The sequence below is a fragment of the Cornus florida genome, unplaced genomic scaffold (assembly GCF_030987335.1).
Source record: "Cornus florida cultivar Cherokee Brave unplaced genomic scaffold, ASM3098733v1 CherokeeBrave_3.0.0_Hap2_Chr09, whole genome shotgun sequence".
NCBI classification, from domain to species: domain Eukaryota; kingdom Viridiplantae; phylum Streptophyta; class Magnoliopsida; order Cornales; family Cornaceae; genus Cornus; species Cornus florida.
This window is the reverse complement of record NW_026775579.1, coordinates 79886020-80030198: the sequence shown is the minus strand read 5'-3', so window position 1 is coordinate 80030198 and position 144179 is coordinate 79886020. Positions and strand designations below refer to the sequence as shown.

Genomic DNA, 144179 nt, shown 5'->3' with positions numbered 1-144179 from the left:
ACTATGTATTCAATAACCATTCTCCAAAATATGCATCAATATAATTTAATACATATATATGAATATTAGGCATTTATTATAGGGCCTAAAAATAACATTCCAATAATGTAAATTGCCAAAATAATCTAAGCATTTACATTCTCCAACTTGTCCATAAATTAATGCAGTTAAATAGCAAACATATATCAATTTTTAATCCAAACCAAGCATATATAATTTCAGGTAAATCTTTATACTTATAATTCCATCTAAATATGATTTACAGTATTAAATCATAAATAAAAACAATCTCCAAGTTACAATAAATAGGTTTCTTAACCACAACAGTGCACCACCTACAGGTTTTCCTTCAAGTTCTCCCAACTCTATTCCTTAGTCTAATTATGAATTGATATTTCCCTATTGTTTTATAGGTCTACAGCATTCATAAACATGATTTAACACAATTTAAACCAAGTAGAAACACCCTGCACTAACCAAACAGACCCTAAAACCCCAAAACAGTGCGTTACGGAGGAAGAGAAGGCTCAGAAAAGTTCAGAGCCTTCTCCAAAACATGGGAGCCGGCTCCCCACCCTTGGGAGCCAGCTCTAAGGTCTTGGGAGCTGGCTCTTGCTTTGTGGGAGGCGGCTCCCTCCTTTTGGGAGCCGGCTCTCTCACCCTTAAAAGTCGTCGTCCGTCTTTGCTTCGTCTTCCTCGCCTCTGGTGTTTTCTATGGCCTCTGTATTTGTTTTAATACTTGTTCTAATGTTCATTTAACATCCCAGACTAATTTTAAGGCATCAATAATCTTAATTAAATAAAGCTTAAACAAACACAGTAAAGATCAATTAACAGAATGTTACGGATTTGCATACCAGCATAAATTCAATGAAACTAAATATTTTCAAGCATGCATAAAAGACTTGTTTTAGCATCAAATAAACCCCTGGAGTCTACCTAGGCATGCACAGAACACGGGTTAAAGGGAAAGAGTAAGAACAAGACTTGCCTTGAGTTTCAGCTTTGAAACCCTAAACCTCCGTCTCTGAATCTTCAATCAACATTGTAGACTACCGTTCTACTCCTCCAGTGCTCTTGGTTCAACCCAGAATCACTCCGTTCCTTCTTCCTTGAGCCCCTCTGGGTATCCTAAGGTTCATGCCCTGTTTCTCTCTGTCTCTCAATAGGGTTTGTTCGTAACCCTATACCGACGTATATTATTGTATATATATAGGCTTTTAAAACCTAAACCCTAATCCTTATAACATTACAAGTATGAATTAATGAAGCCTATAAATAGAGTCGGCTACAACTTGAATCCTAAAACAATATAAAACCCTAATTTACAATAAACACATTTAAAAAATATTAAACCAATAAAAATAATTCAATTAAAGCAATTAATTCAAGTAATTCAACAAAATTCAAATTAAATCAAACAATTCAATAATTAATGAAAATACACACTTAAACAATTTAAAAATGCAATAAAAACAATGAATAAAATACCAGAATTATCCTTTTGAATTTAGGGGTATTACATGGACCCCTAATAAACTTCAACACCGAAAAACAACAACTGAAGAACTCCAATACTAATCCATGAAGAAACCTCTTACGTCGTCGGAAGAATGAGTAGTCGTCTCTGCTCAGCACGAAGAAGTTCTAAGACCTAGAACTGTCCATTACTTGAAAAATAATAGTGGGTCGGGCCCACAAATAAGTTCTATCATAACTACAATCTAAATAGAGACCCGATATGCAGATACATCCTAGATGTCTCAACCATATCTATATAGTCCGTAAATAGATAAATATATATCCACACTACATGACTCTCACTAGACTATGCTGAAGGTCTCAACCTGAATAGAAGGTAACATGCAAAACGCACCCGAGTGGGCATGACTACCTAAGCCTAACAGGATATATGTAACACCCCCACATTTCCCACGCATAAGTTGATCAGGCTTATACACGAAAAACGAGGGATATCAAAAACAATTGGCAATATACAAGCATGGAATACAAAATGATGGAAATAAAAGAATTTAGACAGGAAAGAAACATTAAATAATACAACCTCCATCCATCCTTTATTTAATACAGTACTTCATTACAACTTGGAAATCCTACGTCTGGGATCCCTAAATATAACCCTGAGAGTTCAACGTCAAAAGTAAATAAAAACTGAAACTGAAATACTACATAAAACTTCTACCCTGCACTGGATCGTAGGAGTAGATGTGTTCGGATGATGGTCCCACACTGCTAACCTCAGCCTTGAAACGGATACTGACCGTATCCTGAAATAACAACAATGGTGGGTCAACCCCACGAGCAAGTCCTCTCTACTATGACCCAAATCAGAGAATCCAATAAATTAATCATTATGAATCGGATGAGTACTATATCTGTATACATCCTATGGGAACTATCCGATGTATAACATGACCTCAACCAGAATAGATGGTGATCACTTAGACTCACACTAGGTGGTTAAGTGTCGCCTTTCCCTACCCGGGAAATCAGCTATTATACATGGTGCACGGTACTGACAACACAGACTATAACGAACTACACAGTGATAACACCTCGCAAAGTACTGATGAATATACTGAGCATATAAATTAGGCAACACATGCCAACAATATTAAGAAATATACCGAGTATGTCAATTAGGCAACACATGCCAATAATATTAAACCACATACCCCGACAGCCACACATCTGTCTATCGCAACGAATGCATAAGGTATAAAGAGTCTAAACTTATTAGTCAGCTCACATGGTTCTATATGGCAACACATCCATATAATATAAATGCGACATAATAAACAGTCCATTTATTCCCTGAAATGCACACAGCATAATAATCATGGTTTATATACGATTAACAGTATAAATATTCCATAATATATAATGGGTTATTTATATGAAGAAAACCAAGCACTAATTAATTTAACATTAATGGTTATTGCAGTTTAATAAAATAATACCATTAATAGTCGTTAAATCAATTACATATGTTTACTAGCGATTCGCACTTTAACTGATACAATTAATATTTAGAAATATTAATCGGACAATTATAATAATTAACGAGAAATAAAATAATAATATAATGTCCCGTTAATTCCAAAAATGCCAACCCGAGGCCCCAAAATGTATAGTGAAGGTCCTGGTAATGACAAAACAGTCCCTAGGGGTATTCTGGACTTTTCCAGCAGCCGCAGAGGCCCCTCACGCGCCCCCACGCGCCTCCCAGAGCTCCCCACACGCGCCGCCAAGCTTTCCCACTCTCCCACGCGCCTCCACACGCGTCTGGCGTCAGCCACGCGCCCGCACGCGCTCCCACGCGCGTTTGGAGAGTCCCACGCGCGCGCACGCGCTGCCACGCGCGCACTAAGGGTGCCTTGCTGACGCGGCGTCCTCCGGTTGGTTGGCTGCATCAGCTTTCCTGCATGCGCGCCACACCGGATCAATCCACCTGCATCTCCTCCATCCAACGTTCAATGATCCGGGTGTACCGCGGTATCATGGACCGCGATGCACCGGATCAATCAGACTCCACTAATGGCCAGGATGCGCGCGTACACCCTCCTATGGTGCGCCGCGTTGCACCGGATCACTCCGGTCGTCTCCCCCACTGCCGGCGACCGGAAAACTCGCCGGAAGGTCGCCGGAAATTGCAGAAAATGCCCGGAAAAATCTAGAAAATTCTAGAAAAATCCCTAAAGTCTTATTTAATTATTTTTAGCCGTTATTAATTTCATAGGACATTAAATAAATATATACCATCCTATATAATTAAAATTCCATTAATTTAATAAAATAAAATTAATAATTTATTAACCTCTAAACCTTGGCTCTATGCATAAAAATAAGCTAAACAATTAATTTATTAATTCAAAGGGGAAAAGTAGATAATGACTTGCCTTTTTGGATTTAAAATAAATCCGCCGGTCTGCGCGTAGTCGGGTAAAATCGCCTACACCGGTCCAAGCTTCTTTCTCTTTCTCTTTTCCTTTCACTCTTATAAAATAGCTCACTAAAATGTTTAAGCTTTCTAACTTAAGTAAGTTGCCTTTAGAGTAAGTTGGCTACTAATATATATATGCAAACTTATATAATATATATAATACAAATATCTAATTTATAATAACTTCTCACCCATTTCTCATACTCCTACCTATATGGCTTTAAGACAATGCTATCTTTAATCAAGATATTTGATCCACCATTCTACCATAGTAAATGAAATTCTATCCTAGTATTTAATTTTTCATCATTACCTTGATTTAATACTAATATTATTATTACTAATATTATTATTAATAAAACTTTTATAATTATTATTATTATATTATTATTATTAATATTATTATTATTATTATTATTAAACTAATATAATTATTATTATTACAAAATAATACATTATATCATCATAATACTATATAACACAAATATAATACTTTACTTAACTAATAATGATTAATATAAGCATAACCAACAAATGAAATTATTAATAATAATACATGCATATTTATATGAACAAATTTACTATGTTAACATACACAATTAATTTACATGCACAATTAAATGAACCTAATATAATAATGTAGTATGCACAAATAAATAAAATTAATTAACCTAACACAAAATTAATTTAAATACATTCTTTAAAATTTCGGAGTATTACATTCTCCCCCCCTAATAAAGGAATTTCGTCCCCGAAATTCACTACATACCTGTATTAAAAAGTTCTGGATACTTGGCACGGATAATATCTTCCCGTTCCCAAGTAGACTCTGTAGCACTATGATGACTCCACTGTACACGTACTAATGGAATAGTCTTCGTGCGCAGTATCTGATTCCTACGATCGAGAATACAGTAAGGTTGTTCCAAATAGGTTGCATCGGGTTGCAACTCAATCTCACCCACATCAATGTGTTGGTATCGATCTTCATCCCGTAGAAATTTTCGCAGCATAGATACATGAAAAACATTATGTACCCTATGAAGATTATCTGGTAGAGCCAGACGATAAGCTACTGCCCCAATCCGATCTGTAATCATAAAAGGACCCACAAAACGAGGCGATAACTTACCCTTTGACCCAAACCGCATTACCCCCTTCATGGGAGAAACCTTAAGCAAAACTTGATCACCAACCTTAAACTCCAAAGCACGAGTTCGACGGTCAGCATAACTTTTCTGTCTGCTTTGAGCTGTACGCATCCGATCCCTAATGATAGCGATCTTTTCTGACGTGTCCTTAATAAATTCAGGACCCAGAAAGCTGTTCTCACCAACTCCAAGCCAACAGACAGGAGACCTACACGGTCTGCCGTACAAAGCCTCAAATGGTGCCATACCAATAGTTTTCTGATAACTATTGTTATAAGCAAACTCTGAAAGCGGCAAATATTCCTCCCAATTGCCCTTAAAATCAAGAACACATGCCCGCAACATGTCTTCTAAAATCTGATTAACTCGCTCAGTCTGTCCATCTGTTTGAGGATGATAAGCAGTGCTAAGATATAGTTCTGTACCCAAAGCCTGCTGAAAGCTCCTCCAAAATCCTGATACAAACTTCGGATCTCTATCTGATACGATGGACAATGGTACACCATGAAGTTTCACCATTTCTGCAATATACAGCTTAGCATACTGTTCTGACGTAAAGTTTGACCGAACAGGCAGAAAGTGAGCGGACTTGGTCAATCTATCAACAATGACCCAAATAGAGTTGTGATTATGCTGTGAAGTAGGTAATCCCTCTATAAAGTCCATGGAAATACTCTCCCATTTCCACTCTGGTATGGGAAGTGGTTGTAACGATCCTGGCGGTCTCTGATGATCAATCTTAATCATCTGACAGGTGCTACATTTAGAGACAAAGATAGCTATATCTCTTTTCATGCCGGCCCACCAAAACTGGCGTTTCATGTCCTGATACATCTTGTCTCCCCCTGGATGTACAGAGAACTGAGAAGTGTGTGTCTCTCTCATCACAACATTTCTCAAATTATCAGCTGAAGGCACAATTAAACGTCCCTTGTACCTCAATCCTCCATCAGTCCCTATAGAATAAAAAGGAACATCTCCGGAGGCTAACTCCGAAACCCGATCAATACACTGTTGATCTGAGAGTTGCGCTTGAATGACCTGATGAATGATAGAAGGAGTTACTACCACACATGCCATAAAAGCGTCTGCTAACTCATCAACCGTCTTCAAAGCATCCCACTCTGTTGTAAACAAAGCTGAAAGGCTGACATAGGGTCGGCGGCTGAGTGCGTCTGCTACAACATTCGCTTTCCCTGGATGATACTGAATAGAGAAGTGATAGTCTTTCACGAACTCCAACCATCTGCGCTGTCTCATATTCAGTTCCCTCTGTGTGAACAAATACTGTAGACTCTTATGATCGCTAAACAATCGAAAAGTCTCCCCCAAAAGATAATGTCTCCAAATACGCAAGGCAAAAACCACTGCGGCGAGCTCTAGATCGTGAGTCGGGTAATTAAGCTCATGAGGCTTAAGCTTCCTAGACCCATAAGAAACTAGTCGCTCTTCTTGCATCAACACACAACCCAAACCCTTCAGAGAAGCGTCGGTAAATACTAAATACTCGATTCCACTCTGAGGTGTGGCTAAGACAGGTGCAGAAGTTAACTTACTCTTCAATTCAGCAAAAGCAGTCTGACAAGAATCATCCCATACAAATGGTACGTTCTTCTTAGTCAGATGAGTAAGTGGACCCGCAATTTTGGAAAATCCCTGGATGAACCGGCGATAATACCCCGCCAATCCCAGAAAACTGCGAATCTCTGTCGGTGAGGTAGGCTGTCCCCACTCCATAACGGCCGCAACCTTGGCTGGATTTACTGCTAACCCTTCTTCTGACACTACATGACCCAGAAATTTGACCTCTTTCTGCCAAAATTCACACTTCTCAAACTTCGCAAACAACTGATGTTCTCGAAGTGTCTGCAATACTGTGCGTAAATGTCTGGCATGGTCCTTCTCCGACTTAGAGTAAACCAGAATATCATCAATGAAAACAATGACAAACTGATCTAAGTATTCTCTGAATACTCTATTCATCAAGTCCATAAAGACAGCTGGAGCGTTCGTTAAACCGAAAGGCATAACACGAAACTCATAAGATCCGTACCTCGTGAGAAATGCTGTCTTTGGAACATCTTGTTCTCTGACTCGTAGCTGATGATAACCAGACCTCAAATCGATCTTTGAGAAGTAAGTAGCTCCCTTCAACTGATCAAATAGGTCATCAATTCTGGGCAACGGGTACTTGTTGCGAACAGTGACCTTGTTCAGTTCTCTGTAATCAATACAAAGACGAAGAGATCCATCATTCTTCTTGACAAACAGTACTGGTGCTCCCCATGGTGAAGTACTCCTGCGAATAAATCCCTGGCTGAGCAACTGTTGAATTTGATCTTTCAACTCTCGCATCTCCACTGGTGCCATTCTGTACGGCGCCTTAGCAATAGGCGTAGTGCCTGGAGCTAAATCAATAACGAAGTCTATCTCTCGACTCGGTGGCAAGCCTGGAATTTCCTGGAATACATCCTGGAATTCCTGTACTACCGGAATGCTGTCGAGAGATACCGCAGTCGCTTCCTGTGAGTCCTCCTCAAGAACGAATAAATAAGTGCTAGGCCCTCTATCAGGTTGTGGTACAACAAGAAGATACATCTCCTGTCCTGGTATAGAAAATACAATAGACTTTTCGTAATAGTTAACCTGAGCATGGTACTGAGATAACCAGTCCATCCCAAGTATAACATCATACGAATGCATATCTAATACTAACAAATTTGCAAGAAATCGAAGCCGGCCCATATCTATTAGGATATCACCGCTATACTCTCGTAAAATTGTGCCAACTCCCAATGGTGTATAAATATTAAGAGGTTGGTCACATAACTGAGTCGTCATACCAGATAAGATAACAAAAGATCTAGACACAAAAGAATGTGATGCACCAGTGTCAAATAGTATACGAGCAGTTCTACCATGTATAGAAAACATACCCTCAATAACCTGAGGAGCCTGCGCATTATGTGGCATGAAGTTATAAACTCTGCCATGATGCAACTGCTGTGGAGGTTGTCTCGGAGGAAATGGTGGTGCTGGAAGTGCCGGAAAATTCTGAACTTGCCCACGTGGCATCGGTGGGGCCGGTAGAGGTAACGGCTGATTAGGTCTCGGCTGCCCATACTGTCCCTGCTTAGCTTTGGGACACATCTTGGCCGGATGCCCAATCTCTCTACAGTGATAACAACGTCCCGTAAAAGGACCTGCCTGCCTTCTCTGTTGATTTCCCGACCACTGTTCCTGTCCGGTCTGAGGTATCCCACCTTGTCTTCCCTGATTAGGGACTCCATCCCTCTGCACATCTGGGTTTCCTTTGTTTTTCTTCCAAGGTGGATGTCCTTGAAATCTGCCCCGATCATTGGACTTGGCACCACTGCTGCTTCCTTTTTCCACTGTCTGGTAGTCTCGGTTAGTCCGCTTATCTCCCTTGGACTTCCGGTAATCACTCCTCATCTGGCAGTGCTGTAAGGCGGCATTAACCACCTGGATATAAGTAGTATATGCCGGACTACCTAAGATCACCACTTTAATCGGCCATATCAACCCCTTCACAAAGCGGTCTCGCTTCTTTTCTTCCGTATTGACCTCCTCTGGTGCAAATAATGACAAATTAATGAACTTCTGTTCATACTCAGCCACCGTCATATCTTCCTGTTGCAGATCCAGAAATTCAGTCTTCATCGCTGATCTTACTGACATAGGAAAATACTTGTCGTCAAAGCGAGTCTGAAATTCAGCATACGTCAATCGGGTCCTCTCATCGACAGTAGTAATAGACTCCCACCACTGCAATGCATTGCCTATCAGCATAAACGTAGCCAGCATCTGTTTCTGCACTTCGGTACAGATTACCATCCGAAGATGACGCTCGCTCTCCTGTTTCCACTGATATGCTAACAAGACATCTGTGGACCCTGCAAATGTCGGTGGATTTCCCCGGATGAACGAGTGACGAACTTTGTCCCATGACATTGGCTGTGCCACTGGTTCAGGAACAGGTACTATCGGAGGAGGTTGCTGGTTTCGTAGAGCAGATGCTACTCCTGCTGCCACAGCTCGTGCAATGATATCAGCAACTTGAGGAGAAAATTCCTGATTCTCATTTTGAGTTGGGGAAATATTGCGATGACGGTTCGCATTCCTTGTCCCACGCCGAGACATCCTTCTATTAAATTCAGAAAAATCTAACGTCAGTACATTATAATGGACCGACTGAAAGAATACAAAGAACCCTAATACTTAGGCTCTAATTATCAGAATACACAACGCGGAAGTATAGTTATCACAGATCCCTAAGACACTCGAACCTGGAATGCTCTGATACCAACTGTAACACCCCCACATTTCCCACGCATAAGTTGATCAGGCTTATACACGAAAAACGAGGGATATCAAAAACAATTGGCAATATACAAGCATGGAATACAAAATGATGGAAATAAAAGAATTTAGACAGGAAAGAAACATTAAATAATACAACCTCCATCCATCCTTTATTTAATACAGTACTTCATTACAACTTGGAAATCCTACGTCAGGGATCCCTAAATATAACCCTGAGAGTTCAACGTCAAAAGTAAATAAAAACTGAAACTGAAATACTACATAAAACTTCTACCCTGCACTGGATCGTAGGAGTAGATGTGTTCGGATGATGGTCCCACACTGCTAACCTCAGCCTTGAAACGGATACTGACCGTATCCTGAAATAACAACAATGGTGGGTCAACCCCACGAGCAAGTCCTCTCTACTATGACCCAAATCAGAGAATCCAATAAATTAATCATTATGAATCGGATGAGTACTATATCTGTATACATCCTATGGGAACTATCCGATGTATAACATGACCTCAACCAGAATAGACGGTGATCACTTAGACTCACACTAGGTGGTTAAGTGTCGCCTTTCCCTACCCGGGAAATCAGCTATTATACATGGTGCACGGTACTGACAACACAGACTATAACGAACTACACAGTGATAACACCTCGCAAAGTACTGATGAATATACTGAGCATATAAATTAGGCAACACATGCCAACAATATTAAGAAATATACCGAGTATGTCAATTAGGCAACACATGCCAATAATATTAAACCACATACCCCGACAGCCACACATCTGTCTATCGCAACGAATGCATAAGGTATAAAGAGTCTAAACTTATTAGTCAGCTCACATGGTTCTATATGGCAACACATCCATATAATATAAATGCGACATAATAAACAGTCCATTTATTCCCTGAAATGCACACAGCATAATAATCATGGTTTATATACGATTAACAGTATAAATATTCCATAATATATAATGGGTTATTTATATGAAGAAAACCAAGCACTAATTAATTTAACATTAATGGTTATTGCAGTTTAATAAAATAATACCATTAATAGTCGTTAAATCAATTACATATGTTTACTAGCGATTCGCACTTTAACTGATACAATTAATATTTAGAAATATTAATCGGACAATTATAATAATTAACGAGAAATAAAATAATAATATAATGTCCCGTTAATTCCAAAAATGCCAACCCGAGGCCCCAAAATGTATAGTGAAGGTCCTGGTAATGACAAAACAGTCCCTAGGGGTATTCTGGACTTTTCCAGCAGCCGCAGAGGCCCCTCACGCGCCTCCCAGAGCTCCCCACACGCGCCGCCAAGCTTTCCCACTCTCCCACGCGCCTCCACGCGCGTCTGGCGTCAGCCACGCGCCCGCACGCGCTCCCACGCGCGTTTGGAGAGTCCCACGCGCGCGCACGCGCTGCCACGCGCGCACTAAGGGTGCCTTGCTGACGCGGCGTCCTCTGGTTGGTTGGCTGCATCAGCTTTCCTGCATGCGCGCCACACCGGATCAATCCACCTGCATTTCCTCCATCCAACGTTCAATGATCCGGGTGTACCGCGGTATCATGGACCGCGATGCACCGGATCAATCAGACTCCACTAATGGCCAGGATGCGCGCGTACACCCTCCTATGGTGCGCCGCGTTGCACCGGATCACTCCGGTCGTCTCCCCCACTGCCGGCGACCGGAAAACTCGCCGGAAGGTCGCCGGAAATTGCAGAAAATGCCCGGAAAAATCTAGAAAATTCTAGAAAAATCCCTAAAGTCTTATTTAATTATTTTTAGCCGTTATTAATTTCATAGGACATTAAATAAATATATACCATCCTATATAATTAAAATTCCATTAATTTAATAAAATAAAATTAATAATTTATTAACCTCTAAACCTTGGCTCTATGCATAAAAATAAGCTAAACAATTAATTTATTAATTCAAAGGGGAAAAGTAGATAATGACTTGCCTTTTTGGATTTAAAATAAATCCGCCGGTCTGCGCGTAGTCGGGTAAAATCGCCTACACCGGTCCAAGCTTCTTTCTCTTTCTCTTTTCCTTTCACTCTTATAAAATAGCTCACTAAAATGTTTAAGCTTTCTAACTTAAGTAAGTTGCCTTTAGAGTAAGTTGGCTACTAATATATATATGCAAACTTATATAATATATATAATACAAATATCTAATTTATAATAACTTCTCACCCATTTCTCATACTCCTACCTATATGGCTTTAAGACAATGCTATCTTTAATCAAGATATTTGATCCACCATTCTACCATAGTAAATGAAATTCTATCCTAGTATTTAATTTTTCATCATTACCTTGATTTAATACTAATATTATTATTACTAATATTATTATTAATAAAACTTTTATAATTATTATTATTATATTATTATTAATATTATTATTATTATTATTATTATTAAACTAATATAATTATTATTATTACAAAATAATACATTATATCATCATAATACTATATAACACAAATATAATACTTTACTTAACTAATAATGATTAATATAAGCATAACCAACAAATGAAATTATTAATAATAATACATGCATATTTATATGAACAAATTTACTATGTTAACATACACAATTAATTTACATGCACAATTAAATGAACCTAATATAATAATGTAGTATGCACAAATAAATAAAATTAATTAACCTAACACAAAATTAATTTAAATACATTCTTTAAAATTTCGGGGTATTACAATATACCTCAACTAACATAGCTAGCTATGTATCTTACTACATATACGCTCCCTAACCGACAATCCTGAGACTCAAGCTCATACCGCGGTACCATAACAATATATTTAAAATCATATCCTATCCATCCATAAGAAATCCAGTTGGTCATTCAGCTTGTGCAGCTTCTTTGACTAACGTAAATTATTATGTATATAAATTCCATCCAAATAAGATGTTGTAACGGTCAACTGTTCGTCGTCTAGACACGATATATAATTAGGGTTTACCTGTTTTAATTAAATCCCTATCCATCCTAGTACAGAAATATAACAACCATCCAATATGTCGTTCAACTATTTTAGTTGACAGGACATAAAAACATGTAGGATTTAACTATTTTAGTTAATCCATTCCGTATGTATGAATGGGTATGGATTAACATTTTGATCTAATCCGTCCCGCCATATGCCATGGTCTCATACCGGTGCATATCATGCAAATGATCCGTAAATGATGCAACATTATAAGCAGTACATCAAATAAATCTACATAATCCATATAGTTGATAGACATAGAATTTTAACAATTCGTCAACTAAACACCCCGAATTCATCCATGTAATTAACGAGACAAATTTTAATGTTTCATCAAGTTAGAATCTAGAACCCATTCATGTAGTTGATAATTTAATTCATTTAACTTAAATTTCAACTAACCCATAATACAGCCCAGCAGTTGATAACCTTAGCAACCAGTAAAGTGTCAATTATAACTTAAAGAATGATATAACCTAAGTAAGGAAAACCACTACGCATACTACCATTAATTATATTTGATTTCAGTCATACCAATCCTTTTAACTTGCTCGAGTAATATCAAGCAATTAACTATTCCCTATCCGATTACAGTATGCGATTAAATAAATAGAAATCCAGGGACTGATATATTACAAATCCAATACCTAACAGAGCATATCAAAGTAAATTACACTAGAGTATAAACATACTAACCGTTAATACTTGCTAGAACAGTAATGTACAGTTAAATCCTTCACTTGTATGGACAACATACAATTAAACAATTAAATTTCATGTACTCAATTAAGTTTAATTACGTAGACTAACCATCCTGAGACTTTAACAGGCTATTTAAAATTATTTAAAAGCCCATTTACACCTTCAAATTTACCCCGCAGCCCCTGAACTTCAACAAAATCTCATAACTGCACCTATTGGTACAAAAATCTCCAATGATATCCGATTGTCAATTTTTCACCTTTCTAACAGGTGATACTCTTAGAGACAATGGTGTACATGTCCCTACCCATTCCTGTTCCCCTAAAACTGACATTTGATGTTTGGATGTACCTTATCACCATCTGAGTGCACTGTAAAAAATTTACAATTTTACATCTCAGTCACTCCGATGTCATTCGCATAACCTACAATCCTCTTCCAGTACCTTAAGCTCTATCTGAGTAAGGTAACACCGCCTCTAAGGTCAACTCCGATATTTTAAGTTGACCTCATTAATTTCATTGTAATAGCAAGTGTTATTATTACACAAGCTAAACACTTTAACTGATAACTCAACAACTAACCGAAAGATTTAAATATCATATCAGTTATTGAGAGTGTCCACTTCCATATTCCCTTCCACCAATCAGAACTTAATGCAAAGTGTGAATCACCACTTTAATGCATCTAAGTCGCCTCGTAATCCATTCTATTCATATAAACTGATGTCTTACAAGTTCAAAATAAACAAGTATATATGGAGCTGATTTAATTTATCAATCAACCAAATCCTAACCAAAATCCTGACCCTTTTTCTAAAGTCAACAATCCCCCATCTAAATCCATAGAAAATGCTCTTTCATTTCCACTTCAGTATAGGGAATGGTTGTAAGGACTTAGTGATCTCTGATAGTCAATTCTGACTATCTAATAAATATTAGACTTTGAGACAAAATCACTATATCTCTCCTCTTACCTGTCTTCCAACCATCTGTTTCATACTGTGAAGCTTCATGTTTCCACCTAGATAAATAAAGAACTAAGAGTTGTGAATCTCAATCCTTGCATCCTCCTTCCATTTGTCTATAGAAAGTACCATTAGTCTGGTACCGCCAACTTTCGTCTGCATCCATTGTTTAAATTAGAGAATCTTCAAAAACAAACTCTAAAACTGAATCTATGTACCACTAATCCGTGATAAACTTACCGATATGAAAATCAACCAGTAATTCTATTAATTAAAAGTCAACTAGTTATAACTTTTCCACACACACCGTGCACCTCTTCTTATTATATAGGTGATCGGTCTCACCATCTTGTCTTTAACACACTCTACTTCTTTAACACAAGTAAGTGTCAATTAGACTTTTTGTCTAATCTTGAGAAAAAAAAAAATATGGAACCCTTCCATCCTCCAAATAAGTCATAAATGTCCTAGCAATAGCTAATTGTTACGAATTATGACCTAAAAAAAAAAAATTCATATTATTTATGTAATGAAGAAACTTTGTTTCCTCCTTCATGTGCAACACCGACAATTCCTCCTAATGACAAACCCTCGTGAATAAATTCTTGATTAAGAATTAACTGATGAAGATTTATTTAGTCAACCATCCTCACTCGATGTCATTCCAATCAATACCTAAACCAGTACTAAATCCTCCTTCCGACTTTGTAACAACTTTCGGAATTTTCAAGAAGATGTTCAGTAAATTCGGCACCTCTGATAAATCATCGTGGCGTTACGGTGATCTTTATTTACCACCACCTCACGCATACTGAAACATTAAACCACCAATATCATGACATTGTAATATGATACGAATCCATACCTAACGTCAAATATCAAACTAATCATACTAGATTATTTGACTCGTAGTGATGGTTTAACTATCCCATCCCAAATAACATACCATAATGACACGTGCCCAGGTCCGATAGATTGGCTAAATTTATATGTATCTACCAAATCCTCTAACTGCATGCTCACAAATCTAGCGTTAAATAGCACTATTACTCCATGTTATTAAAAACAATAATTGGCTGATCACAAACTTGTGTCCCCAACTAAACCACATATCATTACCCAGAATAATCAACGAAAAAAAATAAAATAAAATAAAAAATAAATAATATGTATGAGAAACACAATAGCACAAAATATACTCCTATTTAGAACATCTTTCTTTCTAAAAAAGAAAATCTCCTTTGAAATCAACCTTACTAAATTGTTTCAAAATTTCCTTTTATAGTTTCATAGGTAATCATTCAACCTCGAAACATATCCTTTAAACATAGCTTAAAAGCAACATATGTTTGCCTAAGCAAATACTAAGGGCTTAACCTTTATCCTCCGTATACGCGGAATGTAAACAGTCTAACTTGGCTTTATAAAGCAACTTAGAATATCCCAACGGAATACCAATCCTCTCCTGTATGTGATATAAAATCATTACTTCGTTCTAATAAGAACTCCATCCGATCCTCAAACTCCTGAAGAGTACCTCTTATATATCTCCTTTAGAGATGACAAGAAAGTTTAACTATTTGTAAATTGACCAACTCCAATTTTACTAATATCATTTGCTATACTACCAGCAAATCAGATCACCCTCGCGCGATCAACCATCTTCAAAATTTAGTACACTCTCTCTTGGATACGCTAAAATCTCCTCCATTAGGATCCTCTTCAGACTTCTACTCCTCGTTTGTTTCCTTTTTGAGATCAACTAAACCCGATATGCGGTGACCTAACACGTACACCTAAACCTTTCTTGGCTTATACTTTTACAGTAACGCCAACCCGAAACTAAACCTTCGATCTCAAATTCTGCCTTATGGCAAAGAAATCGATAACGTACTCTCTTACTTCTTTGGGTTTTTATCACTTTCGCCTTGGACCCATCCTCTTCCCAGTGCCAACCATTATGTAACTATAGAATATAATTGACATCAGCTCCTCCTAACAAACCGTAAATAGAGTACAACAAATCCTAATATGGGCGTTAAGTTTTAAGAGATGCAACGCGGAAGTCACATAACGAAAGACACTCCTAAGGATACCTGAACCTGGAGTGCTCTAATACCAACTATGATACTTCCGAACTTCTGAATCCGGGTTGGCCAGGCCCACACTCGAATACCCGGAGATATCAAAAACAAATCGGTAATAAATGAATACATAATACAAAAGAATAAATAGAAATAAATAATTTGCTGAAAGAAAACTAAAATAACAATCCAATAACTCCTCAGAATAAATTCTTATTAATAATAAAAACATTCTAATACAATTAATCCTCCATTAAAACAACTCGAGAATCCATACTATGTGGACACCTAGAAAATATTCAAAATAGAACAAGTGACAGCAATAACTGTCTACATCAAGAAACTGAAACGTAAAAGAAACTCCTATGTAAAAAATCCGTAAGAGTGAAGTAGACTGATCCCTGCTCAGCATGAATAACCTCCACTCCTAACGAACACCTAAAAAATAATGGTAGGTCAGGCCCACAAACAAGTTCTACTCTACTATAGTCCAAGCAGAGATTCAATACACATATACATCCTAATCAATCCAACAATAACTAGTAGTCCATATATATATATATATACACACACACACTATAGGAACCTCACTAGACTATAGGGTTGTCTCAACCTGAATAGTAGGCAATATGCAAAACGCACATATAGTGGGCATGAGTACCTGGACCTACCAGGGTACACAATTACACTATATTTAGCTATACATCCCTGGCGATATACGTGCCCTAACCACTAATCCTAAGACTCAATGTCATATCATGTCACCATACTTATATATATATAAGCTAATAACCATTCTATTCAGTATAAATTAATCCTCCATAAGTCATTCAACTTGTTCAGCTGACCTGACTTGAATATAAGTAAGACTTAACATTTTAGTTAATCCATTCTCTTATGTAATAAATTAATCCTCCATAAGTCATTCAACTTGTTCAACTGACTTGACTTAACATTTTAGTTAATCCATTCCCTTATATGAAATAGGTAGGACTTAACTGATAAGTTAATCCGTTCCTAGAATGCCACCATTCCATACTGGTGCATTAGACTACACAATCCAACAATTGATGTAACAATTAAGGAAATATATAAAACATTCCAAAAATAACCATGATAATATGATATCAAGTTATCACAAAATATGAATGACTTATTATTTATTTAAGCTTCCTATATCATATGTCTTACACAAACTGAATTTTATACATGATGATATTTTATTATACCGTCGAATAAGCATTCTCCATATCCAATTCATCCTACACATTTAATCTCAATTGTTAAAACATTTTAAAAGATTAAATCCATCCATTTGTTTAAAACATTCAAATAGTAAGCATCATTATGATTGAGTCTATTTAAATTTATTTAAACCTAAACCTAATCCCTATTTAATGTTCAAGACCCTTCAAAATCAACAAGAAGTAAAACTATGCTGTTTACGAAACTTCTCCAGGTAAGCCTCGAGTTTTTGTTCTAAATGCTTGAGCACCCTGTCCAAGGCTCGAGCATCTTACTTTAGGCTCGAGCTTTACATCTCAGTTGTTCGAGCTTTCCCTTCCAAGCTTGAGCTTTACATCCAACTACTGGAGCTTTTCCTTACAGGCTCGAGCTTTTCCTTACATGGCTCGAGCTTGGTCCCCAAGGCTCGAGTACTGTATCAACGACTCAAACCCTGTTTACGTAATTCAACCCAAAATTTTTTGTGAAATCATTCCTTATTTGGTTCAGGAATCATAGGCATGTTTCTATGTTCCATCATTCCATAGATATGAAAAATACATAATTTAAACATGTAAAAATTCACACCAGAAATCAAATCAAAATCATGCATTTATCAATTCATAACACAAGAACAGATATGAACCAATTTCATAAAACCTATGTTCTAATCCAATTAAACATGCATAATTATTTAATTTTATGTGTTTAATAAATCCTAAAATTTCCTAGGCATGTACAGAAACATGAATCAATGGGAGAGAGATAGAAGAAGAACTTGCCTTAAACTTTCGGATCAAAATTTAAACTTTTTCTTCCTAGATCCTCTTTTCTAAAGGGTTTTCTCCTCCTTCCTTCCTCTTCCTCATTCTCTTTCTAACTCTCTCTCTATAATATAAAATCACGTACTATATTTTTGAGACCTCCTACAGACTTATACTTATGTATATATAGGCTAAAGAAAATTAACCCTAGTCCTAATTTCATTTCAAGTCAACTTAATAAAGAAAAATTAAAATTAAAATATAAAAAAGTAACGTAAAATATGTTACGTATATAATTTATATATATCCTTATTAAATAAATAAATTATATACATCACATTATTTATTAACAGATTATCTAATAATACTTAAGTTACCATAATATTATAAGGTAACCTAAAACATGATACGTATATAATTTATGCATATTCTTATTAAATAAATAAATTATATACATCTCATTATTTATTAGTAGATTATCTAATAATACTTAAGTTACCATAAAATTATACGGTAACCTAAAATATTGATACGTAAATAATTTATGTATATCCTTATTAAATAAATAAATTATATACATCCCATTATTTATTAGTAGATTATCTAATAATACTTAAGTTCCCATAACATTATAAGGTAACCTAAAACATGAGACGTATAAAATCTATGTATATCTTTATTATATAAATATATAAAAAAATATACATCAAATTAAATACTAATAATAAAGTTATCATAAAAGTAATTTATAAATTACTTTCCCTTTTATAGATGTATATACATATATATCTATATATATACAACTATTCATGAGTAGCTATCCATACTCATCAAACTTTCTATCCAAGTAGTCCATGGAACCTAGTTAGTTGGCCCATTACTACTAACCATAACCATAAAATCAAATCAAATCAAATAAAACAAAACAAAACATTTCATTTACAATTAATTACAAATAAAATAAAATAAAACAAAACATTTAATCAAAACACAATTTAAGCACATAATCTAATTAAACAAATAACACATAGATAAATACAAATAATCCAAATAATCAAGTAACACTTAATTTAATTACACACATAAGCAATTAGTCAAATAATAAATTAAAAATGTAATTAAAACAAAAACATAAATACTGAGACTATCCTTTTTAAAATTAGGGATATTACAATCTTTCCTTTTTGTGTTGTCCCAAAATACTTGTCCATTTAACAAGTTTAAACACCATATTTCACATCTTTCCATAAAATACCCTTAAAATTTTAAAAAATTTCAAACTTGATTATATATATATATTTAAACTTGAAAGGACAGCTTTATAATTTTTAAAGGAGACAATGCAATAATTACATGTCCCTTAAAAAGTTCTACTCCCCAAAGGGACATCTAATATGGGACGGAGGGAGTATTAATGTTGCGTTTGGTGTGCAGGAATGGAATGCCCATTTTAATCATTCCTGCGTTTGGTATGCAATTTAAAGTGGGAATGGCCATTTTATTGGAATGAAAATTCATTTTTTGGAATGAAAATCCATTCCACAACTAAACCTATAGAATGGCCATTCCTTTTTAAAGTTAATTTTTTTAAAAAAAATCAACTTCTCAGAAAACCCTCGTGTTCTAAATCTAAAAACTATCATTACCTTCCACCACAACCACCACCACCACTACCATTGCCTTCCACCACCACCACTGCCATCGACTTTCACCATCGCTCATCGCTTTCCAGTACTTAAAAAAATTAACTTCTCAGAAAACCCTCGTGTTCTAAATCTAAAAACTATCATTACCTTCCACCACAACCACCACCACCACTACCATTGCTTTCCACCACCACCACCGCCATCGACTTTCACCAACGCTCATCGCTTTCCAGTACCACTTTTCACCACTGACACCGTCTTCCTTTGCAGCAACCACCACCACGACCACCACCGCTTTTTTTTTGCATCAACCACCACCACAGCCACCACCGCCTTTCACTACCGCTACTGCCACCACCTTCCACCCTACCGCTACAGCCTTCCACTTCCACCACCACCTTCCACCACCACTGCCACCACCTTCCACCACCACCACCACCACCACTTTTCACCACCACTACCACCTTAATTCCACCACCGCGACAGCCTTCCACCACCACTGCAATCGCCTTCCACTACCTTCCATCATTATCAGGGGCATAGCCAGGATCTTAAGTTTGGGGGGGGGGGGGGGGGGGGGCAACATTACCTAGCTAGAACTTTTGGAAATATATTAAGTAGGCAAAAATATTTTACTATTTATTATATTCAAACAAAAATATATCCATCTAAACTTTTCCCAATTTATTTAAATAAAAAAACTAGTTATTTAAAGAAATTTTTTATCAAACTTTCTGAACAAACACAAATAAGATTTATGCCAAAATTATAAAAAAAATTCAATTAAACAACTTTCTTTATTTACCGAAAAGAAAAGAAACAAAAATAACTTTTTTTTTTAAAAAGTAACAATTGAAAATTTAACAAAACAATAACAATGATAAAAAAAAAATAATAAACAAAAACAAATTAATAAAATAAGAATTTAGATTCTTAAATAATCGATTTTTGTTGATATTCAAAACTTCAAATGAAATTTTTATTCTAGATTTTGTAAAAATTAATTTCTTATAGAATTCTTATAAAAGCATTCCAATAAAAATAAAAAAATAGAAAAAAAAGTGATGAAAAGAATCATGTATGAGATGGAATTTTACGATAATAAGGTTATGAAAAGAATCGTGCTTGAGTTAGAAAGATTTTAAGATTATCACATTATGAAAAGAATGGTGTTTCACTACAACAAATTTGGTCTTTAGCAATAAAAACTATAGCGACAAGATGAATTTGTCGCAATAAAATGACCTTTTGTGACAAAAAGTAACTTTGTCGTCTTAAGCTAATTTTACTCGACAAAAACCAAATTTGTCACAAAAAGTTGTCACAATATCTACCGTTGGAATTTCCTTACGGCCCGCCATATGGCGGGAAAGGGTATGGCAACAAAATTGATTTTAGTGACAACTATATTGTCACAACTAATTCCAATATAGTGACAAATATAACTTTGTCGCGGTTAACTAGCTTTTAGTGACAAATATAGCTTTCTCACAATTGATTGCATTTTAACGACAAAAATTATTGTCGCTACAAACAAACTTTTAGTGACAAATGATACATTGTCGCAAAAGGTTGAGTTATTGTGACAAATATAGCTTTGTCACAATTGGTGGCATTTTAACTACAAAAATTGTTATCGCTACAAACATCTTTCTAGTAACAAATGATGCATTGTCGCAAAAGGTTGAGTTATTGTGACAAATATAGCTTTGTCACAATTAGTGGCATTTTAACAACAAAAATTGGTGTCGCTACAAACAACCTTCTAGTGACAAATGATGTATTGTCGTAAAAGGTTGAGTTATTGTGACAAATATAGCTTTGTCACAATTGATGGCATTTTAACGACAAAAATTGGTGTCGCTACAAATAACCTTCTAGTGACAAATGATGCATTATTGCAAAAGGTTAAGTTATTGTGACAAATATAGTTTTGTCACAATTGATGGCATTTTAACAACAAAAATTATTGTCGCTACAAATAACCTTCTAGTGACAAATGATGCATTGTCGCAAAAGGTTAAGTTATTGTGACAAATATAGCTTTGTCACAATTGATAGCATTTTAACGACAAAAATTGTTGTCGCTACAAACAACCTTATAGTGACAAATGATGCATTGTCGCAAAAGGTTAAGTTATTGTGACAAATATAGCTTTGTCACAATTGATGGCATTTTAAGGACAAAAATTATTGTCGCTAAAAACAACCTTCTAGTAACAAATGATTCGTTGTCGCAAAAGATTGAGTTATTGTGACAAATTTAGCTTTGTCACAATTGATGGTATTTTAACGACAAAAATTGTTGTTGCCAACCTTCTAGTGACAAATGATACATTGTCGCAAAAGATTGAGTTATTGTGACAAAACTCACTTTGTCACAATTAATAGACTTTTTGTGACAAATTATTTGTCGCCAATTTCTATCTTTTAGCAACAAAAGATATTTCGTCACAAAAGAGTAAATTCTTGTCACAAATTAGCCTTGTGTCACCATATACTTATTTCGGAAATAATAAGAAAAATTAAAACTTATCATAAGGTATGTTTTTAACATATAAAAGTGTGTGTATATATATAAATATATGGTAAAGTGCAAAGAAACTCTCTGAACTATGCTTGAATTTGCAAATAACCCCCTTGAATTATATTTTGTGCCTAATACCACCTATTGCCAAAAATACCCTAATGTTCTAATAATAAGTTAATCATTTTATAAAATGGTAGTTATAAATTTTTTTTTAATGATAAATTAATTCTAACAATAAAGTTAATGGGTAATTTGTATAATTCATATTTAAATTTAAATAAGAGAATATATAAATACAAAGGATTTATTAATTGGGATTAATTATTTTTATTTTATTTTTAAAATAATTTATTTTATTTAATTGAGTGCTTAGATTAATTATCTTATTTTAATTAGATTATATTTCGTTACTATATTTGTTGAATTTATATGATGTTTTGCTTTGGGAATGTTATGATTAAATTGTCTATTTGATTTGTGTGTATTTATGTTTGCGTGAATTATTTGTTAATTATTTGTAATTATCAGATTTAATTTAATTATTTTATTTTAATTGGATTGGGCTTAAGAGGAGTGTGACCAATGGATGTGGGCTTGGGCTTGAAGGAAGCCTTATTGGGTTAATTAATAAGAACCCATGGTTATAAAGATCTTTAAATAATTATCTTTGCATAATTATATATATATATATATATATAATTATATGTATATAAATATAATTAATTAATTATTATTATGGAAGGAAATATGTGTGTGTGTGTGTGTGTGTGTGTGTGTGTGTGTGTATAATTTAATTAGTTAAGGATTATCAAGAAAGGAAATATACATATATATTATATAATATATGTGTATATATATTATTTAAAATAATTATTATTTCTTTTATTTGGTAGTCTTAGTAGGAATAGGATTTGGATTTTAATGTGTATAAAAATACACATAAGGCTTTAGGGTTAAAAGTTTACACGAATAAGAGAGGTAATGAGAGAAGAAGAGAAGGCTGACAAGGAGGAGGCCGGATCTGAGAAAGAGGACGTCAAAATTGGAAGAGACAATCAAAGCTTGAAGCGTCGGTTTCGTTTCGAAACCTTCAAGCAAGTTATTTTCCAACTCTGCTCTTAGAACTCAAAAAAATTTCACCTTGGGAATCATTGTTTAAATTAATTTTATTTGATTAAATTAGAATTAAATCGGAGTATTAAAAACATATTTTATTATTATTTTTATTTTTGGAATTGTTGAATTTTATTATATATATATAGGTTGTATATATTTAAAATCAACTATATGCTTGATCTGTAACCCAAGAGGATTATTTAGGATTTAAACATTTATGGGAATTGATCTAGTGCGGCGCGGCATAGGTAATAGTGTGAACACGCAGATCTTGACCCTTGGATGGTGATGATGAGGGATGGATGATTCAGTGTGGTGCAGTGCGTGGGATTTTGGTGTTCATGGTCATTTGGACCATAAAAGTGGTCTGGTCAATAAGGAATTGATCTGGTGTAGCACAGAACATAGAGAGTGGTACAGACTCAGATCTAAACCAACACTTGTTCTGGTCAGCAAATAAATTATTCGGTGTGGTCGCGCTCATAGTAGCGATTGAGCTCAACATATTATTTTTGACTGTTTTGTTACTCAAAATTTAAACGGTCATAACTCATTCATCTTAAATCAAAATTGGATCTTTCTTGAGCTCAAATTTAAGGATTTTTCGTCCTCTTTTCAATGGTATCAATTTTATTCTCAGATTTCCATCATACTAAGAGATATTTACATTTTAGTGAGATGATGTTGAAAAATTATTTCAACTGATATGGAGTATTTTTGGGAAACTATTTATGACGATATTTAGTAACATTTAATTTGCGTAAATATCATTAATTAATAGTTTGGTGATGAAATAAGTTATATACATACTTAATTATATATGTGTATATATGATTTAATTAATTTATGTTTAGGATGGAAGGAAATATATGTATATATATATTCATTAATATATATGTATATATGATTTTAAGTAGTCAGGGATTATTATTGAAGGTATTATACATATATATATATTGTATAATATATGGGTATATGTATACTTGACCCACTTTATTTTTATCTTTCGGGTTATTAGACGTCCAAGTCTCAAGGTTGAGGATCAACAGTTGGAGGACTTATCTATTCTTTCGATTTATTTCAAAGTAGGATATTATTTCTTTATTTAACATTAGTATTTATTTATGAAATTCTGAATAGTGACTTTTGGTTAAGGGGTCATTGAGTTACGGGATTCCCGAGTTGTAACCATTGGAGGGTTATTAATGGATTTATTATTTATTAGTTTTCTTCAGGTATTATTTATTATTTATTTCATTTTATAATCTGTACTTGTTTAAATACTTTAATTGTTTTGATATTCCTTAATTTTGTGCACGGATTTGATCAACCCGTGTTCTTAAATTAGGGGGTATCACAATAAATGACCCTTGTTACATTCTCCCCTACCCAAACTCGCAACTGGTCCTCTCTTTGCCTTTATAAAAGTGCATATACTCCATCAATTATATACAATTAATGATACAACACGTAAAAGTTTTATGTGTGCAAAAGGCCAAGGGACAGAAACTAGTTTCCACACTTTGCCTATTGATCAGAGTTGCAGTTTAGTTCGTGGCAGAAAGGATCTCGATGTTGGACTTGATCTCTACGATATTTGCAATCATAGATCGATGTATTTGTATCTAACTATATTTATTTATGCATTATAGATATATGAAGATCATGAAGTTCTAAGATATGTGATTCATGTAAATTTGTGATTAATAGCTTAACACAAATTATTAAAGTTTACATGTGGTATCAGAGCTTATGGTTTAGGAACTCGTTTTTTTCCACTAAAGTTTGATAAATAATATATATATGAATTAAAATTAAATAATTAAATTTGTGTTGAAATCGTAGGTGCATAATGGATTAGTAAAATGGATCAGTTAATCAATTTATTTTGGTTTGCATGATCGATTTTTTAGCCTGTAAATTGATTTCCAAAAATTGATTTCTTCTCCTTATTGAATTGTCTGATAGTTGAAGTATATGTATGAGTTTGTTTTTTTTTTTTTTTAGTCCGTGCATGACTAGAATAGCAATTGGAATTGAAATAGTTGGTTTTGCTTTTTGTGTAAATTGAGGTGATGAATTTTAATGCTAACTACTGGTTTTTGTACAAACTTATATATATACTTATTATCATATATCATTAATTACATATATGACAAATTAATGGAGATTGATTTATTTTATTGTAGAAAATTAAATTTCTGGAATAATGTGTGAGTTTAGAAATTTAATTTCATTTTGTTAAACATACAAATAAATTATTGTTTTGTATCCAAACATACATACATATTGGAAAATCAATTTTAAATTGATTCAATTATGATGTTCAAGTCTGAAAATATATATATATATATATATATATATATATATATATATATTTTATTATGTATATAAAATAAAAAAATATTTCTTTGAAATTTCAGACTATTAAGTTTTTGAGATCGAAGTTGCTTAAACTTCAATCGACAATTATGATTATGTGTGTAACATTAAATGGGTAAATTAATGATTAATTAGTTACTAGCTAATTTAATATTCGTATTATGTGAGGGTTAGTAGCTACCAAAGTGGCCTAACTATAATGGTCGATGAATATTAATTTTAGTAATAAATATAACTTAATGATGAATTAATTTCTGTCTAATTTAATATTCATATTATGTGAAGATTGATAGCTACCAAAGTAGCCCAATCATAATGATTGATGAATATTAATTTTTGTAGTAGACATAATTAATCATAAATTAGTTACTGTCTAATTTAATATTCATATTATGTAAAGATTAGTAGCTACCAAAGTGGCCAATCCATAATGGTTGATGAATATTAATTTTAGTGGTAAACATAATTGCAATATTTCATGAATTATGATACTTATAATTTTTCTGATATTAATGAATATTGGGTTTATTTGACCATGAGAAATAATTCTCCAAAGGGAATTGATTTTCAAATGATTAAATAAAAATTAATGGGTTATATATATTTTTTAATTAAGTAGATATAGGATATTCTAAGGTAACTTATCTGTTTAATTAAATAATGCATCACCAATGAAAGTATACATATAAATACATGTAAGCATCATTATTAATATTTTATAGTTGCCACCCAAAGGGGTACTATAGTTTTATATTATATTTATATTTTAAAGTTATATAAACGTGTTGTTAACTCCAAGCATTATTGTTGTGAACATTTTATCTTATTATGTTTGTTTTATTATATCTCTTAATGCGCATGCTACATCTGTTCTGATTCTCAATAGGACTAACTTCTCATAATGGAATGAGTAAGTTGAGTTCAAAATTTAGATGTGTTAAATCTTGATTTAACATTTTAAATTGAGAAATCTACTGTTATTACTGATAAAAACAGTGAGGGAGAAAACATTCTCCATAAAACTTGGAAGAGATCGAACAGATTAAGCATTATAGTTATACGAATAATTATTTCCCATAGTGATAGTGCTAAGGAATATTTTGACTAAAAGAATGTTTTCATATTGTAGATAAATATCTAAAACGAAAATTATTAATTTATATCACTACTATTCAATTTTGTTGGTACTCTTACCATGTATGAGTATGTTCTTAAGATGAATAATGTTGCTACAAAATTTAGAACCTTATGGATGATTATGAATGAGAAATTTCTCATTAAATTTATTCTCAATTTCTTGTCCACTTAGTATGGGTTATTTCGAATTAAGACAAGTGAAAGTGAATGAATTGACCATATGTTAATTTAGGAAGAGACAATGCTTAAGCAGCTTGTAATCATTATGCTCATCTAATTACTCAAGAAGCTATAAATAAATTTTGGGAATAAGCTTGAAAAGGAATTAAGTGAGCAACACCCAAAATTAAAAATTTAGGTCAATCCACTAAAAGAAAGGAATGTAATAATGAAAAAGTGTCATTAATGTATTGAACACTTTTAATAAGATTACATGAAATATAAAGAATAATTCGAAAAAGAATGGTAAGTTTTTGGTTTTTGTATATTTCAAATTACTTATTGAAATTCTTACTAATACATGATAGGTTGACTTAAGTACTAATGTTTATGTTTCTAATAGATGCAATAATTTCTTATGGTATAAACCACAAATTCAAATAAGAATTTCTTATTTATGATAATAGAGAAAAATTTTTGTTGAAACCATTGTGACATTATGTTTAATGTTAGACAGTGGATTTTATTTAAATTACTTTAAACTTTTTATGTTTATTCAATTTTTCATAATTTGATTTTATTTCAAAACTTTATGTTAATGGTTTTTCATTTAAATTTGATAATGATGTTTATTCAAGAAATTTTAATTTGTGAGTTATGGTATTATTATTGATGATTTCTGTAAATTTAAACTTTAAAATTTATTTATTAAAAACCTTTTGATCTTACATCATAATGTTAGAATTAAGCGTAATTCAATTAATAGAAAATTTATCTTTCTTGTGGCATAAAAGACTAGGTCAATATCTAGTAAAATGTTAGGAAAATTAGTAAATGATGTGATTATTTTGAATCTAAACTTTACTGATTTTGGTGTGTGTGTAGATTGTATTAAGGGTAAACAAACCAAACACACAAAGAAATGAGCCACAATAAGTATAGGGCTTTTTGAAATTATTCATACAGACATTTGTAAACCTCTGATGTTCTATCTTTTGGAGGAGAAAATTATTTCATTGCCTTTTTAGTTGATTTTTCACGTTATAGATATCTCTATTTGTTGTATGAAAAATCTTAAGTAATGGGTACTTTTGAAGTATACATAAATGAGGTTGAAAAATAACTAGATAAAAAAGTGAAAATCATAAGGTCATATAGAGGTGATGAATATTATGGAAAGTATTATGAAACGGGATTCCTTGAAATGCATGATATTTGTGCTCAATATACTATGTCAGGCATGCCACAGCAGAAACATGTAGCTGAAAGGTGTAATCGTACTCTTATGTATATGGTTAGGAGTATATTAAGTAATTCCTTGTTACTCATAATGTTGTGGATGTTAAGTAATCTAAATGATACAAGTTTTACTATCATAAACTTAGTACCGTAATTATTAAAACCGAAAATGTTAGATTTATTGAGAATGGTGAAATCAGTGGGAGTGATAAAAATAAGAATTTGATCATTCTAAAAGTTAGGGTACAAATCTCTTTACTCATAACTTATAAGGAAATAATTGTTCCTTCAGTTGTTGAACCATATAATAACGAAAAATAATTGAATGATTAACAACTCCATAATAAAATTGTCACCAATAAATAGATTATAGAAGAATCATAAGGAATAACATTAAAACGATCTCAAAGAGAAAGGAAATCTGCTATTCCGGATGACTATGTGATACATCTGCAAGAATCTGATTTTGATATATAGTGAGATACATACAAATCCGGTTACATATTCACAAGCCATTAACAGTAATGATTTGACTAAATGGATTAGTGTCATGAATGAAGAGATTATAAAGAAACCTTCTCTCCAGTATCTAAGAATGAATCTTTTAAAATATCATAGCATTAATAACTTATTATGATTTAGAGTTACATCAAATGGATGTGAATACAACTTTTATAAATGAGAGTTTATAAAAGGAAGTCCATATGGAACAACCTGAAGGTTTTGCATTAAAGGATAAATAATTCATGGTCTGTAAACTTGATATGTCAATATATAGATTTAAGCAAGCTTCCTAACAATGGTATATTAAGTTCAATGATACCATTATTTCTTTTGGTTTTATAAAAAACACTGTTGATCAATGTATATACTAGAAAGTTAGTGGGAGCAAGTTTATATTTCTGATTCTATATATTGATGATATTTTATTTGTTAGTAGTAATCTTAATTTATTATACGAAACTAAAAGTAATCTCTAAGAACTTTAAAATGAAAGATATGGATGAGGCATTCTATGTGATAGGAATAGAAATATTTCATGATAAATTATGTGCATTTTTTATGATTGTCTCAGAAAGCATATATTAAAAGAGTTCTAGAAAGATTTGGTATGTAACATTATTTAACCAGTATTGTTCCATACATAAATAAGGATAAATTCAGCTTAATACAATCCCAGAGAATGAGTTAGCTAGAAGGTAAAGAAATGAAAAATATTCCTTATGCATATATTGTGAAGTTTGATATATATACAAGTTAGTATGTGATAAAAGATTATATACTCATACTTAGGAAGAAATTTTTTAATTGGTTATTTGTTTCTTTTGGCTGGAAGAACAATGTTATGAAAAGGTACAAAGTAATTTTTTATTACATGCTTTGAGGCTACAATTTATGATTGGAGAATTTATTTCAGGATTTGGAGTTATAGGTACCATTTTCAGATTGTTGAAAATTTATGCTGCAATTATTGATCTTCTTGTATAAAAAATGATAGGTATTCTAAAGTTGAAATACTTTATCATTAAAAAATATGTTTAGAAACAACGAATATCTATTGAATATATAAGCACACAACTTATAATTGCAATCTATTAACGAATGGATTAGACCCAAGACATTTATGAAACATGTTAAAAGAATGGGTCTTGAATGTAGTCAATGATGATTATTTTTTAATTGTGAATTGTTTAACAGTGCTTATATATATTTGACATTTTACGCTGATTAAATGTGTTTTTGATATTTCCTATTAATTAATGTACATGTACGTATTACCACTACAACAAAATGGAGCTTTTGTGATGAAGTTCTATTGACCAAATATATTTGGTCAGCAAAAGTAGTCTTTTAGTAACCAAATATTTTTTTACCACCATTAGTTTATGTTTTTAACAACTAACAACAAAATTTGTCGATAATCGTTTGGCGAGAAGTTGGCACTCTTTCATGTTCTTTGGAGGGATCTAAATTTGGTAACTATTTTGTTCTACCCACGAATGTTTTCGTCATTTTGAGAGTTTTGCAATACGACAATATTTTTTCCTAAAAATATTATTTTACACGGTGCTATTTTATTAGTAAAATAACCCAAAAAGGAAAACAGGTCCTGTGCGCGCATATTATTTCTTCCCCCAATCTCTCCTCAGTTTTCTCAGTTTCCCTGATCTCTTAATCAAATCCAGTATCCGATCCCTAATCAAAAACAAAAAAAATTCACGACCAAATATATTCGCGCGCCTCTTTTTTTCTCAAAAACCCTAGATTTATCTTTGTTTTATGTGCTATCCTTTAACAAATATATCCGTAGAATCCAACGATCAGGATTATCTCAAAGCGTTGTGCGAGTGTCTGCAAGAGATATCCCAACAGTATCTTATGCTTCAACGTTTCCAATTTCCAAAGCCGCAGCCTGCTATTTTCTCCATTAACAATAGATTAAAGCCCTTAAATCTCTGTAAGTTTCAATTCTTGAATTATATTTCTTAATCACTTCACAATTTGTTCTTTGTTCTTCTCAATTCTGATACTTTTTAAATAATTTAGTTTTACAATTTAGGCTTTTGATTTGGTTTTGAAAAATCTCTTGTCATTCAGTCCTGTAGATGAAAATACATATATACATGTTATGATTATATGAGTTTAATGATCTGTTATGCATATGGGTATTGAGAAGATATTCCTAACTTTTGCCTTGCAGTGATTCTTTTTTAACATCGATATACAAACAAGGTATGTCGCCTGTTATAGATTCCAGAGATTCTTCAACTCGCATCCACTTGCATGTTATGATTATATGAGTTTAATGAATTAACTGGATTTATTCTTTAAACCACCTTATTAAATAATTTAAAGTGAGACTCACATGAATTCCACTATATTGAATCAATGGTTTTGAAATTATCAGCTGTATCTATCATGAAAGTGTTGATAGAGAGTCCAATAATCAAATTATACTGTGCGTTTCACGCTCTCATCTATAATAATCTTTTCGGACTTCAAAATCATTCCGATCACCGCACTAAATGGTGGAACATAAAAGGCCTGTGAAGCTCTCCGCATAAGAAGCTATATCATTTAAGCATATACGGATTCCTAGATCTTTACTTGTTTGGGTCTCAATATTACAAGACATCAGATGGCCCTCATGGTTTTGTAGCAACAGTTCACCCCTCTTTCTTAAGCCTAGCAGCTTGGCAGGTGTGTCATGAAAATTACCAGTAAATCGTTTTGTCCAACAACTCGTTTTGCCACACTCCATTGTCCATATGTCACAACACTTATTCAGATGATAAAATATGAAAAGATAAAGTGATTTCCCCAAAACTGCTATTTCCGGACAACCATTTCTAACACCATTCGGCAGCATTACCTCTTCAAAAATTTCATCACCCATTTTTGAATGGTTGCATCCACTTGAAATTTAATTTTTAATTCCTTAAAAGAAAAACTTTTAGCTATTCCCACCTACAGTTTGTCCGATCAATAGGGAAACTGTAGCTTTGAATCTATTAAATTGCCCCTTAGATATAAGTTTCAATTTATCATACCTTTTTCAATACTAAATAACCCATACTATGGTTTTTAGTTATCTGCTATTGTAGTAATTATTATCCATCTACAATCGAAAACCACAATCCCATTAAAATTTAAGGATACTTCTTTTATGGATTCTTAAAAATAAAAAAAAATTAAAAAAAGTGGAGAATATTTCTGCTAGAATATATGGTGCCTAAGATCAACCAACAAAAATCTCAAGGAGAATCCTGGACTTGTAAAGGTGGGTTCAGCCCCATAAATCACCAATAGGTGATTTCCTAGAGTCCACCAACAAAATACTATCAAAACTTAACGTCATTGCTGTTATAGAAGAACAATATATACAAACAAGGTACGTCACATGCTATAGATTCCAATCTTCTGGGTTTGGCCTTGGGCCATGTTTGTATATATTGTTCTCCCTTCCCTCTCTCCGTTAAAATAATTAATTACATTTTCTCTTCTCCTACCTACCTCTTGTCATTTGTTTTTAAGTTCTCTCTGCTCTCTCTCATTTTTTAAAAAATAATTATATATTTTTTCTACTCCCATTTTGTCATCTCGCTCTCTCTCTTCTTATTAACTTATTGTTATCAAGTGTATTTGTCTCTGAATTGAGGTCTTCTCCTTTCCGTTCCTTTGACTGCTACCGGGCTGCTTTGGTTTCATTGGCTCTAAATTAATATTAACATTTTTTTTTACCATTACTTGAACTACTTTTAATTGAATAGTTTGTATTCAGCAGCAGGGCTAAAAACAAACCACTGTGCTCTTAAAACCCCTTCATGAAAGGAAGAGCCTGCACATGTAGCAGCTTCAACCATTGAACTTCTGATGAGGAGAGACAAACATCTTTGAACATATTCTGTAACTGCAGAACTTGCAGAATAAGTAAGAATTAACTTTAGAGACGGCTTTTTAGATGCTTTCACAGTCATCTAAAATAATTTTAAAACACATAGAAGGGCCAAAATAATTTTTGCAATGATAGATAAGCTCTAATTAGGGCTATAATAACCTTGTTGGTGGCCTTTCCCTGTCCTAAAATGAGATTAAAAAAAGTTTTATGTAAATTAAACTTGTTTACTTATATTAATTTTGGGTCATTTGTATTAACATTTACCTAAAAGAATCTTGATAAAAAAATGCTTTTCAACCATCATTGTAATTTGAAAAGGGAATGTGTGGTTTTTCTATGTCATCATGTACTTGTATGCTTGAATCAGTTTCCTCTTGAAAGGAGCTTCTGTGATGGCTTTCTTCAGTCACTCTATTGAAATCTAGTTCTGATAAGTTGTTTTGCGAGACAAAACTGATTGTCTCTTTGCTGTGGACTTCTTTTTCCTCATCAGTTGGGCTTTTCTGATTATAATCGACATTGTGCTCCTTTAGGAATAAACATGAATTCTTTAAAATTCTCTTATGTTGGAAGATAATGCCCACTGTGAGGCCAGACCGGCTATTGAATTAAACAGTCGGATTAATATACAAAATAAAAGTGCTTAAAAAAGGATCAAAATAAGCTATAAAAATGAAAATAAATAAACGGATGTGGCACAGTTTTGTACCCTTAGAATTCCATCTTCGACTACTAATCTACCAGCAGATAACGTACCCCAACTGAATAGAAGCAGCAGGGATAAAAACACAAAATCCAAAGTACACATACAGCCTACTCCAAAATACACCCCCGTGTTCTCAAGACCCTTCAAGAGAAGAAGAGCCTGCACATCAGCAGCTTCATACATTGAACTAATACAGACAACCCACTCCAAAATACACCCCCCTAAATATGCATCTATTAATCTTTTTATTAATAAGTTTTATTATTTTTATTTACTAGAAGTTTCATAAAATTGCAAAAATAATCGAAACACTTATTAAACTCTCCATTAGTACCTAGCTAATCAATTAATAATTAAGGACAATAGAAAAACAAATTATTTGAATAAAAATAAATTAATTGACTTAATTCACACACCTGTTATTTTATTGTCGCTAGTTGCTAAAAAAACCTCATCTCTTTCATCTTGGTCTCACAAATGGAAATAGGAATCTCCTCTTTCTTTCATTATATTTTCTTCTCTCTCAACAAAAAGTGAAATGCTTAATGATTTTAATTTATTTTTACGTATTGTGGGGTCCAGCATGAGTGCATGAGTCTTTTTAAACCGTGACTTAGTAAAATGGGTGAGAATTATAAGAAAATTCAGTAAAAACATTTATATAATTAATTAAAAGTGTACATATATAATAAAAATAACATTCCTAATTTGTTTAGTTTAATTCACGATGTTGTTGATGATGTTCACAAATGTAGATGGACAAGAGTTAGATCCAACTTCCTAGGATTGATCTACGCTACGCAAAAGGGATTAAAGATTTTATTGAGGTGGCTAAGGCCTATGTGGATGACAAGAATAGGACTAGGTGCCCATGTTCTAAATGCAAAAACATACCATATAGAACATTACCTAAGGTTAAAGGACACTTGTGTCAAAATGGGATGGACAAAAAGTATACTCGCTGAGAATGGCATGGAGAGGGGTATGATATGGGAAATAATAATAGTTCAGAGGAAGAGGTTGGAGAAGAGGAAGATGGTGATGAGGTAAATGAGTTGTTGGAGGACATTTGCACGGGACCTTTTGTGCAAACAAAAATGACAGATGTTCAGCAAGGGTTGGATGATGCTTTGCCAAATTCTAACATGGGACATGACAGGTTTCAAGATTTACTATAGGATGCACAACGTGAGTTGTATCTGGGATGTGAATTTTTTTCAAAATTATCGTTTGTTCTAAAGTTATACAATATGAAAGTAACTAATAAATTGAGCAACAAATATTCCACTATGATGCTAAAATTGCTTAATAAAGCAATGCCCAAAGGTGTTGAGCTTCCAAAGTCACATTATGAGGCAAAGAACATATTACAGGAATTAGATTTTGGGTATGAAGTGATACATGCTTGCATAAATGATTGTATTTTGTTTTTGAAAGAAAACGAAAATAATGAGTTCTGCCCTCGGTGTGGCAAGTCTAGATACAAATCTCATGAAGGCAAGGGTAAAAAAATACCCCAAAAGATTCTTAGGTACTTTCTTTTGAAGAGTAGGCTTCAGAGGTTGTTTATGTCAAGAAAAATATCTTCAGATATGAGGTGGCATAAAGAGAAACGTGTTAAGGAGACTAATATATTCAGACATCCAGCAGATTCTACGACTTGGGAGGAATTTGATATAAGACATCCTTGGTTTTCAGCGGAACCTCGTAATGTTAGATTTGGTCTAGCAAGTGACGGATTCAATCCATTTCGCAACATGAGTAATTCATATAGCATGTGGCCAGTAATGGTTTTTCCATACAACTTGCCACCTTGGAAATGCATGAAAGAACCATATTTGTTTATGTCATTACTTATTCCCGGAACGAGATCACCAGCGAAGGAAATTGATGTGTACTTGAGACCGTTGATTGATGAGTTAAAAGAGTTATGGGTGGATGATGTAATGACTTATGATGCATCTACTATGTGTACTTTTAGATTGCATGTGGCGTTATTATGGACGATAAATGATTTTCCAGCACATGGAGATTTGTCTGGTTGAGTCACAAAGGGGTATATGGCATGTCCCGTTTGTAACTTTGATGCATCTTCAATACGTTTAAAGCATGGGAAAAAGATATGTTGGTTTTGCCATTGTCATTGGCTGCCAACGGACCATAAATGGCGAAATTTATACAAACAGTTTGATGGTAACAAAGAAAGGAGGTCACCACCTAAAGAATTAACTGGTGATGAGTTAATTCAACAGTTGCTTCAAATCAGGTTCGTTGACTTGGGAAAAGGACCGACCAACAAAAAGAGGAAGCGTACCAAATCCGAGTTAAATTGGACTAAGAAAAGCATATTTTTTTAATTGCCATATTGGCAAGGGCTCAAGCTGAGACATAATCTGGATGTTATGCATATAGAAAAAAATATATGTGATAATATATTAGGGACATTAATGAACATGGAAGGAAAGACAAAAGACACCATGAAATCTCATTTGGATTTGCAATTAATGAGCATTAGAAAAGAGTTGCATCTTACTCCTAGTGGCAATAAGTTTCTTATGCCACCAGCATGTTATACATTATTTACTGATAAGAAAAAGAGCATATGTGAATGGTTGAAGGCAGTAAAGTTGCCAGATGGGTATGGTTCCAATATATCTTAGTGTGTTAATAAAAATAATTGTACTATATTAGGTTTGAAAAGTTATGATTGTCACGTACTTCTCCAGCGTCTTCTTCCAGTTGCTATTCGTGGATACATGTCTGATAATGTATGTAATGCATTGGTTGAACTTGGATTATTTTACAAAGAGTTGTGTTGTAAGACGTTGAAACTAGAAGTTTTAGAGGCACTTGAAAGGGATATTGTATCCATACTTTGCAAGCTTGAGATGATCTTCCCACCTTTATTTTTTGATGTGATGGTTCATCTAGCTGTTCATTTACCCCGTAAGGCGATTATTGCTGGACCAACATAATATCGATAGATGTACCCCATTGAAAGGTGTGTCTTATTTGTTCGTTAATTCATATCTCCATAATTTTTATTCTTATGTTAATTCCTTTTATAATTTTGTCAATATGAAAACATATTCAGATTTCTACGAAATTCGAAACAATATGTTCGCAACAAAGCATGACCTGAAGGTTCAATTGCCGAAGCTTATGTTGATAATGAGTGTGTTGCATTTTATTCATTGTACCTTCGAGGCATAGAGACACCTTTCAATCGAGAGGAAAGGAATTTTGACAGAGGGCAAACCCAGAAGTCAAAAAGTTTTTCTATATTCACGCAGAATGTTCGCCCCTTAGGGTACGAAAATTATGAAATAATGGATTCTGCAAATCTCGAAAAGGCACATTTTTATATGCTTAACAATTGTCCAGAAGTGGAGCCATTCTTAGGGTAAGTGAATTGGATAAATTATGTTATTTAAATTTAATTATTATTATTATTTAAAACATTGACATTCTTATGTAGAAAACACATGGAGGAACTAAAGAGACAAGATCATAACAACGTAGATGTGAGGCATTCAAAACAATTTACTAAATGGTTTGAAGAGTATATAAGTTTTTTTATAAAATTTATTGCATATTAATTGTATAATAATATTTTTTTATATCAATTCTCATATATGTTATGTAAACTATTTCATTTGTGTATAGGTTAAAAGATTGCGACAAAGTATGTCGCCTGATGCTACTGATGATCTTTATTCTCTAGCTTGTGGGCTTGACTCGAGAGTGAAATGATATACAGGTTGTGTTGTGAATGGGACAAGGTTCCATACTAAGGAGAGGTAGAAGAATAGGAAAACACAAAATAATGGCGTGATGGTCAAAAGTGAAAATATTGATTTTTATGGTTGTTTGACAGACATCATTGAGGTGTCTTATGATATAGAAAGACGTGCAGTTTTATTCAGGTGTGATTGGTGCAATACAAGAAGTGGAATTCAAAAAGATAAATATTTCACTAGTGTCAATCTCTCCCGTCAAGCCTATAAGGATGAGCCGTTCGTGTTAGCTCATCAAGTAAAACAGGTTTTATACCTCAAGGATAACAAATTAAGGGGTGAATGGGAAGTTGTGTAGCAGATTGATCCTAGGAACTTATACGATATCCCAGAAAAAGATGATAAAATAAATGGGTCAAATGAAGGGGAAAGTAGTGAAGGAGGTTGCATACCAAGATTTTGAGTCACTAGAAGTTAATGGTGTTGTTCGAGATGTAGATTTTGACTCGTTGACATTAACTAATGATGATATGGTTTCAAATGAAATTGATTCCGATGCAGTTCAAAATATCATAAATAATGCATATGGCAATGATGATGTAGAGAACGTTGTCCTTGATTATGAAACTTTTGATGAAGAAGATGCATCCAATGATGATTCCTTAGATGAAGAAAATATTGTGTCTAGTGATGATGATACCGATATAGAATAGTTTGTTGTTTAAAAGTTAAATATCTTACTTTGTTAATATATTAAGAATTTTTATGTTAAGATGTGCTCATTTGTAGTTATGTGTTATTTTGAAATGCTTACATTCCAAATATGACTTGTTTTTTTTGCTTATAATCTGTTTGATTTCATTTACAAATGGCATTAATAATATGTTTAGCTATATAGAATTGGCATTTTCATAAATTTCCTTTACCAAAGTGTATTACTATTGCATTTAAAAGGAAGTGATGTTCTTTAAGAGAGGTAGTTTAGTTCTACCATTTCTATATTGTTAAATTTTGTTCCAGTGTATACATGGCTCCTACTAGTCGTAAGAGGGTAATGGCTAATACTAATGATTTCAACAATGATGAGTTGCAATCTATTCCGGATGATGGTCAGTGTAAGTTTGTTAATAGAATAGTTTATTATTGCAACTATAATATATTATTGTTTAGAGTATCACTAATATTAAAGTGGATTTATTTGCAGGTTCTGCCACTTCCGTTAAAAAGTGTGGACCCTCAACAAACATTGCATTGGAGGATGTGTTGGATAAAAATAAGAGGCAGCCATTAGAAGTTACGTTTAAAGAAGGACATTTGTAGCCTGTAGGCAAGAACGCAAAACTTTGGAAGGCTGAAATTGGAGTAGAAGCAAGATGTTTTCCAGCTATTTACCCCAGATATGATAAGATACCACTTGAAAATAAGGATGCTGTGTATTATAGATTTAAGGTAATACTTTCATTCCAATCTCTTTTGCTAATTTCAAGAATTAGTAATTAATTGACAATGTTTAATTTGATATGTTTTCTCCTTTACAAATTAGCAAAGTCCAACTAATAGATAATACTTTTTCTTATCTGTTTGGATAACTAAATTTATTGTTTTCATTCCTTTAGAAAAAATTTAGATCTAATGTTGGTGAACACCATCATAAACGGGCATTCGATCATCAGTTCAGCAAGTGCTTGAAGGCCCGCAGATACAAAATAAAGAATTACTATGATGGCTTTAAAAATGCTAAGCTTGCCTGGTGTAACCCATTTGTAGGTGTTCCCAACGAGCATTGGAATCTATTGTGCGATAGATACAGTTCTGAGAAGTGTGTGGTAATGAAATAATATACTTGCAACATTGTCATTATGGATTGAGTTTGAATTACACACACAAATATGTTGATATACTTGTTTTTTGATTAATTATCATGCAGAATCGCAGTGAGACAAACAAAAAGAATAGGGACAAGGTGAAGACTAAGAATTACGGTGGCTCAAAAGCGTATGTTTAGTACCTAGATGAGATGGTAATGACAAATGGGACTATTCAAATCACATTTTAGTACTTTTTTACTTCTTTATGCATTAATTTTTCAAATTAGTTATACTTGTATAGTTGAAATATTCAACGCCCTTATATTTTGGTGTCTCTGTTTAAAATAATATGTTTTATACATCAACTAAACTGAAATGTGTGAAGTTATTCAAAACTGTTTTAGTTTCAACTTTAATGAGTTTTTTAGATGATTAATTTGATCAATATAATAAGTTATATATGTATATGTTCTAAAATCCAACATATATATATATATATATATATATATATATATTGTGTATATGTATATAATGTTTAGTAATGAAAATTATATGTATGTAGATATGAATATGTTTGTAATTTTGTTTGAGTTATCGCTGGTTTTTGTTCCTTATTGAGCTGTTTGTTAAGGTTTTATAGCCCAGTTTGTTCATTTTACTTGCTTATATATCACAGCTTAATAATGAAAGTGGGGAAGATGGAAGTGTGATTGAATTCTATGCAAAATCATATATAAAGGAAAATGGGGAATCTATTGATGAAGAGGCTGAGAAGAATTATGTAAGAATGTCTTCATTGTTAATGTTTTAATTTTTATTTAAATTAAAGGATGGTGCACATTTAGGATGATAACTCTACTTCTGAACATGTAGGCTAGAATGCTAGAAATGAAAAAAGTTACAATTGAAATTGAAGAAGTAATAACCCATGAGAAAGAAGAAGAAATAATGCTTGAAGTGCTAGGGCCTAATAGGGATATGCCAACTTTGTCAATCCAAGCTACTAAAAAAGATGTCGATGCAGCTAATGCCAGGGCCGACAAAGCAGAAAATAATATGGAAGAGATGAGACAAGAGGTGCAAGAGATGAAGGAAGAAATGCAACAACAAATTCAAGAAAAAGTGAATGAGGCAATGCTTGCTTTTATTGCAAATATTGGGCAGCCTTCCACTGGACCCCAAAATTAATATAGTTAGAGTTTTAGGACATATTTTTAAAATTAATTAAGACAAATATTTTAGAACTTTGAATACTTTCTTGCAGTTTCTTGTATTTTAATATCGAACTTAATATTTTTGGGATGATGCATCAATATTCCTTGTGCCCCTCTTTCTCTCAAAATTTTTGAAAACTCTCTTGTTTCACATTGGATACAGTTTTTGGAAGGATAATTTATGGTAAGTTAGCTATCTTATAATCAATTCAATTTTTATAATTATTTTTTTATCAATATTTTTTTACCAGGGATACAATTTATTTTGCAGGTAGTTTGTCTTGTTAAGAGAGTTTCTTCTTAATTTGTTAGAGTGTTCTATGGGGGTAAGAATTGCCAACCTTGTTTTTGTTGGTACTAGGGGTTCACTTATAATATAACCTATAGCATTTTCTTATACACAACATTATGGTAATTGAGTTGATATAATATTGTAAAAATGCATAAGGCATAATTGCTTCATTAATCAAGGGTTTTTATTTTTTATTTTTAAAATTATAGTTTATGTTTAAAGTTCTCTTTAAGGGTGTACTGATATTTACACTTTCAATTGTTTCTTAGGAAAAAATTGTTTCATTCTTTGGACCAGGAATTAATGTTGAAGTTGGTAAGTTTTAAATTTGTTGATTTTCATTAGATGTGATAATTTTTTATAAATGCATGTGGCAGTCTTGGAGAGTATGATATTACGTATTGTATTATTATTTTTGTATAAAAGTTGAGTAATATACCAACAAACCTATTGACGTATTACTTTAATTATCGTATATAAAGATAAATGAAATTTGAGCACGTTTCTCTTATAGTCAGTTTATGGAATGCTACATTTTCGATCTCTTCATCCATTCAATTGCATATAAGTAGAAGAAAAAAAAAAAAAAAAAGGTTTATGTAATCTTACAAATTGTACACAATATTCTAATGACCTTTATCTTTTTCGATTGTAGAGTGATTAACTGGGACGACATGAAGAAAACGAAGTACTCATGACAACGACGAACTAAAGTGATGAGATTCCATACGAACTTTGAGGTGCTGCCATAGAGGGAGAGTTGGGAGTTTGCTTTTATGTTTTAGTTTGGTCTTTAATTTGTATTAGACAATTGAAAATTTAGTTTATATTTTGACTTAGAATTGAACAAATGTAGAAATTTATTCAAATTTATGTTAATTTTGTATTTGAACTCAGAATTATTATGTATTTCATAATAAAATTTAATATTATGTTTAAATTTGTGTTGCAATGTAGAGTTTGAAATGTGTGAACCTGTATTGCTATTTGAATTTTTTTTTTTTATTTTAGCAAAAATGATAAGAAGTTTAGAAAGCATGCAAAAATTGGTTTTTAGTAACAAAAGAAACTTGTCATTGGGTAAGTTGGTGACGAAAACTTTCGTTGCTAATGCCCACTAAAATGTAACAAACATTTTAGTCACTAAATGGCAAACAGATGTGACGAAAAGTATCGTCCCTAAAAGTCATGCAATAGTGACGAAAATGTGACAAATGTTTTAGTCAATAAAAGGCAAACAGATGTGACGAAAAAAATGGTTGCTAAAAGTCGTGCAATAGTGATGAAAAAGTTTGTCACATTTTCGTCACCAAAAGGCAAGTAGATGTGATGAAAAGTATGGTCACTAAAAGTTATGTAATAGCGACACAAATTTTTTTGTCACTAAAAGCAAATGCAATAGTGACGAAATTCGCATTCGTCACTATCGATCAACCAAGACGATTATATAGCAACAAAATATTGACGAATGATTTTTCGTCACTAAAAACTTTTAGCAACGAAAAGTTAGCTTTTTGTGACAAAAAAAAAAAAAAAAACCGTTGCTAAAAGCGACTTTTGTTGTAATGTGCTTTAATAAATGGTAATATGAATAGTTTTGGAAAAGACATTATTATTAGATCATTAATGATATTTCTTATTTATATACTATGTTGAATAGGTTACTAGTGTTGTAGTACATGGAAGGGATTGTGTCATTTAGGGACTTATAACCGCCATTACTCACATTGATAGTTTATTTACCATGGTATTTATGATGATCAACTTAATGAGTTAATCTGATTTATGGTACACACTAATGACTATTTTACTAAATTACTACAGAAGTTATCATATGTGCCAAGTGGGAGAATGTAAGATTATTTATTTAATTGTGACCCACATAATTCGAACATGTGACATATTGTTTGGTGGTTAAATAAAATAAATATCAGATTAATATTATATTATTTGGTCAACTTATAAATTACCTTTTTGGTAATTACTTATTGGAGAAGTATTTTCCTTTCTTGTACCTTACTTTAATGGAAAGTGGAATTAGGTTACTAAAAGGAAAACATTAATTATGTTTCTTGTTCCTCTCTCTGCCTTTATAAAAGTGCATATACTCCATCAATTATGTACAATTAATGATACAATACGTAAAAAATTTATGTGTGCATAAGGCCAAGAGAGAGAAACCAGTTTCCACGCTTTGCCTATTGATCAGAGTGACAGTTTAGTTTGTGGCAGAAAGGATCTCGACGTTGGACTTGATCTCTACAATATTTGCAATCATAGATTTAGGTATTTATATCTAATTATATTTATTTATGCATTATAGATATGTGAAAATCATGAAATTCTAAAATATGGAATTCATGTAAATTTGTAATTAATGGCTTAACACGAATTATTAAAGTTTACAACAAAAAATGGCAATTTAATTTTGAACATATTCAGTTTTTTATCATATAAGTAAGACGTTGACAGTAAATACTATATGAAAAACAAAAGATTAAAACATGTTTCAATTATCCCAAGTTAATATATTAGTTTTCTGGTTACCCCAGTACAACAAAATGGGACTTTAGTGGCATTTTATTTGCGGCAAGTGCAACAATTTTAGCCGCTATATCACAATTTAGGGGCTTTTAATAGTGTATTTAGGAGCAATATTTTGTGGTTTAGCAGCCTTTTCCCAAAAAAAACATTTAACTTTTTCTCTCGCGCCCTCCAGTCTCTGAAATATATGGGCGATTATTACTCTTGCTGTATCTCTAGCTCTGCAATTTTCGTTTGAAAACCTAACCCTTACTTCATCATCTCGTGTCTTCTCAATTGCTTCAAGAAACTTCTTCAGGTAAGCCCTCTTTGATCTATGAGTTCCACTTCCATATTTTCATCTAGTTTCGAACTACAACTGCGCGCGCTTGTCTTTGTCTTTAGATTAATTTTTCTCATAACAACACTTTCTGACTAGGGGGAAAGAATCCCCTTACAAGCTTAAATTTTGTATGAAAAGCATAATTTCGTAAGACAAAAATAACTTTGAAGCAAATTTTTTTTATATATTTACTACACATATGTATTTCCTCTTAAATAAGTTACTTTTTGGTACAAAAATAAATTCCTACCTAATATTTTTTAACAAAACACAAATATTATTGTAGTGAATCTTCATCAAAATTAATTCCCTCTCTCACTCACACTCATGACACAATCCAACAACAAAATTTAAAAGCAGCCTTGTGGAAAAAGTTCCATAATTTCATATAGTACCATCATCAATACCTCTTAACAGTTTAAGATATATAATAATTCGTATAGTACCATAATTTCACAGACAATTAACCACAATCAAATTGTTTTACACACATACCTAGAGCATTGGGTAAAATCGAATGAATTAGATTAGTGTTCAGTTTAGTTTTCATATCCCTTTTCAGTTGTCGCATCCCTAACAGTTGCAGAAAATCGTTTCTGCTGCATGGCACAACGCACTCTTCACTATTTCCATCAAACAGTCGCAACAGCAACTGCAACATCCGCAACTGCAACATCCGCAGCAACATCCGCAGCAACATCCGCAGACAGGCGTGATTTCCTCAAACGTGCATGATAAATGTAGCATTCCCGTGTCGGAACTATTCTTTCTCAAGGTTAATTCATACCTGTCCCTGCCGTGGCTCTTCTCCTCCTCCCTATTGAATAGTTGATGCAAGGATGTCTCGGCCTTACCGATGTACTTGTCCCTTCCGCAGCAACGCTTGGAGTATAACTTGATGAAAACCGGCGTCACTCCTGGATCCACCTCCCGTTTTTTAATGGTGAAACTCATGTGTCTGTCCCAGGCCGGGCCTGTTCCATCCTCCTTGTCAGTTGTTGTTTTCTTCTTTTGTTTCCCTACTGAAACTGCATGTTATGTTTGGAGAGAGAATATAAATAATTATACATGGTATTGGAATAGTACCACATATACAGATTTTGATGGTAAATACTAAAAAAACCTTTTGCGTAAGCGTGCATATTCGGTTCCGACTCTGAAACGCCCTTGACTCGAAGATTAGAAGCGGAGATGCAGGTGATTATGAATTTTTGATGTGAACTCATGCTGAATTCGACGTATGTCAAGCCTGCTTAATTATATATGTCAGAATTTGTATTGGTTAAAAAAAAAAGAATAATACTAGTTATAAAGTCGGAATTTGTATATATGCAATTGAGGAATTTTCTTTGAACCTAATTTTTAGGTATTAATTTCTTGTTTGGCTATAAAGAATAATTCTAAATTTATATTCTATTTTATGGTATCGGAATCCAATAGGTGAAAAGAGTACATATACATATATAGAGAGAGAGAGGAGTATAAAATAAAAACAAGAGGAGAAAAAGCAGAGGAGAGAATCTACAGAGGAGAGAAGTCTTCGCTGCCAAGATCAGATTGCTCTGCAACTCAATCTATCCTAAAGGAGTGGAATCTCTCTCCTTCTCGCTGTCGTCCTCCTCCTCGCCCTCCGGATTAGCTAGCCATCGTCTACTGTATTGGAAGTGGTTCAATGATTCAATCATGCAACAAGGCAAAATTGGAGTATGAGAAGCCTGAGTCAACCATGTTGTGTATTTTATTAGATGACTTGCGCATTGACTTGTACCAGTAGCTTTTTTCTATTCAATTACTTTAGGCCTACCAACCACGGTGGGGCCACAAACATCATGTGAGTAGCCCCGGTGAAGTTTCTTCATGCAGATTATTTTCTTTTGCATTTTAAAGCTACTGAAATATATTAAAATGGAAAATGGTAGTAATTACAAGTAGGGCCATTAGGCCAAATCAGTCCATTGGACTGAACAAACAAGCCCAAAAGGGGCCTACAAGAGAGAAGCCCGACCAAAACAAACAACCGACATTAACGGATTTGAAGAACCGTTAATGAAGGGTGTAAGAGCACAATTTCGGTGAACACCTAGCAGGCAGTATTGCTGCCGGCGAGACTTAGTCCGAGGGCCTTGGAGGGGGACGACAACAAGAGGGGGACAAATTCCAGTCTTGAAGGATTCTCCTAGAAGCAGAGCAATCTTGGAGGAAACCCAATTTCAGAATTGAAGTTACTGTGGAGCAAATCTTCCTAAACACGATCCTCTCAGAAGCGATCTTGTTTTTGAAAATCCTTTCATTACGTTCTTCCTAAGTATGGTAGACTATAGCTGAGAAACAAACCTTGCGAAGAAGATTAATAAGAGTCTTCAACTTCCATTTTTTGCTGATCCAAGAAATTAGGGCTTTCCAATCTGTGATAGAGGTGTTAACCTTGCATTTCAACTTGATGAACCTCCACATAGGAGAAATGAAAGAGCAATTGATGAACAGGTGGTCGCGTGACTCAGGATTGTTGAGGCACAGAGTACACAAGTTAAGATGCTTTGCCATTGATTTACTGTCAAGAGTGGGAAGTCTGCATTGAGCTGCTAACCACATGTTGAATTTCATACGGGGAATTGTGGGGGATAGCCATACTAGGTTAAACCAAGGCACTTGTTCACCATGGCCTGCCAAGAACAGTGATGTATGTTTCAAGCTGAATTGACCTGAGGAGGATGCAATCCATATTTTTGTATCAAACCTTGAAGGACATGGTTGATGTAGGGAGTGAAGCTCTAGGATGGCAGCTAGCAGTGATGATGGAAATGTCCAAGTTGAGTTAGTGATGAACCTGTCAATTGTAATATCCTCATTGAGTCCAGCAGCAGATAGTAGAGAGATTGGGAATCTAGTGCACAAAGGGCCTCTAGGTGCCCAATTATCCTACTACAAGTAAGTGTCACTGCCATTGCCAATCCCGTGTTTGATTAGCATTCTTGCATGATGTCTAAGTTGCAAAATTTTCCTCTAGCTCCATGAACATGGAGATGGAATTTTGACGGTCCAAAAGTTCCTGGATCTAATTAGATGAGTTTTGCACCATCTAATCCACAATCTGTCAGTGTCATCAGAGTGTAGCTCCCACAAATGTCTCAACATGCCTGCTTGGTTGGCTAGCTCTAGGTTTGGGATGCTTAGCCCACCCAATTACTTAGGTCTGTTAACCTTGTTCCATCCCACCTTGGCTCCACTAGCTTTCATTTCTGGCCCAGACCATAGGAACACTCTAAAAATTCTGTTGAGCTCATCAATGACAGCTTTTGGTAGGATAAAAATTCCAGTCCAGTATATTTGTGTGGAAACAAGGATAGCTCTGACAAGTTGGAGTCTCCCTGCATATGATAGGGATCTGGAAGTCCAGTGAGAGATTCTATGAGTAATCTTCTCAATGAGCATGCTGCAGTGGGATGCTTTGAGATTTGTAGAGATCAAAGGAACTCCCAAGTACTTAACTGGAAATGAGCCAACCCCAATGTTAAGGAGGTTTGATATGGAGGATTCAGTGTGATGATTAATGCCAGAGAAAAAGATTGTGCGCTTTGAGAGATTTATTTCTAGTCCAGACATGGTACTAAAGTGGTCCAAAGCACACTTGAGGACAGAGACAGAAGTGATATCCCTATAACATAAGAGAAGAAGGTCATCAGCATAGGATAAGTGGGTGATTTTGTGAGCTCCACATCTCCAATGATAGTTGAAAGCACTGGCTCTCTCCACATAGTTGTTAATAATAGATGACAATGCATTCATAACAATTACAAATAGAAAAGGAGAGATATGATCTCCTTATCTCAGCCCTCTCTTGCCTTTGAAGTAACCATGAAATTCACCATTGATAGCAATGGTGAATGAAGGTGAGGATATGCATGCCTATATGAAAGAGATGTACTTGTGTGGGAAGTTGAGAAGTGTAAGACATAAGATGATAAAATCCCATTTTACTAAGTCAAAGGCTTTCCTCAAATCAATCTTGATTGCACATCTAGCAGGTAAAGAATCTCCGTGATAAATCCTGAGAAGCTCATGTGCCAAAAGGATTGGATCCTTAATTTTCCTACCTTTGATGAACGCTGCTTGTGAGTGATCAATTATGAGTGGAAGGGTAGACTGCAATTTGGTTGCCAACAGCTTTGCTATGCATTTATAGACTGTATTACAGTAAGAGATTGGTCTATAATCATGGATGGATGAAGGGTTTTGACATTTTGGGACAAGAGAGATATATGTGTTATTGGCTTCAGCAAGCAACTTCCCATTCCTGAAAAATTCTTAAATTACAGAGAGGACAAACCTTCCCACTATGTGCCAAGCTTTGTGAAAGAAGGCTGCATTGAAGCCATCAGGTCCAGGGGCCTTATCCTTGTTGAGTTTGAACATGCAGCTTTGAATTTCCAAGTTGGATGGGATTTCATCCAATAAGGAGTGAAGTTGATCAGGAACTTGTTTGGTGAAGAAGTGTTGCAGCTCTGAGGTATGGTGAGTTGATTGGGGTGAGCTTCTAAGAAGGTTATGGAAATGAGAGACCACTGTTTGTATAATAGAGCCCCTATCCTTAATGACTTGACCATCCTCCAATGTGAGTGAGACAATTTTATTTATGTTGTTCCTGGATGAGAAGAACTTATGGAAGAAGGAGGAGTTACAATTACCAAGCTTTAGCCATGACATCCTAAACTTCTGCCTTAACATATCTTCTTGTGAATTGGTCAGTAGCATAACTTCATTGATTAATGTTTTTTCCATTATTCTAAGAGTTAAATCATTGGGGGTGATGTCAAGGTCAAGTTAGCATGATTTTAGCTCCAATTTGACAGCAAACAACTTAGAATCAATGTCAGAGAACTTTTTTTTGCAGTTAATCTTAAGGGAATGTTTAAGAAGTTTGAGTTTCTGCACCACTTGATACATGGCTGTGCCTCTGATGTATAAACTCCAGACTCCATGGACAGTTGGGATGAATTTGGGGTGAGAGCTCCATGTATTGAAGAATCTGAAAGGGGTACATCTTTTAGGTAGATTAAGCTCCATTGTAACTTGGATGAGGCTGTGATCAGAAATTCTAGGAGTTAAGAAACTGCATTCTGAGAGTTGGAAAGCTGAAGTCCAATTTCAGTTGACCAATGCTCTATCCAATTTTTTAGCAACACATGCTGAGCCAATACTTCTGTTACACCAGGAGTACAGAATGCCATTGTACTTTAAGTCATCAAGTTCAGCCTCTTTTAGACACTCTTTGAAGTCAATCATAGCTGGACACCATCTCTGTGAGCCACCATGAGTTTCCCCTACATTTGGAATGACATTGAAGTCTCCCATAAGAAGTCAAGGAAAGGGGGAGAAGATGCCAGCAAAATGGATGATATTGTCCCACAAGTACTTCATTTCATTAACACAGTTAGGAGCATAAATGAAAGAAATAAAAAAGCTAATATTGTGTCCTATGATATTAATGCTACAATGAATAGCTTGACTATTCACATCAATAACTGAAAGATTGAAAATGTCAGGGTTCCACATAACCCAAATTCTCCCCAAGTAAGAATAGTTTTAATTGTGGTCTATGGACCATTTTGGGTTAATAAATTTGTGGATGGAATCAATTTTAGCTGAGGAGACCTTGGTCTCCACTATTGAGACTAAGTCAAGCTTCTTGTCAGAGATAAGCATCTTGATCTCTGACTGCTTAGAGGGTTGATTTAACCCTCTTATGTTCCATGTGAGGAGGGCTAACATAAAGAAGGAGGGGTGACAGAATCTCCAGGATGCCTGTGGCCCTGTGAAAGGCTCTTAGACATCAACTCATTATTGTTGAAAGACTTCTTTTTAACAGCTTTCTTCATGCTTCTGATAGTTGGATTTTCCTTCCTTCCCAATGCAGGTTGCATCTTGTTAATTGGTATAGTGGCTGAGGAAGAAATGGTGAGGCCATTTCCAGCATGTCTATTCTATAGTTTCAGCTTCCTTTGCTTAGAGATTAGAGGAAATGTAGAGGGAGTGATGTTCCTGGGCAGGCAGCAGTGGGTAAAGGTGAAGGGCTAGTATGAGAGAAGTTAAGTCTCTTACTGCAGAGGGGAGAGTGATTGGGTATGTGAGGAGACATGGAATTGGATGAGGGTGATATAGTATTGTGCACCACTGTGCCTGAGGAGGGTGTGGTGGATTCATGAGAAGGTGTGGAGAATGCATTGCTAGTGATTTGTTTTGGAGAAGTGAGAAGTGGAAGGTTTGATAAGGCTGAATACTGGTTGTTATTGGTGATCAACAAGGGTTCTGGGGGTGAGAGATGCAGTATAGGTATATGTGGTTTCCTTTTCTTTCTCACAGTTACCCAATCAGTGGATTGAGGGTTAATAGCTGGGCTGTTGTCTTTAGGTGATGAGGGGCAAGATTCTGGAGCAATAACTTTGTTCTTACCTTTGAGGGTGGTGGGATAAAGGATGTTTAAAGGACAATGCTCTTCAGTGTGGTTCATTTGGTTGCATTTGTTGCAAAACTTTGGAAGGTGTTGGTATTCAATTGAAATTTACTCCCAACTGTTGTCTTCAAGCTGGATTTGAATCTCTTTGAGTAGTGGCTTGGATAGGTCAATTTTAACACAAATTCTTACAAACTTGATCTTGGTTATGGACTTTGTAGCTTGGTCAGCACAGAGGGGCTCTACAACTGAGCTGGCAATGAGAGTTAGCCCTTTAGCAGTCTAATATTGCATAGCGACATTGTGGAATTTGATCCATGTGGGGATGAAACTTTGTTGTGCTGAGTTGAGTTGGGATTGTTGATTCCATTTCATCAGAGAGAATGGGTGTCCAGTAATGGACTAAGGGCCAAATGAAAGGACATTATCTGCTTCCGTGCTGGAGTTGAATCTGAAAATGTAGGAGTTTTTCTCTCCTAAGATGGTGTGGATCAGGCCATGAGATATCCAAATTTTTGTTGCCGTAGCTTATATGACTTTAAATGGGATTTTCTTATGGATGAAAATTCCAATGAGGTGGTTTGCATTCCAAAAACTGTGACCTTCTTCTGCAACTTCTTTAGGAGGCTCAATACAATTTGGATTTTCAGGGGAAGGAAGTATGAATTCGAAGTTTAGCTTGGGCTTGCTTTGTGATACCCCTCGGATCCGAGACGCGGGTTGATCAGGTCCGAGCCTAAACCCGAGGGATATCAAACAATTAAAGTATTTTAAATCGAACACGGAATACAAAGTGAAATAAGAAATAAAATTAAATAGCTGGAAGAAACTAAATTAATAAACCTTGAAATAAAATTATTCAAATCTGTTAATCCAAAACTCCATAAGTTTACAACTCGAGAATCCATCCAGTGGACCCCTTATTAATATTCTCAATTCAAAAATGAAATGACTGAAATAAAGTCTAAAGCTAATATAGAGAAGATTCCTATATAGTCGGAGGAATAAATATCTGTATCTGCTCTGCACGTCCAAGCTCTAACCCTGGAACTGACGAACACCTGAAAAATAAAGGAGTGGGTCAGGCCCATATGCAAGTCCTGATCTACTACAATCCAAACAGTAATCCGATACGCAGATACATCCTAGGAAGATTCAACAATATCTAGAGTAGTCCATATATGTACATAGTACACACTATAGGATGCTCGCTAGTCCAGTAGGTCTGTCTCAGCCTGAATAAAAGGCAACATGCAAATACGCACCCTAAGGTGGGCATGAGTACCTAGACCTACCAGGGAACAACACATATGTCCAGTTATCCATCCTAGGCGATATACGCACCCTAACCATGGTCCTGAGACTCAGGCTCATACCATGGCACATAAAATAAATACATAAAGTCCGTACTCCCTATACAAAATATCAGTCATCTATGTAGTGGTCTGATATATGTAAACACTCCATCCTAGAACCGTAGTAAGTCTTTCAATTCACAATTGATATGACACATGTAAGTGATGGACTTAACCTTTATGGTTAATCCATACCTTAATCCAGTTTGGGTAGGACTTAGTATTTTGAACTAATCCATTCCCAAAATAAGTAAGTCTTAGTATTTTGAACTAAGCCATCCCTAATATGACACCGTCCCATACCGGTTCATATATATATATATCCATATAAGTAGGACTTAACTTTTTTATGGTTAATCCAACTCATTCCAAATTAGTTAGGATTAGTGTTTTAACTAATCCATACCTAGTATGTCACCGTCCCATACCGGTACATACAATCCTCCAGTTAACACAGTTGACCATACCATTATTAAATAGTCATCAACCACATTCCACAATATGCACAAGATAAATTTAATGCATAGACATAAATAATAGGCATTCAATACGGGCCTAAAATCCAATTCCAATTATGTAAAGTGCTACAATAAATTTAAGCATTCACATTCTCCATCATAGTCCAAAAATTGATACAGTTAATAGAAATTTAAGTTTCCTCTACCCCCAAGGTAAGCATAGGAAAATTCAGTTAATTCCCTATACTTCAAATACTATAGAATTATGATTTATATATATATTTAAATCATACACAACAACCTGGCCAAGCTCAGGTATATAAACCTAGCAAATCTTCCAATATAGTTCACGAATTGATATCGTTAATAGAAATTTGAGTATCAATTAAACCCAAGGTAAGCATAGGGAATTTTTAGTTAATTCACTATACTTATAATACTATGGAAATATGATATATTTTTATAATTAAATCATATAAACAATCCTTGTTAAGTTTCAGTGCCAATAAAACTTGTCCAACCGTGTGCAACCCCTAAGTCTTATTTACTTATATAGTCCATCCTTTAATCCATTTTTGAGTTATTATTTTCCCATGTTATTATAGGTTTATAACAGCCCATACAACACTTAAAATAAGTTAGACGAAGTCCTAATGCATTGTACAGTCCAATTAACGCATAAAAATCATACTGTTTGAGATTTCTAGGCAAGAACAGGCTCTAGAAAAATTGAGCCTGCTCTTTTATGGATTGAGCTGGCTCTAAGGATCTAAGAGCCTGCTCTAAACAGCCAAGAGCCTACTCTAAGAATATTAGAGCTGGCTCTTTCCATTTTTGGAGCCTGCTTTTGCTCCCTTGGATGCCGTTGTCCGTTCTGGCTTCATCTTCTTCAACTCTGGTGTTTTCCTACACCCTCTGTGATGTTTTTAATCCTTGTTCTAGGTTCAATCTTAATCCTAGATACATCATAAACCTCTAACATCCAACCATAACATGTATTGAACACAATATTTGAAACCAACGACAATAGAAAATCAGTTTGCAATCTACTGCTTTCCTTAGATTTATTTTGCTCCATTCTTATGCTTAATCATTGATTAATGTTTCCCATAATATATTAAGCCTATTATAGTCCCAAGACATCAATTAAATAATTTATACGAAGTGGTAATCATCTAAACAGTCCATACAGTGCCCACAGTCCAATTTGTGTGCATTTGGGTGAGAGCAGGCTCCATAAAATTTGAGCCTGCTCTTTTAAATGTTGGAGCCGGCTCCCTAACTTAGGGAGCCTGCTCTTTTCAGCATGGAGCCGGCTCCATGCTCCTTGGAGCAGGCTCTTTGTGTGAGGGAGCTGGCTCTCTCATTTTGAGAGCCTGCTCTCTCTTTTTCCGACGCGTTCTGCGTTTTTCCACTTCATCTTCCTCGCATCCGGTGATACCCAAGCCTCTGTAAATAATTTAATACATGTTCTAGGGTTCCATTAAATGTTCTAGATTAACCCTAAATCCATGGTATATGTTGAGGTTGAATTTCGCCGCGGTCTAGTACGACACCGTTTCCTGCAAAATAAGGATGGCAAAGTCAAACACCGGTGTGGTGCCGGCCGTTGACCCTCCGACGATCAAGTTAGCAAGGATTCTCGATAGAGAATTTTAATCGTAATTTGCTTAGTAGGAGTTTTTTTTGTGTGTACCTTATCCCCGAGTCGTCTTTGTCTTTATAGTCACTTCCCTTCTTCTTGATAAGGGAGTTTCATCGTCCTTAGCCCATGGAGCCTACCTCGTGGAAATCCTATCCTTGATAAGATTTGAACTTATCCCATGACAAATCCTATCCTAGATACGATTTGTCATCATTCTTATCTAATAGAATGGTTATCCTTAATAACGAGATATTATCGTCTGAGAGTTGGAGAAATCTGGTGGCAGGTCAATATTTAATTCCCTTTTTTGTTAAGTCAAGATAGGCTAGGGTTATTTTTCCCTATCAGTTGCCCCCTATTTCTGGGTACGTGGTGGACCAAGGAAATACTTTCTATATTCCATTTGTTTCCTTTTTACTACAGGCCCCTTCCATATTGTAGTAGGACTCCTTTACAAGAACTTCACTGTTACTTGAAAAAGAATTTTCTTTCATATAAATAGATAAATATATATATTTATTTATTTACCTTCCTTTTCTTTTTGGTCTGAAATTCTCCAAACTGGATCCTAACTGTGAGTTTATTGTGGATCGTTGTAGATACGTAATTAGGTCAAGTTGTCTCTACCAGGTTATTGGTGTAATTCAAAAGTAGTTTCGCTATTTTCACGATATCCGATACCTCATCATGTTCGTGCAGAAAAATAACTTGAATACTGAATCTCAATCCGAGGACTCAACCTCTGAAAGTGTTGAAGAACTCGATCCTGACTATGCTGATGAATCTGGTGTTGATTACTCCTCAAGACCAAGGACTGCTTTTTCCAAGCAACCTCCTCGTGAAGGAGAATCCTTAATGAAGGATGATACTTTACAGAGTTGTAGAGTTAAATATTCCATTCCTTCATCTATTCGTCTTCACAAACCCAAACCAGAAGATAGATGTTCTTCTATTCGTTTGGGTGAGGTATATTTTTTCGAGTCGACTTTTGCTGCGGGCTTGCGTTTTCCGATTCATCCATTTGTAGAAGAAATTCTTTTTCATCTGAAGATAGCTCCTTCTCAAATTGCTTCTAATTCATGGAGAATTATTATAGGCTGTTTGATTGTTTGGGGAAAGTGTGGCAATGGCCGTCTAACAGTAAATCAATTCCTGCATTTTTATTATCCCAAGAAGAAAAAAGACAATTTTTGGTACTTCCAGTGTAGATCAAAGAAGACATTCCTCCTTGTTGCAACCCCTGAAAATAATAAAGGTTGGAAGAGTCTTTTCTTCTTTATTTCCGGTGCATACGGGAAATTTCCAACTATTTGGAATAATTCAGATCCAACAGGTAAGATTTATATGTATATAGTTTCCAAATTAAATTTTTTTTTTTTTTTTTTTTTTTTGGTACCCGAGGGAACAGTACCCTCGGGTACTGTTCATGAATAGGATTTTTTTTTTTTTTTTTTTTTTTTTTTTGCACCCGAGGGAATAGTACCCTCGGGTACTGTTCATGAATAGGAATTTTTTTTTTTTTTTGGCACCCAAGGGAATAGTACCCTCGGGTACTGTTCATGAATAGGAATTTTTTTTTTTTTTTTTTGCACCCGAGGGAATAGTACCCTCAGGTACTGTTCATGAATAGGAATTTTTTTTTTTTTTTTTTTAGGTGCAACTTATTATTCTTTTTCCCAGAATTTAAAGACAAACCAACCCTCTCCATTCCAGAAGCCGAGCATGTTGGTAATGCCTCTTCTTACCCAGTAAAGACCTTTAGCGATCTCATAACTGACGAGGCTTTAGATTTGTATGTACGAGCTCATAACTCAAAGGAAACCTCCACCCACTTAGAGAAAGGTAAGAAAAATAAACATACTTATATGTGAACTTATTGATTTTTAGTTAATATCTCATTAAGTATTTCCCTTATTACTTTTTATGCAGGCAAGAAGCTCAGTAAAAGACTCCTAGCCCAAGTCCGGTCAAGTAATCTCCCTTCTACTCCTGCTTCCAAAAAATTACGAAGGGTAGGAGAAGGGAATCATGGTACATCCGCAAGCCCTGGAGTGTTATCAGGTCCTACTCTTGTACCTCTAGGTTTCAGCGGATTTGGTGGGGTTCCTACTAGTTTCGAAAGTTTTTGTTTAGTATCAACCAACCAAGCCTTTTCCCACGGGGAATCGATTCTCGATGACGCTAATGTCGCGAATGATAGGTTACATAAAATGGTAGTAAAAGACGACACTGCCAGATTGCAGAGTCTGCCAGCATCTGAGCTTTCAAAGAAATTTCTTCATCTAATCAGCCAGGTGAGATTTTACCCTTATTATGCGCATCTCTTTTTTTTCGTTTATTTATTTATTTATTTTTAACTGTTCGCCACTATTTATTTATTTATAGGGCACTACATACTCTGTTGTTATCGCCAAAGAATACGAGAAGCTTTCCTTAGAGATGGCTTCCCTCAAGGCTAAATATGAAGATTTTACTTCTACACTTAAAATAAAAGAAGATGACTTGACTAATGCAAAATTAAACTTTCAAGATGAGAAAGTGAAAGTTACCAAAGAATACTCTGATAAGCTGGAATTCGAGAAGCTAGCTGCCGTGGAGAGTTTTAAAAATTCTGATGAATTCAAGGTGCTCATAGGCAAGGCTTGCTGTGATGGTTTTGACCGGTTCAAAGCTCTTGTCGGCAAAGATCGTCCAGACATAGACTTTTCTAGGTATGACGTTCTAAGTGAGAGCGAAGAGGAAGATTGAATTCCATAGTATTAGTCATATATATATATATATTAGGTTTTTTGATTTCTCAGTATGTTGTTCCTTTAAAACTTTTCAGAATATCTTTGAATCCAGAGAATAGTTGCTCTACTTTTGTCTTTCATGGTATTGTTCCATACTTGTTGTTTCCTTATACAGAACTCATTTTACTTTCCCAGGCTTCACTCAGCCCGTCCTTCTTTCGAAGGAACATATTTTTACGAGCTTCACCCAGCTCGTCCCTTTAGTAAGGAAAAGTCACTTATTTCTTTTAATAAAGAAGGGGACTTAATGTGTCACTAGTCCTTATGTGACTTAAAAAATTCAGTAGAAACACGTGCAATAAATACGAATAACCATTTTATTAAAGACCTATCGAAAATAATAATCGATAGTTGAATATTAGCATCCCGTTACACACTGGTCTGCTTTATTGTAGCTAAAAACATTCTATCACTTTTAAAAGTGAGACAATAAAATAAAACACAGCCTGGCATGAGTACCTACTGGTAATATTTCCTCAAATGTTCTGCATTCCACGGGTGGGGAAGCTGGCTTCCACCAAGTGACTCTAACCAGTATGCCCCCGGTCTGTTGCTTTTGGTTACTCGATAAGGGCCCTCCCAATTGGGAGCTAACTTTCCTTCCCCCTTTTCCTTAGTAGCCGGGGTAACCTCACGAAGCACCAGGTCTCCTGGCTCGAACCTCCTTGGCTTGACTCAGGCATTATAGTACTTGGATATCATCCGCTGGTAAGCCGCAACCTTGACCTTGGCCTGCTCCCTTTTCTCTTCTACCAGGTTTAAGTTTAATCGTAGTTCCATTCCGTTCTGTTGAGGTTCAAAATACTTGGTTTTGAAGGTAGCAACCTTTGTTTCTACCGGGATCACAGCTTCACTTCCAAAAGCTAACCCAAAAGGGGTCTCCCCAGTAGGGGTTCTTACAGTAGTGCGATAGGCCCATAAAACTCCGGGTAGTTGTTCAGGCCACAAGCCCTTGGCCTTTTCTAGGCGTGTCTTGATCATCTTCAATATTGTCCTATTCGTGACTTCAACCTGCCCATTGGCTTGGGGATGGGCAGGAGAGGAGAAATGAACTTTGATCCCAAGTTCATTACAAAAATCGAGGAACTGCTCACTTTTAAACTGCTTCCCATTATCGGTCACAATTACCCTTGGTGCTCCGAACCTGCAGATTATTGTCTTCCAGAAAAACTTTTTTACTTCATTCGCTCCAATATGAGCTAATGGCTCAGCTTCTACCCATTTGGTGAAATAATCGATAGCTACAATTACGTATTTAGTTTGTCCCTTCCCTTGGGGTAAGGGGCCGATGAGGTCTGTCCCCCATTGGGCAAAAGGCCACGGCCCTGTAAGAGGGGTTAACTTTTCTGCTGGTTGTTTTGGGACATTGGCGAATCTCTAACACTTATCACATTTCTTCACAAACTCAAGTGCATCTGTCCTCATAGTAGGCCAAAAGTATCCTTGTCGGATAGCTTTATGCGCTAGTGATCTGCCCCCAGCATGATTTCCACAAAGGCCTTCATGTATGTCCTTTAAAATGTAATTTGCCTCATCAATGGAGACACAACGCAAGTAGGGTAGAGAAAATCCCTTCTTATAGAGAACCCCATCAACGAGGGAATATTTTGCCGCACGCATCCTAATCTTTCGTGCTTCCATGCGGTCTTGGGGTAGCTCTTCGTTCTCAATGTACCTGATAATGGGTTCTGCCCACTCCATGCCATGGGCCTCCTGGTGTATTTTCTGTGGCCAATCCCAGACCGTGCTAGGCTCATCCAAATATCCCACGGGTATGGCTTTATCTTCCTCTGTGGTTGCCAGTTGAGCCAGGGCGTCTGCCTGCGCATTCTCTTCTCGGGGAATCCGGTGAATAGAAAACTTCTTAAAAAAACCCTTGATATCCTCTATCTTATGTAAATAGGTCTTCATCTTCTCATCCTTGGCTTCATATTCCCCCTGGACTTGTCCAGTTATTAGTTGAGAGTCAGTATATGCTACTAGTCGTTCAACTTCTAAAGCTTTCGCCATCCTGAGGCCTGCTAGGAGGGCTTCATACTCTGCCTCATTGTTGGTTGCTTTAAAACCAAACCTGAGTGCATATTTAATGCATTCCCCATTTGGGGAGATAATTACTAGCCCTGCCCCACTTGCACGGGCGTTGACAGACCCATCCACATATAACGTCCAAATAGATTCGGCTTCTTCCTGCTTATCTGCAGCATGCTCGGGCCCATCTTCTGGTGTGAATTTCGCTATAACATCTGCCAGTACCTGGGCTTTTAAGGCCGTTCGGGGTTTGTATTGGATATCGAACTCTCCAAGTTCTACCGACCACTTCATGAGTCGCCCTGAAGTATCAGGTTTGCGGAGAACCTGCCTAAGTGGTTGGTCCGTCAATACTATTATTGTATGAGCTTAGAAGTAAGGCCTGAGTTTCCTCGCGGAGATAACTAGAGCAAATGCCAACTTTTCTATCCTTGGGTATCTTTCTTCCGCCCCCCTGAATGCACGACTAATGTAATATACCGGTTTCTGGTTTCCATCCTCTTCGCGGACCAAGGCTGAGCTTACTGCCGACGGAGAAACTGTCAAGTACAAATACAACTGTTCTCCTTGCATCGCCCGCGACAATAATGGTGGTGAAGTGAGATACTCCTTTAGCTCTGTAAAAGCTTGCTCGCACTCAGGGGTCCATGAAAAAGCTTTCCTGAGCACACGGAAAAAAGGCAAACACCTATCGGTCGCCCTGGAAATCAACCTGTTCAGAGCTGTGATCCTTCCTGTCAATCTTTGAAGTTCCTTGGTCGATGCTGGAGACTGCATGTTGAGAATCGCCTGGACCTTCTCAGGGTTAGCTTCTATCCCTCTTCTACTTACCATGTAACCGAGGAATTCCCCAGAGGAGACTCTGAAGGCACATTTACTTGGGTTGAGCTTCATCTGGTGTTTCCTGAGGACTTGAACGTTTCCTATAGATTAACCAGATGGTCTTGAGCTTTCAAGCTTTTTACCAGCATGTCATCCACATACACTTCCATATTCCTTCCGATTTGGTCCTTAAACATCAGGTTTACTAGCCGCTGATATGTTGCACCAGCATTTTTTAGCCCAAAAGGCATCACCTTATAGCAATATAAACCTCGGTCTGTGATGAAAGAGGTTTTATCTCTGTCTGGCGTGTGCATTGAGATTTGGTTATACCCTGAGTATGCATCCATAAAACTGAGCAGCTCATGGCCAGCTGTCCCTTCTACCAACATATCAATTCTTGGTAGAGGGAAACTGTCTTTGGGGCACGCCTTATTTAAATCCGTAAAGTCTACACACAACCTCCATTTTCCATTGGCCTTTTTTACCAAAACAACATTGGCCAACCAGTCGGGATAATGAACCTCCTGGATGAAATCAGCTTTCATAAGCTTATTCACCTCTTCTGATATAGCCATGTTCCTTTCCGCGGCAAATGTTCTTCGCTTTTGCCTGATAGGTTTGAATGTAGGATCTGTGTTTAATCGATACTCAATCGTAGTTGGATTAATACCGGGCATGTCTTCATGTGACCAGGCGAATACATCTTGATTCTGTCTGAGGAACTGTATAAGAATATTTGTGAAATCTGAGGGGAGCAGAGACCCTATCTTCACCTTTTTTGTTACGTCAGTGTCATTCAAGCATATCTCTACCAAGTCCTCGATTGGCTTAGCCCGGTCTTGCTCATTCTCTTCAACTTCATCGACAATCAAAGCCTCCTGCTGTCTCTTTTCTTTGAGAGAGGCAACGTAGCATTCTCTGGCAATGGACTGATCTCCTCTTAGTTCGCCCACGCCATGCTCGGTAGGGAAGCGCATTAATAGGTGATAAGTCGAAGTGATAGCCCTTATCGAATTTAAGGTCGTTCTTCCTAGGATGACATTGTAAGCAGATGGACAATCCACCACCAGGAAGTCGACCATGACAGTGACTTGTTTTGGGCTGGTTCCTCCAGTGACAGGAAGGATGACTGCTCCTAGAGGATAGACTTTGTCTCCCGTGAATCCCACCAATGGTGATCTGGTAGGTCTGAGTTTCTCCTTACCAATCTTCATCTTGCTGAATGCATCAAGAAAAATGATATCAGCTGAACTTCCATTATCTACAAAGATTCGCCGAGTATTATAGTTAGCGATCATCATGGTGACGACAAGAGGGTCGTCATGAGGTTGCTGCACATCTTTCATGTCTTCATCTGAGAATGTAATAACTGGATCACCTAAACGAGGCATCTTTCGATGTTGAATCTGAACTCCCACTTCGCACACCTCAGATGAGCTTCGCATTCTCCTTGCATAGGCCTTACGGGCTGAGCTCGATTCTCCACCTCCTGCATACCCCCCGGCTATGACCCTGATCTCTCCTATTGGTTGTTGATCAGGAGGGTGGTTATCTCGGCCTACTCTTAGTGGGTTAATGTCGGTTCTGTCATTCCCCACAATAAATTTTCGCATGTGCCCCCTTCGGATCAGAGTCTCAATTTGATCCTTAAGGTCGAAGCAATCCTCTGTAGCGTGCCCATGGTCTTTATGGAACCTGCAATACTTATCACGAGGTCTCCTTGCCGGATCTGACTTCAACTTCGGTGGCCACTTCAGATATGGTTCATCCTGGATCTGTAGGAAAACTTGATCTATCGGCATATTTAAAGGAGTGTAATTTGTATACCTCTCCGTGTTCTTATAGCGAGATGCCCTTTCATTCTGGTTGACCATGGGTTTTTTATACTTGGTTTCCTTTTCATCTCTGATCGTCAAGGCCGGCCTTTTCTTGTCTGACTTCTTATCCTCCCCTTCTTTTCCCTTTCTCGCAATCATTGCATCTTCAGCATTCATATGTCTTTTAGCTCGAACCAATAACTCGGCCATGTTGGTAGGAGGTTCCTCTGATAAAGAGAAGAGAAATCTTGAGGTTTGAAGTCCTCCCATGAAGGCGGCTAGGGCCACCTTGTCATCCGCTTCCTCCACCTGTAACATCTCCGTGTTAAAACGACTAATGTAATCTCGCAGTGACTCTCCCTTCTGTTGCTTCACAGTAAGGAGGTGGGTAGCCTGCCTTCTATGCCTCTGGCCAGCAATGAAATGGCCCACAAAGCCCTTACTCAATTCTTCAAAGGTTTCGATGGTTCCTGGCTTTAGTTTGTTGAACCATACCCGTGCTGATCCTTTAAGAGTCGTTGGAAAAGCCTTGCACATGATCTCATTCGACATCGTGTGTAGGTGCATAAGCGCCTGAAAAGTCTCCAAGTGGTCGAGGGGATCTTTAGTTCCGTCGAAACTCTCAATTGTGGGCATTCTAAATTTGATTGGCAAAGGGCATTTCATAACCGATGGGCTGAATGGCAAATTGGTTTTCTGTACCAAACCATCTATGGCTGCAATGCCTTTTCCCTTCATGGCCTGCATCACACCCTCCATCTTTGCCTTGAGATCCTGCATCTCTAGGTCAACGTGGGAAATTTCCTCGGTCTTTTCAATGACGGTCGTGTCTTCATGGGGTCGGGAACTCCGTGGAAGAAAGGGGTGGATCACCTCTCTATGTCAGTTTCCCACCTGGCTTTGTTCAACTTCGGTCTCATGTCGGGGAGGATGAGTATCCTGCTCTTCCAGATTCCCATTACCCCTGTTTGGATTCGAGAGGTCTTGGCGTGGCAAACCCTGTTGAACCGGTGGAACAAGGTGTTGCAGGAGTGCTGCATTTTGTTGGATCAACTGGTCCATACCCTGATTCAGAGTTTGGACCTGCAGTTCCAACGCTGCAAATCGTGTCTGGTCATTTGGGACTTCTAGATTTTCACCCGACTCTTCCCTTTGACCAGATCCCTGCGATGGTGTTCCTTCGGTAACCATACCGGACCGCAAACGTCTATACCCAACGAGTAATAAATCGATTCAAGGGAATCGCTGTTCCCACAGACGGCGCCAACTGTTGAGGTTGAATTTCGCCGCGGTCTAGTACGACACCGTTTCTTGCAAAATAAGGATGGCAAAGTCAAACACCGGTGTGGTGCCGGCCGTTGACCCTCCAACGATCAAGTTAGCAATGATTCTCGATAGAGAATTTTAATCGTAATTTGCTTAGTAGGAGTTTTTTTTGTGTGTACCTTATCCCCGAGTCATCTTTGTCTTTATAGTCACTTCCCTTCTTCTTGATAAGGGAGTTTCATCGTCCTTAGCCCATGGAGCCTACCTCGTGGAAATCCTATCCCTGATAAGATTTGAACTTATCCCATGACAAATCCTATCCTAGATACGATTTGTCATCATTCTTATCTAATAGAATGGTTATCCTTAATATCGAGATATTATCGTCTGAGAGTTGGAGAAATCTGGTGGCAGGTCAATATTTAATTCCCTTTTTTGTTAAGTCAAGATAGGCTAGGGTTATTTTTCCCTATCAGTATACAACCACGACATGAATTGAACACACCGTTTGAAAACTACGACAACATAATTTTCAGTTAGAAAATTTAACCAATTTCAAAACAGATTAATTCTGTAAACTCCAACCCTATTTTAATACTGGTTCTAGGATTAAATTTTAGACCCAGACAAAATCCTAAACCATGGTTATACATCCACAACATGGATTTAACAGAATCTTTTAAACATAACGGCAACATAAATTCGACTAGTAACTTTAAGCAAACTCAAACCCAATTATTACAATGAAATTAAATACTGTATGCTCATACATAAAAGACGTGTTACAACATCTATTTAATCCATTTTAAACCTTATTAAATCCCTGGAGACTACCTAGGCATGCACAGAACACAAATTACAGAGGAAAGAGAAGAACAGAACTTGCCTGCAGTTTTAGATTTTGAAACTGTAAACCAACGTCTCTGGATTTCCAGTCAACGTCCTAGGCTGCCGTTCACCACCTCCGGTGCTCTTGGTTCAACCCAAAAGCACTCCACTCCTTCCTCCTTGAGCCTCTCTGTATATTAGTCAGACTCACTCTCTGTTTCTTTGTCTCTCACAACTCTTTTTTTACGTGAATAAGGTTAACAAAACCCTTGGCAATCCGTACTTATGTATTTATAGGTTTTAATTGAAACCCTAATTTAAATCCTAAACCAAACCCTAAAGTAAAGCCTAAACCAATTATATGTCCAATCCTAGACACGATATAAAACATGAAACCCTAATTACCAAAACAGTGAATTCACATAAGTACGTAATTAATTAAACTTGAGAAAAACATTTAAATTAATGAAACAAACCAAAATACAATTTAAGCAATTAATTAAAGAAAACACAATTTAGAACGATTAATGAAAGAAAAACACAATTAATTGAATTAAAAATAAAATAAATCAAATAAGTAAATAGTCAATTAATCAAAACAAGCAAATAATCAATTAATTTAATAAAAAAACAATAAATAATTAAATTAAATTCCAGGACTGTCCTTTTAAAATTAGGGGTATTACATGCTTTGTGTGGCTTTGTGTGATTACTTCATACCAATGTGTTTTTTTTTTTTTTTTTTTTTTTCGTACAATGTCATGAGACTTTGTATATTGGGCAATAGTGTGTTGTGATGGTATGTTGGTGCCATGTGATTTTGTCAGGGGTGGGACAGGTAGCTGTGCTGGATTGGTGGTAATATCTTGGTTAGGTGAGTGATGTGGTGATGGACAGTTTTGTTGAGAAAAGATAGGTACTGTGGTATTAGGTTGATTGCATGTCATATAGGTTTCCTTATTTGTGATAGGGAGAGGGGTGGCCTGCAAAGGTGATGCAATAGTCACATGTGGAAGATTTAAATTCAAATTCAAATTCAAACATGGGTCCACCATGGTGGTTTGCTTCCAGAGAGTGGTGGTGGAGGTGGTTGTTGGTGGTGGTTGCTCCTTCAGTATGCTGCATGAATGGTGGTCTGGTCCTTCAGTGGTTGCCTTTGCATCCCTTGTTGTGATTGCTGGGCCTTCCTTTGTGATCAGGTGTGTAGCTGATGTGGTTACTGCATTTGGAGATTTTGAGATAGTGATTACTAGAGGAGATGTTGAATGTGGATGATCTTTCTGAGCCTTGAGCATGACAAGCTCAGCTCTTAGCTCAGAGACAGTCTTCTTCATGTCCTTGTATATATCAAGTGCTCTTCCTAAATTTTCATCATTCCATTGGAGTTGCTCAGTGAGTCTTTTAATTTGGTGTCCCCGTGAGCTATAAAGTGTTGGGTTAAAGTTTTTTGGATAGGCTTTGTTGTTTTTGGTTAGGTAAGATCTGTTGTTTTTGGTAACGTGAGTTGGTCTGTTATCAGGGTAATAAAATTGAGGTGCTTTGTTTTTGCTTGTGTTGGTAGTAATATGGTTAGAGGTTAAGGTGATCATCCGTATGGGGTTGGTGGTGGGTGAAGGAAAATGAGATTGGGTTTTGCCATTGTAGGAAGGTGGAATGGGGGGAGGGTAAACTTGTGTATATAGGTTGGGTGTGTTGGAAATAGTGGCCTAGTTACACACACAACACTATACTATTTGGAAGAGAATAGAAATGGAGGAAAATACTTTTTATTTCACTTGATTTATTATTTGGCTAGAGTAGAGTATATGAATATATAGGCCTCACATATGTATGTGTAACCATTACATTTAAATGTCCATAACTCTCCTATCTCCCACTAACATAATCTTCAATATGCATAACTCCCACTAACATAGTATTTGTTAGGCTTAACTCTCATGACTCTTTATTTTACATAACCTTAACTCCCACTAAGACAATTTACTACCCACTAACATGCTAAATTAACACATGCATCATGGATACAAAAATATTTGAAAATACTAAATACTAAAATCAAGTTTATTTTCAACAGGGTGGAGGTTGGTTAGGAGAAAATATCTTGATGGATTTGTTTTTCTGTGCTGGGGTCTTTGCCTTCTGAATAGGAGTCTTTGGATTGGGGTTATCTTGATGCTGATATGGTGGAATGAATGGTGGTTTCAGGTAGTTAGGGGCCGGATTTATTATTGATGGTGAAGCTTGCCGGTGAGGAGGTTTTCTTAGGTTGGGAGGTTTCAGCTTTTCAATCTCAGGTTTTTGTTTGTGTTTTCTTCATGCAGATAATGTTTCATAGAAGTTGAGACTAGTCTAATCCCTCCTTGTGAGAAATATGTTGCAGCCATGGACTATAAGTCGTGGCTGGTTGTCGCTGGTATAATCTGTGAGGCTGAAAATCATTCGGTGCATATGATTTTTGTTGCTTTGTTATGGGTGGTGTTTTGTTGTTGCCGAAGAGGCTCACACTAATGGTGGTTCACTGGGGATGGGCCAACACCCTTAGTTTGGTCGTTGTGCAACCCTAGGTCCCCCTTGTTTCTCACACTGCATAATGTGGCGTCAAGCTTTTGAATTTCGGGTCAAACTTTCCTTTATTGCAGCGTGTGAAAAATGCGAGGACAGTTTTTTCTAGAATGGTGGGCCCACAAATTATTGATCACTGTAATGTCTAGTATGTGATTGTAATGGTGGTCTCTTCAATGGTGCTAATGTTCATTTTGGTCTTGCTTTAAGCCCAATTCTGTGGCCTGCAATTGAAAAGGACCAATTGTTTATGGATCTTCGTTTGGGTTGGGCCATGAAATGCTTTTTAGGGTGCAGGGTGACAGGGTCTTTTTGCCTATTTCTCATATTATGGTAGTTTTGTTTAGTGGGTGTCTTATGCCTTTATGTATTTTTTGTTGTGTTTTGTAGTTACCATATGATAGTTTCTCATTGCTAAAACAAAAACAAAAAAAACAAAAAAAACAAAATAATAATAATAATAATAATAATAATAATAATAATAATGTTGGAATAACGTATCAAACCATGGAAAGAATATGATATGGACTTGAAAACAAAAGGGGGTGTTAGACCACTACAACAGGATCCACACATTTAGGCTAGCTGGTGATTTTGTTCAGGGTGTGTCTTATGCCTTTATGTATTTTTTGTTGTGTTTTGTAGTTGCCGTATGATAGTTTCTCATTGCTAACAATAATAATAATAATGTTGGAATATCGTATCAAACAATGGAGAGAATATGATATGGACTTGAAAACAAAAAGGGGTGTTAGACCACTACAATAGGATCCACACATTTAGGCTAGCTGGTGATGTTATGAGTGTAGGTCCAGGAACACCAATGCCCACCACTGCAAGTTGGTCCTTTGTGTGTGTGTGTGTGTGTGTGTGTGTGTGTGTGTGTTTTATACGAAGACAAACAAAGCTCAGCCTTAAACAAAGCTGATAGTTCTCTTCTAAATGCTGACAGAATCGATAAGCCTCTCCAATCCATACTTTCAACAAAAAAAAACACACAAAAAAGCCTCTCCAATCCAACTTCTTTTACACGTTTTCCCATGCAGGCACGAAATGTATATATACACACGCGCCTATATGTATATTTTTACAAGTAATGTTTTTTTTAACTAGCATCAAATGTTATAAAAAAACAAAAAACAAAACTAGCATATAATGAGCCAACAAGCTTAATGAAAGGAAAGGAAAACAAAAAAGTTGAACCTATAAACCTTACTTCAATAGTTTCTCAATTTTGACCATATTTTTGTTACTTAAGAGCAAATGGATTATGAATATAGTAAGTAGTAACAATTGAAAATGTGATATCTCTGTTACTTTTAAGATCTATAACCAAAAGCTGGAATCTTTTATTTCACTGAGCAATTAATAAACGAAAAATAATTTTTAGGTCAATCACAAAAGTGAACTTCTTGATATATTCTATATCTCTTTCAAAAAGAATGTTTTACGAATCACAATTCTCCAAAGAAAAACATTTTTTTAAATTACCTACCCAAAATATTAAGTCCTTATATTTGTGCAAATAAATCTTAAATGACATAAAAATAAGACATTGACCAATTTTTTGCGGGGAATGTTTGGGATCAAAAACCCTGTCCACTTCTTTTACGCGTTTTCCAATGCACGCACGAAATAAATGGTTCACAATGAGCCACCCGGGACCACCATATGTACTCCTCTTATTTTTATTTTTATTTTTGATTTATATTTTTTTGGTTACAGCAAAAAACTCACACATACCACTCATATAATTTTTATCACCTATTTTAAAAAGTAGAAAAAATAACATTCAATCACAGAATCCTTGATTACAATGTAAGACTTAATATAGTTACTATTTGAGTTTAAAATTAAAAATAATAATTCACCATAATAATAATAAATTATCTTCTTCCACTCTTACTCTATATACACATAACATATATTTTTCATGGATAGTTACTATTTGAGTTTACATCACGGAGTGTGTTGAAGTATGAACCTGATAATTCACTCGGGTAATTCACTCGCTTACCTTCCTAATGCATTGTTTTCATCATCACAGAGTGTATCAAAGTATGAATATGATCACTTTTTAAATTCTGTTTCCGATCTTGAATCTTGACAAATCGAACCAAAAATCTACAACTTGATCAGATTCGTTTTGATAACGAAATTTGTCAAATTATGTAATATTCCTAATTTTTAGTAGATTTTTTAAAGGATTTATTTAATTATTTTTATTTGCATTTTAATTGATTATGTGACTATATATTTATGTGTTTAAATGACTTAATTGTTTGATGTGAATTATATGTTTTATATATGTGTATTTGTATGATGTGATCTATGTAATTTAATTGTGTAGTTATTTGTAATTATGTGTTAGTTAAATATTTAATTATCTGGTTTATTTTGTTTTAATTTTTAATTTAAAAGGACTGAATTTTTAACTTTTCCAGGTTACAGAAGTCTGTTTGCTGAATGTCCAAAATCGAGCATCGCACTTAAAACCTATGAGTAGATAATGATATATATTTTGATGTAAAAAACCTATGAGTAGATAATGTTTTGACCATGTAAACTTGATGCAATAGGGTAGGTGTCTTCCAAAATATTTTGGTCGATCATGTGATAATTAACATTTAGTAGCTAAGGTGAGATGTAAGTTGTTTTAGGTCATGAAAATTTTATGCAATTGATCTAAAAATATATATTTTTAAAATAGAAGAAGAATGATGGTCGATAACAACTAATGAGAGAGGTAAAATGAAAACTATATATCATTCTAATTTGGTTACAGAACCATACAATTACCCCATATAAAGATTGAATTTTTTTTTTTTTTTTTTAACACATAAAGATTGATCAAACAACAAGAAAAGAAGAGGAATTTACCTATTTGTACAACTTGCTTAACATTCCCAAAAAGATTAATTCCATAGAAGAAAATATATATATATATATATATATATATATATATATATATATATTTTGTGTGTGTGGAAAGTAAAGGTAAATTCCATAGAAGAAAATATGAGTACAGTGGCCCGAGGAAGGCTAAAATGTTACTAAAATAAAAGCCTTATATGACAGGCCCAGCCCAAACTAAAATACAAACCCAGCCCCAATACGGAGACAAACATGACCAAGGATTTAAACTTTAAAGTCACAATTCCAGTGAGCAGCAGGTGAAAGCTTCACCATCAATAGTTCCTAGTCCGGCGGAAATTGTATAGATATAGATGGCAATTAGCAGCTAGCCAACGCGGCAGAGCAAGTCATGACACTAACAACTCCGTCGAATGCTTTCTTGAACCAGCTATGAGATCGACAAACATAAATGACCAGGATTCAAAGTCACAATTTCGGTGAGCAGTAGTCCATAGTCCGGCAGAAATTGTATAGATATAGATGGCCATTAGCTAGACAACGCGGCACAGCCAGTTATAACACAAAACCGTAATAACTCCTCCTAATGCTTTCTTGATCCGGCTATAAGATCGGGTTCTCCCAAACCGGTATGTAAATCTCAGCGATCCCTGTGTATTCACAGGGTATTCCACATAGGGTCCAGGCGGCCTACCTCTGAGTTCCCTCAGCGACACATCAACCTGACCGTTGCATCGGTCACGGTTAACCCGCCGTTTCCAGTATAACTTGGTGACAACCCTGGAGCAATCATCTGGGAGGTTGGAGTCACGTATCCAGTATGTGGCGTTGAATTTCAAATTAGGTTTGGTCCCCTTTTCCTGTATAACTTGGTGACATCCCTGGTTCAACATGGAATTTGATGAAGCATGGGGACGGATCATTGGCAAGACTCCATTTCCTCTAATTGGTGAGGGATTTGTGAGGTTCGAAGAGAAGAAAGCCGCAGACATGTAATGTTGGGAAAGATAACTATCAGTGAGCTTGTTGAAAGTTCTGCCCTTGTTGTTGTCGAGACTGTTGCTAATAGAGCAGTCAATTTTCAGCGAAAACTTGAAGAAAAGTTATGGGCCTGGTGTGACTTTTGCAACAAATCGTGCAATACTCGGGAGAACTGCTGGAAAATTCATGAAAAACCAACGAATTAGAAGAGTAGCAAGCCTGGTGACAGAAATAGGCATGCGGTTCCTATTGTCAATGAAGCTGAGACAAGTCCTTTAAACAAGGAGCAGATAGATCACCTTCTGAAGCTGCTGAAATTTAATTCCTCATCTGGTATTCTTAGTATTTCTCTTGCACAAACAGGTAATACACTTAATGCCCTTTCTTGTTATTTAAATTCTGTTTCATGGATCATCGATTCTGGAGCCTCTGATCATATAACCAGCCTTTCCAATCTTTTTAGCACTTACTCACCATGTTCTGGCCTTGAAAAAATTAGAATTGCAGATGGTAGTTTCTCACCTATTGCAGGAAAATGTTTGATACAATTATCCGAGAATATAGATCATAAATCTGTTCTCCATGTCCCTAAACTAGCCTGTAACCTTTTGTCTGTGAGTAAACTAACCAAATAATCAAATTGTCATGTAATTTTCTGTGATTCTTACTGTGAATTTCAGGACGATAATTCGGGGAAGAAGATTGGCAGTGCTAAGATAATAGATGGACTTTACTACTTTAATGGTGACTTCTCCAGTAATAAAAAGGCTCAGGGCCTCAGTAGTGTTAGTTCTAACTCTATTTATGAACAAATAATGTTTTGGCATTTAAAACTAGGATATCCTAGTTTTCCATATCTTAAACGTTTCCTACTTTATTTAAAGATTTGGATTGTTCATCATTCTAATGTGAAAGTTGTTGCTTCTCTAAGAGTTATTGTACTACTTATTTGCCTAAACCTTATGCTCCTTCAAAACTATTTTATTTAATACATAGTGATGTTTGGGGACCTTCAAGAGTCACTACTATTTTTAAGAAAAAATGATTTGTTACTTTTATAGATGATTATACCCGTTTATGTTGAGTTTATTTGATAAATGAAAAGTTTGAGGTTGAAATTTTTTTTAAGAATTTTTACATAATGATTGAAACTCAGTTTTAAGCAAAAATTAGCATTTTTCACACCGATAATGGAACCGAGTATTTTAATGAAATTTTGGGGAGTTTTTATCCATCATTAGTCTACTTGTGTGGATACCCCTCAACAAAACAGAATTGCTAAAAAAAAAAAAATAATAAACATTTACTTGAAGTGGCTCGTGCTATAATGTTTTTAATGAATATTCCAAAATATCTTTGGGGGGAAGTTGTTTTAAGAGCGTCATATTTAATTAACATAATGCCTACACGTGTTTTAAAATATAGCACGCCATTAGAATGTTTTAAAAGAATTTTTCCTTTATCAAGAATATATTCGGATTTATCTCTAAAGGTTTTTTGCTGCATAGCTTTTGTTCACATACGCAATAATACTCGATCCAAACTTGATTCTCAAGCTGAAAAATGTGTTTTCATAGGGTATGCTTCTACTCAAATGGGATATAAGTGCTATAATCCCCAAACAAGAAAATTTTATGTGAGTATGGATGTCTCTTTCTTTGAAAATAAATTCTACTTTCACAAAAATTCTCTTTAGGGGAAAAATAAGGTGATGGAAGAAAATTTTTGGGATTTATCTCCTACTCCTTTACCAAATGTGATTTTGATTACTTCACCTCATCCTACTGTTATTCCCGAAATTCAAAGTCAGGAACAATGTGATAAAACCAATGAAAACAATGAAGGGAATCCTAGTCATACAGTGCCAAACATTATTATATCTGAAACAAGGGAAGAACCACTACAACTGGGCACAAAAGTTCCCAATACTGAGCCTCTGGTTTATACTCGGAGAAGACCTCATCAAAAGAGTCAAAGTCTGCATATTCCTCTTGGAAATGATCAATCTCAACCTCCGGGAACTGGACCTCTAGATATCACAGGTAATTCTGAACCTAAATCATCTTCAGTTCCCATTGCTTCTCCTAACAAAGAACCATCAAACCTTGATATTCCTATAACTGTTAGGAAATGTATTCGAATTAAATATCCAAATCCAAAATATCCCATTACCAAATACCTTTCTTATTAAAAACTCTCTCATACTCAAAGGGCTTTTACCTCAAAAATCTCACACTTGTTTAGCCCGAGAAACATTTAGGAAACTCTTAATGATCCGAATTGGAAGGTAGCAGTAATGGAAAAGATGAATGCTCTTAGAAGAAATGGTACTTGGGAGATAGTTGATTTACCTAAGGAAAAAAGAATAGTAGGTTGCAAGTGGGTCTTTACTGTGAAATGTAAAATTGATGGTAGCATGAGAGGTATAAAGCAAGACTAATAGCAAAAAGGGTTCACCCAGACCTATAGAATTGATTATCAGGAAACTTTTGCTCCTGTAACCAAGATAAACTCAATCAGAATCTTGTTATCTTTGTCTGTGAATTTCAGCTGGCCATTACACCAGTTAAATGTAAAAGATGCCTTTTTAAATGGAGATCTTGAGGAGGAGGTCTTTATGAATCTACCATCTGGGTTTGAAGAAAAATTGGGACCTAATAAAGTCTGTAGACTAAAAAAATCTTTATATGGGGTCTCGAACAGTCGCCTAGAGCTTGGTTTGAGAGATTTGGGATAGCTGTGAAGAATTGTAGCTACTGTTAGAGCCAAGCTGACCATACCATGTTCTACAAACATAGTAGAAAATGCAAGGTTGTAGTCTTAATTGTCTACGTGGATGATATAGTCTTAACAGGTAATGACAATGAAGAATTAGAGAAACTGAAGAGACTTGCAGCTGACTTTGAGTTCAAGGATTTGGGTGTATTAAAATACTTTCTTGGAATGAAGTTTGCTAGTTCCAAAGAAGGGATATTTGTGACTCAATGTAAATATGTTCTTGATTTACTTAGTGGGACAGGTCTGCTAAAATGTAAACCAGTCGAGACACCTATTGAGCCCAACCTTAAGCTGCAGCTTTCTAAAGATGAAGAAGTTCTGAATAGAGAGCAGTATCAAAGACTTGTTGGAAGATTAATCTACTTGTCACATACACGTCTAGATATAGCTTTTGCAGTCAACATGATTAGCCAGTTCATTCATTCACCTGGACGAAAAACACTTTGATGCAGTCTATAGAATTCTCAGATACCTAAAATGTAATACCCTAATATTTTAAAGGTATTATTTATTGGGATTCATGATTTTATTTTTATTTAAATTAATTTTTTTGATTTATTTGGGATTAATCGCTTTTATTTTTATTTTTAAATGATTTGTTTTAATTAATTGAGTGCTTACAGTAATTATTTTATTTTATTTATGTTTTATGAATTATTGATATGATGATTTTTGTCTGTGTGTTTAATTATTAATTGAATTGTTGGCGTATTGATTTTATTGGTATGGTATGACTTAGTTGTAAATTCTTATTTGTTTATATGCTCTAGGTAATTAGTTATTTTTTAATTTAAGTATTAAGGATGGCAACGGGGCGGGTTTGGAGCGGGTTTCCCTAAATCCCGCCCCGCCCCTTTTAATTTTTGTCAAGTCCATGCCCGCCCCGAGACCCGCGACGAGTTGGATTTTCATATCCAACCCCGCCCCGTTAGGAAATACTGTGCCCCCGTGCCCGCCCCACTAATAAATTTTTTTCTCCCACTTTTTGGAACTTAAACTCCTGCTATTTAAATGTGCAAAGCCTAGGAATGACACAACATAAATAAAATTATGCATCCTAATAAAAATAAAAAAAATAACATGCACATAACATAATTCAGAGAATATAATAAACAAAAATAAAAGTTTAATACAACCAAATCACAAGAAGTTCTAAGCTCCAACTTCCACCATAACCAAAACAAAAGCAAATTTAATACCAAGTTTACATCCCAAATTAGGATTGTAAGAGATGGGTAATTGGGTAAGCCGCTAAAATAACTTATTAATATATATATATATTAAATATAGTTATATGTGGTGCGGGGCCCCTAGGATATGTATATTGAACCCTTACCCGCCCCGTGACTCTCGACGGGTACAAAATTTGTATCCATGTCCGCCACAACGGTATAACAAGTGTTCCAATATCCGTTATTAACTGGGTGGGACAGGGCGGGGCCCCGACGGGGCGGTAAAAATTGACATCCCTATTAAGTATTTATTTAATTATTTTATTTATTTAAATTAATTGGATTGGGCTTAAGGAAAGTTGGACCAAATGATATGGTCTTAGGCTTAGATGAAGCCTAAATGGGTTAATTAATAAAGGCCCATGGTTATGTGATTATTTAAAATGATTATTTTGTATAATTATATATATATATATATATATTTAATTATATATAAATATAATTAATTAATAAGTGTTATGGAAGGATATATATATAGATATATATTTATGGTGATATATATAGGTATATATGATTTAATTAACCAATGGTTAATTATGGAAGGTCCATATATATATATATATATGTAATTTAATATAGGTTTATAGATATATATTATTTAAAGGTTTTTATTTTAATTCATAGTCCTAGTTGGAATAGGATTTGGAATTTAAGGTGTATAAAAATACACATAAGGCTTTAGGGTTAAAAGTTTGTCATGTTAGAAAAATAAGAGAGATGAGAGGGAAAAAGAAGAGAAGGCTGACAAAGAGGAGGACGGATTGGAGAATAAAGATGCCGGAATTAAAAGAGACAATTAAAGCTTGAAACGTCGGTTTCGTTTCAAAACCTTCAGGCGAGTTCTTCTCTAACTTTCTTCTTAGAACCTATAAGGATTTCACCTTGAGTATCAAGGCTTTGGATTAAATCTATTAATTAAATAATGGTTATAATGGACTAATTAAAAGCATGATTATTATTATTATTATTATTTTATTTGAAATTGTTGGATTTTAATTAATTAATTTTATATATATAGGTTGAGTATATTTAAAATCATCAGTTAGGCTTGATCTATGGACCCAAGAGGGTTAACTAGGGTTTATAAAATTTTTTAGTATTTTTCTGGATTTTTTTTATTATTAGAATTATATATATATATAATTATATATGTGTTTAAATTAGTTGTATATAATATAAACTATTTATATAATGTATACTGGAGGCTGTTCAAATCGGCGCACCCAATAAAGGGCTGGGATTCGGTGCAGCAAGGCGCATGGTACTTCAATGCGCTTAGATCAGGACCTTAGGATGGTCCTGAAGATCAACAGAAGATCCGGTGTGGGCAGGTGTATCTGAAGGTGGTACATACGCTGATCTGGTCCACTGGATTACTTTAATATTAAGTAGATTGATTTGGTGTAGTGCGGATACATGGAGATTCGATCTACCACGGATCAGAGCCATTAATGTTGCTTGATCAAAGAGAGATTGATACGGTGTAGCACAGGTGCATGGATTCGCGGAGAGATGATCCAGTGAGACGCGCGCATATGGACAAAGTACAACCAGGGAATGACAGTGCGCCACGTCAGCCAGAGAGGTATTAGGCACGTGTGCAACGTGTGGGGATGCGTGAAGACGCGTGGCTATTTGTGGTGGCGCGTGGAAGCGCGTGCAGTGTGTTTAGATGCATGTGGAGTCGGGTGGGGGCGCGTGAGGTGGCGTACGGTGTTCCAGAAAGTTCCTGTGAGGCCCAGTGATGTCCCATAATTGATTTTAAGCTTTCTAGTGTAGAAATCAACCCTTAAAGGATGTGTTATTGGTGTTAGGAGACACATCAAGTATCACTACAGTATTTAATACGCGTATATATAATTAACTAATAATTGGTGATGGGAGGAGGAATATATATATATATATATATATTAAATAATATATGTGTGTATATGTATATATTATTGAGGATGATTAATATTAATCATTCTTAATTAGTATATCAGGATGGGTTGGTTTTAAATTAATGTTTTCGCGTATGATATGCATAAGATGTATATGTATGATTTAGCTTATTAATTAAGTTTAAACTTGGTACATGGTTGAATTGTAGGCATAGATGAGTTGCCAAAGGCTTAAATATATTACCTTATTATTTGTATGAATAAAATACATAAATGGGAAGTATGGATAAATTGTTAATTAAAAGTATAAATATATATACTTGAGGAGGCATGGTTGAGTTGTCAATATATAAATAAATATATTTATAATGGCATGATTGAATTGCCAATGCATAATTATATTGTTATGTGTTAAATGATTAAAATGTCATCTATGGTTATTGTATGTATAGGTTGGATTAGGATTAGATATTCTTAAATTAGAATAGTCTGGTACTTCCTGGTCAGTGTATTATTTTATACATATTAATAAAATAATACTGGTGGAGACATGGATGATTTGTCAAAACTTAGATTTTGGATATGTGATTTAAATAATTAAAATAATTATCGGATTTTGGGATTAAATATAATATTCTTTTTTATTATAATTTATTGTTTAAATGAATAAACAACTGACTATGATAGGATTAAGATTAAAGGAGTTTCTTTTTAAAAGAAATGGTGGATTAGTTTAGGAATGATTATTATTTTAATCGTTGTTTAATAGGTATGAAAATTTAATAAACCTATTAATGGATGTGGTTAGTATAGTACATATAATTATATATAGATATGTATATCGTGCTTTATTAAACTTAAAACTTTATTAGGGTTGGTTTTGATCAGAGATGATCTACTTATTGGTTTTCAGAGGTCTGGTAGAGAGAACTTGCTCGTAGGGTTTAACCCATGATTTATTTTTCAAGTTATTAGAAATTCCAGTCTCGAGATTGAGGATCCGCAACTGGGAGAATGTTATTCATCTATTTAGTTTGTGTACTTTTATAGTTGATTGGATTATTGGATAATGTTTTAAGGGGTCCTGGAATTACGAGATTCCCAAGTTGTAATTGTTGGAGAATTATTAATTAATATTTATTTATTAGTTTTCTTTAGCGGTTTATTTATTCTTTATTATTCATCTTTGTATTCTGTGTTTGTTTAAATACTTTAATTATTTTGATATCCCTTAATTTTGTGCGCGGACTTGATAAACCAGTATTCCGAAATCAGGGGGTATCACATAAAAGGGACCCAGGAAGAGGACTACTATTAAAAAATCGTGGGCATTTGCAAGTTGAAGCCTATACTGATGCGGATTAGGTTGGGAGTGCTATTGATAGATAGTTAACTTCTGGCTACTGCACTTTTGTTGGAGGTAACCTTGTCACTTGGCGGAGTAAAAAATAGAATGTGATAGCAAGAAGCAGCGCAGAGGCCTAATTTAGATTAGTTGCTCATGGAATTTGTGAGATATTATGGATTAAAAGACTATTGGAAGAATTAAATGTCTCTAATCCATTGTATATGAAATTGTACCGTGACAATAAAGTTGTTATTTCGATCGCTCATAATCCAGTGCTTCATGACAGAACAAAGCACGTAGAGGTAGACAAACACTTCATCAAGGAAAAGCTCAAAAATGGATTGATCTGTATGCCGTACATTCCTACTACCGAGTAAGTTGCAGATGTGCTTACAAAGGGACTTCCTACAAGATAGTTCGACAGACTAATTGGCAAGCTGGCTATGGAAGATATCTTCGAACCAGCTTGAGTGGAAGTGTTGAAAAGGAAAGATTCGGTAGTAATACTACCAAATATTATTAGCTGTAAGTATAATATTCGAAGGATATTTGTTGTAAATAAAATATCGGTTAATACTATAAATTAGGAAATTATTAATTAGGCCAGCTAGCTATTGTAATTAGTTTTCTGATTTTGTACGTGTATTCTCTCCTAAAAAGAGAACCCGTGTAAACTTGTGAAGTGTGTACTAATACAAAAACAATTCATCCATATTTCTTTCCTTTTCAAGTTTATAGTTTTTAAGAATTCAGAAAACAGAAAATGTTTTCAGAGAATTATAAAAGACAGAAAATAGTTTTTAGAAAACTAAATGAAGCAGAAAGTTTTTTTATACTGTTTTCAGTGTTACAAACCAAACAAGCCTTGGTTTCGTTTTCTAAAAACTAAGTTCTAAAAATGCCTATTTTCAGAGAACTTTCTTTTATAGTTCTTTAAAAAATGTTTTTTATTCTCTGAATTCTTAAAAACTATTTTCAGAATTACAAACTAAACAGACAGCTTTTTGTACAGTTTTCTATTTTCACCTTCCTGAAAATAGAAAACTGTTTTCAAAGTTACGAACTAAGGGCCTGTTTAGTAATAGGAATTATTTCCTACTTTTTACTTTCAATTCTGAAAAAGCAAAAATAAAAATAAAATAACGTTTATTAAATTACTTTCACTTTTTGATTTTGAGAAAGTAATTCCTAAATTTGTGAAGAGAAGAGAAAGTGAGATTTTCTCACTTTCTCTACTTCCTATACTGTGCGGAGGAAGTAATTTCCACACTGTAGCGCTAAATACTGTAGCGCTAAATACTGTAGTTTTAAAACCTAAACTCCGTCTCATTTATATCATCGTTCGCAAGCCTCTGCCTCCTGTCTGCTTCAAGAAAGCCCTAGCCTCTCACCTCATCTGTTTCAAAAAAGTTTTACCGATCGTCATCCCTTATCTGCGAGCGTCGATCGGCAACGGAGACTCAACGGCCGACCAACACTTCGCCTGTAAGTTCACCCTCTCTTCTCAGATTCTCCCTCTTCTCAGATTCTCTTTCTTCTCAGATGCTCTCTCTCCTCGTGTATGAAGATTTTTCCCTAGAATCTGCAATTTTATTCCTGAATGTGTATGTGTATATCTGTATGTGTATATCTATATGTGTATATATAACAATTTGTCTCAGTGCCCTCAAATCAAAGACCTCTTCAGCCCTGATTCCTTTGTTTTCGTTCGCTGAATGTGTATATATTTGCATGATCTGTTTAAAATATTTCCGAAAATAGAAGAAGTGTTTAAAATATTTTTCATTGGCTGGATTTGGTGGTTGTCGATTTTTTTAGATTGATTGTTTTATTGGTTGTCATTTTGTTGTGCATGTGAAATTTTATATATAAAGGCTTCATTTTTGAAAGTTCCTCTAACATCTCTCAAATTTTTTAGAATTTATTGCCTAACAAATTTATAGTTATAATGAATTACACTTAAATCTGTCATTAATCTATCCATCATGTTTTTGAGTGAATTCCACAGTGTTGGAAAGGGCTTACCATGAACTACCTCACACTCTGCTTCCACTTGTAGATTATCAAATAGGGTGTAAATTGGTCAAAAGAAGAGATAGGGTACTGAGTGGTGAATTGTTAAGAAATAAATTGGTAATTTTTTTTTATGAGTTTAAGATTGATTGTTGAATTGATTGTCATTTCTGCACATTAGATATATGTCGAAACCTATGAGTCCCAACTTCTAAGCTACCTACTTTTGTTTTCAACTTGGCCAAATGGCTGAAATTTCTTATGTTTTTTCCTAGTGTGCGCGTGTGTGTGTTTGTGTGTGTTCCTGGAACTAGATTCTTGTTGATGGTACCTAATAAGATACCTATCCAGATCTACCAAGAAAATGAACCAATTTGAGATTGTCACAACACTATTCATATTGTAGATGACATGTGCCACATATAGCCAAATATGCTGAAGCAATTTTTCATTGCCCAAGTCTCACGAAAGTTTTGTCCTTATATATGTATCTTAGCATCATTATTGCATTAAATGCCATGCTAAATTTCCAGAGGCCTTCAAATGTGGTTTCTAAGTTTCTTTCTAAGTTTCTTATATTAATATATAGAGGTTACTTTGTAGACACATCTTCGAAAAAAGTATCCTAAAAATGGCCAAATATTGAATTAATTAACTACTAAAGACCATAGAATTTTTCTTTTTTTTATTTTTATTTTTTTTTATTTTTTTATTTTTTTTACCCTAATCCAAAACTACTAGCAGAGGAAAATAAAGCAACACTTCTTCCACACACGATGACAAATGTGATGGGTCAATTTTTCTCCAAAACTTCATTTTGAATGTCATCTGAAGACATAATCATTGTTATAATAGACCCTGTTAAATGCTTTGAATGCTGAAATATGTTTTTTTACTACTATTTGGTACAACATACTATATCATATAAACTGAAAATATGCATTTCAGAAAATAAATAATAATAATAATAATAATAATAATAATAATAATAATAATAATAATAATAAAAGAAGTAGAAATATGCCTATCTAAGTCTGCAAATGTTCTCTCTCTTTAAACTGCTGGTAATCTATAGTTACCATAAGAACTATGTAACTATAAACTGGATTTTTTTCTGATGAAAACTGTTTGATGTTGACTTGGGACTCCTGGGATACTTCTGAGATTCTCACTTGGAAAGTCTAATTAGTGTACCATATGCTTAGAATGAGCTTTCTGTTAAGTCTGTTAAGTTAATAATTCTTTGAATAGCTTTAATTTTCAGTTTCCTCTTAGATACTCGAACCCTTACTCTGTGAACATGGTACTTGAACACTTCATGTAGAAGCAGAGTAGATAATAGTTACAATTTAAAAATTTTCAAATATTATATAGGAGTTCATTCACAGTATTATATGTTCAATGCTAAGTTGTAGAAGTGTGTTAATTATTGTAGTGATGTATCAAAGTGCTCAATTAAGTTGTGTTAGCCATTTTGGTATACAGTAATTATTCACATAGTATTAATTGTTGTAATGATGGATCAAAGTACTCAATTATTGGATGGGGATAATGTGGTCGAGGATCAAAGTTCTCAATTTCTATGGAGTGAAAAAAATGAAGAGATCTTAATAACTTTGATGGAAGAAGAAAGAAAGAATGGAAATCGAAAAGGCACCACATTTTCTACTGAAGGATGGAAAAATTTAGAAGAAGGGATGTTAAGGTTGACTAAAGAAAAGTATACGAACTTACAATTGAGGAATAAATTCAATGGGTTGAGAGACAGATATAAAGTATACAAAAAATTTCTATCCAACACTGGTTCATCATGGGACTCTGTAACTGGTCAGGTCACACTTACAGATGCCCAATAGGAGGAGATGGAAAAGGTTAGTTGGAATATATTATTTGTAATATTATCTATTGTTTCATATAAATTAACAATAATATATAATTGCAGCAAGTCAAGCATGCCAAGCGGTTTCGGAAAAAAGGGTGCAAACATTATGATCTGCTTAGTAACTTATTTGGTGATACATATGCAACTGGTAATCGTGCTCATCCTTCAAATAAAAGCCCATGTATTAGTGGTGATGAGGGGGATGAAAATCCTAATGAGATCAATGAAGTGGTGGATACTTCTCGTCATAGGAGTCGGTCTCCTGACCTCACTCGTACAAGATCAACTAAAGAGAGCTTTCAAAAGACAATTTCCTCTGCTATGAGTGGATTTGGCAAATATTTTAAGAAAAAGGCAGAGGCACTAGATAAGGGTGGAGGCTCAAGTGGTATGTCTCAAGTTGATCAAGACTCCGCTAAAGTTACTGAATGCTTGCAAATCTTAGAAGACATGGGACCGATTGATGGAGACACATTTTTCAAGGCCCTAAAACAATTTCGTGCAGATCCGCTCTGGAGTAGAGTATTTGTTAACCTTAGTGATGAGAAGAAGCGGGACTGGCTTGAAAGACTGCAACTGGGACTAGATTGATAGGCTGCAACATTATGTGTTGATGGGTTGCAATTGTTGTGTTTGTTTGAGACAATGTTTTTTTCTTTTGGTGTTTGTAATTTCTATTTGGGATTTGTTTAAGCTAGTAAACTTATGTTTGTGATTTAGAACTAGTAAACTTATGTCTGATGTTAAGTCCCTGGATTTGTTTTGCTAATGTTTATTATTTCTTTGCTTTAATTTGTGTCCTTTTTATTGTGTTAATCTGAGATATTATATATGTCATTTGAAGATGAATTTAGTGTTTTCCCCTAACTTTTATTGAATGCATTATCATTTTATGCATCTCATGTTTCATTGCATCAGGTTTACCATTATGGATTCATTTTGTTTGCCTACTTTAATTGATGATGATGAAGAAAATGAAGAGGAGGAAATGGGGGTGTGTTTGTTGTTTATTTACATGTTCATAGAGTACATGGAACATTATATGCTTCCACCAAGACCATGTATGACTTCTATGCTTCAAGGCCATAATTATATACTTGAACTAGTAAATGGCCACCCCATTAGGTGTTATCGACTCTTTAGGATGGATAAACATGTATTTAGAAATTTATGTGAACGGTTAAAGGGATTGGGCTTGGAAGATTCTAGATACTTAACCGTACAAGAACAAGTTGCAATGTTCTTGTATACTCTAGTACACAATGAGAGTGTTCGAGTGGTGGTAGAAAGATATCAACATTCTACGGGGACTGTGCATAAATATTTCCACTGAGTTTTAAAGTGTGTTTGCAAATTAGGGAAGAGTATAATATGTCCACCAAATATGAACGAGGTACCATTGGAGATTCAACATAATGAGAAATACTTTCCATTCTTTCAGGCAGTTTTTTTTAAAAAAATATTTTTACTTAATTAATTGGTATTGTGAATTTATATTTACTAACAAAATAATGTGTTGTAGAATTTCATTGGTGCAATTGATGGTACACACATCCATGCAAATGTCCCAGCATCTTCACAAATTCCTTATCGTGGAAGGAAATCAGACACAACACAAAATGTAATGGCTATTTGTTCTTTCGACATGAAGTTTACATATGTGGTGGCAGGTTGGGAAGGCTCCGCGAATGACTCAAGAGTATTATTGGAAACTATTTTTGATCCTACAATGAATTTTTCGTTGCCACCCGAAGGTATTAAATTAAGATATCATATGTTTTAGATATCATATTAAATTAGAAAAAAAGTAATTATTTTTTGTTTGTGCAGGTAAGTATTATCTTGTGGATTCTGGGTACACCAATATGAGGTATTTCTTAGCACCTTATCGTGGCGAAAGATATCATTTACACGAATATAGGGGGAGACGAATAAGGGGTCCTCATGAACTATTCAACTATAGGCATTCGTCACTGAGAAATGTGATCAAACGTTGTTTTGGTGTATTAAAAATGCGTTGGCCGATCCTTAAGTTGATGCCTCCTTACAAACTGAGTGTACAAGCACTCATCGTTATTGCTTGTTGCACATTACATAATTTTATTCGTGACGAAGCCCATTTAGATCATCTTTTTGATGAATATGGGGATGAGAATGTCAATCTTCAAGAAGAAGAAGAAGAAGAAGTGGAGCTAGGTGGTACTTATCAGAGAGTAAATGTTATACAGGAGCTAATTCAAGAGATGAGTAAAACCCGTGATGCAGTTACAAATGAGTTGTGGAACAACTATCGTGATAGATGAATCACTTCTATTTGCTCATTATAATATTATCACTTTTATTAGGATTATTTTTTTATTTTTCTATTTGGATATTGTAATATTGTTGCTTTTTATTAAGATTAATTTTCTATTTGGATATTGTAATATTGTCATTTTTATTTGGATTAATTTTGTATCTAAATGCCATTTGAATTCATGTTATAATCTGCATGCTTTTGATATTATATGTATGCTGGGCCGAAAAATTAGAGTTGTGTTTCACTTGTTACTATACTAATATAATCTGACATCTTGTTATATTACATTGAGTTGCAACAATGTGACATCTTTTTCTAGTTGCATCTTTAATTTAATGATGTTGTATGATATTGCACTTTTGATTCATTCCTAGATAAAATCCTATGATCCGAATCTGTTGATTTCGGTTTAACTAGTAGATCAACTATAGTATCCCTTAACTTTCATTCAGCTTATTTTTAAAAATTATAATCACTTTGATTTTTGTAGAGACTTTGTAGTGTCATGTAAAATTACAAAGTTCCAATTAACCCCTACAAATCTCAATAAAGGAAAGCAGAATTTTTCTCCAACACTCCAATTGAGCATATCTTAATAGAGTTCATGGCCCCATGGGTAAGGACTGAAAGGATCGAAAGAGAATTTCATTCTTGTAATATAAATTCCATAAAATGCAGAATAATTAGCATGAGATCTACTGTACCACTTTGGAAATTTCAGCTAATTTTTGAAATCCCGAGTTCAAATCCCGGCAGCGAAATTATTTTCTAATAATTTTTCATTTTTTATTTGGTAATGAGCCATAAATGATTTATCTTTTTGTGAAAAATAAAATAAAAAGCAGACTAATGACATTTACTTTAATAATTGTGGAAAAGGGTTTAACATAGGCTTAACAATTATAGCCATGCATTACTAATATGTAAGTTTTGGGTGTAACCCAAAAAAATAGAAGAAATCATTAGCTTCAGTTTTTAAGTTGATTATGAAGGTTGAATTTGTTTCTTCTAAGATTAAATTTAATCAGCAATAATGTGAAGGCTAAAATAATACTGTAGCTTTATTTGTTAATAGACTTTTATAAATGCCAAAATGCAATAGATATAAAAAGATATAAAACAATGTAAATTACTAAAAGCAAAAATAGAAATTTATTATTTTTTACTAAACACATTTTCTTTGTTTTGCTTTCAAATTTCAAAAGTAGACAGTAGTTTACTAAACACACTTTCTGTGTTTTACTTTCAAATTTCAAAAGTAACTCGCAGTTTACTAAACATAATTTTACTTTCTGTTTCATCTCAAAGAAATGAAAATCATGATTTTACTTTTCGAAAAAGCGAAAGTAAGAAAGTAAAAGCGTTAGTAAACCGGCCCTAAGTAGAACATTTCTCTCTCTTTCTTTGTTTTTTTTTTTTTTTATAAAAAAAAAATTGATAAATATTTAGAGAGTGATCATAAGATACCAATATATCATTATTGACCGAGAATGAAATCACTTTGACTTTCGTCAATAATAGAACCAAAACTTATTGGCTAATTTTGTTACAACAGTACACAAAACAATACGCCTGAATTGAGTCTTAGGGACCAAAGACAAATTTGCCTGGTCAAGTCTTAATTTATACTGGTATGAGGAAACTACAACTGAAAAAAACTTTTGAAAGAAAACCTAATATAACCTTTCAAAAAAAGATAACTTAATATAATCTTTGAAGATTTTTCCAAGATTTTTGAGAAAAGATTAGGGATCATACAGTCAAGGTCGGGCTTTCAAAGGAATCATTCAAAAGAATCATGCTACAAGAGAGCCGACAACTGACTTGCAGACATAAGTACATTTCTCGGTCTCCTGTGGTCAAGTTTTAGTGTTTTTGGTTTCAAAAAGAGCTTGTTTTATCCCTCATCATTGACCTCCACCTTTTCCTTTATAGTTTCCCTCCATCAACTGCATTCATCAAATAGTTATTCTGAGCTTCACTCTCATTTAGATGTTTCATTAATGAGTTGTTTTTTATTATTTTTTTATTTTTATTTTTTTGTGTGTGTGATCACACTTGCTTCAGAAACATCTTCTTTCATCACCAACCTCGTATAATCATCCATACCATAAACACAGAGACAGGACATATGTATATAGGAAGACTAACATATGTATATATATAATAATCATCCATACCACAATTTCACACACAAAGTGTGGTACGTTTAATATATACAAATAATCATCAATGACACAATTATTTTACACACGTACATAGAGGCGCAATAGAAGTATTGGAATTTGGATAAAATCAAATAATTTAGATGCCTCTTCAGTAAGTTCCCTTCGGGTTCGCTCTTCGTCATCATCTTCATAAAACAAAAAATAATAAAACAGAGTTCGAGGGTCGCACACATGCAACAAAAATTATGTGTTTAAAACAAATATAAAACCTAGGCTGACATAAAATATTTTCTTCCACCAGACACGTTTCTTGACACTATTAAACCTGTATGAAAAACGTAGCATTCCAGTGGATGTCTCGGAACCAGCCATTTTCAAGGGTAATCCACATATGCCACGCCTTTTGTACTTCTCCGCCGCTTCATTGAAAAGTTCACATAAAGATTTTTGCACCTCACCCATGTACCTGTCCTCTTCGAAGCGGGGCCGCTTGCAGTATAACTTGATGACAAGCATGGCCCCTTCTTGTTTCACCTCCGACTCCTTTAGTTTGAAACTCATGTCGCAGTTCCAAGCCGGGTTTGTCTCATTATCCTCGTCCGTTTCCGTTTTCATCTTTTTGCGTTTCCCGACTAAAACTGCATGTTAGGAGAATATAAATTTCATTTAACAGAAATGCAACTTGTATTAATCGAAAGCATCAAGAAGTCATTTAGGCCAAACATCCCAATCAAAGTTTGTGATTTGCTCATGCAGAGCTCTACTACTCAGCAAAATGAGCAATCCCATTATAACGAGAGGCGCCCAACTCAGTCACCAAATCCATTAGCTGAAATGACATAATTGCTTACACTCAGCCCTCTATATCCACTCCTTTATATCCCCATTGGATTGGATCACATTGAACCCCATTAAAGATCCAATTATTCCTTGCCTTCCACAATTGCCAAGAGATAAAACCAGCTAAGCTAATCAGTTTGGAAGCCTTATCTACTATCTTCCTTGAGAAAAGTATACAATACCCTGGAGTATTTACTATGTGGTGTCCCGAACCAATTGACAATCAGGTTTTTTTTCTTCAAAACTCTCCATTTCTCCATTATCAAGACAAATTAAGAGTTTCAATGATTGTCCATTGGCCGAGGTACTATGGGGTAAATACACCTGGCTATTGTATACTTTCTCCTTCCATTGCACCGAAGGCATGGCCATATCTGAGACCAACAATTGTCGTTCTCAAAGGACTGACATGGTATCACACAACCGGTAAGCCACGTGCAACTAATAATTTTTACTGATTTGTGTGATAGAACGTCAGTCATGTGACGTGGCATCACAGTTGCAATCAATAATTTCTTGATTAGATGGATATATAGATGTTGAGTGTTAATAAAACCTTTTGCGTAAACTTGCATTTTGGAGTTTTCATCGCCAATGTTGGGAAGACCAGAGGCGGAAACGTTGATCACCTGAAACATCTCGCGTAAAGTCATGCCGAAGCCGTTGTATGTCTAGCCTGCTTAAGTCAGGATGTGTAACAAGTTCGTTATAATACTAATAATTTATAGTAGATGTGAAATTTAAATTTAATATTGAAGCACAAAAGAACTACTCCAGTAAATCTGAAATTTAGTGAAGCACAAAAAAGGAGATTATCCTCCCTTATAACACTAATAATTACTAGTAAATGAAAAAATTAATGAAACACCAACCCAGAGCTACTCCAGTAGATCTGAAATTTAGTGAACAAAGTCTGCTCCCCGTCCAACCTAATTTATAGTGACTTCAAGCAAATGGGTATTAAAAGATTTTTTTAAAAAAATTGATATTTCATAGTGAAAGGAAAAATGATCTTTTAAATTAATAAAAAAATGGAAGTGGGTCGAGAGAGATTTTGGAGCAGAAGTATAGGATTTGATTGCATGTTTTGAATCGTTTTGCTGGTCAAAGTGAAGAGATAGAGATAGAGAGAGAACAAACCGAACATAAAATTTTTTTTTTCTTTAGCTGAATCACTAATTTACAGAAATTATTGTTAAGAATAGGAAATTAGAAAGGTGAGAAAGCAAAGAATCAGGGGCGAAATGGTTTGAACACCCATTCATTTGATTTGAGTAAAACTTTTAGAAGGAAATTAAAATCCTGTAATTGAACAGAAAACTGAGAGAGAAGGAGAAATAGAAGTTGAGATTTAGAGAGAGAAATTTACCCCTATCGTGGTCTGTGTATTTCAGAGACGCCCAAGCGTTGAAGAGTTTGAGATTTGAAGAAATGTTTGACTGTGTCTGTGTGAGAAGGCAATACAAATACTACTCCCGCTTGACAATATGATAAAACTCTAGCAAGTGGACTTGAGTGGGTGAGGCTTCAGGGTCATCTTGGTGAGAAATTATATGAGTGGGACACGTAATAATGTTTGTCGTAAATTGACTTTTTTTTTGTAAAGATGTTATTTACCCGACTAAACCGAAAGCCCAATTTACACGAAACAGAAGGGAATCAATTTTCTCAAATTTACGAACAAGTCCAGTGCTCTCTGTGTTGACTATTTCTACTCTAAAAACTAGTTCATGTTCCAATTACAAAGACAAATTTCATTCATTAATCTATAGCAAGACTTTTTAGATTTGTTGAGTCTTAATTAATTTGACTTATTAACATTTCTTTTTTCATACGATTACGAACAGATGGATACTTTCAAAGATATATATTTTTAAAAATTATTAATGGATATATGTTGATATCAAAAATCCAAATGTTTCAACTGTTTATTTCTTAACTCAAACTTGATTTAATAGGGTGTCTTGTACAACATTTGATATTTCGTAGATGAGGTTCCATGAAACTTTTCTCAACGCAATAAGATTTATGCAATTAATCCAAAAATATATCAAAAGATTGAGAGAGACTGGGGAAAATAAAAAAACTATTTACAGAAGCATACAACTAAACGATATATATATATACACACATATTATTCTTCAATCAACAGAAAGAAAGATTAAATTGACTTATATTGGAATATTACTTTTAAACCTATAGTTAAGGAACACTTTGAAAAACAACATAGCTGCGTCACTGACTGTTCTCGCCCAGAAAGAAGCATGTTCATGATCAGCCTTGGTTCCTATAAACATGTATGAAAATTTGAGCATTCCATTAGAATATTCTGATCCTTTTTTCACCTGGTATTCCACCGTGTTCGTCTTGCTACCATTACTCGCACGTTTGTAGAGCTCCTTCAGTGATACATGAACTTCACCAATGTATCGGTCCCTCATAATGAATCGCTTGCTGTATAGCTTGATGACAAGTATCCTGCATTCATTTTGCACCGCGGACTTATCAATGGTGTGTATGGTGGTGAAATTCCATGCAGGGTTGGTCTTGCCATGATTGTCCACCGGAGTTCGCTTCTCTGATGATGAGCTGGTCATGGGGGCACCCCCAATTGAAACCCTAGCATAAACTTTCATCCGGGAAAGTTTTCCTACAGGTTTAAGATGGCTTGCTGAAATAAGATTGATCTCCAGGTCTGTGCAGTCCATCTCTTCCCGCGGTTTGATGCAGTCCATGTCTGTTGTTATAAGTTGGAGCGACTAGAGAGAGCTAACCTGTTAGGAAGACTAAACCAAGAAATTTAAAGAGCTTGTGGAAGACCTAAACTATGCAAGCGTTTTAATTTTAAAAATCAAAAAAAAAAAATTTTTTAAACAAAATAATAAATATGAACTTACCAACAGGCAATCGGCCTAGCAGTACCAGACTCCTACTTTTCTTTCCAAAGGGAGGTCATGGTTCAATTCTCGGTAAAGACATGTGTGTGAGTACTAACTAAAAAAAAATATGAACTTCATTTTTATTTATTTATTATTATTATTATTAGTAATGTCAGTAAGTATTGTAAATAAGAAGGAAATTGAGCAGTATGGAAGTTAGAGGGTGTTTATACCAAAGTGGAGCTAATGCATATATCACCTCTATGTACATATTTGAAAACTTTTAATTAAACACCCACTACAATTTGAGTTTGAGCAGAACTTGCAAGAGGTGAGTGTATGAGAATTGTTTGTATATGTTAGTGCCTTATTTAGGAAAACATTTATGTAATAATTTCTTTGGTTATCTCAGCTGTGAGCCTGTGATGAACTTTCTTTTTTAAAAAAAAAAAAAAAAAAGAGAATAGGGGTAAGATGCACTGACACCCTCCCGCAGGTTTGCCAAAATCTCACCCACGTTAATTTTTTACACTTCACACATTTGTTCCGTCTTTCACTTACATTATAATAAATACACTTCAAAAAGGTAAATCCATATCCAGATTCCCTATCAGAAACAGAGATAATATGCGAATTTCTTCTGAGCAGAATACACACACATCATATTTCAGGTCCAAGAAGAATAAGTTTAGATCAGAAAACAACTCTTGGATCACAATTTTCCAAATAAATCCACAGTACCAAAGCAACGAATAAATAAAATAAAATAAAGTCTAATTAACATAACCCATCTCAAATTTCAAATATAAAGAACCCCAACTAGAGAAACCCAATTCATAAACAAGCCAAAAAATCACTTACAGCTTGGATCTGGTTGTAGATTCCACCATTAGCAGAGCCAAAATGGTGCTAATTATTGATTGGTGTGATGATTCCGTTAGACAGTGGAGTTGGTGGGACAGCGAGCGAGGACGGCGGTGTTCCAGGCGGTTGAAGAAGAATTCCGGTGGGCTTCCGACGAGTGGGTATTTTTTTCGAAGCCGGTGGTGGTGGTGGTAGTTGTGGATTTGGGTTTTGGTCCTTTCGGATCGACGAACAAGTGAGAGCGTCAGAGATTTTTTCCAAGAGTAATTTTGAAGGGCATTTTCGTCTTTTAAAATTTATGATATTTTTGTTTAAAAAATGTGAAGATGACCTACTTGTTTTTTAACACCGCTAGTGACGGGAACATGGGCAATAGCTCAATAGCCCCCAACATGTTTTTCAATCCTCCGTGGGCCTATTTGTGCATATCGTTTTCTTTTCTTATTAAAAATCAACCCATCATGAATATGCTACGAATATATCATTGGAGATTTTTTAACCAAAAAAAATATATATATCATTGGAGATTTGTTGGCCAAGTATGAGATCACTTTGACTTTCGTCAAGAATAGAACCAATATACGATGGGCTTCAACTTATTGGCTACAACTTGGAGGAAATTTTGTTTTGAGCTACATTTATTAGGGTTTAATATTATGGATCAAAGACAAATTTGTATTGTTAAGTCTTAATTTATAGGACGAAAGAGGCTCCTTAAAAAAGCTTTTGAAATTTAACATGCTATAATCTTTAATTGATTTTTCAATATTTTGTAGAAAAAGATAGGAACTATATCAAAGGTCAGGAATTTTCAAATGACTCATTTCAAAAGAATAATGCTATAATTGTCGAGAGTCGACAATTAACTTAAAGACATGGTTGTGTTTCACCGTCCATGTAGTCAAAGTTTTAAAAAAAATTATTTCATAAAGAACTTGAATTATCCCTAATAAGACGCAATCGAGTTTTTCTCAATGACATCCACCTTTTCCCTCCGTAAACCGCATTCATCAATTTGTTATTAAGAGCTTCACCCTCACTTAGACTTTCATCAGTGAGTCTTTTGTGACGACACACAACGAGTGGCGTTGAATATATATGATCATCAATACCAAAATTATTTTACACACCATACATAGAGCAATAGAAGTATCGGAATTTGGGTAAAATCAAATTATTAGTTCCCTCTTCATCATCATTCTTCATAAAATGACTAGCAAATTGCTGCTGACATTTCATATTTTCTTCCACAACGTACGATTATCCTCAAACTTGTACGCATAGCATTCCGGTGGATGTCACACAACCAGTCTTTTTTCAAGGGTAATTGACAAATGACAATCCTTCTGCTCTTCGCCGTTGCCTATGTACTTAGTCCTTTTTGTAGCAGGGACGCTTGCAATATAACTTGATCACAAGCATGGCCCCTTCTTCTTTCACCTCCGACTCCTTTAGGGTGAAACTCATGTTGTTGCAGCTCCGGGGTTTGTCTCATTCTGCTTGTTAGTTTCCGTTTTTTTAATTTTTTGTTTCCCAGCTGATACGGGATGATAGGAGAATATTATGATTTGTCACTCGAAAAACACCTAAAATCAGAAAATTGTACAAAAAATCTGTTTAGCTCAATTTTCTGAAAACTCATTATAAAATAGCATGTGGAAACAATTTTTTGTTTTCTGAGTCATTGAAAATTATTTTTCTGAAAGACAAATCAAACATGCTCTAAATAATTTACTTTTGTGGTGTACGTGGAATTAAGTGTTAATAAAACCTTTTGCGTAAACTTGCATTTGGGCATTTGGGAGTTTTTAGTGCCAACGTCTGCAAGATCAGAAGCGTACATGAGAGCAGGTCCAATGGTGAGTGATCTGGCGATTTTGGGCCAATTTTGAAGACTGTATTGCTCCAATGGACTCTTCAAAAAATGGGTCCCATTAAGACAATCTTGATCCAAGTCGCCAAAAACCAAGATTTGTTTGGCGAATTGCGGGCCCGACATGCGAGCCCGCATCAGTTTTCTTCTTCTTTTTTAATTCTGGCCCAAACAGTGTTTTAGCCCAGAACACTGTTTGGTAAGGCATGTTTGGCTGGAAAAAAAAAAGAAGGAAAAAATTAGTGTTTTTACTGATTTTGGTCTCTCTTTTTTTTCTTTTTTTTTTCCTCAAAATAATTGAACCAAAGAGCCATTAAGACACTGTTTGGCTGACACAAATAATGCCTTAAAGCTTTTTTGAGCAAAAAAAGTTAAAAAAAAATAGATAAAATGTTTTTTTTTTAAAAAAAAATTGCTTTTTAAAATATTCCTATTGACATATAGCCATTTTAGGCACTGTTTGGCTGACCCAAATAGTGTCTTAATGACTATATTGGCACAAAAACCTATTTTTGAATTTTTTTAAAAAAAAATTTCATTATATATATATATATATATTTATTTATTTATTTATTTATTTTTATAAAAAAATAACTTTCATTTTTCCTCTATAAATACATCAACCCCTACTCTTATTCACCTTATATCCAACCCATCTTCTCTAGTTTTCAACCAACAACTACAACTACTAAGTCATTTTATCAATCTTTTAGTTATATTTTTTACTCAAGTTTAATTCCATGAATCCTCCACCACCATATTACAACTACAATTCCCAATTCAACCAATCAAATGATAATTTTGATCCCTTCTTATTTGTTAGAGAAGAATCTCAATTTGTTGGAGATGAATCTCAATTTCTGTCTCATCAACCTTCTCAAGTTTCTAAAATTCCTACTAAAGTGCCACAATCCAATAACTCCCAACCTCCCAGAAAGCAAAGGGCTATTCGGCCTCCTAAGTGGTCCACGGTTAAAGATGAGGCTTTATGTTATGCATGGATGGCCAATAGCACTGATGCGGTCATCGGTTCAGACTAACAAAAGGCAGTGTTATGGATTCGAATTCAAGAAAGTTTTGAGCAACACATTAGTGGTGTTGATACACCTAAAAGAAATCACATCATTTGCTTAAATCGTTAGTCCATCATGCAACAAATGATTACCAAATTTTCTGTATGCATGGCACAGATCTAAAGGAATTACCCCAGTGGGCAAGACAATGAGTACAAGGTAAGTTATTTATTATATTAAATTTAATTGGTAGATATTTTAAAGATTTTGTCTTCTAATAATTATTGATTTTTATTTTTTTAGATGATAGCAGCGAATGAGTTGTTTGCTCGTCAAAATAACACCAAATTTAAGTTTGACAGTTGTTGGAACATTTTGAAGAGCAACAATAAGTGGCATTTACATTGTCAAAAAGAATTGACATCCAAAAAAAAAAATAGCCGAAGAAGAGGAGTGGAATCCACATTGATGATAGTGAGCCTATTGGTCACTCAAACCCATCTACTCCATCAAGTAATGCAGCAGCAACACCAAGTTCGGTTGAAGGATCGGCGCACATTAGCAAAAATGATCCGACGAATGTTGAAGAATGTCAGTGACCAGAAGGATGAAAAGTAGTGAAGCAGAGGCGAAATAAGGATAAAAGACAATCTGAAAGTCAGAATTATTTCATTAGCAAATTCGATCATGCAACAGCCCTTTATTAAAGACAATCTGAAACTCTTGAGGCCGCTCAAATAGCATGAGAGTCAAGCAAAGTAGATAAAAAAAAAAAAACCAAACAACTCGAGCTTCAAAGCAAACTAAGAGAGATTGAAAACAAACAAAGAGCTGAAAAGATGTTAATCATGCAAAAAGATCCAGAATCGATGCCAACACAAGTCGGGAAAGAATGGCTAATTGAACGCCAAAATAAAATATTGGCATCTATACGTGCACGTGGCAACTCAAGCTTTCCATAAGATTATCTCAAGCATTCCATATGATTGTTCTGTTTTTTCTAGTTGTTTTATGTTTTTAATTCAAGTCATATTGGATTTGAAGGGAATGAGCTGATTTTTTATTAATGCATGTTCTAAATCATTTGTTGGTGTTATTGAGGTGTAGAGTTGAGTTCAAAAGGAGAAAATCACTGACCAGAGAGATGCAACTGAAGGGGTGGAGCAGGTGACGGCGAGCACCAGAGGCTGAGGGAGACAAATGGGCTATGGTAGGGGACTGATATAAATGAGTGTAAGATACTAGGACCATCACCAAATGCATATTGACATATATCACCTATACGTATTCACTTTTACACTAAATGCCACACAAATGAGTGTAAGTGTAACGACCTACTCCACCACATGGTATGATATTGTCCGCTTTGGGCCTTTTCCGGCACGATTTTGCTCTTGGGCTTTACTCCAAAAGGCCTCTTACATATAAACACTTCACATTTCCTTTACCCAAGCGATGTAGGACTATGCACCTGTAGCTCGCCTGCCAGTGTCTCGCACCCGCCGACAGGATTATCACAATCCACCCCCCTTGAGGCCCGACGTCCTCGTCGGCATACTTCCGGCTGGGTCAGACTCCGATACCATTTGTAACGACCCACTCCACCACATGGTATGATATTGTCCACTTTGGGCCTGAGCCCGCACGATTTTACTTTTGGACTTTACCTTAAAAGGCCTCATACCAATTGGAGATGACACATTTACATATAAGCACTTTACCTTTCTTTACCCAGGCGATGTGGGATTATGCACCCGTAGCTCACCAATGTGGTAGCCTGCCAGTGTCTCACACCCGCCCACAGAGTCATCACAGTAAGTGCATGCCTTGTTTTTTTTCTTTCCACCAATCCTAACATCCTTCCGCCCTCTTCCTCTCGAGTTTGGATTGCGCAAAGGAAGTGACTAATGGTAGCAAAATTCAGTGTTGGTCTTCTATACGGTTGATCACTTGACTCACTCATGGACCGAAGATTTAAGTGATTTACCTAACCACAAGCATTTGTAACATGCAAAGTAAGTATTGCTCTTTTGTTTAAAGTATCATTTCTACAACCAATGATTGTATTCCGGTGGTATTTTCTCGCTTTTCAAAGAAAGGTCAAGAGATCAATTTCCATAAGAACACGTGGGTGTGTAAATTTCTTGTCAAAAAGACATAAACGATGGTATATTAAGGGTAAAACAAACAATTACAGACATTGAATGATCTTAGTTTAATCTGTGAGATTCAGGTGTGAGGTGGCTCTACTACCTCTTTAGATATTAGCCTCGTCTTTCTCACTGGACAAAGGACTAAACTTGCACAGTCGTGAATGTGGATAGCTCAGTTCAGAAATTTTGATTGTATAATTCTATACGTACAATCTGTAATACCCCGATAATTTTAAAAGATTTATTAATTAGGATTAATTATTTTATTTTATTTTTCAATGATTTATTTTATTTTATTGAGTGCTAGATTAATTATCTTATTTTAATTAAGTTATATTTCGTGATTATGTATGATGATTGATTGTTTGTGTGGTTGATTATTGATTGAATTATTGGTGTGTTGATTTTATTGGTATTATATGACTTAGTTGTAAATTCTTGTTTGTTTATGTGCTTCATGTAATTAGTATTTTAATTTCTGTATTTAATTAATTATCTTATTTATTTAAATTAATTGGATTGGGCTTAAGGAAAGTTGGACCAAAAGATGTGGTCTTGGGCTTGTATGAAACCTTATTGGGTTAATTAATGAAGGTCCGTGGTTATTTAATTATTTAAATGATCACTTTTGTATCAATTATATATATATATATATATATATATATATATATATATAATTATATATAAATATAATTAATTAATAATTGTTATGGAAAGATATATATATAGATATATATTTATTGATATTTATAAGTATATATGATTTAATTAACTAATGAGTTAATTATGGAAGGAATATATATTTATATATATATATGTTTATAGATATAAATTATTTAAAGATTATTATTTTAATTCATAATACTAGTTGAAATAGGATTTGGAATTTAAGATGTATAAAAATACACATAAGGCTTTAGGGTTAAAGGTTTTACACGTTAGAAAAATAAAACAGACAGAGAGAGAGGAAGAAGAAGGGCTGACAAGGAGGAGGTCGGATCTGAAAAGGAGGACGTCGGAATTGGAAGAGATAATTAAAGCTTAAAGCGTCGGTTTCGTTTCGAAACCTTCAGGCGAGTTTTCTCTAACTTTCCTCTTAGAACTCATAAGAATTTCACCTTGAGTATCAAGGCTTTAATTAAATTTATTTGTTTAAAAATTATGGTTAGATCGGAATAATTAAAAAGTATAAACTATTATATTTGATTTTTAGACTATTGGATTTTAATTGATATATATAGGTGTTATGTATATTTTAAAATCAATCTATAGGTGGATTTGTGACCCAAGAGAGTTAATTATGGTTTCTTTATTTTCTAGAATTGTTCTGTAATTTTCTGGAATTTTTCTGATATTTTTAGGAATTTATTAGGATTTATTTTCCTATTATTTGTTAGGAAAATAATTATATATATATATATATATATATATACACACTAGGTAACTGGGAGCGGCGGCACAATAAAGAATTGATCCAGTGCGGCGCGGTGTAGGATAATAGGGTGTATACGCCAATTAGGGCCATTTGATTAATTAAACTTATGTGAATTGATATGGTGCATCGCGGCGCATAAAACTTTGGTGCGCATGTGTATCTGGACCATAGAAGTGGTCTGGTCAACTATGGGATTATTTGGTGTATTGCAGACTATGAGAAGATGGTGCACTCGCTGATCTGGACCTTAGATCTATTATAGTTAATAGAAAATAATCTAGTGTGAGCGTGTTCATTTGCGCACTCATTTATGACCATTGGATGCGGCATAAAGGAAGTGATGGATTCAGTGTGGTGAGCTCACGGTAGCTGAAAGAGCTTAGCCAATACCAGCACACAAGGAGGCTTGAATCCAGCGCGTGCAAGTGCATAGTAAGCACGTGGGCGCGCGTGGGTAACTATGTTGGCCTAATTCGACACTAGAAATTAAAACGGTCATAACTTAGTCATTTTAAATCGAAATTGGGTCATTCTTGAACTCAAATTCAAGGATTTTTCGTCTTCTTTCCAATGGTACCAATTTCATTATCAGATTCCCATCCTACTAGGAGATATTTATGTTTTAGTGAGAAAGTGTCGGAAAACTATTTAAACCAATATGGAGTATTTAAAGGAAACTATTTCTGACATATTTAGTTGCACTAATTTGTGTAAATATAATAAATTAATAATTTGTTATGGAAGGAAGTGTATATATATATATATATATATATATATATATATATATATATGTATGTATGTATGTATGTATATTGATTTTAAATAATCAAGGATTATTAAAGAAGGTGTTAAACACATATATACATTAAATAACATATGTGTAGGTATATATATATATATAAATCATTTAAGATGATTAATATTATCATTCTTATTTGGCATATCTTAATAGGCTGGTTGTTAAATTAATGATATGCGTATAATATGCATGTGATGGCTATGTATGATTTAGCGTATTGTTAATTTTAAAGTTAATTCATGGTTAAAGTGTGGGCATGGATGAATTGTCAAATGATTAAATATATTACCTAAATATTTGTATGAATAGAATACATATATGGAAAGTATGGATGAATTGCTAATTAAATGTATGAATAAATATACCTGTGGAGGCATGGTTGAATTGCCAATGTATAAATATACATACACGGAGGCATGGTTGAATTGCCAATGTATAAATAAATATACTTATGGAGGCATGGTTGAATTGCCAATGTATAAATAAATATACTTATGGAGGCATGGTTGAATTGCCAATAGATAAATAAAAATATTTACAATGGCATGGTTGATTTGCCAAAGCATAATTACGTTGTTATGTGTTAGATGATTAAAATATCATCTATGGTTGTTGTATGTATGGATTGGATTGGGGTTAGATATTCTTAAATGAGAATAGTTTAGTACTTACTGGTTAGTGTATTATTTTACATTAATAAAATAATATTGGGGAAGACGTGGATGACTTGTCAAAACTTGGATTTTGGATATTTGATTTAAACAATTAAAATCATTATCGGGTTGGGATTAAATAGAGTATTTCTTTTATTATAATTTGTTGTTTAACTGATTAAACAACTGACTAGGATGGGATTAAGGTCAAAGGAGTTTTTATAAAATGAAATGGTAGATTGGTCTAGGTATGAATATTATTTTAATAATTATTTAATAGGTATGGAAATTTAATAAACCTATTAATGGATGTGATTAGTATAGTATATAAAATTATATATAGACATGTATATCGTGCTTTATTAAAGTTAAAACTTTATTAGGTTTGGTTTTGATCAGAGATGATCTGCTTATTGGTTTTCAGAGGCCTGGTAGAGTGAACTTGCTCGTAGGGTTTAACCCACGATTTATTTTTCAGGTTATTAGAGGTTCCAGTCTCGAGGTTGAGGATCCGCAGCTGGGAGACTGTCATTCGTCTATTCATCTTGTGTACTTTTAAATAGTATTGGATTATTGGATAATGTTTTAAGGGGTCCTTGAGTTATGGGATTTCCGAATTGTAATTGTTGGAGAATCATTAAGTAATATTTATTTATTGGTTTTCTTCAGCGGTTTATTTATTCTTTATTATTCTTCTTTGTATTCTGTGCTTGTTAAATACTTAAATTGTTTTGATATCCCTTGATTTTGTGCGCGGATTTGATCAATCCGTGTTCCAAAATTAGGGGGTATCACACAATCCTCTTCCAACCTGTTAGATGAATGTCTCAATGTTTGTACACGATGACAACAAAAAAGGCAGACAGTAGATTACAACCATTAGTATTACTCTAATTTTTAATCTCAATCCAGCTTCTCCCGACATCTTTTATGCCCATTTTCTGCAATCAATTCCATTGCCTCTTTGAAAAGTCCAGCTAGACCAAGAAGATCAACCATGCAATAGTAGTTCTACACCAAATTCTGATTTCATGGACTTAAATATGACCCTTGCTTCCTCAACTAAACCAGCGCGTCTACAGGCAGAAAGAACACCTGAAAAGGTGAATTCATTTGGCTTTAACCCTAATTTTATCATCTTTCGGAAAAACCCAATTGCCTCCTTTGCTCTTCCATTTTACCCACACCCCACTATGATCCTCGTCCAACACATTGTATCTCTCTGAGACACATACTCGAATAAAACTAATTCAGGCTCAATTTCACCACATTTTTAGTACATATCAATTAAAGATGTAACCGTTTCCTGATCAAATTCGCAGCCAGTCTTGACACATAATGAACGCATGAATCTGTTGGCCACTTCCATGCTCTGCCAGACTTGCACAAGCTTTTAAGATACTTTTAATAACAAATTGATCAACTTCTTTACCCAATCTAATCATATCATTAAACAGCCAAAATGCAAACAAATTTGATCGCACGTTAACGCAACCTGTAATCAAATCAGACCAAGCTACAATATCTTTCTTTGGGAGTCTCCAAAACAATCCTAATGCATCCTTAATGTTCCCAAGTCTTGCATAGAAATCTACAAGAATATCTTTCTTTGGGAGTCCATACGTGTGCCAAAGCTATGAATTTGTGCAACCATAACGATAGCAGCATCATACTGTTCATTAACAACATAACCAGAAAACATAGAATTCCAAATAGCCAAGCTATCGTGACTAGAAGATTTGCAGCTCAAGTATTTAGCAAATAGCTTTATTGCCTCATCCAGCTCAGAGCAATTTGCATACATATCAGTGAGAGCAGATAATGTATAAGAATAACGCTCAAAACCCGCTTTGATGACATAACAGTGAACCTGTTTTCCCATTGCTAACAAACGCAGACAACCACAGGTTTTAAGAGCACAAGCCAGTGCAAAAACATCAAAGCTTGAGGCCTTTCTGGTTATCATGCTTACAAGTCCCAATGCAAAATGACTCCCTTTAGTCGCAAAACCAGCAAGAAGGCTGTTCCAAGATACAACATCCGGTTCTAGCATTTGCTGCAACAAATTCTTTGCCTCCACCATATCACTCTCCTTGCTATATCCTGAAATGAGTATTCCAGGAAGTCGAATTTTTTACTACAATCTCATCGAAAACTTTCCGGGCCTCATTCAAACTGCCACATTTTACATACATGTCCAAAAGGGCATTCGTTAACACTGTCAAACTCCAATTCATCCCTAGAAATGTCACCTTGAATTGCTCTACCCATTTCAAGATCACCCACAATACCACAAGCTCTTAAAACAGCATAATACAAAAAACCGTTGGGTGTCTCAGATTGTGTCTCCAACATGTGGGTGTAAAGTCTAAGAGCTGTATGAGGACTTTCAAGATTCGTATATGCAGGAGTCCAAGTAACAACAGTTCGGTGAAGCAATTCTTCGAACAATGGTTGTGCATCATTCAAAAATGAGAAATCAATGCACATGGCAATCAAATTGTTGGCAATGAGCACATCATTCAAAGACCCATGTCGGATTAGATGAGAGTGAAGTGACTTTCCACGAACAAAGGCTCGAATTCGCCCACGGTGATGAATAGCAGTTACAATTCGAGTCACATCCATGAATACCCATGAATGCTAGTAAGTTCACAAGTCGTAGAACTGCTTACTTTGGAGCATCAGTAGTTCAGTACTGGAACAGAAAATCATTAGCAAAACGATAAACAACAAACTTTCTATATAATTTATTATTGGAGACAATCGAGGCCTTACACATCATAATTTTACGCACAAACATATATATATATATATATATATATAAAGAAAAGAGAAAATAATATGTATATATGATTATTGATGCAACAATAATTTGACACACACTAAAGTAGCTAGAATAATTGGTTAAACGAAATACCCACAAAAATATGAGGAGAGTATCAATTGTCTTAATTACATTCATTCATATAGAACCCACTTGAGATAAAAATAAGTCATTCTCTTAGGGTTAGTTTGGTGTGGTTAAATGAAATAAAGAAGGAATAAAATGAATCAGAGAAAGGAATGAACTATTCTCATTTTCATGTTTGGTTTCACAGAAAAATATTCTATTTTTGTAAAATATATATAAATATGTGTGTATATATATATATATGTAGCCCATATCTCATTAAATACTTTTTTTATTCATTTATTTATTATTATTATTTTTAAAGTGGGAATGGAATGGTCATTACTATAGTTGGAAAGTGGAATTAATTAGTAAGAATCACCATTCTCGAAGAATGGTCAAGAATTATCATTCCAATTTTAAAGTAAGTTACTAAACTAAAGAATGGAAACAAAACATTCAATTCCCACTTCATTTGATTCCATTCACTCACACCAAATATGACCTTAATGGTTGGTGATAGAGCCAAACGGAATCACACTGAATTTCCATGGACCCGCACCACGCCGAATCAATCCACACACATTGAAACACTCCAATGGGTCAGATCAGTGTGTGCACCATGATAAGATGCACACGCCTACACCGAATCGAAGCCCCCCTGGTACCCGCTTTACAGCGCCTCACAAATATTAAAAAAACATAATATATTTTGTTCCAGAAAATTTTAGAAAAATCCCAAAAATTATAGAAACCCTTATTAACCCTTGGTCTCATCTAATCGATTAGATGAGATTCCAATGGTTGAACCCAAGCTGATGGACCATCTAACCAGTTAGATGATGGATCTAACCGCAGATAGTTGGAGTTTGTAAAAAATTATCACTTTTCTATACAGTATCATCCAGGGAAAGTGAATGTGGTGGCAGGTGCACTCAGTCGCCCGTTTCACATTTTATTCCTCTTTCATTGCATGTGCATGATTATCTTATTGAGAAAGTTGTGAAAAATGATTTGAAAGATGATGCCTGTAATGATGTAAGAGACCATTTCATCCTGCGTTTTCAAATATATATATATATATATACATAACACAATGTTAACCAACTATAGGAGTAACTAATCAACTACACACATACTAAATAAAAGTAATTGTATGTAACAAAAATCAATTCATTCCGACATAAGAACATTAATTAATTGTGCTTTGAATCTTTCAATCAACTGAATGTCCTTCATAAAATGACATCAATATTTTAGAAGTTCTTCAGCCGACTATATGAAAATAGAAGGTAAAATTAGTAAAAATAATTATTATGTATCATGCAATAATTTAGCCCAATCCCAATTAAGCAAATGCCTTGAGAAACATGGCAGGCCAATTATTGGGAAAATATAAAGATATGAATTAAAGCGGACATTCTTGAGTTTTGGGATAACACGGGCACGTTTAGAGTTGACTATGAGGTTCCTAGCTTCTTATGATCTACATCCTTGTATTGGTACATCTTCAAGATTGGTCAAACCTTGCCTAAGTCCAATCCAAGCATGAAGGGCTCTTCACACTCCATGACACCCAAAATCAAGCCCCACAAGAAATATGGTTGTAAGCATTCTAACCGAAGTGAAATGACTCTCCTCACTAGCTCAACCATTTTTTTTTTCCCACTTTTTAATTACCTAAGTGTAACAAAATTCACATACTAACCATCAACTAGGGGTGCAACTTGGGTTGGGTAACCTGAACCCAACCCGAGCTTAGCCCGATTTTTCACGAACTTGGACAATTATTTTTACAATTAAGGTTGGGCTTAGGTTGAAAAATCTCAACCCGAATTTAATTAGGGTTGGGCTTGGGTTAAAGTGCAAGCAACCCAAGCCAACCCGAACCCGAATTCTAATAGTATTTTTATATATATTTTTACTTTTAAATACATTATATATAATATTTAAACTATGATTACTTTTTTTATTTTCAACTTCTTTTGTTAAATCTTAACATATTATATGTTAACATTTAGGAGAATTAATTTTCTAAAAATTTGTTTGTAATTTATTAAAAATCTACCAAAAAGTCTTAAACTTTTTCTTGTTTAAAAGTAATTTAATCTAAAATTAATTCAAGATCATATTAAATTTTCGGTGTAAGTATTAGCCATATGAGTAACCCGAACTTTTTACCCGGAATCTAAACCCGAGTTGCAAGCTCGATTTTAAAAGTAGAATGATGGATTGGGCTTGGGTTAAGTAGTTAAGGTTGAGGATAAGGTTAGGGTTGGGCTTGGGTTTAGCATTTCATATGGTAGGTTAGGCTCAAATTATACCTCAAATCCACCCAACCCGCCCGAGTTGCAGCCCTACCATCAACCTAAAACCTACACCAAAAACTTGCCCAAAAAAAGAAGATGAAGAAAAACCTACACAAAAAAATTGTTCTCAAATTTCCCAAACACAAATCCAACCGAAAACAACACTTTAACCATTCAAAGCAATACCTAACAATGATCAAAACAAAAACAAGAATGGGAATTTAGCTTTGGCCGCCACACTTTAATTCACTGTCAACACCACAGCCTAAAGGACCTCCCCTCTCTCATTTCTCTCTTTCCATGTACTTACACATTAACAAAATCAACTCTAAAATGTCTTTCCCATGCCCAAGTGGCAATAGAAATCCCAAATTTCAATAAAAACGCAACAAAAAAAAAAAAAAAAAAAAAAAGATTCATTCAAACAGTTTAACGAATACCCACTGCGTGATATACAGGTCGTCCATACACAACATCTAAAATCAAGAGGAAACATTAAACCACAATGAATTCAACCATTACCACAAGTATAAATAAAAATAAATAAAATAAAAGTCTCAAAATTGAAAATTCTAAAATGAATTTTTGACACTAACCTCAATCAAGAAGGCAAAAATCCGTGATGATGATTTTGAAATAACTCATCCCAAGCTGGAAGAACGATGTTTACCTGTAATTATCTCAAATCGAATAATCAAACAATAGGACTAAAATAAATCACCACACTTAATTTCATAATACAATAATATATATATATATATATATATATATATATATATATATATATATATATATATATGTTATGAAAAAGGATCGAATAGGAGTTTATGAAAACAATAGAAAATTAATGACAAGAAAAAAAAAAAAAAATAGGCACACACACAAACGAGACAACGATTTACGTGATTCGGCTATGGCTACATCTACAGGAAGAAGACAGAACAATCTTTCATTATGGAAATAAAGATATACAAAGCAAAGTAGCTCACACCAGAAACCCAAAAACACTCGCACACTCTCACTCTATAACTGATATTACAAACTCACAATTGATGATTTTGGATGATCTGGAATGCATGAGAAACATGGCTATTTATAGCCAAAGAAAGCCAACTAGGACACCACAAATACATGTTGATGAGGCTACTTGGTGACCACGAAATAGGCTTGTTGGGTACTTAAACTTGAAGCCCAAGGTGCTAATGCAAGATGTTGATGGAATCAATTATGCAATACAATACTGAGTTGGCAAAATTTGAGCCACAAGTTCAACAAATCTCCATCCTGGCGAAAATTCAAATGAGCCATTGTATCTCTGTCAAACAACCTGTCTTCTCCACAAAACAAATTAATTAAGAATTTTAGCTAAGTTTGAGTCATCCTCAAACTTAACCCTCGGGCTCTCTTTCTTCAACCCATGTATGTCTTATGCAGCCACAAACATACCTCCAGTATTTCTGTCAAACTCTAAGCGCTTATCAAAAACACCCTCAGAAATTCCAAGTTTGACATCTCCTTCAGTAACCTTCTCTAACCGCCCACAAACCACCGGTTGGTAATGAAAAGTCATCTTCTCACCATTGTGGAGAATAAGACGTCCTTGACTTTTCATCGCATCTCTGTTGTAACCAACTACTTGCCTCCCACGCATTTTAATGGCACTCGAATGGACTATCTCATTGCCACCAAGATTATTGCAAGTGAATGTCACACATATCCTCATGGGTCTGCCTCTCTGTAAGGACTAAAGGCCTCCTTTTTTCGTTTTCTTGCTTTGAACTGCAATTTTGGTTGCCATCTGAAAATGGATTTCATTCTCCCACCACGTTGTATAGTCCCCTCACAACCCTTTTGAGAACTAGGATCGTCACTCCTCATTCTAACTTTTCTTTTACCAAGACCTGAACACAGATTTCTGCTAGCTGTAGAAGACCATGTAGAAGCTCCACCTGTTATTGTATTCCCTTGAAGAAGATACAATTTTTCACCTTGGTGCCCTGTAGTACCACAAGAGAATCCACAACGACCATCATTACTCCACCCTCTGTTACAACCTTGTAGCCTTTGGAGTCTAGCACACTTACTGAAATAAGATTCATCTTCAGATCCGGTACATGTCGCACATCTGACAATGTTCTCACCAACCCATTGTACGTCTTGATCTTGACTATTTCAATTCCCAAAATTTTGAAAGCTTTCCTGTCCGCCGTCAAAATCAAACCACCTTCACCTCTTTATAGGAAGAGAAAGAATCCATATTAGGACACATATGAAAGGAACAACCAAAATCAAGAATCCAACTGTCATTAAATAACATACATGAACACAAGGTTGTCATGAGAACATATTTGTCACTTTCCGAATCACTCGTTATAGTAATTACCACAGAAGCTGCTTCCTGAACCTTCTCTTAGCCATTCTTATTCTTTGCCTTTAGTTTGGGACAATGCTTGATGATGTGCCCTATCTCGTGGCAGTAGTAACATTCCACATTTTTATGAGATCTAGATTTGCCCTTACTACCAGAACTCTTTGTTTCACTTTTGGCTCTTACAAATAGACCCTCGGCCAGTTCATCTCTAATATTCCCAGACACTTTTTTTCCTCAATTCCTGAGAGTTCAACGAGGATTTAATATCCTCCATACTAATAGTGTCTTTTCCATAGAGCAATGTGGTAACAAAATGCTGATAAGAATGAGACAAAAAGCACAACAAAATAAGGGTTTGATCCTCGTCATCAATTTTAATATCAGTATTTTTCAAATCCATAATAATAGAAGTGAAATTATCAATATGCTCCTTAAGAAGCATACCTTCCTTCATACAAAGGGTGTAGAGCCTCTGTTTCAGGTAAAGTCTATTGGTGAGAGACTTCGTCATATACAGACTCTCCAATTTTAGCCACAACTTTGCCATCGTGTCTTCATCAATAACTTCACGCAGCACCTCATCGGCTAAATTCAAAATAATCGCACTGCACGCCTTTTCATCGACCTCATCCTTGTTTTCATTGAACATAGTTGTTGGCAACTTGTCCTTCCCGAACAACACATTCTTTAGACCTTGCTAAGTCAAGGCTGCATCTTAATGAGCCAAAGATTGAAACTAATCTTGCCATCAAATTTCTCAATCTCGTATCTGGTCGACATCTCAAAAAATTTCCGAAAAAAAATTTCTCGATGAATAGTACCGTATTTGTGAATAGTACCCGAATAGTATCTGTGAACAGTACCGTACAAGTGAACAGTATCTGTACACAATACACGAACCGAGCTCTGATACCAGTTTGTTACGAAATAAAGATCAAGTAGGAGTTTTTGAGAAGAAGAGAAAAAATAACAAGAAAAAAATAAATAAAGGCACACACATAAACAAAATAAGAATTTACGTGATTCGGCTATACCTATGTCCACGGGGAGAAAACAGAACAATATTTCATTATGGAAATAAAGAGATAAGGCAAAGTAACTTACACCCGAAACCCAAATACACCTACGCACACTCTCACTCTATATATAACTGATATTACAAAATCACAATTGATGATTTTGGATGATCTGGAATGCATGAGAGACATGGCTATTTATAGCCAAAGAAAGCCAATTGGGACACCACAGATACATGTTGATGAGGCCTATTGGTGACCATGAAATAGGCTTGCTGGGCACTCAAACTTGAAGCCCAAGGTGCTGATGCAAGATGCTGATGGAATCAATGATGCAATACAATGCTAAGTCGGCAAAATTTGAGCCACAATTAAGTTTAATAATATATATATATAGATATATATATTATTTGAAAACAGAACTGTATATCATGATAGAGAGATTCTGTTCACAAACCTTTCTAACATGTCCGAATAATCTCGACTTGTAGAAGGGATTTTCATCAGTAGATTTTCATCATATTCAGCGTGTGACCGTTTTTGTACGTTCAATTAAGGTGTTAAGGATGCTTCAGGTAAGATTCAGACAGAAAGTGGCTGAAACGCGCAAAGTAGAGAGACAAGGAGAGAAGGAGAGAGAGCTTAAAAGAGAGTGGGTAAATTAAGCAAAAATAAGTAACGCAACACGACAGCATTTCAGCGAAAACAAAACGACACCGTCACAACAAAAAGTTTCTGACACCTATCCCTTTCAGGTTGCATGATAAATTATTTAGCTCCAGCTTCCTCTTCGTCCTCGTTCCCAGAAACAGACCTAAAACAATAGCAAATGACTGCACACATATATATACATATATAATCATCAATACCATAACTTTTTTTTTTCTTTTTTTAATTTATTCAAACAATCAGCACAAAACAGGGAGAAACAGCAAACGAGCTACACACCAAGAAATCAACCATCAAAACAACCAACACACATACATTGATTGATTGATTGATTTATCCATTTGCTAATAATATACACAAGTATCAGAATTTGTAAAACCAAATTATTTAGCTGCCACTTAACTTTCCTTTCCAGTTTAATTCCTTGTCAGTTTCCTTTCCTGTTTCCTCCTCATCATCATATATATAATTAGTATCCTACTTAATTTCCTTTCCATTTGAATTCCTTCTTCTCAGTTTCCTTTACAGCTCTCTCTTCACCAATATCAAAGCAATAGTCAAGCACTGCTGACATCCCTGTTTCAACCACTGCTGACACCCCTGCTTCAAACACTTGTTCACCTGTACCAAACAACATTTTCTTCCACCAGGAGGGTTGTATCTTGATAGTAATATCTTCAAACCTGTAGGAAAAACGTAGCCTTCCACTCAATAATGTCTCGGAACCCTTTTTCAAGGGTAGTTCACAGCTGCCGCTCATGTTGTTCATCTCCGCTCGAGTGAACAGTTGATGCAAGTCCGTGTGCACCTCACCCATGTACTGGTCCTTTCGAAAGCCACTGCGCTTGCAGTATAACTTGATGACGAGCATGGTGCCTTCTTGTTTCACGGCGGACTCCTTTACCGCGAAACTCATGCTCGAGTTCCATGCCGGGTTTCTGTTGTTATCTTCGTCAGTAGCCGTTTTCTTCACCTTGCCTTCCCCGACTGAAACTGCATCCAGTCATATTAAGAAAATACAAGTAATTAAGTTACACTTTCTCATTAATAAGTTGGAGACAAATATATATAGGACGTACATATATAGTTGTTGATTGTTAATAATACCTTTGGCATAGGCTTGTATTTTGGAGTTTTCACCGCCAACTTTTGGAAGATCAGAAGCAGAAATGATGGTGATCTCCACCATCTTCCTTAAACTCATCTTGAAGCCTGTATGTGTATGAAGAGTAAGTTTTAAAATTGACAACTTGCTCTGATTTAAAGCAGGAGGGAGGAGTACTCTACTAAAAAGTAGTATTATTATTGTACACAGAGTCAATGTAATTTGCTGACAATGGTTAGCTTTTCATAAAGTAGGATTCATTAATTTCTCATTAAGTAAGCTGTTTGGAGGTCAATTTCACTATAATTGTACTGAGTCTTCTTTTCATGTAACCAATATTAAAATGATAATATATATATATATAATTTTTAATCAAATTAAATTAATTCAGACGAACAAAAATGATAATTTAATTTGGTAAAACGAAATTAAAAGATATATGTAATCTATTGTAAATGATTGTTGCAAAATTTGAAAAATATAATTTCAGATCATTCTCTTTTTTAGATAGTTAGATGAACACCTCAATATACTTTATTATAATAGAAAAATAAAATAATAAAAAAAATCAAAATAGTTCATTACAATTATCATGAAGTCCACCTCATAAAAAAATTGATAACTTGGTAGATTTAGTGAATTAGATCTGACATGTTTGTTGTAGAATAAAAGAGTAATATATGTCTCGATAAAGGTGACATACATGCAAAATAGAAAGCATAGAGGTCAAAGTTCATAGTAAGAGCAACACTCGGGACTTCACCTTTGGTACTTTTGATTCTCTTGAATTAATGAAAGAACTCAAGAACTTGTCCACTTAAAAAAATATCACTCTTCAAATTTTTTTTTCCCGGAAAGTTAGATGAGTTTGAAGAATTATTCTTCAGAGTTAAGAAGTCATGATTCATGAGTACTTCATATCCTTGAAGTATGCAAAGAAATTCTGGCATTAATGCCCAAACCAGCCACAAACTATGTACACCTGTATTTCCAAATGCCTCGTAAAAAATGTCTATGGATGTTTTAACTTCAGATCTTACCGACTATGAGCCCTTGGATGGGAAGGGTTCCACGGTGAGGTGGACCTTATCCAATGACGAAACATCGCCAAGGAAAACATGAAATTTGTTTACATTTTGGCATGTTCTTTGTAGTATAATTTGGAAGTCTGAATGTGATTGGGAAAAAAACATTGAAGACCAAAGAAAAATGACACGTTGATATAGTTTCATGAAATAATGATTTTATAATAAGAAAACTTTTCTTTATTAAATTTTGGAACACCTTGGAGTTGACTCAAATTTCTGGCACTTCTGTACACATCACATCAATATGTGGATGGGATTGTTAGGATTTGCCATATAAATGCAATACGTGGTTCCACGTGTGTTTTTCTCGTCAAAGGAAATTTCGCTCAATGATATAACCTCTCAAATATAACAGAAATTCGAACTCGGGTGTGGATTGCTATGTGCATGTTTGCTTTATAAAAATAAATAAATAAATAGTAGGGGTGGTAATTCATATTCCGGGGTCGTGTTCATGTTGTGTCGATATAAAGATATTATATTTAATAGGTAAACTCAAACCCAACTCATTTAATGAGTTTGATCCCAGATACACTCTAATATGATACAACAAAAAAACGTGCTACATGATTACAATTTTTAAGGCTAAACTGGTTTGTTTGGATAGATATGAGAGAAAAGAAAAGAATAGTATTAATTACGAAAGAAATGAAAGGATATGAATATTTTTTATTTGTATTTGAATAGATAGGAGAGAAAAGAAATAAAAGGATAGTTATTCTTATTTGGATAAGATAGAGGAGAGAAAAGAAAATAATAATAATAATGACCAAATTACTGTCCTACCCTTTCATAATCACCCACACATTTTCTTATATTGATTTCTGAAGGGTATTTTTAATATTACTAATTATTCACTTACTTTGCTATCATTTCCCTCTCTATCTTTTCAAATTGGGAAAGAAACTAATTAAATGAGAGATATCTCCCTATCCTTTCTTTTATCTCTACTTAACCCACCTAAATACAATCCCACCCTATTCTTTCTTTTTTTTTTATTTTTCCTCCCTGCCCCTCCAAATCAACCCGCCAATCACACAGTAAAGGCTACAACATTAAAATGGAAGGGAAGCAATAAATGCTACACTAAGACTTTAAGCATTAAAGACAAACTGAACATAGACAAGATATTGTTGGCACCAAAACCTAGAGCCATCTCAGCCGTGACGTGACGTTATTGGATTCGGCCATTTGGAAAGTAAGGGAGAAATGCATAAAATGTCACAAAATTGTGATGTGGCTGCCAGGTCTACAAAAGTAGGATGCTACATTAAGGGAGCAGATTGGACCAGGTCAAAGGGCGAATCAACATAAAAAGAAAGGAGTTCAAACATGGAAGTCTAGTACCAAACAGAAGGGGAGATATTTGAGAAAGATTGACTTACCAGAAGTTTGATTCAATTTGAATGAGTCAAGTGAAAATCAAGGAAAGAGATTTTGAGGAAAAGGGTGTAACTTAGTTGAGAAAGATTAATATAAATAGAAATGATGTATTCTATTTTAATTTGTTTATCACCAGTCAACAAAATGCAATTCAATTGACTTCATATCAAATTTCTTTCTAGCATTTAAATTACAATGTTAATATCCATTCAAATAATTTGAGCAAATACTTGCAATAAATTGTCTAATCAAATACTTTTTAATTGGCTATTCATACCAAATATAACTAAGTGGAGAGCTCCACTTCTTTATTTGTTGCATAATTGGCCAATTAAAAGAGGAATCCTAACAATTCACTACAACTATTCGGTGCAAAAATCATTTATCATTTCAAGTAAGTCATTTTCTTTTCCTTTACTTGCATTTTAATTCAAAACAGTTTATTTTCAAGTCAGTTAAATTCTTCAATAAAATTTCTTTGCACTTACTTTTCATACAATTTTATTATCCAGTGCATTTAAATCCTTTTAATTTTAGCATTACATTATTTTTCTTTTAATACTTTAAAAGTTCTTACAAACAAGGCAAGAAAAAAACCTCGCTGGAAGTTCTTACTATTCTCTCTCCCACACAATTGCCTGCAATCATAGTTGATGTTCAATCATTTGAGTTATATATAGATTTTAGCACGCCCACAATATCAATCAGCCGTGTGAGCCAAATCCGCACAAACATAAATTGGCACCCCCAGTGGAACAACACCCCCCCCCCCCCCCCCCCCAACCTGGTGTTAGAATAAGCAGTAATGCCACGGCCTAAGAACTCTAAGGTCGTTGCTTCCGATGAAGATCCAGAAGAAGGACATCAGCCAACCCAAGCTAGTAGCTCTACATTGGGCCTTGTGGATGAACTAGCTATATATACGATCTGAAGTATCAATGGTTCAAGCACAAGTGAGCTCTTTAGTAGAGGCGATGGGAAGAATGAGTGCTCGTCATCACGACATGCACGAAACCATGTCCCAACTCTCAGTTGTCATTATGAATAGATCAACTTGATTAGGTCGGAAGCTCCAATAATTCGGAATCATTTCCTCAACCAATTTCATCACAAGTCATTCAGCTGGTAATGGCTACAAAGCCATCACAGCCATGGCCTCTAGTTGTTTTGCTCCAACCAAAGCACAGCAACAAGTCTATTGGTGAATTTTCCGCCTGCTTGGGCAAAGAATCAACCACAACCTACTTTTGTCAATCTTCAGTCAACCACATATGTTCAATCAGCAGCCAATTACAAATCTGTGGCCACAAGTAATCCCTCTAAACCCTCTTCAGGTACCGTTTAACTTGGGGGCCAATCAAGTTAGGTGGAAAACTCCAAGTCCACTTTACGCTCAGGTACCACCACAACTTGAGCTCGGGTGGTAAAATATGGCCAATCAGTGGTATCAACCACCAGTGGCTAATCAGCCGCCAATTTTTAATCAGGTTCCACAAGCAGTTAATCAGCCAACACAACATATCACATTAGACAAAGGTCAGTTGGCTGAAGTGCATAATCAAGAGTACGACCTAGAACTTAGAGGTATCGACCGAGCAATTTATAGAACACCATATCCAGAAGTAGTGATTCAATTCAAGTTCTCTAAAGGATAGAAAGTCCCTCACTTTGTATCCTTTTAGTAAGGAGGGAAATCAATGGACCGTAGAACTACAATAAAGTCAAATAACTTGATTGTTAAAATTTTTTATTTTTTTTTGGTAAATTTAAAATTTTTGATATTGCAACAATCAAAATTGACAATTTAGGCCCCATTTGTTAATCGTAAGGCTATATATATATATATATATATATATATTGTTTAAATTTAAACATAATCAATGTTTAATTATATTATATTGTTGTTTATCAATAAACAAACTTTGTTTGATAATTTAAAATTGTTGGGCTTATTTTTAAAATAATAAATAAATAATAATGTAATGTTAACCTTAAATTATTTCTAAAACATCCAAACACATTATATAACAAAAAAAAAAAATTGCAATATACTCTTTCATCAACAAACTAACCCTCACTAATCATTATATATATAAGTAATTGTTGACACCTTTTTTGGTAAATTTTGTATTAATGACATGGCAACCAATCTGGGTATAAATTGACACGTGGAAAAAGTTACAGAAGCTACATTCAGAGGCAAAGGAGATTGAAACATTTAAATTATTTAATGGATAAGGACTATAATTTTAGTATTTATCTTTTAGTTGATGTAAGTTAAATATTTATGTTTATCTTTAGGATTGGTTTATTTTAAACTTATAGTTAGTTGGGTAATCTTTAGGATTAGTTTATTTTGAATTTATAGTTTGTTGTGATAGAGTTGTAATGCAAATAAAGTGCTTGTGGGTAGAAGTTTGTTTTACGTTATTTTCTATAAATAATCAAAGAGGCATGCTGTGATAGAGGTCCAGCACCCTCATTATTTTATTATTGTATTTTGCTTTCTCAAGCTCTTTCTCAAAATAGCATCCATGCTATTTCTCTCTATCCCTATCTCTTTTATTCTCTCTATCTCATTTTATCAATATCTCTCTCTCTATTTCTTTCTATATCTATTTCTTTTCCCTTTATATTCTCTCAATTGTTATTATAAATTATTTATTATAAAAGTCCTTTTAATTAAAGCAGTTCTTGAACTCAAAGAGGAGTTTTACTGTTTCTTTTTTTCCTCGCATCGTCTAAAAGTCAACCTTCTCAAAGGGACTAAAGTTGACAATTTACACTTGAACCATATAATTGGTTCTGGCACGCCCATATCACATCAATTCTGAATCGGATCTAAGGAGCCGATTTTAACGTCAACATTTTTGGCACGCTCGGTGGGACCCCACTAGGTGAGTGATTTATAGTAAAAAAAATATGCAGTCAGCTTCTCAGCCGATGTACCAGTATTCTAATTAATCATATGGTCGGCTAGACAATTATCAGTAACCAGTCGCTGATTATCAACGACAGGTCGCTGATTATCGGCATGTTCCAGCAACCAATTATCGGCATGTTCCAACATTCGATTATCAGCATATTCCAGCAGCTGCTGATTATCGGCATGTTCCAGCAGTCGATTATCGGCAAACGCCAATAATCGATTATTGACAAGTTCTAATAGTCGCTGATTATCGGCAGACGCCAACAGTCGCTTATCGGCAAGTGGCAAATCAGCAAGTCACCCTCGTATCACAACCTTCGGTACTCGAGGAGCAACCAATGGCCAATCAGTCGTATGGTTAGCTTGAAAGTGATCAACGACTAGCAGCTGATTATCGACAGATGAATCAGGAGATGAAAGCAATGATGGCTCAGATTTCAGCCCTAATCCAGGCCGAGATAACTCAAGGGCATAGACATCCTCAACCACCGGTACTACGTCAGCAAAATCAGAATCAACAACACTTGCAAGCATTGCCCATTTTGCCTCAGAGCGAACCCAAAAAATGGAGGGAAATCAGAACCGAAGGAGGAACAACTCACAAACTCCATCAATACCATCGGCGGCTGCCGGAGGGCATGTGATTACAAATCCACAACGGAAATGGGTTGACCCATATGCTCGACTTCAACCTAACAATGATTTTACGACTCTTAACGGCAAAAAATATCAACCGTATGATCGGCACGATTATTATCCGTCACCAGTAAAATTTCAGCCACCAGCATCAGATTATCGGCAAGTTCCAACAGCCGATTATCGGTAAATGGTAAATCAGTCACAACAGGTGACTTATCAACAACAAAGTTGGACAAACTATTAGCTTGGTACTGAAATCGTCCAGCCTTGCCGATCTTGGCAAGAAATTTTACCAAAAATTCGGCTGAAAGTAAAACGGCCTATGTACTAACATTCCTTACTAATTGTGACATCTAATAATCGGCAAAAGCAATCATCGGCTGAAAGAATTGTTTTAAATTGCCGTCGTCAGCCCAATTTCAAGAAAAGGAAAAAAAGACTAGCCGATGTTAATTTCAAAAGATTACTTAGAGCTCAGTTGAGAAAATCGGCTGAGGCAAAATCAGCTGAAAAAAAATCGGCTAAAAAACCAGTGGCTGCTGGGGGGACATGTGATTGCAAACCCCCAACAAAAGTTAGTTGATCCATACACTCCAATTCAGCCTGCCGATTATAGTGAGGCCACGTTTGTCGATCAGTGGACTTTTGGGCATGATGCAGTCCTGTCGATAGAGCTGAATGCAAAATCGGCTGCAATGAAATCGGCTGAAAAAAAATCAGCTAAAAAAACTCCTTCTTAGCACAATGTCATAGAGATAATAGGCAGACCGGCTAGAATGACGCTTCACAATAATTTAATTCCTGCTGATTATGATAATGATTTACTAATGGAGTTAGAAAATGCATGGGGGGCAAGTCCTTCCTGGGTTTATGTGTGATACCCCTCGGATCCGAGACACGGGTTGATCAGGCCCAGGCCCAAACCCGAGGGAATATCAAACAATTAAAGTATTTTAAAGCGAACACAGATGACAAAATGAAATAATAAAGATGGAATAACACTGAAAGAAACATTAATTATAACCCTCCATGCATAACTGAAAAAATAAAACTCCAATTCTCCCAAAACTTCAAGGTTACAACTTGGGAATCCACTGGTGGACCCCTAACCAAAAGTTCAACTGAAACTGAAAATTTAAAATAGAAAATACTAGAAACATCGAGAAAATCCTACGTAAGATGAATGTGAGACTGTCCTTGACAAGCATGATCAAGCTCTAAGGCTAGAACCGTCCTGTACCTGAAAAGAATAATAAAGGAGTGGGTCAAACCCACGAGCAAGTTCTAATCTAACTGCAATCCATACAATGACCCGATACGCAAATACACCGTAGATACCTCACCATATCTATCTAATCCATACGTATAAATATATTCACACTAAGGGACATTCACTAGTCTATAATAGGAGTCTCAACCTGAATAGAAGGCAACATGCGAATACGCACCCAAAGGTGGGCATGAGTACCTAGACCTAACAGGGTACACCTCAACCTATTATAATCAGCTACGCATCCACCGCAATATGCACCCTAACCAACGAGTCTGAGACTCAAGCTCAGCTCGTGGTACCATAAACATATATATATAATCCATCCAAATCCAGGGTATATAGTTCAAATGTTTAATAAACTGACATACAACAAATCAACTGGTTAGTCACTCAACTTATTCAGTTGATGTGACTTAACCTCCGTCCATTAATCCAGAAAGCCACTCAACTTAGTTGCAGTTGACATGTCTTAACCAAAATTAGGATTCAATATTTATAAATCCATTCCTTAAATCCGTTAGGTTAGGTTTAGGTGTTTGGAGCTAAACCGTCACCAGTATGTCACCGTCCCATACCGATGCATACAATCCTCCATATCCAGGTAAATTACAATGTATACATAATGAACAAGTAATTTACAGTTCAACCACCATCCAAATAATTGCAAAAAAATATTTAAGATTTCAGCAATTTAAATCCCAGAATTAAACCATGTAATTGCAGGAAACAGTTTAATAGTTTACACAACTGGCATCCAAAGCATGCATAGACCCAATCCAATATATCAATGACTCTATCATGCATTTAAAAAAAATTCTATAATCCTATTATAGTCCAACAAATTGCTAAATTAACCTAAACAATTTATTTCGTCCCATCCGATAACAGTGTACTAAGTCATACGTTTTTATACTATTTTATCCTTTATATTAGAGACTTAAACCATGCATCAACTAGTTTAATCACACTTAGAATCAAGTAATTAGATCCTCTGGAAAGTCCCCACAATCCATTAGAAACATCCCAAGGCTCAAACAGTGTCCAAATTACCAAACAGTGCCTTAAAACTTAAAAAAAATAAAATTAATCGTATATTGCAAAAGGGAGCCTGCTCCAAATTTTGGGAGCAGGCTCTTTCAGCCTAGAGCCGGCTCTAGGAGTCCTTAGAGCCGGCTCTACTTGTTGTGGGAGCCGGCTCCCACATCCATGGAGCCGGCTCTCACCTCCTTTGAGAGCCTCTGTCCCCGTTGCTTCGTTTCAGTCCGTCTGCTCCCTCTCTGATCAATTCCTACCACTCTGTTGGTTTCTAAAATAGATTTTAAGCATCTTATTAACACCCATGAGCATCCCAAAGGTTTGATAACAACCATTAGAATCAATTACAGAGGTTCAATTGGCTACCGAACTAACACGCGTTAGGAACAAATCTGCAACTATTTTGCAATAACAGTTCTAGTCCAACCCCTCTGTTCCTCTTCACTACTGATCTTAAGAGTCCTATAACACCCCATAATCATCCCCATGATTTATTTACAGAAGTTAAAAACAATTATAGAAACTAAAATTGCTAACAACAAAACATGCTTTAACAGAGAACTGAAACAAGACTTGTAAGCATTAACAGAATTTATTTTAACATGCAAAGATCATCAATATTTTATATGGTAAGCATTTAGGTTCTGACTTAATAATTAATTAAACCCTAGAGATTATCTAGGTGCACAGAACACAAGCCAGATGGAAGGAGGAAGAGAAGAACTTGCCTGTAGTTTTAGACTCAAAACTAGTCGCCGTCGTCCTAACTTCCGGCAACCGCAGACTACCTTCTAGCCTCCTTTAGTTCTAGTCTAATCCACCAAAATCCTCCCTTAGTACTCACTGTTCTTCTCCTTGACAATTCTTACAGTGCCTCCGTTCACAACCCTCTGTGCTAAGAACTTACTTCACGTTTATGTAATCTGAATTATGATTGTAAACCCTAGGCTAAAGCATAATGGTTGTATTTATAGGTTTAACTCTAAAACCCTAATCCTTATAATTTTAGAGGCAGAGCCCTAATCTTAATCCTAGTCGGCCCATAAACAAAACCTATGATTAAATTCTATGTTGATGCCCAAAAGAAACTGTGAGTCAATTAATGTATTTAAAAACTCACGTAACTTAATTTTAACATTACAAGAATTATAGTAAGTTAATTACCTAAGTTTAAAACAGTGAATTGCAAATAATACAATTAATAATTTACGAAAATAGACACAACAATTAAGAATTTAAATAAACCAAATAATGCACATAAAACTAATTTAATTCAAATTTCAAATAACCAATTAAACAAATGAAAAACAATAAAATAAATAAAAATGCAATAAAGACAATAAAATAAATAAAAATGCAATACAATAAATATTAAAAATGCCGAGACTATCATTTTAAAATTAGGTGTATTACATTATGGGCAGATGATATCGACAAACTTTACGAGAATCTAGGATGAAGCCTAAATCGGCAGATTTGGCTAAATAAAGATCATCTTAGGGGTGATTCAAAAGTAATAAACATTTGGAGCTCGTTGATTTACAATCTTATTTCAAGTGACTAGCGCAACCCTTGTTCAAAATTTCCTTCCAATATATTTTAAATTTCAAAATCTTATTCGCTTGGACGGCTAACAACCAATAAGACATTTAAAATTGGAGGGCATTGTTGACACCCTTTTTGAAAAATTTTGTATCAATGACAAAGCAACCAATTTGGGTATAAATTAACACATGGAAAAGATTACAGAAGCTATATTCAGAGGCAAAGGAGATTGAAGCATTTGAATTATTTAATAGAGAGGGATTATAATTTTAGTATTTATCTTTTAGTTGATGTAAGTTAAATATTTATATTTATGTTTAAAATTAGTTTATTTTAAACTTATAGTTAGTTGGGTTATCTTTAGGTCTAGTTTATTTTGAATTTATAGTTAGTTGTGATAGAGTTGTAATGCAAGTAAAATGTTTGTGGGTATGAGTTTGTTTTACATTATTTTCTATAAATAATCAAAAAGGCATTATGTGATAGAGGTCCAGCAGCCTCACAATCATTTTATTATTATGTTTTGCTTTCTCAAGCTCTTTCCCAAAATAGCATCCTTGTTATTTCTCTCTATCCCTATCTCTTTTATTCTCTCTATCTCATCCTATCAATCTCTCTCTCTATCTCTCTATTTGTTTCTATTATAAATTATTCATTATAAAAGTCCTTTTAATTAAGGCAATTCTTGAACTCAAAGAGGAGTTTTACTATTCCCTTTTTTCCTCGCATCGTCTGAAAGTCAACATTCTCAAAGAGACTGAAGTTAACAACTTATACTTGAACCATATATATAATTAGTTCTGGTACGCCTGTATCACATCAATTCCGAATCGAATCTAAAGGGCCGATTTTAGCGCCAACAATAATATATATATATATATATATATATATATATATATATATATAAGTAATGATCATTTAGCATGATATGTCTTGTATCTACACATATCTTGCATTTACACATTTAAGACATGATAATCGATGGACCACCATTAGTGAGAATTTTATTTAGCATGATATGTCTTGTATCTACACATATCTTGCATTTACACATTTAAGACATGATAATCGATGGACCACCATTAGTGAGAATTTTATTCAACCAAATAACCAATTACCAATGCAATAAAAGTGACAAAATTATGGAAGAATCAGATGGAGATTCAAAGAATCTCTCTCTGGGTAGCAAGAAAATGAAGGAAATTAAAATTTTCTGAACACTTTTCAAATTTGGTTAGTAAGAAAAGAACAATTTTATGAAGAATAATATTCTTTCTTTTATGGTAAGTTGCTTATTATTTAAACTATAAAGTAATAATTTCTCACAATTTTCTTACCTGAAAATTTTAATATTTTTTTCATTCACTCAACTTTCTTTTACTTTCACTCTCCACCACTAATTTCTATGTAACCAATCGAAGCCTTAAGCATCAAAGCCCCAAGAAAATAAATAACTAGGCAAACAATCAGAACCAGATGCTCTACTTTATAGATGCCTTTTTTTTTCTTCTTTCTTCGGCCTAAAGTACTAAGCACGACAACCTAAGAAAAAGAACCTATAATATCCCCAAAACCATAATAACCAAAAGAATAAAAATGGCTAAAGAAGGAAAGAGAATTAAGGTTTAAGCTAATATTATATATATATATATATAATATATGTATATATATATATATATTGATATGAACTTTTCTGTTAAAACAAATAGTTTTCACACCGAGGAGATGGAACAGTGGAACTCATTTTTAGGATACAACTACTATTGCGAGTACTGCTACAACACAAAGGGAGATTAAAAAGAACATATTTACCGCCAGCTTTTCAATTTAATACCATCAACCCTAGTGTGGAAATCAGAAGAAGAATGCATCAATTTGCAATAACATAGAATTAGCTATAAGTAAATGGAAAGAATTATCAGGTTAATTAACCTAGCTCTAACCCGATGCTATAACCTCTCTCTATCTTCAAAAATGAGGGGAGGGGTTCCAAAAAAGTGTGTTTGTTTTACAATTTCCAAAAAAAAAAAAAAAAAGCAGCTAAGTACATCAAAACAATTATCAGGCTGGTTAAGGCTCCGACTCTCTTAAGACAGTCAACTCTTATTTTCTGCGGCCTTGATTAACCATCTGAAACGGACCATTGTTAAACTATATTTTGAGGGAATCAATATGTAATTTTCTAAGAGATTCTCAATTCTTATTTTCTCCTTTGGGATTCTCTTCAATTTTCATGCATTTTTTATTGATCATTTCTCTTCAATTAAAGTTAAAAAGGCATGTTCAATTCTTATTTTCTCCTTTTTGGGATTCTCTTCAATAATGCATTTTTTATATTGATCATTTCTCTTCTATTAAATTAAAAAGGCATGTTCAAGTCTTCCCAAATTTAAGGATCTCTCCTTCAATAGGAGTGAGGATTTGGAGTAGTTCACTTAATAAATAAACCCACAAACATAACAAATATAGATTATTCAAATCAAAGGCAAACAAGAACAGAAAAAAAATTATTGCAAAAGAATATGCTAATCAAGGAACAGTATAAGAAAAATAAATACTTAAACCAAAATATTGATTGATAATATTTTCATTGAATACAATTACAAATGTTCTAGGTCTTCATATTTTGAAACTGTAGCATAAAATTGCACACTTTGAATTCATAAAATTACAGTAATAATTTTAAAATCTACGTAGAGCGAACAATTCATTCCTGTTTTTGAAGGGGGAGAGTCAAAGCCTTCTTTTAGGGTTTTCCAGAAGTCTATCGTGCAAAGAAAGAGACGGCTGTGGTGCAAGAGAGATAGATGTCTTCATGATATGAAGAGGGAGACATCAATGGTGTGAAGAGGGAGAGATACAGAGAGGGGGAGGAGGATTTGATCAGGTAAAGAATTGTAAAATGATTTAAGAAAAGTTTGTGGGTAAGTTGTTTTTGTAAGATATTGGGAAAATATTTTACTTGATTTTGGGACAACTAAACACCAAAAAAAAAAAAATGTTTAAAATGTTTTGCAAAAAATATTTTTCGTCAAAACAAATAGAGCCAAAAGGAAAATGCAAGGAAAAACAGAAAACAAGATCCCCTTCCAATTTGTATTTGCAACCCAATGATTTATTGTATATTAAGTATTTCACCTTTCTTATTTTGGTTCATATATTCACCATGGTTACTAGTTCCATTAATAGAATTGAATAAAACTATATAGTTTTTTTTTATGTGGAAAATGATATGCATCACAGAAACACTGATATGGATTATACCTTGAATGTATTAAAAATTCATGACTCAGTGGATTACAATACATAGAATATGTTCTATACATGTACAATGTGACAACTTCAGCAGTTAGAAGACATTATAGAACTTATGGAGCTGGTCCCAAGGGATTGGCTGAGACTGAACTTCAGCTAAATTCAGCTGTGGAGCTCAACAAAAGGGAGGAAGTGATCTGGAATAAAATGCAACATACTCTGAACTTTGCCGAAAGGACCCAGCTTCGTATCGAGATCCTTGCAAGTGCCAAAAACTCTTGTGGCCTTCCTGCATCTCCAAAATACTATATAGTTTTATTCAATAAAGCTGGACACATCAATTTCTAATCTCAATCCAGCTTCTCCCAGCTTCTTTTATGCCCACTTCCCTGATAGTTTGTCCCCAATCATAATGAAGCATAAATGTTCGAAATTGTAACATATACTGAAGGATAATTGTAACATAAACATATACTGAGGGATCTTTAGAAGAAACTACAAGAACCTGTTCAGCAATAAAATCAATCAGCTCAGGGTACAGGCCCCAAGCAAGGAAATCCATATTGTTTGGTCAAGACGCATACAACATTTCAGCAATCAATTTCATTTCCTCTTTTGAAAATCGACGAAGAAGATCAGCCATACAATAGTACTGCTCTAATTGTGGTTCCAGTCCAAATTCTGCAGTCATGGACTTAAATATGACCCTTGCTTCTTCAACTAAACCAGCATGTCCACAGCCAGAAACAACCGAAAAGGTTATTTCATTTGGCTTTAACCCTAATTTTAACATCTTGCAAAATCCTGATTGCCTCCTTAATTAGCCATAATGCAATTGTCCCTAGCTATGTAATGAAGCAGGATTAATTAATTTCTAATCTCAATCCAGCTTCTCCCAGCTTCTTTTATGCCCATTTCCTTGATTGCTTGTCTCACCATATTTGAATCATCCCATAATCCCAATGATGCATAAATATTTGAAAGTCTCACATATACAGAAGGATCTTCAGGAGAGATAGCAATAAGGCGTTCAGCAATAAAATCGACTAGTTCAGTGTTCGTGTGAGTCCCACAGAACCCAAGCAAGGACCCCCATATTGTTTGATCAGGTTCAAATGGCATTTCAGCAATCAATTCCATTGCCTCTTTGAAAAGTCCAGCTAGACCAAGAAGATCAACCATGCAATGGTAATGCTCTAATTGTGGTTCCAGTCCGTATTCTGATTTCATAGACTTTAATATGACCCTTGCTTCTTCAATTAAACCAGCATGTCTACAGGCAGAAAGGACACCAGAAAAAGTGAATTCATTTGGCTTTAACCCTAATTTTATCATCTTTCGGAAAAACCCAATTGCCTCCTTCGCTCTTCCATTTTGCCCACACCCCACTATAATCCCTGTCCAACACACGGTATCTTTCTCAGACACATACTCAAATAAAGCTAATCCAGACTCAATTTCACCACATTTTGAGTACAGATCAATTAAAGAGGTAACCGCTACCTGATCTAATTCATACCCAATCTTAACACAAAAAGCATGAATCTGTTGACCACTTTTATGCTCTGCTAGACTTGAACAAGCTTTTAAAATACTTGAAATAACAAATTGATCAACTTCTATATCCAATCTAATCATTTCCTTAAACAGCCAAAACGCAAACGAGTTTGATCCCCCATTAACGCAACCTGCAATCAAACTAGACCAAGCTACAACATCTTTCTTCGGGAGTCTCCAAAACAATCCCAATGCATCCCTAATGTTCCCATGTCTTGCATAGAAATCTACAAGAATGCTTCCTACAACATAATCCAACTCATACCCACAGACAACAACCAAAGCATGGACTTGGAGCCCAAGTTTCAAGTTGTGCAAGTCGATGCAAATCTTTAAAGAACTACTAAGAGTGTAGGAGTCCATATGTGTGCCAGAGCTATGAATTTGTGACACCAGGCTGATAGCAGCATCATGCTGTTCGTTAACAACATATCCAGAAAGCATAGAATTCCAAATAGACAAGCTATCATGACTAGAAGATTTGCAGCTCAAGTATTTATCAAATAGCTTTACTGCCGCATCCAGTTCAGAGCAATTTGAATACATATCAATGAGAGCAGATAATGTAAAACAAGAACACTCAAAACCTGATTTGACAACATAACAGTGAACCTGTTTCCCCATGCCTAATAAACGTAGACAACCACAGGTTTTAAGAGCACAAGGCACTGCAAAAACATCAAGCTTGAGGCCTTTCTGGTGCATCATGCTTACAAGTCCCAATGCAAAATGACTCTGTTTATTCGCAAAACCAGCAAGAAGGCTGTTCCAAGATACAACATCGGGTTCTGGCATTTGCTGCCACAAATTCTTTGCCTCCACGATATCACCCTCCTTGCTATATCCTGAAATGATGGTGTTCCACGAAGTCGAATTTTTTACTACAATCTCATCGAAAACTTTCCGGGCATCACTCAAACTCCCACATTTTAGATACATGTCCAAAAGGGCATTCATTAACACAGTGTCATACTCCCATTCATCTCTAGAAATGTCACTGTGAATAGCTCTACCCATTTCAAGATCACCCACAGTACCACAAGCTCTTAAAACTGCAGAATACAAAAACCCGTTGGGCCTTTCAGATTGTGCCTCCAACATGTGAGTGTAGAGTCTAAGAGCTACATGAGGACTTCCAAGTTTCGTATATGCAGAGACCATGGTAGTCCAAGTAACAACAGTTCGGTGAAGCAATTCATCAAACAATCGTTGTGCATCATTCAAAATTGAGAAATCCACGTACATGGCGATCAAATTGTTGGCAATAAACACATCATTCAAAGACCCGTGTCGGATTAGATGAGAATGAAGTGATTTTCCAGTTTTGAAGGCTCGAATTCGCCCACAGTGACGAATAGCAGTTACAATCCGCGTCACATCCATGAATACCCATGAAGGCCAGTAACTTCACTGCTTGGTTCGTAGCTTCGGTAGTTTAGTACCCAAAAAGTGAACAAAGCCCAAATAGCTTTAAGCCCAAGTCCAAACCCACAACAGTTTAGAAAAATAGGATAGGTTTTCAGTTGACTGTTAATTGGGAATTATTCTTCTCAGTTTAAAGTAGAGAGTGACTGATATATATACAACAATATACACTCCCTTCACTCTCGCATTCCCAATTTCTGTTTAGAAATATATATATATATATATATATATATATATATATATATATATATATTGCATATTGTTTATTAGTGACAACAATTTCTATTTTTTCTTTCTTCTCCTTCCCAATATGTTGCTTTGTCAAAGAGATTTGAAGTGGGAGTGACTAATTATATCCTGGTTAACATTGCCTTAAATGTTATTAAGCTCGTCGTACTAATATGATTTTATTATATTATTATTTACATAATAATAGATGTTTAGGTTGCACTTGCCAAATTGGACCAACCACAAAACCTTTATTTTATTTCTATATTTGGGAATACTATAGAGGGAGAAGAACCCTATATCCACTGACAATAAATTTGGCATTCTTAATTGAGTTTTAAGGCTTACAAGGATATATAAGTGATTATATACTGTTTCAAAAATATTTTGAAGTTTAGTAATGAGTTTGAATTTTATTTCTCGTAGGTGCACTTCTTGAGAAGAAAGTTCAATAGCATGAGTAGTGTCGGAAAAAAGGTACTTGTTTGCTTATGTATTATAATTTTGATAACTATAAACGGACTCATAACAAAAAGTCATGCAAATAAATATGATAGTTTATTCAATTTTTTAGTTGCGTAACAGTTTGTTATTGACCGGGATCATGTAACTCGGGACCTATATGTAGCCCGGGACCTATAATTGATTTCACAACTGAAATCCCTAGCGGACACCAGCATTCAGCAATGGATCCCTCCAACTTCACATTTAGAAATGCAGTTCTCTTGAACTCTTCGTGAAACTGAGTGTGAAGGTCAATTCTGTGGTTGAGTTGTGACATCTTCAAAGTTTCTTCTGTACAGAGAGAATCTTTCAGATTATACAGGGAAGACATGGGAATCAATGATAAAGGAACCTAAAGGTGTATGAACTGCATAGGAATTAGATATGTAGCTGGACTTGGACATGCCAGATATATTTTCGCTCATTCTACATATTTTTCAATAATACAAATTACAAATTACCAATATTTTGAACATATTGACATACAACTGCTTTTTTCAACGACTCTAGATTTCACTTTTCTATCAAAACAATCATACAAGAATTGCCTCAACCATACGACTAACCCTTTTTTTTTTTTTTTTTTGGATTTTGTGTTATTCCAATAAATAGAGTTCAACATGAATTATTTGTCCGTGTGTTTATCTCAATAATTGTCACATCATTTGATAAAAAAATAAATAAATAAAACAAAAAAAACACGATCATTTATATCATTTTCCTTTTTTATTATCTCACACCACCAGCTCAGTCAGTAATACAAATTCATGGACCCAGCCGAGTGCAGCCAATCTATAAACCCATACAATCACTGGATCCCACAATCCATGAACATAAATTTCAAGTAGAATTTATCCTGATAAAGTTCAAATTCAATGCTTGCATTTATACCAAGTTGGTCAAATCACAACAAATTAGGCTTTCCAGAAAAACAATGCACGCCCCACTATTAGAATTCTTTTGGTATGGATGTTAGAAGAATTGAATAAAGAACACAAAAAAAAATGACGAAATGCTAACAATCTTAAAATTCCTATACTTTAGTGCTGATCTTTTCTACACTTGAAAAACAACAGTAACCAAAAATTATACCGACTGGCCAAGGATTCTGTCAAATCTCAGATAAAACAGGTCAAACTCGGTCTCTCGCCATCCACTCATGAAGAACAAATGATATAACCATCTTCTGAATCGAGATTCGAGCAGGGTTCCCACATCAGGCCGGCATGTATCTTAAGGGCCAAACTTCAGCAGCCGAAGCAGAGAAGAGATTGAAAATCTCCATGCCCAAGGCCAAAAAAAGAGACCTTGGACAAAGAATTCCCAACTTTGCCTTTCACATGTAGCTGCAATGGCTAGCTCCCATCCGAGGAAGATCTCGTGGTAATAGAGGCATTAAGAAGCAAAGGTACAACAATGGCCAAAGCTCCCAAATAAACACTTCTGGTGTATGAACTATGAGTGTACAAGTGAGACAAGAAGTTGTTGTATGTTAAATTTCACCTATCACGCAACCGAGTTAGTGATTAGTCATGAAGGAAGCATGTGTCTGCTTGAAGGTTGAGTTTTGTGATTCCCAGAGACACCTGCATTCTGGCAAAGGGTTAGCATATATAGAAGCTTTTCTTTTGGTTTTTTTTACTCTAGGTATCATTATCCCCTTGCGGTCACTTTCAGCAAGCATCGCTTCCATTTGCTCCTTGAAATCTTTCCAACTGTGAAACAATGCACAGAGACAGGTTTGTTTAAATGACTGTTTTATGTTGGGATTATTTCAAAATTTTAGAAGTTCAAACAAACCAAAATTTAAAATTTCATCATATAATTCATATTAACATTATTGTATAGAAAGAGGTAGTACAATCTTTGGCAGCTAACATAATAAGGCAGTTCATGTAATGCTTCAGCAGAAGTTAACTTCAATAGTTTTGAAACCCCAAGGTCAAACTCTTGCATTCGATAACCAACAAACAGACATGACTAACAAGTATCAGTGTTAATTCTTAGTTAATAAATATTTTGCTCGCATCACATGTTTTCTATGCTGTTAACTTTTTCTTCATGTACTTTCTTTTTTCCAATTTCATATCTCTTATGTTCTTAATAACACAACTATAAACCAAATTTGGGGGAAAAAAAAAAATTTTATGGAAATGATGTTTAGAAATGTGGTAACCCTTTTCTTTGTTTTCTTAGAGAACATTTGGAAAAAAAAAAAAAATTGAGGTTAGATAGTCTACTTTAATACACAATACTCTAATAATTCATGCTCTCAAGAAACCCTGAGAAGCACGCTCAAATACATGAAGTGGAGGTAAAAGGAGATTACCTCATGCTTGTGTCCTCCAGTAAAACAGCAAGCTTGCTTTTATCAGGCTTGATGGTCTTAGCATGTCCATCATATATGAATCTCCTGTGGCCCATCAGAAAATGCGGAAAGTTTCCACCTTGGGTGGTGACAAACACTTCACTAAACAAGCATACCATGTAGTCCAAAGCAGCCAATCTCGAAGAATAGCCCTATCGAACCAAAAGTCGAATAATGGAGTTAAAAATTTTGCAGAGCTCACTGGTTCTACCAGAAACTGGGCTGGTATGAGTTGAATGAAATTTCCAGTCAACTTGAACTCCAGACCAGTTTTGTTTTTTATTTATTATAATCTTTACAGTTTTAAATTGTCATGTGACTAGGGAAGTCAAATAAATAGCTTTGACTGCATCTACATACCCCTAGAACATGTTCAAAAACAAACAAACAAAAAGAAAAAGAAAAAATGATATTCCAACTTGAATTGGTTAGTTGTACCTGTTCATAAATACCAAAATGTACTAATTTTAAGAAAAATATCAGAAGATTCGGGATATAAATGTATGTAACAAAGCCTATTTTGCATAATTTTAATTTGTCATAACCTCTCCAAGTGACTCAGGAAGTTAAATAAATGGCTTTGAGCCTTTGACTGCATCTAGCTACCCTGTCATCAGCTTCAAACCATATATATGTGTGTGGGTGTGTATGGCACAAAGCTGTTCAAATTTGAATTGGCTAGTTGTAAACCACAATAACTTTGAAAAAAAAAAAATCAGAAGGTTCAGAATATATGTATATCACGAAGCCTATTTTGCATACACAGATGGCTGGTGGGTGACGTGGAAAACATTGAAGCCCAAGAATAAAATCCATCAAATGATCATCTCCATGTCTTGATAAGACATAATTATGAAGCTGCTGTGCTTTTTACAAGCTGGAAAGGTTGGGGTTTTTTTCCATTTTTATTTTTTCCGAATAATGATCATTACATACAACAGCCTACATATCACAGCTACATAATATCACATCTTTTTTCTTTTTTTTTCCAATAATGATCATTAAACATGCAACATGCCTACATTTCACAGCTACATGATTTTAAAATTTTCATTGCAATTTCACTTTTACGGTCTAATAGTTTTTTTGTTTTTTCCTATGGTCTAATAGTTTAATTGCAAATTTCCCATCCATCTGGAAAAGACAAAATGGGATGCATGTATGGGACATTGGATTGAACAAATTGAAATGTACCAAATTGAAATATGAACCAACGAGCCAGTGGCCTAGTAGTATAAGGACCTTACTTCCCAATGGGAGGTCGGGGGTTTAAGCCTCAGTGGAGACGTGTGTGTGAGTACCAACTAAGAAAAAAAATTTGAAATATGACTGCACTGGTAGCTTAGACTATAAAAGGAAGAAAAGGACATGGATAAAAACATGGCTATAGTTAGTAAGTTCCCTATATTTTCATGTTGTAGTTCATATTTATAGCCTCCTGAATATGCAAGTTAGTTCAGTTGTTAAGACATGCTAACGGCACCACTGGATGCTTGGTTAGAGCCATTTTGGCAGCCCAAACACCTTCATCTCAGTTCTCCACTTGCCTATCAAATTAAAGATGCATACGTATATAGGCTTCTAATAGACAGGATGATGAAGTGATTTCTGGTCACTGTTGCCAACTAGGTTTGTAGCAATAATTTAAGACAAATATGACCGATGACAACTATGAGAGTGATGAGGATGAGTTGAGATTGGACAAGAAGATTCACAAAGACATCTTGTCAACCCAATTCAACAAGCTCCCTGAGTACAGATTTCGGAAATTAAAATAGATAGATGACGGAAAAATATGTTGCAATATAGGTAGTACAAAAATTATACCTGAAATGAAGCGAGCTCATCCGGGGTTGCAAGAGACTCCTTGGTATGTAGAAGGGGAAACATCTTAAGTAGAGGAGCTAAGTTTCTCTCAGCCTGGTAAATTTTTCCCGAGGCCAAATATATTGGTGTGTCATTGGCAAACCCCATACCCCTTAGCATCATCCCAACCTATGCTGACAAAGAAAACATACGCAACAACAAAAAAAAAGTTACTATTTGACAGGATAGACAACTATGTGCAAGTAATTATAGGAAACATTTGCAGTTATGTAACAAAATTTGGGACAAAATATCCAACTGACCAGATCACAACCAGAACAATTGATGAAAATTGGTTTCTAAGGTGCATTACATCTACATAACATGTCAAAGTAAACACCCTCAATTTGAAGCATTAGATTACATCCTGTCTCGCAGAACATTTTTTCAGCCTATTACAGAATGAGCCTTTCATCTTCGGTGGGAAACAAAAGATTAAAATGAACTTAAAGAACATGCCTATATCCGACCAGACACTGAGTCATGATACTATATAAGGCAAGTTGAACCTGATTGGGTTTAAATCGGTTTGGATTGGCTGGATCGACCGATATTTTGCTTGCATTTTGAGATATCTCACTGGATGATTCAGTATTTGCTACACATATTGCAAGGCAATCTTTTGCGGTAAAATAATAATTTTCCTTTTAATATAAAATAATAAGAATACAGGGCTAACAACTATATTCTTATATATAAATATATATTACAGTGCTAATGATATCAAATTGATTTACATGTTCAGATTAGCAATCTTTCCAACAAATCTATTTAATGAATTTTTCATAATTTAAAATTTTCAGTTTTTATTTATTGGAATACATAATTTTCATTTGTTGTCCTACACATGTCATGTGAAATATTCATAAATCTACAGGATGGTTTTATTGTTTTTAATTTATTTTAGTTGCCATTTTCCATATCTCTTTATATGTTCATTATGTACACGTAAATTAAAGTGCAGCCAGTGCAACTGGAAGCCACATCCACAAGTCAAAAACTGTATGATCATAAAACATACTCAATGAAGTGTGACTTGTGTGTTCTACCATTTGAGTGTCAACAACATCACTCTGTTGAATATCAACTTATGAGAAGGATTATGATGGAGAGAGGAAATTGATTGGTGCAATTGTAAAAGCTCGAGCTGACAAGCATGAGCTTTTGGGGCCTAAAAAATGATTTCAATAATTATATAGCATAAGATCGAAGCCATTCCACAGGCTAATAGCTAGAAACAACATTGATAAGAATGAAAAACTAAAAATTGAACAAACATAGCTATAAAAATTAACCTCCACTTAAGCTATCTCCAATTTTCTTCTCCTAAATGCAGAAACTGAAACTAAAGAATTAAAATGTTACAGAGTTGGATAACTAACCTCCAGAGGAGTCATAGGGCATCTTCCGTTGATCCGATTGACACCAGGTGCAATTACACGGCCTTTACGCTTGAACTTATCCCCCCATCCCTTTTCTCGTATCAAATCCATTTCAAATTTTTCAGCCCTTCCACCATCATACTCACAGCATGAGAAGGCCACCATGTCCTAAACGTTGCAGATAAATGATTGACTGATCTTTTAAAGATTAAAAATCCCAATCAATTAAATCTTTTAGGATTAAAAGTAGAAAATCAGTACCTCCTCAAATCGAAGGTGGACGGATACATACTTCCCATTACTATTGGTGCTCTTCTCAATCATTCGGTTGACCAGTTTCTTTGCAAGAGTATTGATGGGAATAGAGAATCTCAATGCTTCATAATTGGCAAGGCATCTCACAAATTGAATATGAGGTGGAACATTCATTGCCAATCTATTTGCAAAAGGAGCAATGCGGATAACTCTGCATCATATAGGTAACGTATTATGAACAACTAGGTCTCATACAATATTTTTGAACAATTTTTGTACTCTCAAAAATTCTATACCCAAGAAAAGAAAAGAAAAAAATTCAGAAATTCATCATATTAATATTGATGTGGCTGACTCACTTCACCCTTTTGAGACTGTAGTTAATAGTTTGCTATACCTCATGCTAATTGAGACAATAGATAAATAATATCCAAGTTAGTTGTGCTTATTAACCAACAATGATCATTCTCCATATTCTACCATCCCCTGCTAATCAGTTTGATTGACATACATTATTCGATTAATTGAAACATATGGCTAGCCGGGCACATATCGTGATTGAAACTACCACTTACGTATTACCTTACTTGAACTTTGTGCACAGGTTGTTCAGTCCATGTGTGTAAGAAGTTGGATTAGAATAACATTGATTAGGGACTCGGTTCTGACACATGATTGAATGATACGATATGTGGATCTTGATCCATGAAGCAATACAAATAACAATAAGATGCATAGCACTACTCAGTTTGTTTCTTATTTCACATTTGTCTGTAATCTGCACATACTTGCGAGTACAAAACATATCCCCATTACCATAAATGACTTCAAAACCAGAAACATATGCCAATAAAAGAAAAAATTAACCAAGGTGTTCAGTACACATCCAGAAGCGATATTATACATCTCAAACTGTCCACATAATGATTGAACATAATAAGTTGCACAGACTTTGAGATTTTCCCCATCAACACATTGGTATTTATAACATGCACTATTCAGGAAGATTGACTTGATAAATCAAGCGCCGGATCTGTAAACAATTTCAGAACACAGAAATGCAGAAAATGAATCTATATTGCTATATATGTATATGTATAGAACATCCTATGCAAGTCAACATGTATTTCCTCATTCAGAAGTCCATAACCGCATCCTATACTAACAAAATCCTTCCTTCATAACTAAAATTCTATTTCTAATTGAGAAATACATCACTCTTGATAAGGAAAGTTATTGCTTACTTGTCAGACTTGGTAACACCACCTCAAATGTAACAGCAGCAGCCTCATGTTACAAGTAGAACTTGCAACTAATTGACATAATACATAAAAACTAATCATCCAGTCCTGTTTTGTTCATAGTCCTAAAGGTCTAACATGGTATAGAGAGGAATCATTCAAATCCATAGCCACGCAATTATACATTCTACCAGCAATTAAACTATATGATGAAGCATCCATGTCCTTCCAGAACTGAGAAGCAGAACATCTAGGGTTGTGACTTTTGAAAACCAACTAAAAAACAAGGATGTTATTGTGCAAATCAACTATCAATGCAGCCATCCTTTCCTTCATTACTCAATTATTAGATTGCTCCAAGTTCCACTTTGTTGATATCATTGAGAACTCAATAACAGAAATATTCCTTAGTAACCCATTCCTTAGAGCTCATAAAGAGATTAATTAGAAAGGGAAGAGACAATATTTAAGTACCTACCCTTGCCCACGTAAGACAGGATAAACTTCTTCCGAGTAATAACTGGCAGGTGCCCATGCTTGGACTCGGAAGTTTGGTATATTGCTAATATTGAAGTCATATCTTTCCATCAATCCCTCAGGTAGCTCCCGAACCACTTTTACATAACCCTCAATGGTGGTTATGAAATGGTCCTCATCATAAATATCGCTAAAACCACTGTAAAGTGCAAAAAGATGAAAGATTAATACACAAAAAAAAATTAAATCTATTGTGAGAATGCATGCTAAAACATAAAAATAAAAATAAGAATGAGAACATATATTTGCCAGGTAACTGCTACTATTGCAGGAAAAATTTCCGGTCATATATACTAATAAAAGGAACAACCAAAGGGCAATACAAATACATATAAAGTCACACCATCCAAATCCTATTCTAGGTCATCTTTTACTTCATTAAATATGTAATGCATTACCAAGTTTCATCTCTTTAGATGTTTCTTAAGGATGTGCACGCTGAATATCTTCTACTAGATAATTTCCCTGTTTATTTATCTCAAATCATATCGTGTTGTAGACAATATTCAACTTCCAAACCAATTGGATTCTAATGGAAGATCCTCTGATTTTCTTTTCACCAAAATTTGGGCACAAAAAGCCAACATAAGAAAAAACAAATATTTCTTGCCTTGGGTCCCTCCAAACACTGTTGAAATCAAACCGAGGGATGACTAGTGTTGCATCCAAAAGCCTGGCCACAGCTACAGCATTGCAAATCTGCCAGAAAAGAAATTAAAAGTAAGAACAAGTTTCAAAAACATATAGCATGAAGTGGGTTATCACATGCATGTATGACCAGCTTATGTTCACTTGAATTGATCAGAAGACTGCAATTTATCTTCTCTTTTCTTCTCATGATTGAACCATAAAGGAAAGATTTAGGGAAAATTATGTACATAGTGCACTCTACAGCTTGTAGAGAGTACTTAACTTTTGATCTATACATGGTGATTTAAAATTCTGTCCTATTCATTGTATGTTGTTTCCCTTTCTCCCCCTCGGATATTGTTTCTTGATCTTGAATTTTTTGGGAAAAAATAGGTATACAATACTCCAAATAATTCCTCCATTGTTTAAAATTAACACAAAGTCCCATTAGTTACAAGATTCCTAAGTGATTAAAGTCAAACTTCAGAACCTTGCCCTAATTTTTTTATGATTATGTTGTGATGTTATAGATTGTTGCTCACCACTCTAAAAAATGTAGCCATACTAGAGGTACTGCATTTTAGAGGAAAACGGAGCCACACTGAAAAACATAAGATCGAACCCATAAGTCTCATCATTAACATATATGCATTTGGGGTGTGTGGAGAGAACATCCAGAGGGTCAAAGGGTGCAAAGTATTTACAAAGCATTATAAAGGAATGAATGACTTAGGTATGAAAAATATTATACCGAGAAATCTTATTTGAAATGGAAGAAATTAATAACCTGTGACCTAAGCTAGGAATATTTACAAGGGGAACACGTACCGATGAGCGCTGCTGATTAAGGCCACCATTAGCATCAACAATCAAGTAATGACCAGGCTCTAGGGACTCTGAAATGAAAAACATTAGTTCATTAGCTCATACATAGAAAGCTATTTCTCTTTACTTTCTTCATCAATATAGAAGTGTTCATATCCTATAATATGTTATTGCCCTAACCCTCAGATCATTATTATTAACATGAGACAAATTAGGGAGATGCTATTAACAAATCATTAAAATATGTTACGTTATCACTCTTAGAAAGGATAACATACAGGCAAAGCAAATCAAAAATTAGAGTTGTATACCATAATCCCGCAGGCTAGCAGTTATGTTTGGACAGGATTTCTGCTCTTTCAGCTTCCTTTTGTATCTCCACACAGAGGACAACTACAAGAAGAAATGACACATGATCTTAGCTAAATGCAGATATATCATGCAAATATTGAATTAAATAAAACCAAAAAATCAAGCCTATTTCTCCCGAGATTAGGCATCTGATTCTGGTACTAAAATCATAGAAGTTTGGGCATTATTTAGAAACAATGTTAATAAAAAGATGCTCTGTGAACATCTTTTCTCAGCAAAGCAAGAATATCATAGAAGTTTGTCCGGTTCATCCGCTAATTATCTTGTCATATAATATTTTCTAAGAAAATTCAAGACAATATAACTCAATGATTCAATACACTGAAGCTATCAGGGCGGTATGCCTCCAAGAATAACACTTACAAACCATAAATGGTAACATTATTCAGACTATACAAGTTCAGGGCAATGGTGCAATATAAATTACCAGATGCCTATGCATCTTGATATTGTAGTAACACCACATTTACCAAAAATTCTACCCATGAGAAAACCTTTTTTCCTACTAAATCTGTTTCTCAAACTAAACTGTCAGGTTGCTCAAATGGCATGGTCTCTAAGTTACTACCCCTTGAGGTCTCAAGTTCAAGTCCTGGTTTAAGCTATATCCGTGGTCGGGGTTTGCACTGTTGGCACAAGTCTAAAGGGCACCTTGTTAGAACAGTTCCTCGTTACCAAAAGAAAAAAGTCTGTTACTGAAACTTTTCAGAAATGTTTCTTCAATTTTTCAATGGCATTCAAATGCTTAACATCATGGTATATAATTAGATTTTATCATTCATCTTCAAATCATTACTTGCATCATGTGTTCCACTTCCCTTCCTCATATCAACCACTGCTTCAGAGTATACCCAAAACGATAACTAATGTTTGAATATTTAAAAAATAAATAAAGATTCCTTTAAATATATAACACTTCGGTATCACAAAATTACTCATTTACGTTTCTTCTCTATGTCTCTATATGCAGAAATCAATAGTATTTATATACATATTGTCATGACATACATATTTTTAAGTTGTATTGGTTTCTACATGTGGAATTCAAGAAGTAAATTGCAAGATAAAAGTCAACATCAGGAAAAGAGGCCAATTAGTTCTTCTAGGCTCATTTAGGTGGAGTTTTGTGAAGTAACAAAAAAAAATAACTAAAAATAACAAAAATAAAAATAAAAACCAGGAAAACATCCATTCAGTAAAACTAATTGATTCAGTACTGGTTTTTCTATTTCCTTGCATTTTCTCAGCATCCAAACACAGAACCAAAATGGAAAAACGAAAATTGAACCAAAAGAAAAGAAACCCATTTGGGCAAACGCCACCAAACCTCAATTGCAGATGAATTATCGGACTCAATCTCATGCCACAGCTTCTGGAAGATCTGATGGCTACGGTAGACCGAGCCGGGTAGACGAGGCTGCATCATGGCAGAGAAGGGACCCACACACATGATCAGGCCCGAGACGTACAGAAGAGACAAGAGAACAAAGTACCGGAGGCTTTGCCGGCGGAACATTCCGGCGAATAAGCTCTCCCGGCGGGAATGTGAGTGGGTTTTGTGAGGCAGCCGTCGCCGGCGGAAAAGGGAGAGGCTAGAATGATGCCGTGGTGACGGAGGTGGGCTCGGAGAGCCACTGTCGCTGGAATAGCCATTGGCGGTGGCCGTCGTGGTGGTGGTAGTGGCGGTGGTGTTGTGGTAGTGGGTCTTGGGTTTCATGGGTGGGAACTGGCTTGTGCTTGAGTTCATGCAGTATATATACAGTATATATAGATATATATATATATATATATATTTAGAGAGAGATTTTGTCTGGGAGTGTTGCAGTGAAGGTCTATAAAGATGAGTTTTGATTTTTTATGGTGGCATGGAATTCCTGTGTTAGTAATTTATTAGTGTGGCTGTTTTCGGGATTTTCTTGAAGAGAGAGAGAGAGAGAGGAGAGGGAGTTGTTGGCTTGTTGCAGAGAGGGTAGAATATAGAGAGAGAATGTTGGAACGTAAGCCGGAATTAGTAGTTAGCTTGGCGGCGTGGCTTGGAGCCAGTAATGTTGGAACGGACTATGATATGGTTGGGTATCAGAAATCAAAAAGAGCATTTTGGAAAGAAAGTGCATTATTGTAATTTCATATAATTTTCTTAAGAAATTAAATATTTCTTTGTTTTTAAAAAACTTTTATAAAATTTTAGTTTGTTATTGAAAGTAATATTTCATTAATTTTTGTTTTTTCAAAAAAATTAGGTTGTTATGAAAAACAATCTTTCATTTTGTTTCCGCACTGTTATACCATTTGTTATGAGTGTTTCACTATTTAATTTAAAATTTTTAATTATTAGGTATTGTTAATACCCAACCTCATATGCTCAAGGCTCTTCCCTGTCAGAATTCGATATGGGACAAAAATTCATGACATTAAATTCTGATAGACCACATGTTTAGTAGTATCTAATAATTTTTCATTCTCCTAACGGTAATTGCATTTGATGTCATTTTATAATTTTTTATTAATTATTTTATTACATTTGGGAGCATCATATTAGTGCTTTAAATTTAAAATTAGAAAAAATTTTAACTAATTTTTCACCAATTCTAAATCTAAAGGGCTCCCAAACATAACATTTTGTATTTTTCATAAACCAGTCAATGAAATGGTTCACTTCATATAGAATTTTCCTATATATTATACTGTACATGATATAACTACTGCCTTCAAATAAATATAACTATTGCCCAAGTTTTAAAGTGTGTATTAGGGCTCGTTCTCTGGCGGTCATATCTAGGATATTAAGGTTTAAGAGAAATTTTTCATAACAAGAGGTATAAGTTTTTCTTGTTGTTTATTTATTTATTTATTTTATTGATAAAAAATTCACACACACTATTCACACACGAATTTACTCCTTTAAAGACTCGTAAAAGATTTATTAATTAATTTTAAATTTTTACCAATTTTAAAATTTATCTTAATAAAACTAGTAATTAATAAAAAAAAAATCATGATCCTTGCCATCAGACAACTCTCTTAATAACAATGCTATGTGAGAGGCATTGATATGTCCTATTAATTAATTAAGATAATCAAATGGCTCATGATTTATACGATGGTCGTTCATTAGTTAAGTATAAGTGTGAACGGAAGTTTAACAAAATTATTAAGAATTTTTGTGATCTAGTGATATTTTTTTTACCTTCTAAACTTCAAAGTAAATGGTGGAAGTTCGAATTTTTAAAGAAAGTAGATGGATGAATATGGTGGGTACGAATTTCTTGTCAATAACAAATAAATAAATAAATAAATAACCCTTTCATCTGCTAATCACCAAACGTAGTCTTTTTTCCAATTCTTTATTTAATGAGTTTTTAATATGCCCTCATTTTCGCAAACATCTGTGCAGCAATTGAATATTTCTATGGACAAGGCAATCAAATATTAATGTTTTAAAATAAGTTGCATTAATGATATCACATACCTTGCACACAAATCTCATCACAACAAACTTGACTAATGAATGACTTAAGATGTTGATTGCGGAAAATGTTTTCATAGGACATTCATATGTAGGCATATGTGTGTGTGTGATATACAAAGATAATCAATTCATAGTGTTATGAAATTATTGTATTTTTCACAGTACTATGCAGTGCACACGTTAAACCATATTTACTTTTTAAAAATTACCACTTTGTAATGGTGAAATTAAAAAAAAAAAAAAAAAAAAGTAGAAGAAGAAGAAGAAGAAGTTGAAATATAAGATGATGCCATTTTGGGACTTGTTTGACAATCAATTCTATTTTGTTCTTTTTGATTCAGACAATGTAGTGTACTATAACGAAGCAAAAGCATGAAGTGTGCTTAGCGTTATTGTCTGCAATTTGAATAGTATCGAAATGTTTTTGAAAAATAGATCAAAATTGAAAGCAGGCACCAAATTAGTGCTTCCACACTATAGTAATGAACTGTATAATAATAATAATAATAAGAATAATAATAATAATAAACTCTAAAATGATATTTTTAACTAGTCTTTCTATTTTTTAATAAAGATCTTACAATAAATATACTTTATCAAATATGTTTTCGAATAATATTGAACACACTCTAAAACAGAAACATTATTTTTGTTTCAAGTTAAAGTAAAAATATAAAACAACTGTGATTCCAAAACAAGTCATTGATTAACAAGTGACGTAACGTGTTGTCTGTTAGTTGAGAGAATTTTGATTTGAAAACTAAGGGAGAAAAACTGTACAAGTTGCAATTCACTTTAATTATTGGAGAAAAAAAAAATTAAATTAAATTAAATTTGCCACCCACTTGTTTGGCCACAATGGAACTTTATTGGAGCATAGATCAAACTCAGACTTTAAGAAGTTGAACATGACATTGGAGGCTTCATCAAACAGTTAATTTTTCGTTCAGTCAACTCAGTGATATAGTATTTTTCAGTCTTGTCTCGGAATCCACCTTCTTTTGTTAAAGGAATATTTGTCCCTATACGTATTGTTTTTTATTATCAAGAAATTTGTTGTCTTGATAATTTTACATTTTTTTATGCCTCGAGCATGGTTTATTGAGAGTTATTTTAAGATATTTTCCAGCAGGGTAAAAAGTTTGATACTTTTTAAAATTTTGATGTAATAATTTTATGAGATGTTTGTGAGAATTCACCTTAGGGGTAAAAAGAATATATAGACAAAAACAAGAATAATTAATTAAGAAATGTAAACCTTATATAGTATTAAATATATAGACTATAGTAATTTATTCCATAATCACAGATCCATGTAGATAAAAACCATCATCTGTAGAATAAGGTATACTTTAGTTAAAGGCGCAATTATTTAAAATTGGTTAGTCTTTTACAAATCATCACATAAAATAGCCGGCATTACTTTGACAATATTAACACTAGTAAAAAAAAAAAAAAAAAATACTCTTTTTTACATGAATCAATGGTAAAAAATTAAAAATATCAAACAAATAGGACTTTGCAAAAATAAAGAAAAAGAAGAGAGAAGAGCGTAGTTTGAAATCGGAAATTCAAAGAAAAAACACTTTAAAAAAAAAACTAAACCAAGTAACCAAAAATAAATAAAATAAGAGATCAATATTTACTGATGAGAGTACAGCATATACGCAGGATTTATATAAATGTATTTGATCATTTTTTTCAAAAATAAAAGACAAAAAAAGGGTTTTAGCTGAGCACGTTTCAAAGGCACAAAAGTCACTGTTGATGTAGACGTGAACGTGGTGTAACAAACAAAGTCATATCATAGGTAACGCAACAAAAACAATAATTAGAGTAAATTATATTAATTTTTACAAAGTTTGAATAAATTATACACAAGTACACCGTTTTAACATTTATGCTTAAGGATCCGTTTGGCTAACTAGAAATTGACGATGGAAAGTAAAAGAAAAGAAAGTGAAGTGAAAGAAAAGAAAATTAGTTTTCTATTATGCATTTGGTTAGCAAGAATTTTTTTGAAAAAACTTGTGAGAAAATGTTGTTTAATTAGTTTGGATAGCAAGAAAATGAAAGGAAAATGATTTTATATGTTAAAATTACCCTTATGAATTTAATAGTAAAATAATAATAATATATACAATTAAATAATAATAATAATATTAGTAAAATAATATACAAAATTAAATTACCCCTATGAATTTAATAATAATAATAATAGTGATAAAATAATATATATAATTGGATTTATAAATAAATATATATGTCTAGATATATATGTCTCTCTTTATATAGTTTTTTATTTTTTTGGAAGTTTTCATTTTATATTAGGACTCTACTATTAGATTAGTTTACTTTGTTTCGTAGGTGTAGCAACGAATTTTAATTTCAAGAGTAAAAGAGTTGTAATCAATTTAGGAGTATTAATTTGTGTAAGAAAACTCTCCTTTTGTGAGTTAAGAAATAAAAAGAAATATTTTACCCAAGGGTATAAGAAGAAATTAATATATAATGATATAACTTTCATGCGAAACTAAAATTAAAACATTTTGAGGAAAATCAAGCAATTGCGGGAATATTATTTTCCTGAAAACTTTCATTTTTACGCTAACTAAACAGTTAAAAATCTTAAAAAATTTATGTTTCTTTTCCTTTTTCGCTAATTCACGCTAACCAAACCAACCCTAAGGCACTTGTAGCGTTTATTATTTTCACTTGTTAACTAAATTTTATAAAAAAATAATGGACAATACTTAGATCTTCACTAGTGAGAATTTATAACATACTTACCGTTGATGTGAACCAATAATAAATTAACATGATCTTTAATTACCAAATCAAAAATGGTTGGTAGATATTTACTTACCAAATTAAAAATAGTGATTTGATTACCATCTATGATTTGATAATTAAAATAAGATGTATCTATTTATTATTAATTCACAATAACAGTGACTATATTGTAAATCCCTAGACCTAAATATTATTTAATAATAATTTTGCCGTTTTATTGTACACATTATATTGTATTATATATAATAATTTTGTCGTTTTATTGTACACATTATAATTTTTAAAAAATTAAAATAATCGCATCAAATACATCCGAACTTTCAAAAGCTGGTGGAGGACAAAAAAATAATAATAATAATAATAATAATTAATTAACCACATGGCCAAACTATCTGAACCCAGACATGGGTGAATACTCGATTCCCAACAGAAACCGTGCCTGAACCGGGAAAATGACAAAGTTTACACCTGCTGTAGTGGGAAATAGTGGGAAAACTACAATTATCCAGCTGACTGATGAGCCGCTCCAAGCCGGCGTTAGCTGAGCCGCATAAGACGGCTGGAGACTCCATCTGAGAGTGAAGAAGTATCATTTGCCGGTAAAGCTGACCGGTTGCAGCCGGTCAAGCATTCGTACGGTCGGAAACGAACAAGAAATAGGTATGGAAACTTTAATTCAAAATTTTTCTTTTTTTTGGAGTTTTATGGAGTCCACACATTTCGCTTTAATTCCCTCCAAATGCCTCAAGGTTGACCATAGCTTTTCTCAACTCTGGCTTTATGACCATTATGCCCCCCAAAATTTTGTATACTTACAAAAAACAAAAAACAGAGTATAACATTAATAAATTTGTTTTCTCGATAGTACAATATTACAGGACAAAATAATTGCTTATTAATAGTATTATTTATTGATTAATTACTTATTAATAGTATTATTTATTGATAATTATATATTATATAGTAATAGAATAACTTGTTACATGGGTCAGATCTTGATGCATGTGAATTTAAAGGGGTGGGGTTAAAGATTTAAGCCTCATACCCCTCATTTATTCAATGGACCAAATCCAGATTTAACATGTACTTGTTTAATATGCAATTAAACAGATCCAAATCCAATGCTACCATTCCCATCCCTAAAGAAATTGCAAGTATTGCACATAAAAAGAATAATACACATGGCATATAGCAAAGTTATACCGTATAAAATTTAATTTCAAAAGCCTCCACAAGGTTTTATTTTTTTGGATTATCAACGTTGATAGTGTCGGGCCTCTTAGAAAACTCCATAATCTATCACTAGACACATGCAACTCTCCCAAACAATTATTATAAAAATTCCGTGAGCGGTCCCCGCAGAATTCAAACTCTCAATCTCCAAAATGTGAGGTTTAATTCTTTGTCATTAGATTATTTCGATATGATCAAGTCTCAACAAGTTTGAACACAATAAAATTAAATTATTAAAGAAAAAAACAAAAGAGACTAATTATATATTTTCTATCTCCATTTCCTTACACAATGAAAATTTAAGTATTTTATCTTTGGAGTACGTATTGTCGGTAATGAATCTTATTGAAGACACAAATAGTGGAAGTGGTGAATGATGAAGACAATGACATTAAAATTTGTAAGGCCCCCCATCTCCTCTTCCATGCTGTGTCTTTTCAGTCTTGTAGCCCCATTAGCTGAAATTAATTAGTGTTTTTACACTATTATGCTCCTAATAATATAATATAAATAATTTAAAGGGAAATTAAAAAAACAACCATTGTGGAGTTTTTGAATTACCAAAAATATGACCACCCTTCATAGTGGGGAAAGTAGGAGAATTTTTTATTCTTGAAAGTTCCTTTCAAATTTTTTTTTTTTTTAGTGGAAAATATTTAATGGTTCAAAGAGAGTGGGTGATATGAGGCAACTGTACATATGGAGTGTATTTTAGGGACAATTATGATATTAAAAATTGGCATTAAAAATGGCAAGTTGGCTTATAAATGATGGGATAAAAGGCATTTGCAAATGGTTGGTTTAGACTCGAGAGACGCATTATAATGATAATGGAGGAGGAAAACAATATTCAATGGCTAGAAAAATTAATATCTACCATCATTTACTTTTTATATGACACGAGTACTCATAGTGGTGATAGATATTTAGTTTAAGTCACATAGATTAAAGGGGACTGGCGGTTATGCACTTGCAGATTACACCGGAAGGTCAAGTGTTGGTATCTCATGATATTTGTTTCCCTCTTTTCATTTATGTTGGGACTTCTCTTGTTTGGCTTTGTCGCGGGGGAAATAGTGTAGTTTATATTTTAAGTAGAAAGCTTCTTAAAGTCGAACGTGATAATTTGGAGTGGAGCATGTGGTCCCGTACTTGTTAAATATTTTTCTCCTTAATTATTCTTTTTCTTCTTCTATGATTTAATTTGTTTGTTGGTGATAAAAAACACATAGATTAAAATTAACTAAACGCTTGAAATTGGAGCAGGTAAACAAGTGGCAACAAAAACTAGATTAACTTGATATTTACACAATGGTTTTAGAGTGATTCGAACCCTAAAAGAAGAAAAAAAAAAAAAATGGCATTAAAAACTTTGTAATCAGTTACAGAAGGGTGAAATTGTCATATTATGATATGTCAGAAAGAGACAAGGTGATGTCACCACGTGGGGCTGGGGTGGGAAAGTTCTCCCGAGTCCGAGACATGCGCTTCTGCACTTTATCGGGGTATCCGGTGGATTTTTTATTATTATTTTTTTTCTCTCCTTTTTCCAGTTGTCAAAACTCGGGCCACTTGAAACTTCACCTTTCTTGATGGATGGCAAATGAAATATCACTAAAATTATAACCATTGAGTTTTAAAAAAAATTATAAAAAAAAATTATGTAACTCCTCTCATTATATTCATATACAATATTATCAATTTTTGACTCCTCTTGGTTAGAAATTTTTTAAGGGTCTCCCAGGTATTATTTTAAAGTAAGTTGACTTAACTTTGGAGTTTTAATGAATTTAAGGTAAGGTTGTAACTCGAACGAGTTTGACAAGTTTGAAGTATAACTTGAGCCTAACTCAACATATGAAATGCTAAACTCAAGTTCAACCCAATCATATATTCAATTCTAACTACTCAACCCAAATCCAACCCGTTCTTCTATTTTAAAATTCGAGCTTGTAACTCGAGTTTAGATTCCATGTTAAAAATTAGGGTGAATTCGAATTACTCATATATCTAATCTTCACACCAAAATTTTTATATGATCTTGAATTAGTTTTAGATTAAATTAATTTTAAACAAAAAAAAAAAAAAAAAGTTTAATGGCATTTTATAAATTTTGAATAAATTACAAACAAATTTGTAGAAAATTAATTGTCTTAAATGTTAACATACAATAAGTTAAGATTTAACAAATGAAGTTGAAAAAAAAAGTAATCATAGTTTAAATATTATATATAATGTATTGAAAATTAAAAATATATATGAAAAAAATATTAGAATTCGGGTTCGGATTTGCTTGAGTTGCTAGTACCTCAATTCAAGTCTAACCATAATTAAATTTGGATTGAGATTTTTCAACCCAGACCCAACCCTATTTGTAAAAATAATTGTCCAAGGCTCACGAAAAATCGAGCGGACTCAGGGTGTGTTCTAGTTGCTCAACCCAAGTTGCACCCCTAATTTACGACATCATGTATTTAAAATGCGTTTTTTTTCATTTGTGTTTTTCATTATACTTCTTAA

At 34.5% G+C, this 144179-nt stretch overlaps 8 protein-coding genes and 3 long non-coding RNA genes across 23 annotated transcripts; 5 read left to right on the top strand and 6 right to left on the bottom strand.

Moving 5' to 3' along the window:
• Window positions 1-30522: 30522 nt before the first annotated feature.
• Window positions 30523-41503, top strand: LOC132274570 (uncharacterized). Of its 11 annotated transcripts, none has more exons than XR_009470464.1 (8): window positions 30523-30906; window positions 31150-31181; window positions 38495-38739; window positions 39058-39116; window positions 39218-39310; window positions 39775-40638; window positions 40874-40919; window positions 41260-41503. It is a non-coding gene; the product is annotated as an uncharacterized LOC132274570 (long non-coding RNA). The 11 variants fall into 11 exon arrangements; XR_009470472.1 differs by having other exon boundaries at window positions 39218-39879; window positions 40584-40638; XR_009470471.1 differs by having other exon boundaries at window positions 39218-39879; window positions 40123-40638.
• Window positions 41504-43912: 2409 nt separating this feature from the next.
• Window positions 43913-45212, bottom strand: LOC132273372 (uncharacterized). 3 transcript variants are annotated; one of them, XM_059774332.1, is made up of 3 exons: window positions 44996-45212; window positions 44594-44719; window positions 43913-44498 (listed from the first exon to the last, which is right to left on the bottom strand). In XM_059774332.1, exons 2-3 carry the CDS (start codon window positions 44694-44696, stop codon window positions 44044-44046), a joined length of 558 nt encoding a protein of 185 aa, XP_059630315.1. In that variant the 5' UTR covers window positions 44697-44719; window positions 44996-45212; the 3' UTR covers window positions 43913-44043. The 3 variants fall into 3 exon arrangements, with proteins under 3 accessions (XP_059630315.1, XP_059630316.1, XP_059630317.1); XM_059774333.1 differs by having other exon boundaries at window positions 43913-44492; XM_059774334.1 differs by having other exon boundaries at window positions 43913-44489.
• A 9459-nt stretch (window positions 45213-54671) lies between these two features.
• On the top strand, window positions 54672-55533 carry LOC132273371 (uncharacterized). Its single transcript, XR_009470098.1, has 3 exons — window positions 54672-54712; window positions 55093-55221; window positions 55309-55533. It is a non-coding gene; the product is annotated as an uncharacterized LOC132273371 (long non-coding RNA).
• A 13114-nt stretch (window positions 55534-68647) lies between these two features.
• Window positions 68648-72651, top strand: LOC132274568 (uncharacterized). Its single transcript, XR_009470462.1, has 2 exons — window positions 68648-69715; window positions 70033-72651. It is a non-coding gene; the product is annotated as an uncharacterized LOC132274568 (long non-coding RNA).
• A 7472-nt stretch (window positions 72652-80123) lies between these two features.
• LOC132272947 (uncharacterized) lies at window positions 80124-81079 on the top strand. Its single transcript, XM_059774006.1, has 2 exons — window positions 80124-80438; window positions 80549-81079. The coding sequence occupies exons 1-2, from the start codon at window positions 80124-80126 to the stop codon at window positions 81077-81079; spliced, it is 846 nt and encodes a 281-aa protein (XP_059629989.1).
• Window positions 81080-81416: 337 nt separating this feature from the next.
• Window positions 81417-82791, top strand: LOC132272945 (uncharacterized). Its single transcript, XM_059774005.1, has 3 exons — window positions 81417-81482; window positions 82011-82242; window positions 82319-82791. The coding sequence occupies exons 1-3, from the start codon at window positions 81417-81419 to the stop codon at window positions 82789-82791; spliced, it is 771 nt and encodes a 256-aa protein (XP_059629988.1).
• A 2132-nt stretch (window positions 82792-84923) lies between these two features.
• LOC132274567 (uncharacterized) lies at window positions 84924-87326 on the bottom strand. The gene is made up of 3 exons (XM_059775880.1): window positions 87165-87326; window positions 86352-86471; window positions 84924-85593 (listed from the first exon to the last, which is right to left on the bottom strand). Exons 2-3 carry the CDS (start codon window positions 86446-86448, stop codon window positions 85199-85201), a joined length of 492 nt encoding a protein of 163 aa, XP_059631863.1. The 5' UTR covers window positions 86449-86471; window positions 87165-87326; the 3' UTR covers window positions 84924-85198.
• Window positions 87327-87966: 640 nt separating this feature from the next.
• On the bottom strand, window positions 87967-88530 carry LOC132272944 (protein SRC2-like). The gene has a single exon (XM_059774004.1). It carries the CDS (start codon window positions 88528-88530, stop codon window positions 87967-87969), a length of 564 nt encoding a protein of 187 aa, XP_059629987.1.
• Window positions 88531-98774: 10244 nt separating this feature from the next.
• LOC132272943 (pentatricopeptide repeat-containing protein At4g08210-like) lies at window positions 98775-100092 on the bottom strand. The gene is made up of 3 exons (XM_059774003.1): window positions 99684-100092; window positions 99088-99567; window positions 98775-98959 (listed from the first exon to the last, which is right to left on the bottom strand). Exons 1-3 carry the CDS (start codon window positions 100090-100092, stop codon window positions 98775-98777), a joined length of 1074 nt encoding a protein of 357 aa, XP_059629986.1.
• Window positions 100093-120963: 20871 nt separating this feature from the next.
• Window positions 120964-124107, bottom strand: LOC132274566 (pentatricopeptide repeat-containing protein At4g08210). Its single transcript, XM_059775879.1, has one exon. It carries the CDS (start codon window positions 123912-123914, stop codon window positions 121842-121844), a length of 2073 nt encoding a protein of 690 aa, XP_059631862.1. The 5' UTR covers window positions 123915-124107; the 3' UTR covers window positions 120964-121841.
• A 1411-nt stretch (window positions 124108-125518) lies between these two features.
• LOC132274565 (O-fucosyltransferase 10) lies at window positions 125519-136128 on the bottom strand. Its single transcript, XM_059775878.1, has 10 exons — window positions 135492-136128; window positions 134104-134185; window positions 133796-133863; window positions 132948-133036; window positions 132279-132476; window positions 130566-130770; window positions 130305-130472; window positions 128884-129051; window positions 127018-127208; window positions 125519-126403 (listed from the first exon to the last, which is right to left on the bottom strand). Exons 1-10 carry the CDS (start codon window positions 135909-135911, stop codon window positions 126208-126210), a joined length of 1785 nt encoding a protein of 594 aa, XP_059631861.1. The 5' UTR covers window positions 135912-136128; the 3' UTR covers window positions 125519-126207.
• Window positions 136129-144179: the final 8051 nt, after the last annotated feature.

Excerpts from the sequence above, each read along its gene's own strand:
- LOC132272943 (XM_059774003.1), bottom strand. The coding sequence starts at position 100,092 with ATGGATGTGACTCGAATTGTAACTGCTATTCATCACCGTGGGCGAATT. Across the intron at positions 99,568-99,683 it reads GGATGAATTGGAGTTTGACA|GATATAGCAAGGAGAGTGAT; the intron begins GTGTTAACGAAT and ends TACTCATTTCAG. Across the intron at positions 98,960-99,087 it reads AATTCATAGCTTTGGCACAC|GTTGCGTTAACGTGCGATCA; the intron begins GTATGGACTCCC and ends ATTTGATTACAG.
- LOC132272947 (XM_059774006.1), top strand. The coding sequence starts at position 80,124 with ATGGATCAAAGTACTCAATTATTGGATGGGGATAATGTGGTCGAGGAT. Across the intron at positions 80,439-80,548 it reads GGGACTCTGTAACTGGTCAG|CAAGTCAAGCATGCCAAGCG; the intron begins GTCACACTTACA and ends ATATAATTGCAG.
- LOC132272944 (XM_059774004.1), bottom strand. The coding sequence starts at position 88,530 with ATGGACTGCATCAAACCGCGGGAAGAGATGGACTGCACAGACCTGGAG.
- LOC132274566 (XM_059775879.1), bottom strand. The coding sequence starts at position 123,914 with ATGGATGTGACGCGGATTGTAACTGCTATTCGTCACTGTGGGCGAATT.
- LOC132272945 (XM_059774005.1), top strand. The coding sequence starts at position 81,417 with ATGGATTCATTTTGTTTGCCTACTTTAATTGATGATGATGAAGAAAAT. Across the intron at positions 81,483-82,010 it reads ATGAAGAGGAGGAAATGGGG|AATTTCATTGGTGCAATTGA; the intron begins GTGTGTTTGTTG and ends AATGTGTTGTAG. Across the intron at positions 82,243-82,318 it reads TTTTTCGTTGCCACCCGAAG|GTAAGTATTATCTTGTGGAT; the intron begins GTATTAAATTAA and ends TTGTTTGTGCAG.
- LOC132274565 (XM_059775878.1), bottom strand. The coding sequence starts at position 135,911 with ATGAACTCAAGCACAAGCCAGTTCCCACCCATGAAACCCAAGACCCAC. Across the intron at positions 133,037-133,795 it reads TTAATCAGCAGCGCTCATCG|ATTTGCAATGCTGTAGCTGT; the intron begins GTACGTGTTCCC and ends CTTTTCTGGCAG. Across the intron at positions 129,052-130,304 it reads GCCCTATGACTCCTCTGGAG|GTTGGGATGATGCTAAGGGG; the intron begins GTTAGTTATCCA and ends TTGTCAGCATAG.
- LOC132273372 (XM_059774332.1), bottom strand. The coding sequence starts at position 44,696 with ATGAGTTCACATCAAAAATTCATAATCACCTGCATCTCCGCTTCTAAT. Across the intron at positions 44,499-44,593 it reads TATGCACGCTTACGCAAAAG|TTTCAGTAGGGAAACAAAAG; the intron begins GTTTTTTTAGTA and ends CATAACATGCAG.
- LOC132274567 (XM_059775880.1), bottom strand. The coding sequence starts at position 86,448 with ATGACTTTACGCGAGATGTTTCAGGTGATCAACGTTTCCGCCTCTGGT. Across the intron at positions 85,594-86,351 it reads AATGCAAGTTTACGCAAAAG|TTTTAGTCGGGAAACGCAAA; the intron begins GTTTTATTAACA and ends CCTAACATGCAG.